This window comes from Pseudonaja textilis, chromosome 5 (assembly GCF_049901715.1).
Source record: "Pseudonaja textilis isolate UNSWEBS1 chromosome 5, rPseTex1.2, whole genome shotgun sequence".
In the NCBI taxonomy this organism is placed as follows: Eukaryota; Metazoa; Chordata; class Lepidosauria; order Squamata; family Elapidae; genus Pseudonaja; species Pseudonaja textilis.
Genome location: NC_141994.1, coordinates 45,001,079 through 45,135,470, shown reverse-complemented (window position 1 = coordinate 45,135,470; position 134,392 = coordinate 45,001,079). Strand labels below are relative to the sequence as shown.

Sequence of the window (134,392 nt, the reverse complement as noted above, 5' to 3'; positions counted from 1 at the left end):
TGGCAATCATTCCTCAAACCATGACATGGACTGAAAGAGAATACAATTTTTTCCTGGTCTTGTGAATAATTCTTCATGCGTTTTGCTAAAATGAATATAGAATCATAGGATTTTAATGTGCCTGGGGCTGATAGGACATTCATGTTGTGCAAATGAATGTCCCCATATAAATAAAACCACTGAGGTTTTGATTGTGCTAAGCACCTGATTGTTTTTTTGTTGGAGACACTGAAAGAAAAGGCTCTTTGGAGTTGTCCAGTCCTGTCCAATCCACATTTCTAGAATCAGTTGTAGAATGCATGACAGATGAAATGTAATCTCTTCACAAATAGATCCAGTTCACCACTTTCAGAGTCTCATTGTTGAATACCATATATAATTTAGCTAAATTTTGTTTCCTTTTATTTATAATCAGTTGATTCTTGTGCTGCTGTTATTGTAGATTCTTTGTTTTTATCCATTTAATTTAATTTATCCATTTAATTTCCTTCATTTGTGGAAATCAAGCATTAGAATAAAAAATATGAAGGATTTCTTTTTGAATAACAAACTTTTTGAAAATTCATGTTTCAGGCCTTTTGGTTTCCCTAGATGACTTTTACATACTTGGCAGTGGATTGATTATGTTGCAGACCACAAACAGTATATTCAATATTTCTCTTCTTCAACAAGTGGTACCCGAGAGCCTCTTTGCATGGGAGAGAGTCCGTATTGCCAATATGATGGCAGATTCTGGAAAGACCTGGGCCCAAACCTTTAAAAAACAAAATTCTGGTTGGTATATTTGAATGGGAGTCTTTTCACCTATTATTTTATGGGGGGAAGCACAATAAAGATTTAACTATTTTCTCACTGCTCTCTAGGTACTTACAATAACCAATATATGATACTTGATACAAAAAAGATCAAGTTGCGAAGAAGCATTGAAGATGGGACTCTTTATATCATTGAACAAGTTCCCAATCTTGTAGAATATTCTGATCAAACAACTATTCTCCGTAAAGGTAAATGCTTATATAAGGGATTTTTGAATAATGGAATGTGGGAGAGGGCCAAAGGTAAAGAACCTCAGCTAAAACTACCTAGTACAAATTGCAAATAATCTTAACATTAGTAAGTGCAACTTACCAGGAATTCAACATTTGTATTTATAGAAATAATTTTGCATGTGAGAAACACTTTAACACTAAGTACAAATTTCCTTTGTGCTACAGATGGTAGGTGATGCAAATTCACATTTTTTTTTTTGCTGAATTTGAAATTCCTTAAATACTCCAGCTTTGCCAAATGAAACTTCCTTTTATGAAAATTTTCTACCATGCTAGTTTGGCTCACATTCCCTTGAGACTCCGTGTTTTAGAACTTGGTTAATATTTCTTGCAACTGAATTCAAGCAATGTACATTCACTGGTAAAGCCTTGTTTTGCAGGATACTGGCCTTCCTACAACATTCCTTTCCATAAAGTAATTTACAATATGAGTGGATATAGAGAATATGTTCAAAAGTATGGTTTGGACTTTTCTTATGAAATGGCCCCAAGAGCAAAAATCTTCCGACGAGATCAAGGAAAAGTAATTGATATAGAGTCCATGAAGCACATCATGAGATATAATAGTATGTCATTTTAAATTTTTCTATTGATTTTTTCTATTGTTTTCTCTTCCATAATAAAAAAAAACCACTTTAAAAACATTTGTTTTGCAATAACAGTATCTGCTCACCTTTCATAATGTTAAACTATGTAGCTCTTGGCCATTATCTGTTGAATCTAGTTAAAATAAAGAAAGAAGTGTTAATTTTAAATACACCATAGTTTTAAATACAGTTTTCCAAGTCCGTGAGTGACAGGAGCCAAATTTCAATTAGTTATCTTTAAATAACTTCTCAGAGCAGACCCTCTTTTCTACTCTCTTATCCTTCATAGATGCTTCATAGATAAAATCCAACTGGGGTGGAAAGAAAACGGCTCCAAGTTCATTGAAGGAGAGGCAGAAATCAAATGACAGATTTCTTTCTAAACAGATACAAGGTTAAATGATGGTTAAGCAAAAGAGCAAAAATTTACTCATCCTCTCCCCTTTATTTCCAGATTATAAGAAAGATCCATACACAAAACACAATCCCTGCAATACCATTTGCTGTCGACAAGACTTGAACTACATGATTCCAGTTCCATCTGGATGCTATGATTCTAAGGTACACATTCCTAAAGGAATTGCCCCACTATAGATACATGTGGAGTGGAGAACACATTAATTGATTCACATTATTCTGCATACACAATACTTTCCCCCTGCACATCATTATATATATGTGCATTCAAATGCAGGTGCCAGCAGCTGAGCAAACCCAGCTACTTTGACAATCATTGATATTATTTTTATCATGCTTCCATTGATAGCAGCTTTCATCTAATCAACTGTTAAAAATAAAATGAGAATTCAATGTAAATACTTGTTTTTGTGTTAGGATTGTAAAGTATAGCTATTTCAGAGGCAGCTTGAGAACTATTCCTGTTTCATGCTATAGACCAGTACAGAGTAAAATGTTTAATTCTTTAAGATTTAATCTCAATTAAATCTCAATCCCTTTTAAAATTGAGGCAAGGGGTCTCAAGTGGCCTTAACCAGCCTGACTGTGGACATTCAGTATTATAGTTTAGCAACCCTTGGAAGAGCCATAGTCACTCCTGTCCTTGAGAAATTAATATTGATTATTTAAGGAATATCATAATATCCATTCTTAACTTGTGTGTAGGCTGCATTATTCAATCTGAGTCAGTCACCAGGATAAAATATTTATTATCCTTATGCTGGAGACTATCATCAGGGAAACAGCACAAGCCTGAAAACTTGGAGAATAAACCTTTGGTCCTGGTGACCAACTCAGATTGGATCCTGCAATATTATCCTGGGACATGTATACTTACCTTCATTTGTATGTGTAGGCTGTCTTGATTTTCTGGAAGGAAGATTCAGAAATTCTGAACACTGACCTGCCATTTTTATCCATCTATTTTGCAATAGTATAGAACAGGGGTCTCCAACCTCGGTAACTTTAAGACTTGTGGATTTCAGCTCCCAGAATTCTGAGAGTTGAAGTCTACAAGTCTTAAAGTTGCCAAGGTTGGAGACCCCTGGTATAGAAGACTCATACAGGGACAGAACATTGAAATATTTGTAATCACTCACATTTTACTTCAGGATGTCAAAAAGACAAATAGATACCAAGAATTGTGAGGGGAAATAGCTAAAGGAGGTAATTGAAATATGGACAAAATATGAACAGAAAGGTTGGTTGGTCAGTTGGTTTATTTGAAGCATTTATATGACCAACCAACTTAGATAATATTACTCTGATGGCATTTAAAAAAGAAGTCAAAACTAATAAATAGAAAAAACTCAACCTGTATTATTAGGTTTGTAATGGTTTGCAGGCTCCAGCCAACTTATGCTGAAGGGAAGATTATACCAAAAGGGCCATCATTGAGAAGGTACATCTCCAGGGTCTCATAAGATGATGTGGCTTCAGGGAAGGGATATGCCCCTCCAATTGCAATGTGTGGGATAGCGAGATATTGTTAGGAGCAGACCATCTGGCAAATACCCTGGTGCTATGCTAGGAGGGCTTTTATAGGTGATAATCAGCAATAAACACCAGATCAGATAACAGCAGCCAGCAACAACCAGTAGACAGCCAGTAGAACAGTGACCCTTTACTTGCTGACTTACTATTTCATTACTTCAATAGTTATAACACCGATTACTTCATTACCTCAAAACTTATGACTTTATTAACTCAAGACATATATCAATGATTAGCTAATGATATCTATAAAATAATTTATCTATAATAATTTCTCTAAAATAATTTATTGATTGATTGATTAGTGTGATTAGAGTGTCTAGTGCAAATAATGTGATTACATATCAGTATAATTTAATTGATTAGTAAAATTTAATTATTAGTGAAATTAATTGACCAGTTTGATTAGTGATTAGTGTAATTAATTGATTAGGGTGATTGCTAATTAGTGTAATTACTTGGCTAGCATGATTACTGTATTGTTATTGATCTTGTTTGATTGAACAATTTAATTCAACCAATCATCTCAACAAACCCACCATGCCAGTAAAAAAATCCAATGCAACCCCAAAAGAAAGAAATTCCCACCAATGAACTACAAGACTCCTACACATGCCTTACATATAAATAAACTTTACAGGAGAATGAAAATTCCATCAAATGTTCCCTATGTGACAACTATACTCACCACAACTGCTTGGGATTACCCAAGCAAATGGCTCAATTCCTAGAATCACCCAACCATGGGTTTCCATATTTCTGTCCATCATGCAGACCCAAACTGGACAAATATATTGCCCTGTTTGAAAGAGTTGATACCTTAGAAACACGAATAACATCCCTTGACACCATAGTAGAATCCCTGGACACTATAAAAACAAGATTAACTAATCTTGAAAAAAAAGACACAACACAAAAAAAATGAACATCCAATAACTGCAAACCACATCTTTACACAACAACCACAACCACAACCCAATCCACAGAAAACCACAAATCCAACAAATAATGATATCCCAATCCTCATCAAAGAAGCCGTCAAGAGCGAACGGAAACGTCCCAATGCCATCTTATTTGGTCTAGAAGACAACAATGACAATGATGACATCACAAATGTCTGCAACATCATCAGTAGCTATTAAGCATCAAGCATCTCCCCTGATGAAATACTTGACATTTCCCACATCGGCCCAGAGTTCAAAAACAGCGATGGCTCGTTGGCCCCACGCTTCTGCAGGGTCATTTGCAAAAATGAATTAAGCAAAAGAAAATTCATTTACACTATAAACTCACTTGCCATGAGCAACATCAACCATAAGAATCTCCATTCTCACCCTGACCTCATCTTACAGCAACGTGAACTACACTCTGAACTCAAAAGACTACAAGAACTAGCAAATATAACCTATACATTGACTACCATACAGAATGTATCAAAAGCAAGACCTTCAATTTACATCCCAATAACCATCACCCCAACATCCAACATTAGGCATGCATGCCCCTTACTTCCTCCAGACCCACTACTACATATCTAAAATGCAAACTACTCAACACAAGAAGCCTCGCAAACAAAATGCATGAATTCCTCATCTTACTAAGCACAGCCACATTCAATATTATATTTGTCTGTGAGACACAGTTGAATGCATCTTTTCCAGACTCCATTACCACAGTGAGAGAATATCATGTTTATCGGTCAGATCGCGAAATCCGTAGAAGAGGTGCAGTTGCTATCTTCTATTAAAAAATCCCCAAATCTAAGAAAGATTCAAATTACAAATTGCTCTTCCAGAGACCATCGTTTGTGATCTGTCCTTAAATACCACTATCTGCTTCTTACTATGCTACAGAGCCCCTGATTATGACATAGTTCATGTAAACAAACTTCACTGCTGACGTGAAGTGCTACCTTTAAACAAATGTACACCCGAACCCATACATGCAACCCTATACAATGCCATTACTACACTGGGACTGGATCAATTAGTAACTAACAACACTAGATTCAACAACTGCCTTGACCTCATCTTCTGCAAGAGCTCAAACTCAATTTATGGCCTACAAATACAAGAACCCTTTTCAAACAGTGACCACAGTATGATTGACTTTTGTCTCAATTTACGCCCTCCCAAAGAAGATCATAATGATGGATGCCCAAAATACAATTTCAAAAAAGCCAATCTCTTAGATGCCGATCTATCATCTCTTGATTGGCACATTATGTTCTCTAACTGTAATACTACAGATGACCATTATAATACATTCTTACTTGAACTTGAAAGTCATTAAACTATATGTACCATTAGTAACACCTAAAAACAAAAAAACAAATTACCCATAACAATAAGAAAACTCCAATAAAAAAAATCACTGTGGCATAAAAACAAAACTAGCTACGTAGCAAACTTTAAAAACTGATACAACCTTATGCCGACAGATAAAGGCAGAATGCACAAATTATTACTGCAAACAGGAGGAAAACTTCCTACATACAAAATCTACCCGCACCTTCTACAATTTTGTAAACACCAAACTTAAAGACTCAAGAATCATCCCACCTCTAAAGGGACCAAATGGGAAAGACTGCAACGACGAAGCTGTTAAGGCCAACCTCTTCAACACATTCTTCAGTTCAGTCTTTGTAAACAGCAATGGCTCACGCCCCATATTTCCTAGTCATACCACAACTAACTGCAATGATCTACTACATATTGATTTTACAGAAGATAACGTAGAAAAGGCACTAAGTAATCTAAAACCATCCCTATATATTGGGCCCGATGGATTATGTGCATACTTCTTAAAAAAACATTCCTTTGCCATAGTGGAACCCCTAAGCATTATATATGATATATCATTCAGAACCAGCTCCTTACCAAACCTATGGTCCTTAGCTACAGTCATCCCTATCTTCAAAAATGGTGCCCCCAGTCTGGTTGAAAACTACAGACCAATCTTATTGTGTTGTATCACATCCAAAGTCATGGAATCAATCATTAACCAATTCATCACCCTCCACTTAGAGTCAAACAACCTACTCTCCAAAAAACAATTTGGTTTCAGGAAAAAATTGTCCTGCAATCTTCAACTCCTACACTGCAAAAACATATGGACTACTCTACTTGACCAGGGTAAAGCTATAGACACAATTTACATAGACTTCTACAAAACCTTTGATTCAATGGTACATGACAAACTACTGTTAAAATTAAACTCTTATCATAAGTGGATTACTGCGTTCCTGTCAAACAGGCAACAAATAGTAAAAATAGGGAGTGCTATATCAAACCCTGCTCCAGTTAACAGCGGTGTTCCCCAAGGCAGCATTCTAGAGGACCCACACTCTTTATACTCTATAAATGACCTTTGCAATCACCTTATTTGCAGATGACGTAAAACTATTCAACACCACCAACAATGCTACTGTCTTTCAAAGTGACCTTGATTATGTGTCTGAATGGTCGAACAATTGGCAACTCCAAATCTTGACCAACAAATGCTCTGTTCTACACATTGGTAAAATATCAGTACACCAAATACAAACTAGGTGGATATGACCTCGTTGATGACCCTCACTCTGTCAAGGACCTAGGAGTACTCATATCTAATGATCTAAGTGCCAGAGCTCACTGTAGCAGCATTGTCAAAAAGGCGGTATTAAGAGTGGTAAATCTAATCTTACGAAGCTTCTCCTCTGGAAATATTGAATTGCTAACTAGGACATACACAACTTTTGCTAGACCAATACTCGAATACAGCTCATCTGTCTGGAATCCGCATTGTATATCAGACATTAATACAATTGAGCAAGTCCAGAAGTATTTCACGAGAAGAGTACTACACTCTTCTGCTCGCAACAGAATACCCTATATCACCAGACTTGAAATTTTGGGCTTGGACAATCTTGAACTACATTGCCTACGGTTGGACTTAACTGTAGTACACAAATTATCTGCTACAATGTCCTACCAGTCAATGACTACTTCAGCTTCAACCGCAACAATACAAGAGCACACAACAGATACAAACCCAAATGTTAACCGCTCCAAATTTGATTGCAGAAAGTACGACTTCAGCAACAGAGTGGTCAATGCCTGGAATGCACTACCTGACTCTGTAGTTACATCCTCAAACCCCACTCCTTTAACCTCAAACTATTCACTACTGAACCTCACCCCATTCCTAAAAGTTCTGTAAGGGGTGTGCATAAGTGCACCATCGTCCCTCCCATCCCTGTCCTAATGTCCCCATTTAATCGTACCTATTTTGTGTATTCTTTCTCATGTTTATACTTATACCTTTTATGTTGTAAGCAATTGACAAATAAAATAAATAAAATAAATAAAATAATAAACAAAATAAACAAAATAAAATAAACTTGAATTATACCCAGAAGCCAGTCAGTGCAGCTCATGGAGCAACAGTGCCATGTGGGTGTCACAAGAGATTCCCATTACTATTATACCACCACATTCAGGACCAATTGTAGGTTCTGGATAGTTTTCAAAGATAGTTGTATGTGCAGCAGATTACAAGACTGGATATCTTTGGGTCAGAGAAGAAACAGCACAAAATAATTGTTAAGATTATCTCACTGAGGTTAGTAGTAGAAATCTCAACATGCTTTCATTGCTAGGGAGTGTGGCTTAATATTTGATAGATAACCTGTTCATAAAATCAGCTTAACAAAACTTGGATAAATCCAAATTTGTTGTCATGTCTCCTCGCTTTTTATTTAGAGACAGGAAATTATTCAGTTCTCTTTCTGTGCTTTATACAGAATTAAAATACACAAAATCATATCTCACCAATATCAAATGTATGATTCAGTATCTCCATTCTGATCTTCAATTCACCTTGCTGGATAAAGGGGGCTAGTTTGGGGCATATGTGATTCAGTTAACATGGTTTGGATTGTCCCAGGTCATTTCTGAATAATTTTGCTTTCTTTTAATGTTACATAGAAAGCAAAAAAAGAAAGAAAGAAAAGCATGAATTAAAATGACCCATTCATATTTGAATGGAGTTTCAGAAATAATTTGTGCATGTTATATTTGTGAAATATCCATCCACCCCTTCTTTTCTTCTCTTACATGATCTCTTTTTATAATTTTGTATAGGTAGCAGATATCAATATGGCTGCAAAGTTTACAGCCTATGCCATCAGTGGCCCACCCGTGGAGAAAGGCCTGCCTATTTTCCGTTGGGTTCGTTTCAACGAGACAATGCACCAGGGCCTGCCAGAGTCATATAACTTTGATTTTGTCACTATGAAACCAGTGTTGTAAGTCTGTATCTGAGCAATTGTGTTTACATTTTTTCTGCCATATCAAATAAATAGACTTGGATATACCTTGACTTTATTCTTGGCTTCTTATGAGAAAGAGAAAGCCTGACATATGTAAGCATATATGGGCATAACAGCATATATAGGTCTTGGATTTTGTTCATTTTAGATAAATGATCTCTGTGGAGCAAATACCTTGATTAGGATGACTTATTGCAGGTGACTGTTGATTCTAGACAGGACTGGGATTCAGCCATTTCGGGCTGGTTTGGCTGAACCGGATGTTAATTTTACATCCAGTTTGGCGAATCGATAGTTCCAAAGATCAACTGGCCCTGCCTCACCCCTCCCCTCCCCTCCCCACGCACCTGGTCTGGCTCCCAGGTAAGTTCAGGGGGGGCTCCTAGGCCCAAAATGGGGTGCGGGAGGTACAGCTTCCCACCCACGCCCTGTTTTGGCTCTCCTGAGGCTGCAGGGAAGCCTCCTAGGCCCAAAACGGGGCATGGGGGGGGTAAGGCACAGGGATGCTTTGAAAAAGCACAGCAATACAGGGCTGGAAGGGACCTCAGAGTCACTATCTAGTCCAACTTCGTGCTCCAGCAGACCACCTTATATCATCTTGGTTATTTTGATGCCTCTAACACAGAGGAGAAATTCCCAGAAAAGGGAAGGAGTTTACTAAGCAAGGCTACTATGCAGAGGGAGGCATAGTCCTCGACTTATGACAACAATTGAGACCAAAATTTTGGTTGGTAAGCAAGAGCATTGTTAAAGTGAGTTTCTGTCTTTTGACCCACCCAGTCACATGACCACATAGCCATGCCCACCAAGCCACGCCCACCGAACTGGTAGTAAAACTTTTTGAGTCCCACCACTTATTCTAGATGAATTCTGGCAGATGCTTAGAGAGATTCCCAGCTCTCACAGATAGTTCTTAGTTGTAGAATTCATTGCCTATTCTATCATCTATCATCTTTGCCTGCCTGCCTGCCTGCCTGCCTGTCTCTCTAACATCTCTCTCTCTCTCTCTCTCATTTCTGTCTATCTACTCTACCTGGGAAGAGTATATATTCTATCATCTCCCTACCCACCTACTTACCTATCATCTATCTATCTATCTATCTATCTATCTATCTATCTATCTATCTATCTATCTATCTATCTATCATCTATCTTATCTATATCTCTCTATCATCTATCTATCTATCCTGCCTGGGAAGGCTAACACTAATCCTTGTAGTGCCAGGATAGCCTGGTCTCCACTGATCTTATTGTTCCTAAGGTTGCATTTCTCCCCCACTCTCCCAAGATCATTCTTCTTCAATATCATTTTTATTTTATTACATAAAATATAAAATACAAAAAAGAAAATAGGAAATTAAGGGTGGGAAAGGGGACGGGGAAAAGGGAGTGTGAAAATAGTGAAAATTTCTGCCAAAATAGCGGCAAAAGTTTTACAGTCATTGTTTAATAATGAAATCAGTCTATAATTCCTTGTCTTTGTAGCATCTTGACCCTCCTTTGGGAGCAACACAATATTGGCTTCTTTCCACGCCTGGGGTGCCTTTCCCCCCTGTAATATACTATTCATCGTATCTTTCAGTGTTTGAAGAAGTTCATCCTCAAAACACGTATATAATATTGACTTGTAAGACTATCTGGGCCTGGGGCTTTACCTGGCCTCTTTTTTTTATAGCTTCTGATAACGCAAAAGCTTTTATCTGGTCATTTATGAGTTGTCTCTGAGTTTGTGATAATTTAGGTAACTGTTGTTTTAAAAGGTATTCATCTATTTTTAATAGATCAATCTCCTGTCTTTTATACAAATTTGAATAAAAATCATGAAAGGCCTTTTTAATGAATTCATTATCTGTTATTATATTATTACCTTCCCAGATTTTTCCAATTAGTCTTTTCTCATTCTTTTCCTAATTTATACACCAACCATCTGTCTGGTTTGTTGGCAAATTCAGAATGTCTTTGTTTCACATATTTCAATTTTGTTTCTATTTCCTGTACTGTTAACATAGATGGCTGTTGCCGTAATAGTTTAATATGATGTAATATTTTAGAATCCATCAGTATTTTTTGCAACTAAGTTTCTTTCTGCCTAATTTCTTCCAGTATCCATTGAGACTTTTCCTGGGGTTTTTTTCTTTTCTAAGTGATTTTCAGCTACTTGTGAGGTTGCCTTGGCAGTTTGGTAACATTCTCCATGTTTGCATCTCAGAAGTACTTTGAGAGAATCTTTTTATCCTCAGAGAACAACTGACCCATAAATTAATGCATTTTATTTAGAGATCTTTCAAATATATCTCTAATACTTTGCTCTACCATCTTGGCTTCCTCTTTTAATCAGAATCAGGAGATTTTGGCCACCCACAGCTGGGAAGATCAAGCTACCAGTTACTACAATAGTAATCTTTGAAGGTGGCTAAGATAAGGAAGGTATAACTTACTGTCGATTTGAAACATTAATTTCCAAACAATGACTTCTTCAGCCCCTGAACAGATTGCAGCCTCTCCCCTCCCAGCTTTTGGCATGCAGACAGCTTCGGAGTTAACTCCAAAAGCAATCTGCTGGCTTACAGCTGTTTTGAAGTATCCTGAGGGGAAGTTCTTCAACACACCCTGACCAAGTAGATCATAAAAACTGATGGGATGTCAATCCCTTTAGTTAGAAGGTAGAAGAGCAACACTCCAGGGAAAAATCCATCAGAGATCTCTCCCCGTACATGTGTTCAATTAGCCATGTTCCCAGGAAGCCTCCCAAGGTCATTTTCGCATACCATTACAGTTGAAAATCAAAGCACTATTTTGCAGTTGTTCTGCTCTTTCCTTAGTGGTGGGTTCAATTAATGGAAAGAACAGAAGTAACAGCCAGATGCTCCCTTGTGAGAATTATAAATCTCATTGTGTCCCCCCCTCATAATACTCAAAGTAGACATGAAGACACTAGGAACATAATTCATTCATTGCTGTTCTAGGAAAGGCAGGATATACTGTCAATGTCTGGAGGCTATCAGGATCTCAAACAGAAGAAGCAGATTAAGGTTAACTTTACAGCACGGTGGAGTTGCTGATAAATAATAGCTGCTGTGATATTTTGGTGGACTGGCATTAGCTCCAAAAGCTGCTTTTGATGGGGATGGGGTGGCATTGCCTCCAAAAGAGCAGGTTGGGATGCAAGGACCCTACTGCATGTATGATTGCTTGATGAGCAACTGAAGACTGTAACCAGATTCATGCTTTCACACAGTTCTGGTTACTGCACTATTGTAGATGTGAGTTGGAACTGGCCCTCTGGTGGCCGGAACTATTTGGAGCTGAACATGCTTAAAACTGTAGAGATAAGAGTGGGTTTTAAGAGAAGCCTTCTTATTCTACAACCTTTTACTAAACCCAACAGCAAAGTATTTGTAGTAGAATTCTTCAAGGCTTGGGGTAGGGGCTTCGCAGCAGAAAAAGGAGTGGAGCTCCTGTTCCTGTGCTGATTTATCCTTGTTTGTGGGGTCCAAAAGAGCCAAAGCCACCCTGTAGGGCAGTGAAGCTAAGGAGGGGAGCTCTGAGAAGTCACAGGAGAAATCGTAACTCTCCTGCTGAACCCTGGGGCTTTTTCCCTCTATGCTATGATGAGAACAGGCAGTCTAAGATGGCTGCCACGAAGCTGGGACAGCAGATAACCATCTAAGCACAGTGCAGGAATGGACTTTGGTGAACAATTCTTTTTATTCAAATTTTAACCCCAAAAAATATCCAGGAAAAGAGAGGCTCACAATTATGTTTAAAAGTAGCAGTGACCTAACACTTTGAAAAAACTTTAAAATTGAAGGAAAAAGAATTAAAGGGGAAAAGGCAGAAAAATAGTTAAAATACAGAAAATTGGACTTTCAAATTGGATAGGCACTGCTTTGGATAGGCATTTTGAAATGCTGGAATTATTTACTTAAAAATCAACATTATTTTTACTTTGTGGGAAAATGGAAAAACTGGTTAATATTGAAATGCAATCTAATAGTGCCACCTGCTGACGAAAGGATGACATACTTCCAAAATCTTGGAAATATTCAATTATTGGAAATTTAAATGTGATAACAAGAAAGACATTATCATTAAAATGACCCCTGAAGATTACAATACAAGACTGAATTTATAGAGGGACCTAAGGAGGTTCTAGAAAACTTAAGGGACTATCCAGAGCAGGGGTCGCCAACCTTTTGGACCTCAGGGACTACCAAACTTGTAATTTTAAATCTCAGGGACCACTAACTGGTTCTGTGGGTGTTGCCTAATTTGTGGGTGTGGCTTAGTGGTCAGGTGACTGGCTGGGCATGGCTTGTATGTAAATATTATAAATATTTATATAAATATTGAATTGTTTATTTTAAAAAAGAGCAACTTTTACCCAAAATCAGGCAAAGCAGGCAGGCAGATTGAATTGCTCACAGAATCACAGATTCATTCAGAAATCTGCCATTGGCTAGCTCAGTCTGTCACACTGAATTTTTTTTATTAAAAAAAGAGCAACTTTTATCCAAAATCAGGCAAAGCAGGCAGGCAGAATGAGTTGCTCACAGAAACATTCAGTGATCTATCTATCTGCCATTGGCTAGCTCAGTCTCCCAAATTTGCTTCCCGTGAGTTTTCACTGAATAATAGAACCTTCGGTCCTAAGGGAGGTTCGGCTGTGCTTAAAAGCAGAGCCGAAGATCTAAAGACTAGCTAGAAAGCAAGAAATCCATTTCCTGCTTCCTAACTAATCTAAATCTCTCAGCACAGCAGAACACCTGATGGTCGGAAAAAGGAAAAATAGCAATTTAGCAGGCAAGTTTGCTGGATAAGGAGTGGGCAGGGAGGGTTCCCACGGGCCATGTGAGCAGCACAGACCTGTGCTTCTGTGCAGCCTGAATTAATTGCTTTGGGGGGGTGCTCTGGGGGTGAGATTTCTCTGTGGCCCACCAAAATTTTCTCATGGTCCACTGGTTGGCGACTGCTGATCCGGAGGAAAAGGTTGATCAAGTTTGGGATACAAAAAACTAAGAATATTGATTTTTTTGAGAAGTGACTTATAGGTTTGAATATATGATCTTTGGGTTATTAGACAAAAGAGGGACACAAAATTTAACAAGATACTTCAATCAAAAAGAAAGGAGTGGAATTTGGAAAGAGATGGTATTGGCAATTCAAAGTACGAGACACTGACAAGATATTCCTTGTATATCTAATCACACTTGATCAAATATTCTGTTCTGTTCTGCTCTAGATGACAAATGATCAAGAACTAAAAGTTGTGACTGGCACATCAAAAAGGATTGGATAGGGGGAGATAACTGTCTTCCAGTACTTGAGAGGCTATCATAAAGGAGATTGACTTATTCTCTAAGGAACCAGAGGGCAGGACAAAATTGGTTGGAAGCTTGTTAGAGAGATCCAACATGGAAGTAAGGAGAAATTTTCTAACAGAACAATTAATCAGTGGAATAGCTTGCCTTCTGGGATTGGTGCCCCATCACTGTTTTTCAATAATAGACTGAACCACCATTTAACTGGTATAAGTCTCCTGCCTTGAGGACAGGGTTGGACTAGAAGACCTCAAATATCCCTTCCATCCCTTTTATATTGCTAGCTATACAACATCACATGGTTTGGCATAGAAGTTCTTGCAGAACCACCTTCTCCAAGTAGTCAACCCAGGAAGAACTGTGATACTCCTTATCTGCAAAGCACAGGTTGTAGAGCCTCGCAGGCATTTTTTCCCAAAGCAGTGCTTCTATTATGCACAATCCTCTTAAGAAATTTTATTTGCCCATGTTTTAGCCTTCTGGGGAACTTCTTATTTAGTAAACCTGCACTGTCCATCTCATTTTTCAAATGTTTGAAATCATTTATTCTTGAGTATCTATGATGAGTGACAGTATGTCTGGTTTAGCTGCTTTAAGTTATTTTTATGTTGTTACAATTATTTTAGACCTACCATGGATGTTTTATTTTATATTCTCATTTTGCTCTTCAGTGTACTAAACCATTGAGATCCTGTCAGTTATGGTGGATATAAATTTAATAAATATTACTTTAAGTTCCGAAAGGAAGTATTCTGGGCTGTTATTTCCATTCCTTAAACCAAATGCTCCTTTGTTCTTCCAAACTAATCACACAAAACTCAAAAATTTAAAAACCTAGTAGTTTATTTCAAAGTATAAATTTCAGGTGTATCAAGACAAAACCCCACTACAATTAACACATACAGACACTAATCTACAATGCATATAAAAGTTAGGAGAACTTGCCACCGTCCTGCTTAAACTGGACTTTTTGGTACAGCCTACATTATTTACATGTTCATCTGTTGAAGAAAAAAAATCAGAGTGCAAATTTCTATAAGGAGTTTTGTATAGTTTATTCATCAGTGCTTATAAATTACTCTGAAGAGTACCTCAGGTTTGGCTGTCCAGTTGCTTTATTTACAGTTAAAATTTAAACTTAGTCTTAAAATATATTTTCAACCTAGCACATGAAGGTAAGAAACCAATCATTCTGCTTTAAAATATAGGTAAGATCCAAGGATAATACTGTAGAACACCTTTTGATTTGCATTCTTGCACATTTGTACATTACTCTCAACATAACTTCTATACTGCTGAAAATATGGTTATCCAATTTTCATACACCCCAAATACAAAGATCTTAAAAACAGCAAGATTTCATATGCAAAATGAATAACTTTGCCATTGAATGAATGAGAATACTAAAGAAAGTGTAAGATGGCATCAACATAATATAGTTTTATATTCTGGTTGCAATGCTTTTAGCCAATACTGTGATATTGCAAGTCAAGGAATAATAAAACTGAAGCACTAATATTACATATAATATGGATTCTAGAGCCACAGAACTCTTGGATAAGTAATAGTAATTGATTGGATCAGTCTAACATTGAATAAATGGACCAATTTAATTTATTGTAGTACAACCCATGTTCTAATTCTAGTGCAGGGGTGTCAAACTCATGTTGTCACAGCATCACATGAAGTATAGGGACTTTCCCCCACTTCACTATACTGGGCATAGACATAGCCAGCATGTGATGTATCTGGCCCGTGGGCCAGGAGTTTGACAGACCTACTTTCTTTTCATATATAAAGAGGCACACAAATTGCCCAACATGCTGATAATACAGATTCATCAGGGTGTTTCAGTAAACTAAATTAAACATAGCATTTTTATTCAGAGTTCTTAGGGCATTTGTCAGTATCACTGAACATATTATCCTCTATCAATAAGTTGTTAATATAAAAAGCATGTGTTGCTTCTCTTGCTCTCCACTATCTACACTTAACCATTTTTTTTTTGGTGTAAATTGTAATTTGGGGAAAAAATTGAAAACAGAAATAAGCTAACAAGAGCTCCAGACCCAGATAACGATCATCTAGCTCACTTTCAGAATTTATATCATTTCTTCTGAAATGGAACTTGAATACTACTAATAGCTGCATTCTCAGTATTAAAGACAGAACATTGCCGAAATATATAGTTTCAGTGAAATTATTGTAGAAAAAAAATGTCTAAGTTGGGCCGGGAATACAATGCTGTAAAATAAGTGTGGTGAGAAAATAAATACCAACATAGTACAATGTAGACAGCGAAATTTTCAAGGTCTTTCAAAAAATACCTCTTCTATCTATACTATAACAAGCTCACATGCTGAGTGGGATGCAGTTTCTCAATGAGCACAGAATAATAAAAATCCAGCATCAGTCCACTTTGTTGCCATGCAATCCTGTTTATAGTAATTTGATAGAAACAGAATAAACTCCCCATAATCTGTTGCAAGGACATATTAATATCTACAGATTCAGGTGTCTTTTTGGGACAAAGGCAGAGAATTAAGCACAGAATATAAAATATAATGTGGTTTGCCATTACTTACACATAAGAATTTGTTTCTGCTTAACTCTATTGCTTTATATAACTTGTGAGGCTTGCTCATTCTGTTTTGGAAAATGTAGCATCCTACCCTATCAGTTGCAGTTCATAAATCTGAAGGCTAATAACTATTCTCCAAAATACTAATTTAAAAAGTGCTGAAATTAACATTGCCGCACACTTACTTGAACATGGAATGAAATCTGATACTGGAAACTGGAACTGAAAATTCTTTTGAATTACTTCTTATGCCACATGTTGAAGTTGTAGGACTTAGTACCCTAAACTCAAAAAGAAAGCTGCACACCTTTCGAAAGTAGGCTTTTCTCCCAGATGTTCTCAGGCCTGACTTTATTATCCAAGTACAAAAAAAGTCTAAGAGAAAAGGCAAGTAACAATATATTGGCTATAAACAATAGGAACTGCCAAATTAAACAGTGGAATCCAATGCTTCTTTAAAAAAATAAAAATGTTTTTTTAATTAAATGCTCCTTCCATTGATTTGTTGGCTGCCCTTTGCATTTTTCAGCATTCAAATTAATAGAGGTGGACTAAATATGCCCCTCCTTCAGCATATAACACAAATCTTATTTGTGACTATTTCAGAGATGAGTTTCTAATTCACCAGTTGTTTTATTTCCAGATAATTTTTGAAGGTAATAAGAAAATGTGATAAGTTGATTTTAGGCCAATTACCCGCTAATTGTGATTTGAAGAATTCATAATAAGCAGAATGAAATTTACCCACTCAAAAATAGTTTTACAACATGTATAGACGAGCAAAAGTTTCCACATAATTCTGAGAAAAATAAGACACAAAATGCCACAAGACTGGTTTTTCTTTACTGAAATACATCTTCCCACATAAGCAGCATTTAAGACCCTGTCTTCCTAAGCTAGCTTCTGACTGTACCTTTGGAACTTTGCATTTCTATTCCAATCCTATCAATTTAAGAACAGGACGTAATAGGAAGTGCCAAGCAATGCAGAGAAGAGTTACCACTCACTATTTAATAGGAATGATAAACCAAGAAGATATATGTCCTATTTTTCTCTAGAATACAGTATAGTAGTTTTCTTTGATTTCCATGCAAGGTGTAGCTTATTTATTTTTAGTGGCTATGAGTTTGCTGAATTGGAAAAAGTGGAGGATCTATTGTTGTTTTGATTCAGTCGGTATAGAATGTTCATAAATTTGTTGCACAGAATTCTAGGTGTGTTTGTTAAGAAAATGAAAATTTATCTTTTGGCTACCTACCATCTTCTTAAGAACAGCATTATGCAGCTTAACGGTGTGAGAGTGATAAATCTTCACAGATTAAGTAATGTAAACATTAGCATGAATTATTAGAAAACCTGGTATTACTTGTCAAGTGAATCTGCAATGAGATTATGACATCTTAGGGTTGGCAAAAGAGCAGAATATTGAAAGGATGGCAAAGAAAGAGGAACACAGAAAGTGTGACTGCATTTATTTTGAAATTATTGTTTAAGGCACAAATTAAATTATTTTTTTAAAAAAGGATCATAAAAGAATCAAGCTATTGAAAATGCAAATGAAGTTTTCTAGAAACCTGGTTTTGGTGGTGGATTTCAAAATACTCCAAGTTTTGGTGACAAAGAGAGTGCAAGCCTGCCTGGAACTTTTTGATTCCAATAAGCAGATCCATGTATAAGAATTCAAAAACTGATTGTGGATAAGTTCCGTTGCCCTTTAGGAAGTAGGTTAGATATCTTGTAAAGTACAAGGGATCACTCTTCTAGGACTAAGCACAACCCTGAATCCAGGCTTTCCACCTTAACCTGGCTGTTATACTCTGCGCTTGTGCCAATGTTTGACATTACTGGTGGGCCACATGATACATGTCAACCATATTCCCAAAACTTTGTAACTCACTATTTACTAGATACAGTGGCTTGTAAGCAAAGGGGAGGAGACTATTTCATCAGAAATTCAAGCTCTTTTGCTGGAGGTTAAGAATTTATTTCAGTTTTGGTTGTAAGTTTTGTAGTGTATGAAAGAGCTCTCCAAAATAATTTTGCAGAGAAGATTTTACAATGAGTTTCATGCATGAGAACAAACTCAAAACTAGAGCAAGCCACAGTCATGGGACAAGAATGGAAGGTTTCAATGTCTTAAATTTAACTGCTTTGGGAAGCAATCACATCTGTTGACTGGGGGTCACAGAAGAGTCCAAAACGTCCATAGATGTCTTTAGCACGCACAGCAAAGTAATATTTGCTGCCAGACACAAACTGAGTAAGTGTGCATGCCATAGGCAGAGGAAGGGCTTTTACTTCCCCAATCTTTTTCCACTGAGAGGGTACAGTGGCACTTGGGTCCTCATGGTATGCATATAGGTGATAGCTATCCACACTAGCACAACTCCGGTCCACTTCCAAAACACTCCAAGAAAGCACAATGCCATTTTGACTTTGCACTCGGGCTAACTTCAGGTGTGGCTTCTGAGGCAAAGAATGGTTGGCAGCTTCAGGAGGCAGTCGGGAGGGCTGCTGGGCTTCTGGCAGAGGAGCTGGATGCACAGGCCGCAATGGCTCCTAAGGGAAAGAAAAATGGTGTTGTGAAAGTGGCAAAGAAGTTGCTCCATCATTTCAGAGACTACATGAATTGATTGCTCAATAGTTAAAAATTCATGCACTTTGTCACGTGGTAAGGAATTCCAGAAAATGGGAGCAGTCACCAATAACACTAGCTTCAGAAGGAATGAGAACTTGGAGGGTTCTTACAAAACCAAACTGATCATTGCAAAAGCAGGCTATTCTAGTCTATGCAATTCAAGGCTTTAAAGATTAAAATCAGCATTTTGAATTGTACTGGAAGCAAAACAGTAATGTGTTCTTACATTTGTCAGAAACCTCTACAGAATGTGGTCCACATGTAGCCTCTAGATCTTTTTTTTATGATCTCAGAAATAACCATTTTCCTCTTTGCATGTGTGCATGTCCTTAAATTTCCCTCTCAAACCCTAAACAGGCTCTAACCCTGTCCAGCTCAATATGATCACCTTACTATTTCTTCTCCATCATAACTATCCCCAATTAGTTTTTAAATATACGTGATCCCTGCATAAATACACTGGATCTTCTGTGTGGTTGTATCATCTTTTCTAAATATTCATTTTAATAGATAGATGTACTTACTGAATGTACTGGAGGAGGCCGATGATGCACTGTGAGTTGAGGTGTACCAGATCCTAAAGTTAACCCACTATTTACAACATAAGCTGTTGTTTGAGGCACTCGCACGGTTACACCTATAAAAGACATTGGTATCAATGTATTTATGCCTTACTTTTTGGAAAGCTATTATGAACCATGCTATTTTAATAACTCACAGGTAGTCCTTGACTTATGACTACAATTAGAATTTGGTCCTTGAACAAAATGGTTGTGAAGCAAGACACCCATATAACTGCTTTGCTTAATGACTGCAATCCTGGCACTACTGGTTGTGGTCATTAAGTGACTTAGAAATCCCCTAATTATTTTTAAAGAAATTAGATAGGAGAACAGAAAAAAAATCAATTAAAAATCAAGCTGAGTTTATTTTTATTTATTTATTAAATTTATATTCCACCCATTTCACCATCTAAAGAATAAAGTTGCAAAGTGGCATGCTAACACAAAAATATATTGAATATTTACATTATAAACATTTTAAATATTTTTGTTGAATGATTTTTCATGTCAAACATTTATGAAATAAATTTTAATCATACATATTTCTTAGTAAACTACTGCATCAGATTAAAAGTTTAAAAAATTACTGCCTTAAAAATTGAGATTTATATTTTGAACATATTATGACTATCATGTTTTCATTAGCAACTGATAATTATAAGTTTCAGTTCACAGCTTTCAAATGTACTTTTGAAAAGGCTTCTTACCTGAATTTTGTGGGTTGATTTGCCTTAAACCAGAATTCTGCATAACAGTGGTTCGCACAGGATTCTGTCCTGATGGGGCAGGAAGAGTAGTATAGACTACTTGATGGTTAGCAGGAGCTCTTGGTACTGGGAGTCTAGCTGTAGCCTGAGTCACTGGACGATGTGTTACATTCACAGTTGTCTGGGCTAAGAGATAGGCAAAATAATAGTAAAAAAACCCTTATGCTTATGAAGACCAGTTAAAGAAATGGCAGCTGTGACTTCACATTGTTGTGTAAATAATATCATAGCCCCATCAAGCAACACGTGCCTACTATAAGTCTAAACATCTGGCTGGCTGTATGACCAACCTAACAGTAACATAGAAAACATATTGACTTAAACAAGTTTAATAGCCCAAATCACGGACAGGATTTGTTGGTGTGATTATTTCTACAGCAATCTGTAGTCAATGTAATTATAAAAAATGCTGGAGATTCACAAGTTTCTAACAATCTTAACTCCAATGTTATTTTGTTGTCTTTTAAGAAAAACATTGTAGCATTAGAAGTAAATTAATTTATTACAATTGGGGAGGGGGGGAATCAACAACTGAGTTGTCAACTCTACAGGCAAATGTAGTTTTTGTTGCAATCTTCTGCTTCCAGCTGGTTTGGATGGAAAGTCTGCCTTTTCATATATGGCTAGAGGTATACCTTCTACTTCAATTATCAGTTCAATGAAGCAGCCCCGGAGGTAAAACATTTGTAAGAAACAAGTGCAGTATGGCAGAAAGTTGATGAATTGTGTAAATGTACAACTGATCATTCAAGTTAAGAGACAAGTTATTTGTTCATCTTCATCGTAATCTCTGTGAATAAAATCATTGTTAACTATGTACCAAGTACCGTGTTTCTCATATAACAAGGCTGGGTCTTTTTTTTTTTTTTTTGAGCCCCGAAAAAATGGCTAGGCCGTCTTTTTGGGGGTGACTTAATTTAAGTTGGCGAGTGGTAGTCTTTAGGAGAGAACCAAAGACAATATGTTTCTCTCAAAGGAAACACCTGGACAATTTTCAATTTGTAATGCTGTGTGATCTGTTTAGACAGAGAATGTGGTAGATTATGGGAACTTTCATGTATTGTCCAGGCATCAAAGGGTGCATGGAATGATGATCCATTAAAAGCTAAGGTCCACTAAGATTGTTGTCATATATATTTTAATACAAGAGAAGCACAGGAAAGAAGAGAAGGAATGCTAGGGAGAAAAACAATTTAAGTACAATGTAGATTAGGTAGGAATCCTTATTAAGTATTGAGCAGGTGAAGGCAAAGAAATAAGACACAATCTTTGCAAAGGATTTTCTTGCAGGGAAGTACTACTACAATAATTTTTCAATGTTCTTTGACTTGGATGTTGTCTTAATTTCCTGGGACAGCAGATCTTTTTAGTGTGGGAGTTACAACACCATTTCCCTACATATCTGCAGAAAAACTGTGAACCAGGATGACTTGGGCAACACTTGTAGTAATGTATACAGAGTCCAAGTTTAACTTTTGGAGGACTTTATGAATAGTAAGGCATTGAATTCTAACTAGATTCACATAAAAAAGAACTATATTACAGAATAATTCATATCTGAAGATGATGTGCTTTTTATTTATGTTTTGGACTAAATGAGTAATATCTTAAACCAAATGGTTACCAATAAGTATTTTTAAGGATTTTAAGAGGCCATGTATTGAGTATAATTTAATTAAGAGTCTGCTTAACAATATATTCAATTGAAACATGTGTGGTCCAGATGCTTTTTCAGCTTCAGTGGCATCTCAATACTTAAGATGTTTAGGATACACTATAGTTGAAGCAACACTGTCATTCAATTTTATATAAATGTAAAGAATATGACAAAGGTTAATATCGATAACACAAATAATCTCTGGAATAAAGAACTGAAATACCCAATCTTGGAAAATCAATAGGCTCACATTTTAACAAACATAAAATACACATGTGATTTTGAAATGAAATTAATTAATCAGAAAATATTTTATTAGTCAAAAAAAAGTCTTTTTGGGACTTTTACTCTAATTTATATGAGAAACAAATAGTTTCAGTAGAGCAAATGAGATTATGTACAAAATCAACATTGATCCCTTATCAGAAGAGCAAAACAAAATTATGAATAGTCCAATGACTGTTGATATTACATAAGCAATTAAAAAAATTAAAATAGGTAAAGCGCCAGGACTTGAAGGTTTACCTAATGGATTTTGTGTTTTGAAATCAATTATTATTGAAGAAAGAATGAATCTAAATATTTTGTATTTTACCTAAAGGACATCTAAAGGATAATATAAGAATCATTATGTGTATAATTAAATATTTAAACAATACAATGACAAACAGGCTGTATTAATTTTTTTAGATGTAAAAGAAAACTTTTTATAATGCGAATTGGGAGAGGGACTTTGGATGTTTTAAATACAAGAACTGAAATATATTTATACACAACAGAAGGCCTAGATTATAGTCAATTATGAATTTATGAAAGCATATAAGATTCAGAAAAATACAAGACAAACAGCTGATTTTGCCACCAAAGTGGGTCTTTTGGCAGCTAGTTCTCTAGATCTGAATGGGAATAGCTAGGAATGATCTAAGGTGACCCTTGGACAACTATAGATCCTCCTGAGAAGGACTCGAGGATTACGTTTCCTAGTAGAAGCAGTCGGATAGTCGTCTTCATTTTTCTGCTTAGTTGTTTGGTTTATTTAAGCACACCTGGGTTTTAATTGTGTGGTTTGAATTTTCTTTTTTATCTTGATTTTCCTTTTAAAAGTTGGTTGAAGGCTGTTTTACCTTAGCCCCTTGCTTGTACTATGAATTCTTAAATGTTTTTTCACTCTTACCAACTCTGTTACTTCCACTTTCTCCGTATGGAAATCAACAGAGATTTCCTGGGTAGTGAAAGTGACCTGTTTGGATTTTTATTTTCATAAGATTTTCACTACAAGGATCTTATGTTTTCTTAGCTTTTAAAAAGCTCGGATCATAATTTTTGAATGCTACATGGAATTTTTTTCTTTTTTGTCTCATCATACTTTATCGTAAGAAATATTATTTGAACATTCTCTGTGGCTACTTTGTTACAGTACATTTAAATTCCCTTGTCCTCGAAAAGAATGGTTTGTTTGGTTGTGAATGCCCAGTTACAGGATTACATTAAAATGAGAACAATTTATCAACTTAAAAGATAAATCCCCCTGGAAAATCTTTGAAAAAACAATGTTATTTAAACTACAAGATATTGAAAATGTTTGTAAAATGTTTCATAAATAACAAAGATTTTAAATCAACCTTGAATCAGATTGAAGCATCTGTAGCCAACCCAAACTCACAACTGCATTGACTGGAATGTAAATTGTTCTTGGTAGAGTTAAAGAAGGAACTTAGTTTGGAAATTGCAGGTTTGCTGAAGAAGGTTAAAGGGGGATATAGATTCTACAGATTTGGAGTCAACTAGATTGCTGAGCGATGAATTGGACTTTCTTAAGAAGATTGATGGGAAATGGACTTACCACATCGAATTGGAAAACAATTTGGCCTAGAGTTTTCTGGGAAAACTGATTGAAAACAGATGTTTATGATTTTGGGGAATAAGACACAATTTTTGGGAAAGTTTTCAAACAAAATCTTTACTTTCCATTCCATTTAGTTAATTGCTAAAAATAAACTATTAACACTTCTGTTTCTGAAAGCACTTTTAATTTACAGCATCTCTGCCAAACAGCCTAATTTCCCCTCCACAGTATTATATGAGGACCCGGTGAAGGCCCAAACCGCCAATCATCATTTGTGAGAGTTCAAACAGGGGCAAAGGCAAGTTGTGGACCATTTAAGTGACTTTTGCCTCTTCAGGCTAGGACCTGAAATGGAATGAAGAAGGTCACATTGAGATGCTCTCTTTGGAATTCTGGATAAATTGGTCTGCATCAAATGTCCTTCAACCCTTCAGGAACTCATGCACCTGTGCTTTTGCACTGATTGTCTGCAGATGCATAGGGCTAGAAGACGCATGACAATTCCCAGGCCCAGCATTACGTCAAGAAGCTCAGACCACCCAAGTTTGTCACAGGTGGAAAAAGTGTCAGTGACAGGAAGGCCTTTGTCTTTATTGTAGAGGACGGGGTCATATGGCTGCCAAGGTGAAGAAGCTGCCAGTGGGAAATGTCAAGAACCTAGCCTAGAGGACTCAATAGGTCAAGTTCATTGGCAGTGGGCCAATCCCAAACCACTCCATCCAGGCAATTCATAGTGTCTGTTGTCCTGTCCATCCCTTAGAGAGATTATGACATGGCTCTGGTGCACTCAGGGGCAACTGCAAACTTTATTGATGCAGTCTTTGTGGCCAAATGGGATATTCCCCAACATGAAATGGCAGTGCCTTTGCTATCTCTCCAGGCATGCCAACCATTGCCCGTTGCTCTTCCAGTTTGTCTTTACGCACACATGTGCATTAGAAACCAAAAGACCAGGTGGCCAGTGCACACTAACGATTGACTTTCTGTATCACCAGATCTCTGAGAGCGTTGACATGGTTCCTGAGAAAGTCAAGATTCTACATGCCTGGCAACCCCCGCATCATGTCAAAGACATTCAATGCCTCCTGAGCTTAGCCAATTAGTACCAAGCCTTAATTCCACAATTTGCAATGCTCACTTTGCCCCTATCCAACCCCCCCCCCAAAGGACCAAGGTTATGTGGGGCTGAACAGGACAGGTTTTGACAGCCTAAAGGTTGCATTTGTGTCAGAACCTATCCTCAGACACCCTGACCCCATATAGCTTTTGTTGTTGAGACTGATGCATCAGTTGTTGTAGTGGGGGCAGTATTGCGGAAGCCGCTGCACTATATAGAACTCTATTTCCTTGTGTCTGTTACTCCCATAAATTAAAGTCAATAGAGGAACACTACACCGTCTGAGATAAAGAGCGTTTGACAATTAAGTTAGCCTTTAAAGTTCCTCAAAGGAACTCAGCATCAGACTGAAGTCCAGAAGGGAGCATAGAAACCTGGAACATTTAAATATAGCACAGAAGCTTAAGCAATAACAGTTCTAATGGTTACTGTTCTTCATCCATTTTAACTTGGTAAGCTCTTGCCTCAGTTCTGTCATTCCTACTGAAAAATTTGCAAGAGCCTGTGGACCTGAGGGCATACATTCAGGGTGAGCAACAGTGAAGCCCTTTCATGAGGACACAGTGAAGAAAGTTAAACCAGGACACTGGGGGACAGCCTAACCCTTGGTCATGGGGAAGACAACACATTCTACTTCTGCAGGTATGTTTGTCCCTACAGGGGCTCATTCCACGCCAAGGTCATGACAACCCACCAGACAGCTACTTCATTTTCTTTAAGACCCTTCATTTAGTTTTGTGGATCTCTTCTGGATGTGCCATAATGTGGAAGGTATATGGTTTTTTGTGTAGTGTCCACAAGCCAAAAACTGTACTAGTGCCACTCCTGGACTGTTGCACTCTTTGCCCACTTCCTTAGAGGTTTTGGGGTGCTGTTTTGCTGGATATTACAGATTTGCTGGTTTCCAAGAGAGCCACAATGATCTTGATCTTAATCAATATACTGACCAAAATAGCTCATCCCATGCCAGACTTCTGACAACACAGGAAACCATGCAACTGTTCATCCAACATATATTTCAGTTACATGGGTTACCGGAGTCATGACTGATCACAAGTTCAGTTCACAGCCCCGTTCTGGCAGGCACTGGTCCAAAATATGGAAGTCCAGGTTTACCTTTCTTTTGCCTATCATCCAGAGAAGGATGGATGCACAGAATGAATGAATGCAATCCTGGAACAATATATAACAATATCCTGGAACAATGGCAAGCAGGAAAATTGAGAAGGGTGATCATCCTAATTTCTGTAAAACAAGTCAGAACTAGACGAGACAAATTTGCCAGGTAACCTCTACCTGTCCTAAAGCCTGGTAGTGTATAGATTTTTTTTATAGCATGACCATTTCTAAGACAAAAAAAGCAAAAAGAATGTACACTTTTCGGAAGTAGGGCTTTGGAAATGACAGGCAATAGCTACGGTAGGGAAAGCAACATAACAGCTTGCTGGACCTCCAGAATGAACTGGCATGTACATTTTTTAAAAAAAGCAATGAAAAAGGAAGTTGAAGAAATAAGCTACAAAGTTTGAAGCATAACGGAACAGATGAGCTATTTCCAAATATACAACTGCTTACGAAAGCACTTTAAAGGTTTAAGACAAAATGCACCTAAGCTTCTAGACATATTCAATGGACAAACATTCTAATGAATTTCTACGCAGGGAGAAACCCCATATGTGAGCCATATAGAGATCACAATGAAGCATCCTCTATACCTAGATTCCTAAGAGCACTGTGATGCAGTGGTTAGAATGCAGTACTGCAGGCTACTTCTGCAGATCACTAGCTGCCAGCAGTTTGGGTCTCACTGGCTTCAGGTTGATTCAGGCTTCCATTTTTCTGAGGCCGGTAAAATGAGGACCCAGATTGTTGGGGACAAAATGCTGACTCTGTAAACTGCTTAGAGAGGGCTGTGAAGCGGGATATAAGTCTAAGTGCTATTGCTGTTGCTTACAAAAGATTACATACCCCTAAATCCTGTTCAGCTAATATATCTGGACAAAGAACTGAATATACAAACAGACGTGAACAGCCGCTTCCCTCTCCAAGTTACAACTGAGATTTCAGTAGAGACATGGGTACAGACTGTCTACAGTTAGTAAAGTTTTACATGTATGTGAAGGTATATATGTGTATGTAAATAACCCAGAAACACTATTAACTAAAAGAACTAGAAGAATTTACTGTTTTGAAATTTATATTTTTTTAAATGAACTATTAGTCATTTAAAATCAATGCAGGCATCTACTGATAGCTATAAAGAATAAAGGTTCTGAATGTAAAGAGAAGCTACTCACACTGCACCAAGGAAAATCAATAAAGTCTCACCTGTCAGGATTAGTGAATTCTTAACAAATCAAATATGACCATTCTTCCCCCCCTCCCTTCAACGAAGGGCTTAATGGAAAATTTTCAGTGTATTTTTGAAAAAATATTACCTGTGGGGAGAACATGTATGGTGGCTTGTGACAGGCCACTTGTTGGCACACCAGCTTGTTGGAGAGGAGTTGTCTGTACTGGATGTAAGGGGCGAGCAATAGATGGGGCTGATAGGCCCATTCCAGGGTTGTTAGGTTGGTTCTGGTTCTGCTTCTTGCCATCTGTTAGAAATATAAACCCAATACAAAAAAAGTACCTAGAAAAATGTCTAGTACTGTTCAAATGCAAATCGTTTTTTTGAGAATATTTGCTATTCACCTTCAATTTTTTTGTTAAAAAAACAACTAAATAAAGACATATGTTCTTTCTGATTATTCTGCATAGTTTGTCTTCAATCTTTTATGCCAAAACATTCAAATTTTTTTATAGCTATATCACAATATTGGCTCCATCTTCAACCTGTGATTCACCAAATTCTTTTTGCACCTACTGCAAATCAAGTGCCCCTTTCCTGTTTACAGCTTTGATTTTTCCTGTGCAAACATAGGACTTTGCAGTTTTCTATTAAAATTCATCTAAGTTTCCATCTTCTGTTCTACTTCGTCAAGATTCTTCCAAACACTGAAAATGTCATCTACATTATATGCTATTTTCCTTACCTGCGCTGTTTGCGAAATATTGCTAAGCATTCATACAAGATATTTATGAACATGTTGATGCTTCATATTTATAGTATTATATTTGTTCTCCATGATTTTTCAAAGATAACAGATAAGATTTCCACAAGCTTCATCACAACTCTTGGATTTAACTTGGTCTTGGATTCTTTAAGTTTGTTCATTTTAGCCAGGTGCTCCCTACCTTCTCTTCCTTATCATGGGTTGCTATTCCTTCCTTTTGTCTACTGGCCAATTCATAGCAAAGAGGCAGATAATGGCAGCTAATCAAGTCTGTTTAGTACTTTAAAAGTCAGCATCTGAATCTTAAATTGTGTCTAGTAAGCAAGTAGTGGCTGGACTTTGCAGGGGCATTATATCATCCCCATGCCTCACACTGCTCAAAAGTCTGGCGAGTAAATGTTGCATTAACTGCAACTTCTGTCATTTTTCAAGAGTAAACTCATATAAGAATACTGCAACAGTAAAAAAATAATAATGGATCTGTCCAGTTCATTTTCCAGAATTACACTAAATAATTAAAATGGAATTCACATCTTACATTGATCCATATTTTTTAAAAAAATCATATATATTTTTTTTTACAAAGGTAACTCCAATGGACAGCTAAAGCACTGACAATATCTGGGGCAAACAAATTTAGTTTAGGGTGTGTTTTTTTAGTTTAGCTTACTTTATTGTCATTGCACCTTGTACAACGAAATTAAATGCCATCTTCAGTGTGCATTATAACTACAAAAATAAAACATACACCCTTCACATTCTACACAATTGAATTGAAAACCTGATATTGCATAATATTGCACTATATAGTAGAATTCAATGTAGTTACTGCCCTGGGATAGAAGCTGTTTTTCAGCCTATTTGTCCTTGTTTTTATTATCTTGTACTGTCTGCCAGATACTAATAGTTCAAAAAAAGGGTGCCCAGAATGAGATGGATCTTTGAGAAGGTTTTGAACTTTCTTAAGGCAGTGGGAGCTATAAAACTCTTCCAAGGAGGGGAAAGGGCAACCAATGATCCTCTGGGCAATTACATTAACGCTTTGGAGTGCTGTCCTATCTGCCACTGTGCAATTGGCAAACCATACACAGCTGCAGTAAGTTAAAATACTCTCTATGGTGCAGCGGTAGAAGATCACCAGCTATTTTTCATTCAGTTGTTTCCTGAGGAGTCTCAGGTAGTATAATCTCTGCTGGGCCCTTTTGACCAGTGCTACAATGTGAGCAACCTAGGTCATGTCCTCTTTTATGATAACACCCAGAAATATAAAACTGGCCACTTGCTCCACTCCGTCTCCATTGATAAGCAAGGGCTGGATGATCTATTCCTTCTATAGTCCATCATAAGCTCCTTGGTCTTATTGGTGTTAAGAATCAAGTTATTGTCTACACATCACGAAAGCAACTGGTCAATCTCATCTCAATAGGAAGGCTCATTCCCCCTCTCAGAGATGAGTCCCACCACTGCTGTATCATCTGCAAATTTAGTAATAGTATTACTAGCGTGAGTGGGAATGCAGTCATGCACATAAAGAGTATAGAGTAAAGGACTCAACACGCAACCCTATGGTGTACCAGTGTTAAGAATAAAGACTGAAGAGATATGATTACCTAATCTGACCCTCTGAGAGCAACCAGACAGGAAATCCATAATCCAAAGGCAGATTGAATAACAAAGTCCAAGATCCATAAATTTAGACACTAGTCTCTGTGGAAGTATTGTGTAAAATGCAGAACTAAAATCTACAAAAAGCATCTTCACATAGGCCCCCCTGTTGTTCCAAATGAGTCAGAGCAGCATGAAGAGTGATGGCTGTAACATCCTCTGTAGATTTATTTCTTCTGTATGCAAACTGTTTATCAAATATATGCAAAGACCAGAATTTTATGAAGGCATACACATTCATGGGGTGCAGAAATCAGATACGCTATGAAGTTTTAAAACTCTCAGTTTTGAATAATGTTTTATAGTAAGTCATTTTAATTAATAAGTGTTTATTTTTGATTTTAATAATTTCTGAAATTAATATGTTGCAACATAGTTTATTCTTACTTCCACTACCAAAATCGTATTTTTGGTCAGCTATATCTTTTCAGTTACCTTGAGAAGAACCATCATCTTCATCATCTAATGTGAGATCAATTACTCCAGCTGCAATACTTCCTGTAACCTTTCCAGTCTGGAAAATGAAAAAAGCAAGCAAAAAAACCAAAAAATTACCCACACCCATTATTTGTAATAGGTTTTAAATTTCCTTTTAATAGTGTTAAAAATGACATAAACTATTCCCACAGAGATCCAAGGTATTTTAATTACTCTACTGAAATATACAATTAGTTTCAGTGGAGCCAACTCTAATACAACTAATTAACTAATTTTAATGTAACATAATAAAATAAATTTAAAAACTAGATTAAGAACACTGAACACCTGCAATATTAAGAACTAGAATGCTTTAAAGAAATGCTTAAGAACTAGAAAGCCTTGCAAAAGCCTTATTAATAGTCACATATTTCTAAACAGTAGAAACATAGAAAAGAATAGTCAATTTAATTTTTATACTCCAGATCACTCCACCTTAATTTTTCTTGTACCATAATAGTTTGGATTAAATGTTTTTGGATGACCATAAAATTCTAAAATGTTGTACCTGGTTTGTTATAATTACAACACAATTTGGTTTGTGAGTTCAAAATTAAAAGACCAAGAAAAAGTAATAAATATTCATAATACTGTGAGAAGTTGTTTTAGAAAGAATGCTAAAATATTCTACACACTTTAATACATAAAACAGCAACTTGCCATGAAAATTTAAAATGAAAATACTTTTCTACAATTACAGTGCCCATAATCATTTTGAAAAAAAGTACAGACACATACTTATAATAATGAAAATAATTTTAACTAGAGGAAACTGCACATTTGTTTTTATAAACATTCTTAGCAATCTAAACACAGTTGTTATATAGTGAGCTAATCTAAAGAACTATCTAGTTTAAATAGCTCCTACCACCATCAAAATTATTCCAAATTCAATACTGCAACTGTTGTATGTATATATACACACACAAACAAACACATATATGCTATTTTTCTAAAGTGGGTAACATCATGCAAAATGCAGAAAAACAATAAGTAGCAAGAAAAATATATATGTATATATGGCAAGAGAAAATAAAACTAGTTTAATGTTTCCCTGCAGAGCATCCTTACTTTTATCACATATTCAGAGAGTTACTCATGCATTGATTTGTTCTTCAAAATGTTCACTTTTTTTGAGTTGTAATTAACTACACCCAACCATGAGTTCTTCCATCAAATGCGTATCATCTTCCTCCATGTAATCATTTTGCAATTCGGTCTTCATTCATTACTCTGTGACAAAATCCTATTGAATTGGCTATTTTTATATTCAATCCACATTTATTCACTGCCCGTGATAACTCTTCTGTAGCTTTTCCATACAAGTTTCTTAAATTACTCAGTACTCCACTACATTTAATTTATATCTACATTTCTTCTGACATACCCAATCCTTACAACCATATAAAAAAAGTGAGAAAGAATACTTTTTACAAGCACTCTTCCTTCTTTTATATTCCTTCCTCACAATAAATCAGTGATGGCGAACCTTTTTGGCACCAAGTGCCCAAAGCGCATGCGCACATGCCCAAAATGTGTGGCAGAGACCTGAAGCCCAGCTGGCTGGTGAGAGGCATACACATGTGCGGTGGAGCTGAGGTGACAGCGCACGTACCGAGTGGGCACTGCATGCCACCTGTGGCATGCATGCCATATGTTCAACACCATTGCAATAGATTATAGGTTACCCACTACCTTCCTACTTGAGTTTGCATACTTTAATATTTCTCCATATCCTTAGGTTACATTAATTAATGTACTTGCTCTTTTTATTATATATGTATAATTTAGAATTCACTTATTTTCCTGGTGAAACACAACTACCTTGGTCTTTGATGCATTAATTTTCAGACCTATACTGCTCATCACAGCATGCAATCACAGAATGGCATGTAATTACTTTAAATGAAATGCTTTGTCAAAGACATGAACATGCATGAACATTTATATTTCCAATCAACATATTTGATATGTTATCAAAAGCATCCTTCATGTGTTTATCCATGGATATATTAAACAACCAAGGAGACATTCTGATCATCTTCCCTGCTTAGTGCAAACCAGTAATTAAGCTATTTATTTTCATACATGCTTTACTTCTATTATATACTATTCTTATAACATCCAGTAAACAAACATCAGCTGTACTTATTGATGACTTTTTGTAGAATTAGGATGGATATGTAGGCCATCCTGATTCTTCATGAATTTTCAGGGGCTACTCCATAAGCAAATGACATCCATATTTTAAACATTCCTCCAATTATCTTTCCTATACATGCAGCCTTTAAAAAAAATCATTTTAACATTCTTCAAAATATTGTATAATCACATTTTCTCCATTTTTACACATAACATTTTAATGTATCATTATTATTATTCCCATAAAAAATGTCTAAAATACTATTTAGGTCTTCTTTGTCTCAGCTTCATATGATGTCATTTTATGTTTATTTTTCATTCCATTAATTCTAATGGGATTGTTCGTTTAGCTCTCTTCATTCAATTTTCAAAAATAATTTGAGTCAAAATTGCTGTACAATTCCTTTGTCTGTTTGAACCTTTCCTTGCTTTCTATTGAAATAGCAACATACATTTTAATCCTTGTAACAACTTGTTAAGCACACTTTTACACACATTATATTATAGCCATTTTTTTCCAGCAATCATTCTCTTTTTTCCCTCATCCACAGCCCCTTCATCTTCCCATTAAGCATGTTTTTCATATTTCCAACTATAGTCACTCCATCAACCTGAGGTACTTCATAATAAATGTTGTGATTCACTGACAGCCTGTGCAGATGGCAGCGGAATTGAACAGTGGGGAAGAAAGGGGATCAGTATGGGAGTCTGGAGAGGACTTGGACAAGGGTCCTGGGTCCGATGCAGAGATGGGGCCAGGACCATCTGGGAGTGGGGTGATGCTTCCGGTGCCTGGCAGCAGCAAGGCAGAGGACCCAGGAGAGTCTGTTCCCAGTGCGCGTGTGCACAGAGCTACTAGAAGGTGAGAACAGCTGAAACAAAAGGGGAGACTCAGAAGTAAAGCTGGGAGGTGATTGCCCCTCCCATAAGTTATAAAGGACAGGCAAAGATGATGAAAACTTTGCACAAAGCAAAATTGTTCGTTTGGTTGAGATTCATTCTTGAAGCTTTGTACTTCGGTTGGTTTTTGTTCTAGTTTATTTGACACTTCTGTTATTGGCAGCACTTCACAGGAACAAATTGTGAGTGCTTATCTCAAGGACTGTTTGAGATACATTACTGGCTGGGAATGAAAATAATTCCCAGCATTGCAATAAAATAAGACTTGTTTTTAAAATTGTTTTAAGACTTGTTTTAATTACAGTCTCCGAAGACTTGGTCAGAACACATAATTCTTAACACTTTTGCACTCTTCCTGCAGTCTTTCTACTTTCACTAAATTTTATTTCTTTTCCCTCTAAATCAGGAATGTCAAACTCAAGACCTGGGGGCTGGATCCGACCTGTGAGATGCTTAGATCTGGTCCACAGGGCTGCCCTGAAAAGTGAAAGACTGGCATGTGGTGATTCTGCCAGTGAAAATGGCCCTTGGGAGGACCAAACGGCCCTCCTGAGCTCTGTTTTTGCTGGCAGAGAATTGCAGGAGGTCGTTGCAGCCAAAAATGGAACTCGGGAGCCCGTTTTCTCTGGCAGAGCACTCGGGCCTACGGAGGCACCCGACATGAGTGACTTTAAGCTGACCATGCTCACCCTGGCCAAGCCCACTTCAGCCCGAGGTCAAACACAACCCTGATGCAGCCCTCAATGCAACTGAGTTTGACACCCCTGCTCTAAATCTTTCCCCCCCAAGATTTACTTTTTATACCAAAAATTAGTTAATCAACATTCATCATTACTTTTGTAATCACAAATTTTCATTGTAAACAAAACAACTTTTTGGAGTCATTTCTTCAGTATGTGTACACATGAATACATTTTTGCTTAAACCACGTATTTGGAATATAGGTGTCATTTTTACAGAAGAAATCAAACAATAAACCATTCATTTTGGGGACTCCAAATGGCCTAATCATTTTTTCCTATATCTCTTATCCACCCATTCATTGATGTTATCTAGTGGGGTAAGTTATATTTCTGGTTTGCATTTGCTCAGAATTTAAAACAATTTACCCAAACCACAACCCTGATTTAATCATTGCCAACTTTTTTTTAAGCACAACATATTGTTTACTGTAAAGATATGGTACTATTGTGCTGAGACATGTTTGAGCTAGTGACAAGGATCATCTGTAAGGAAGGAAACTGATGAGGCAGGAACCAACAATATCTTTGCTAGAGAACAATTACATCAAAGGTGCTTTTCAAGGGAACAGCCTTCTGGTTGACTTGGCAAGAGAAGAGAAAAAGGCATAGAACTCAAATGCAGGGACAGGCTTTGCGCAGCCATACACAGGCTTTGATTCCTGTGTACACCAGTAGGCAGCACCTTCTAAGCATGTGAACTTTCTCACTGTTAAGTGCAACAAAGTAAAATCTAACCACATTAACTATGATAATACAAGCCAGGAGAGATCTACATTTTTCAGCTGTACCGACCTACATAAAGATTAACATTTAATCTATAATTGAAGGATCAACTATAGCTGCAGAATCTTTCACAATTTCTAACATCATCATCCAAGTTGCCAATTCCTGTTCACATATCTGAATCTACCAGCGTCCCATATGGACCAGTTAACCCGAATATTGAATCACCTAGCTAGCCTAGCATTTTGGACGGAATTTACCAACTGATGATCCCTGTATCAGATGTAGCTGTTGCTGGAGCAATTGGGAGTCCTCCAACCCCACCTTAGCTAACACATCAATGGGAAATCAAAGAAATGTGTGATCTTTGTTCAATGTGAAACAAAACACTTTGTAATATTTGAACAACTCTATACAGTAGAACCTCTGGTCACAACTATAATTTGTAATAATGGTTCGTCTTCAGGAATTTCTGGGTCAGGGGTCATGTTTGATCGCCAGCAGAATATGTGTTTGTGACCAGATTCAAAAATTTTGTGAATTTTTTTTATCAGAACCAGAATTAGTCGTGGTCAGAAGCATTCATGATCAGGGGTTCTATTGTAATTGTTACTATTATCTGTCACTTAAATAAAAGAACTGCTAACTGCTCTAGAATTGGCAGGTTTTGTTGTTCAAAAACTTTTACTTTTTATTAATATCCTAAAATAAAAAGTAAATTATGTGACCAATAAATAATTACAACACCTGACCCAATTTGTTGAATGGAAGGAAAATAAAGTAGTCTCTATTAAACAAACAAACCATCATACCTGTGATGGCACTTCAGCTTTCTTATTTGCTATATTATCTGCTGCTGCTGGCGGAGGTGGTAACAATCTGGATGTCTGATTCTCTAAGGAGATCAAGGAACAATTTCATTGCATTGTCCAACAAATATACTTTTAAGACATGTAACTATTTTAATAGCAAAATGCAGCAAAAACATTTTATATTTTATTTTTTCCCCCTAAAAGATTTTAGTTTCAGTTTCAATTGAATTTTACAGTTTATACATTATATTAAAGGTGGAAAAAATTCTGAAGTGATTTATTTTGATATGATTTTTTTAACATCTAAAAAAACTGGCATTTTAAAGGGATGTATGAATTTTTTGTATCTACTTTATCTGTTGCAGGTTAAATACATGATGCAACGGACATTCTTTCATAGTGTCTGGAGGCGGTGGAGGCATGGATGGAGAACAATAGACTTCAACTGAACCCTGATAAAGCAGAATGGCTGTGGATAGGCCATCTGTATTCAGGAGTTTATCTTTGGTCTTGAATGGGATTACATCACCCAAGACAGACTTGGGGGTGCTCCTGGACTCACAGCTCGTTTGAAAAATAGGTTGCAGATGTGGCTAGGAGAGCCTTTATTCAGCATTATTTTTTGTGCCAGTTACACACTATCCTGGATACAGACACTTTCCAGTCAGTCACTCATGCCCTGCCGTTTGGACTACTGAAATAAGCTCTAGGTGGGGTATCCTTGAAAAGTATCTGGAAGTTTCAGGTAGTACAAATGCAGTTGCACAGGCAATTTTAGGTGCCCAAAGAAAGGTGCATGTGAGATCTTTGCTCCACAAACTGCACTGAGTGCTAGTTTGCTTCTGGTTTCAATTCAAGGTGTTGGTTTTGATCAAGAAGAGATTGGACTGCCATTTGTCAGAAATGGTGTAGGGTCTCCCGCTTCGGCAGGGGATTGGACTAGATGACCTACAAGGTCCCTTCCAACTCTGATTATCTGTTATCTATAAAGCCCTATATAACAAAGGACCAGGCTACCTATGGAACCTTCTTTGTCCCATAACATCAGACTGTCCCACCCAGTTGGACAAGGAAGGTATAGAACCTGTCAAAGAATTCTGACTGGTAAGGGCCTAGGAGGTGAGTTTTCTCTGCCACTGCCCCTACTCCATGGAACATTCTTCCCCTGGAGGTCAGACAGGTTGGCACTCGCCTGGTCTTCTGAAAAAACATGTCTGTGCACCCTCACCTGAGGAGCCATAGCCCTTGAAAGCCCTTCCTTCATCTTTTAATTAATTTTAATCAATTTGCCTCTTGAATTTTTTAAAAAAATTAAGTCTTTAATATACATACATATATACACTGCAAAAAAAATAAAGGGAACACATAAACACAATGTAACTCCAAGTCAATCACACTTCTGTGAAATCAAACTGTCCACTTAGGTAGCAACACTGATTGACAATCAATTTCACATGCTGTTGTGCAAATGGAATAGACAACAGGTGGAAAGCAGAGGCAGTTAGCAAGACATCCCCAATAAAGGAGTGGTTCTGCAGGTAGTGACCACAGACCACTTCTCAGTTCCTATGCTTTCTGGCTGATGGTTTGGTCACTTCTGAATGCTGGTGGTGCTGTCACTCTAGTGGTAGCATGAGACGGAGTCTACAACCCACACAAGTGGCTCAGGTAGTGCAGCTCATCCAGGATGGCACTTCAATGCGAGCTGCGGCAAGAAGGTTTGCTGTGTCTGTCAGCGTAGTGTCCTGAGCATGGAAGCACTATCAGGAGACAGGCCAGTACATCAGGAGACGTGGAGGAAGCTATAGGAGGGCAACAACCCAGCATCAGGACCGCTACCTCCGCCTTTGTGCAAGGAGGGACAGGAGGAGCATTGCCAGAGCCCTGCAAAATGACCTCCAGCGGGCCACAAATGTGCATGTGCCTGCTCAAACTGTCAGAAACTGCCAGACTCCATGAGGGTGGTATGAGGGCCCGACGTCCACAGGTGGGGGTTGTGCTTACAGCCCAACACCGTGCAGGATGTTTGGCATTTGCCAGAGAACACTAAGATTGGCAAATTCACCACTGGCGCCCTGTGCTCTTCACAGATGAAAGCAGGTTCACACTGAGCACATGTGACAGACATGACAGGGTCTGGAGACGCCGTGAATGTTCTGCTGCCAGCAACATCCTCCAGCATGACCGGTTTGGCAGTGGGTCAGTAATGGTGTGGGGTGGCATTTCTTTAGGGGGCCGCAGAGCCCTCCATGTGCTCGCCAGAGGTAGCCTGACTGCCATTAGGTACTGAGATGAGATTCTCAGAGCCCTTGTGAGACCATATGCTGGTGAGGTTGGCCCTGGGTTTCTCCTAATGCACGACAATGCTAGACCTCATGTGGCTGGAGTGTGTATTGATGCTATGGACTGGGCTGTCCGTTCCCCGGACTTGAATCCAATTGAGCACATCTGGGACATCATGTCTTGCTCCATCCACCAATGCCAAGTTGCACCAGACTGTCCAGGAGTTGGGGGATGCTTTAGTCCAGGTGTGGGAGGACATCCCTCAGGAGACCATCCGTCACCTCATCAAGAGCATGCCCAGGCAGTTGTAGGGAGGTCATACAGGCACATGGAGGCCACACACACTACTGAGCCTTATTTTGATTTGTTTTAAGGACATTACATCAAAGTTGGATCAGCCTGTAGTGTTTTTTTCCACTTTAATTTTGAGTATAACTCCAAATCCAGACCTCCATGGGTTGCTAAATTTGATTTCCATTGATAAGTTTTGTGATTTTGTTGTCAGCACATTCAGCTATGTAATGAACAAAGTATTTAATAAGAATAGTTCATTCATTCAGATCTAGAATGTCTTATTTTTGTGTTCCCTTTATTTTTTTGAGCAGTGTATTTTTATATTTTTCACTTTTTATTGTAATTCCTCTGTGGGGAAGATGGGCAGTATAGATATTTGAAATAAATGTGTATTTGTGCAAAACTTAACAGTCATTTGAAGAGGAAGCTGGGCAGTTTCTAAATGTGATATGTAAATAAATAAATAAACAAAAACTCACCAATTCTTGGTGTAGTATTCATTTCAGAAGCAGCTGAATTATTGAAGGCTGATATAGGAATCTTCATCTGTATGGAGTTTCTATTGACGGGAGGAGTATAAATTCCTGAAGTACTCACAGTAGCCAAAGTAGTCCTTGCGGCTTGTGCAACAGGATGTGCTGTTGTAACAGCTTGCACTGCAAGGGTTGTCCCTATTGAGCAGCCAACACTAGCTGGAGAGTTCCTTTGAATGCTTGAACTGGATACTGAAGGGTTATTGTTTGGTTTTGCTGAATTAGTTGATGATAGAGACAAAGGAGTTTTGGTTAGATTGCCAACATTTGATTGGCTTTGGACAGGTATAAATTCAACACTGCCAGACTGCTGATTAGTAACCAAGGTTCCTGTGTGACCTTGCAGGAGCTGAGGCTGAGAGGACATTGCAACAGGTACATGCAGGATTACTGGCAAAGACTGAAGTGAAACAGACATTGGCTGTGTATTCCCACCAGCCCCCTGGCTGGTACCAACTACTGTTGCAGTGTTAGCTGTGGGAAGAACAGGTGTTGTCAAAGAGCCAGATGTGAGGGATGCAGAAGTAACTGGTATTTGGGGCTTCGAATGTCCACTGACTGGTGTCTGTGGAGTAGTAAGAGAAGCAGCAGGCACTATAAAGAGAAAGAAAAAAAAACCTGAAAATTTTGTCTCAAGTTAACTATTTCATAATAAAGCAAAATGAATTTAAATTACAATTTCATCATGGCAGTCAACAACTTTATTATATTTTTATTCACATAAAGGCACAGGTTTTATTACTATTTGATATCATCAAAATAAAAAAACCCATAAACCATTATTATAATAAAAAGACACTTTCGGGAAGTATTGTTGAAAACTTATTTATTTCAGGCTTGACATATTGTAAAAAGGTGGCAAAGAAAGCAAAAGGTATTTAATGAAAATTTATTTTTAATTTAGTTTTAAAGATACTTATGAATAAATATTAGATTTGCAAACTGAAAAGGCCACTGGACAATATTTTTTTCCCAAAAGTTTTACTTCCTGATTTTTTTTTTCTGATTCTGACAGATCCCGTCAAACTGAACATAAATAGATTTTCAGAATAACTGTAACATATAGGAATCTTCAGAAATATGAAATTAACTTTTAATGATATAATATATTTAATTGCATAATATTTCCAACATGAGTTCAACAGGGCTAAAAGTATTTTGCTGTTGACTTCCATTTGTACTCAGTGTCTGATGCATTTTGCTGCAGTATCTAACAATAATCTGCCAGGATTGGATTCCAGTTACTTTATACCATTTTCAATTGTGGGAATATCCTGGGGAACTTTTCAACATATTTGTCACTCACTGTACCTAGATTTTTAGGAAAGAAATCTCAATGTGAATACTGGAAATGAATCTTCAGTGGCATGTTGCACTGTAATACTGGTCGACAACCAGTGGGCTGGTAGCTGCCAAGAAAATTATAAATAACACCCTTAAATGCTTTTCATGTGATTTTCTCAGGCCCCACTAACAGATCTTTGAACTGTTTGTCATTGTGATGATTCTGATCTGTGAACCAAGCAAAATGTCTTCCTTAAACTTGCTCTCAGTTATTCTTGAAGACATATGTCTGAAATAACAAAAATATCACCTTCTTTGATATCACTTTCATAAAAGTTGCTTTGCATCTTTCGGCTGTCATAAGTAATGCGGGGAGGAGGGGGGAGATGGTTATGGGAAGTGAGCTGGAGGTGTTTACAAACCAGAACTGTATAAGCTGGGGGGACGGGGTAGATTCTTGCTTAGGCTTCTAACCTATGCTATGTGCAGCTGCAACTCTTTATCAAAAATGTCAAGGTCAACGGACAGAAGCCTCATCACCACCTGGAGATGCCCATATGATGATATACACAACTTTTAATTGGATGAGCCAATTGAACTATTGGGGGTGGGAACGTTGCCATTACTTTGTATATGTGATTTACGCGCCCATTTTCTCAGATTCAAAATTCTTTTGTTGCTACCACTTGATTTCCAGTAAAAGATATCTTTTCTCTGATTAATGGAGTCTAAGTATTTCCTTCTTGGATTTTGAATGGAGCACCAGCTGACACAACCAACAATACAGTATATAAAGATACACCCAAATATGTCCAGGAAGCAAAAATTTTGTTGTCCTGTGGAATTTGCAGGATGTTAAGAAAAATTACCATGCAGAATCATGGAGAGACACATAAGCAAAATGAGGAGTATAGAAATTAGATGAATAAGATAAAAATGTCCCTGTATTATTTTACTTATTGATAATAAATAAAAACAATACATTCAAACAAGTAAAATCAATTTGAAACTCTAGAACAAATCAAGTAAAAAATTACAAATAGTATGTCAAAATAATAAAAAATGACAAGAATTCCTAGCTTAAACAATCCTTTTATTATCAATCAGAATTTGCTGTTTCAACATTTTAAGACAAACCAAACTTCAGTTGTCTATGTGCAGAATTATAAATCATTAATGGTTTTGAAGTTAGTAAGTAAATTTTTTAAAATATGAGCTTATTTTTCATTCCAGAGCATAGTTTGCCAGTCTTTTTGAAGGAACTTTTTGAAAGAATTGAATCTAATTTCCAATGGGAAACATAAAATATCTTAGCCACCATTATGTACAAACCTAATTCAGTGCATCTGTGGAAATAAAAGATTTTTCAATTTCTAAACTTGCTTTGAAATTTTAATTTGCCATGAAAGCTCTTTCTCAACAAAAAGTTGAATCAGAAATACTTTTATAATGCAAGTTTTTGTCCGAATACCAAATAATGTAGAAACTTCAGTTAAGGTAGACTGCCAATATTTAGCTGTTGAAATTCTCAAGCTTTGCATGGTACTCATTTGGCTTTCATAAACTATTATCTGGTCCATATCAGGCAGAATACATTAATAGAAAAATAGCAGAACTATTTCATTGGATTTCAATAATCATCCACTATCAGCCTATCTAATTTTTTTTTATCCCAGATGATTATGGTAAAGAATTAAAATGTAAGAATATGTACGTAAGTTTCTTTCTCACTGCCATTGTGTTTTCCTTATATATCAAGACAAACAATACAAAACTATCTTTTGTCATCTATTTAAAGCATGAGCGTTGTCTATTAATTAATTTCTAGGCCTTATTCAATTCTAATTTGTGTTTCAAATTGTCTGAGGATTAATTATGTCAGAGAATGATTTTGTCTGACCAAAGTTTGAAAAAGTTAAGGAGTTCAGGATCTACCCCACTAAATACTGCATTTAACATGAAAAAACTATAATTACTGTTTTTATCTTGACCTACAGCAGCAACATTAGTAACATGTTCATACTGATTAATCATGAGATCAAGGACATCAATAGTAATCTATCAGTTTATTATTATAAATCAATGATTGATTTGTAAAGAGAAGCTATTACTTTATAGGTAGAAAATATCAATTAGTAAATGTCAACTTAAATCCTCAAGAGCTCATGATGCCCCACCGAAGGGGCATATCTCCCAAAGTTAGCATCAAATTATAATATTTATTTTATAGCTATTATTAGGTAAATGGAAATATCATAAAAGCTTAAATCTACATTACTATCCAGTCATTTTACCCTAGTCCTTCCTACTTGCTGAAATGCAATTCAACGGCCAACATGCAATTCAACGGCCAACTGTGATCATTAGGAACTTCCCCCCCCCCCAAAGTTATACACTTCTGAAAAACTACATATGGAAGCATGCTTTTCTTTTAAATACAGCCTTCTTTTTCTAAACAAAACATCTTTGTTAAACTTGTGTTTGATTTATTCTAGTTTTAGAGCTGATGTGGAATTCGGGTAGCATACAGTGCTGCAGCCTGGCTTATTTTATATGGTGTTCAAACTGGTTCTATGAAAGTGCAAGGATAAAATTGTATACTAAGTTTAAGGACAGGACTCTACATAATTCATTTTAAGACTCAGGCTACCATTGGGTTTAAACAAGACAGCACCTGTTATTTTCATCTAAATCACTTCTGTTTGGCTGAATTATATCAAATCAGTTTCTACTTATTTGATTTTAAGAAATGTGCCATAAAAGTAATAATACACATAATTGAGAGAGGTTTTACCTGCATTCACAGGGGACTGAAAAGTAGTCGATGAAGTGTCTCCCACATTTCTCTTGGACTCCAACATTTGCCTTACTGTGCCAGCATTTCTATAGAAAAAAGATTTATGTTAGCTATATCAAGTAGAGGAAGTATAGCAGGAAGTCCAAAATAAAATTATTTTTGTATTTAAATAATTAAGTATTACTCAATTTTTCTAAATCATTCATAATATCATTGAATTCTGCATACCTACTGTATATGCAATACAAAGCCTTAACAAAAAATCTAAAAAAATCAACATATTTCTAAGTTTAAAACAAGCAAACTCTGGCCTTCATATTTTGTGTGATGCTAACGTTATTTCTCAACAACTAAGGCATACAGCAGTTGAAAACTACAGGCTGCTCACTTTTGCCCTTAGAATTCCCCATACCTAGTCATCCTTTTCACCACTAGAATGGATTAACATATATTGGGGTAACAGAAAAAAAGGCCACATTTATAAATAAAATGTGAAATATAGTTGCCATCAAAATATATTGTACTTTTCTGCATAAGTTATCTTTCTGATGAAGTTTCCAAAGGAAAAAAGTATAATAACTAGGGAGTTACAGCTTACCGAAATGTCACGCTATTGACACTGCCTGTATCACTCACTGCTTTTCCTGGGGAATGTGGTGTGTTTTGTAGAGTCTGCAAAGTGACATAAACCAATGTGAGATTTGCAACTTAAATTCTGTACTTCATAAATGATCATTTTATTTTAGGGACAATTCTTTTTCAGAAAATCTCAAGTTCTGCTTAATAAATACTGTATTATATTTCATGATACAATATAAACATATTTTCTCCCTTGAAGCCTCTGACATACCAAATGAAGTGATATATCTAAACTATCAAAACAATTCTGCTGCTTGATAATGTATTAATGTAGCAATAGTAAAGATCTATCAGGGAGTATCAAGGTAAGGTGTTTAGAGTTTCCATTCTTATTTTAAAGTTAAGACATTTAAACATATTTTTAGAAATAATTTTCCCTAGCTCCTAAATATGACGATGTTAGAATTATGAATGCTCTGCTTTCTTCAAATAACTTTGTAGTACAATTAATTCTGAAAGATATACACACACACACACACACACACACACACACACGTGGACTGGTCCATCCACCCACTCTGGCATGCTGCAGACCCCGACAGTCAAGCAATTTCAGTTGGCAAGCTTCAGGAAAAGGACTTTCTCTGTTGTGGCTCCTGCTTTTTGGAACATTATACCCCTAAGGTGACATTGGCTCTCATCCTCCTGACCTTCTGTAAGGATCTGAAGACCTGGCTCTATCAGATGGCTTGGGGCCCCAACATGGGAGCATAACATTGGAGGTGATTGATGAATTAAGAGGCAATCCCACCTCCCCCCTGTGCATCCTATTTATTTATCTATTTATTTATTTGATTTGATTTGTCAATCGCTTACAAGATAATAGGTATAAGTATAAACATGAGTAAGAATATAGGAAATAGGTATGAATAAATGGGGACAATAGGACCGGGACGGTAGGCATGATGGTGCACTTATGCATGCCCTTACAGACCTCTTAGGAATGGGGTGAGGTCAATAGTGGATAGTTTGAGGTTAAAGGAGTGGGGGTTACAGGATGTAACAACAGAGTCAGGTAGTGCATTCCAGGCATTGACCACTCTGTTGCTGAAGTTGTATTTTCTGCAATTGAGTTTGAAGCGGTTTACATTGAGCTTGTATCTGTTGTGTGCTCTTGTATTGTTGTGGTTGAAGCTGAAGTAGTCACTGACTGGTAGGACATTGTAGCAGATAATTTTGTGTGCTACGCTTATGTTTAACTGTAGGCGGCATAGTTCAAGTTTGTCCAAGCCCCAAATCTCAAGCTTGGTGATATAGGGTATCATGTTGCAAGCAGAGGAATGTAATAATCTTCTAGCAAAATACAAAATGTAATTGTATTAGTGTCCAATATATAGTGCAGATTCCAGACTGATAAGCTGTATTTGAGTATTGATCTGGCAAAAGTTTTGTATGTTCTAGTTAGCAACTCAATATTTCCAGAGGAGAAGCTTTGTAAGATTAGATTTACAACTTTTAATGCCTTTTTGGCAATGCTGTCACAGAGAGCTTTGGCGCTTAAGTCATTTGATATGAGAACTCCAAGGTCCTTGACAGAGTGAGGATCATCAGCGAGGTCATATCCATCTAGTTTGTATTTGGTGTACTGATTTTTTTTACCAATGTGTAGAACAGAGCATTTGTTGGTCAAGATTTGGAGTTGCCAATTGTTTGACCATTCAGACACATAATCAAGGTCGCTTTGAAAGACAGTAGCATTGTTGGTGGTGTTGAATAGTTTTACGTCATCTGCAAATAAGGTGATTGCAAAGGTCATTTATAGAGTATAAAGAGTGTGGGTCCTCTAGAATGCTGCCTTGGGAGACACCACTGTTAACTGGAGCAGGGTTTGATATAGCGCTCCCTATTTTTACTATTTGTTGCCTGTTTGACAGGAACGCAGTAATCCACTTATGATAAGAGTTTAATTTTAACAGTAGTTTGTCATGTACCATTGAATCAAAGACTTTGTAGAAGTCTATGTAAATTGTGTCTATAGCTTTACCCTGGTCAAGTAGAGTAGTCCATATGTTTTTGGAGTGTAGGAGTTGAAGATTGCAGGACAATTTTTCCCTGAAACCAAATTGTTTTTTGGAGAGTAGGTTGTTTGACTCTAAGTGGAGTCCTGCTCCCTTTCTTCCCATCTTTGAACTATAATTTTATCTTTCTAATTCCATTCTTATTGTTTTATAAATATTTTATCTTTTTTGTTTTTTATTGCTTTTAATGATGTAAGCTGCTGAGAATTTCTTTGAAATTAGACAGGTAGCAAACCAATCAAACAAATAAATAAATGAACGTGTAAATAAGGCCACATTACTTGCTGTCCAGGGCTGCATTTGGACCACAGGCCACAGGTTGGATATGCCTAGTTTAATGGTTTAAAAACTAAAATCAAATTAAACTAACATGTTTGAAAGTAATTTTGCAGCCAGAGCTTAATTTTAATCAAGAATAAATTTTAGGGTAGAATATTTAATCCTTTAATTTCCCTCTAGAAAACTCAGTAGATAAGAGGAGTTATAGTGTACTAGTTAAATATTGTAGATATTAACAAGTGACCACACACACTAATCTGTCAGTTACAGCTAAACATTCAATGAAAACTTCATAGGGTATTCATCTTACTCCAACTGGGAAACCCCAAAAGATTTTTTATCTCATTTCAATTTAGAAATACAAGTCCACAAATTTATGTGTATCCATTAACTTCTCCAAGTTAACACATACATTTGTAATTATACAAAAGAATGCACCTCATTCCATTGTAGTATTTTAGCTAAGATCACACATGAATAAGGTACTGGTATACTAAAAATTGCATTGTTACTAATAACAGTTTGAGTTTAATAGTCAATCAACAATATAATAAAAACTTCTGTTCTTACTTCTGGTTTTTTCTTTGAGTCCTCTCGAGCTGCTCCAAAACGTTTTGTCAATCTTGCAATTTTAGCCTCAAAAGGAAAATAAAAATGAAACATAGTCTCAATAAATTAATGATATAGTTCAGTTTTATAGTATTGGTTTCATCAAGAAAAACTAGAAAGGTTTTTTTTAATGTGGTTTTACTTCTATCTACTTCAGAAGAAAGTCATGCTACAATGAGAGGCATTAGTCATAACACTGTTCCATCTAACTATTCCCTGCACAGCAATTTTATTAACCTGAATGGAAAAGGAGACTATTTGCTCTGGATGAACAAATACAGGTAGTCCTCGAGTTATAACCGTAATCGAGTCTGCCCATTAGTCTTAATGTTAAGTGAATTATATTCAATAAATGAGTCCCACCCCTGCTCTCCCCAAAGTATTTATTAATCAAATGGATGGGTTGTTTTAAGTGCTCACTGAGGGCCTCGAGTGGGGAAGACTATGTAGGAACAAGACCATCTGCCTCTGGCCACCCAAGACCTTCCTCCCCCACCTACCGAGATATCTCATGCTCCGCTTCCTACCTCTTGGGGTCCCCATAGCTGCATGGGTCTTCTCTGCACCAACTCTGTATCACCAATTGCTCACTATATGTTCAAAGAGTTCCAGACCTCAAGATGTCAGGGTAAGAAAGGAAAACAGGCTGGACTACTTGGAATAAAAGCAACCATCTTTTTCTCAGACTCTGATGAAGCTATTTTCCTTCTGTCGCTAGATGGTAACCTTCCTACCCACCCCACCATTAGCTCCACTAGTCTTACACTAGAAGAATTAATGGTGGGAGAGGGAAAGCATACAGCCAATGGCAAACCTCGACTTCCTACAAACTCTCAGTAGAGGCTGCAGCAGGTGTCCAAACTTCTGGCAACAGAGTGAGCTGAATCCATCAGGAAAGGGGCAGGCAAGTGTTGATGCCACCAAATTAGAACTATCAGAATGAATATGAGTCAGAAAAGTATAACCAATATTATCCATGTAATATCTTGCAAATCTATCAATAGTCTTAATATTATCTCCAAAAATACCTTTTCCAATCAAAATCCTGGCTGATTTTGCAAACTTTTCTCCTTTCTTTTTACAGTTTTCCCTGTAGATTGCATGTTTACGTGCCATATTCTTTTCTGTCTAAATAGTAAAGTGTTTCTTGTAATACATTGTTCTTCACAAACCATTTAGTGCAAGGCATTTGAATGAGAGGTTTCTACTTGTTGAATAGAAAAGGAGCCTTCCAGCTATCCCCCTGTATCTCTTCTGAATAGCTAAGCTATCATCCAAATCACATTTGAGAGCTGAATGAAAGAGGGTTAACTGAAAAATGTCCTTGAATCTATTCAGCTATTCTAGTTTTATATTAACAAAGTAAATAGTGGATGTGATATTATTTTTTCTTATGCAATCAGCTAGCATAAAATGAACAGTAGGTTTAATTTTGAAACAAGGAACAAAAACCCTGCAAATACAAATGGGGATATTTCTCTGAGGAAAATATTCTTTAATTAACAGGAGTCTTGCATTTTAATATTGGAAGAAAAATAACTCTATTAAATCTCAGTCATATAAGCATAGATACCTGTAATTCTGTAATGATGGTTTTGTGTCTCTTATTGCATTCAATTTTATCTACTCTACTTTTCAAATTTTCTAGAGTTTTATCAAACAAAGCACATTCGATGGCACTAAATTTCTCTTCTAGAAAACGATGGATGACCTGTAAAAATATAAATGAAAAAGTAGCTAATTAAGATTAAATTTCATTTTAAATGTTATCACTAAAATGTGTTTCATATTAACTTTTATGAAAAAATGAAATAAAATTAATTTGCACTTTTATTTAGTGATTATACACTGCTCAAAAAAAAATAAAGGGAACACTTAAACAACACAATGTAACTCCAAGTCAATCACACTTCTGTGAAATCAAACTGTCCACTTAGGTAGCAACACTGATTGACAATCAATTTCACATGCTGTTGTGCAAATGGAATAGACAACAGGTGGAAAGCAGAGGCAGTTAGCAAGACATCCCCAATAAAGGAGTGGTTCTTCAAGTGGTGACCACAGACCACTTCTCAGTTCCTATGCTTTCTGGCTGATGGTTTGGTCACTTTTGAATGCTGGTGGTGCTGTCACTCTAGTGGTAGCATGAGACGGAGTCTACAACCCACACAAGTGGCTCAGGTAGTGCAGCTCATCCAGGATGGCAAATTAATGCGAGCTGTGGCAAGGTTTGCTGTGTCTGTCAGCATAGTGTCCAGAGCATGGAGGTGCTACCAGGAGACAGGCCAGTACATCAGGAGACATGGAGGAGGCCGTAGGAGTGCAACAACCCAGCATCAGGACCGCTACCTCCACCTTTGTGCAAGGAGGGACAGGAGGAGCACTGCCAGAGCCCTGCAAAATGACCTCCAGTGGGCCACAAATGTGCATGTGGCTGCTCAAACTGTCAGAAATAGACTCCATGAGGGTGGTATGAGGGCCTGACGTCCACAGGTGGGGGTTGTGCTTTCAGCCCAACACCATGCAGGATGTTTGGCATTTGCCAGAGAATACCAAGATTGGCAAATACGCCACTGGTGCCCTGTGCTCTTCACAGATGAAAGCAGGTTCACACTGAACACATGTGACAGATGTGACAGGGTCTGGAGACGCCATGGAAAACGTTTTGCTGTCTGCAACATCCTCTAGCATGACTGATTTGACAGTGGGTCAGTAATGGTGTGGGGTGGCATTCCTTTAGGGGGGGCGCAGAGCCCTCCATGTGCTCGCCAGAGGTAGCCTGACTGCCATTAGGTACCGAGATGAGATCCTCCAACCCCTTGTGAGACCATATGCTGGTGCGGTTGGCCCTGTGTTCCTCCTAATGCAAGACAACGCTAGACCTCATGTGGCTGGAGTATGTCAGCAGTTCCTGCAAGACGGAGGCATTGATGCTATGGACTGGCCCGCCTGTTCCCCAGACCTGAATCCAACTGAGCACATCTGGGACATTATGTCTCACTCCATCCACCAACGCCACGTTGCACCACAGACTGTCCAGGAGTTGGGGGATGTTTTAGTCCAGGTGTGGGAGGACATCCCTCAGGAGACCATCTGCCACCTCATCAAGAGCATGCCCAGGCGTTGTAGGGAGGTCATACAGGCACATGGAGGCCACACACACTACTGAGCCTCATTTTGACTTGTTTTAAGGACATTACATCAAAGTTGGATCAGCTTGTAGTGTTTTTTTCCACTTTAATTTTGAGTGTAACTCCAAATCCAGACTTCCATGGGTTGCTAAATTTGATTTCCATTGATAATTTTTGTGTGATTTTGTTGTCAGTGCATTCAACTATGTAACGAACAAAGTATTTAGTAAGAATATTTCAGATCATTCAGATCTAGGATGTCTTATTTTTGTGTTCCTTTTATTTTTTTGAGCAATTTATATAGTTATCTATGCAAAACAAATCTTGAATATATTTGCATTGATTTAGTGAATTCTATTTTCAATTCACACCCTCACTTATTAGCACGTCTTAAGTGAAGATCAGCAAACGTTTAAAATATTTGTTTGACTGACTTTTTTCATGGTACTATCCAGGCCTAGATGAAATTACCCTTAATGGAAGAATTTAGATTGCAAGTTCTGCTTACTAAAGACTAGTTATTTAAAAATAGCTAAAGTGCAAGTTACCACATGGTGGTATTTTCCATTGTCTTTAATAAAATTGAAATACACATCTAACTGAAAAACATGTCCCTGAAATCAATGAAACAAATAACTGAAATTGAACCATTCATATCTGTTTCCAAAAACCATTTGAATATATATATTCATATAAAGATATAAATGTATCTTCTAAAAATCTAAATGCTTTCCTTTTTTGCTCTCTGCAGCTATGCAATTAGACACTAAAAAGGTTGTGTGAACTTTTCATCATATAATATGTTAATTTTACACATGTACTAATAAAACAAGATTATGCTGTTATTTTTAATTTATATACACATATTTTTCAATAATTTATTAAGGATTATATTAAACAGATAAAATAGCTATAAAGCCAAACACAAAAATACATAAAACAAGGAAAATACTTTAAAAGTGCAGAAAAAAAATTGTCCACAAAAAAAGAAAGAAAGAAAAAAGAAACTTCTTCATGGCTGCTTCATGGCCAGCAAGTACATTCAACATTAACAACTTTTCACTGTTTCTTAAAATATAACCAAACAAAAACAACTTCTTTCTCTACCACATACCATTTTCTTTCAACTACAATTGAGCCCAAAATTTCTGTTGCTAAACAAAGACAGCTAAGTGAGCTTTGCTTCATTTTACAACATTTCTTGCCCCAATTGTTAAGTGAATCATTGCAGTTCTTAAGTTAGTAACATGATTAAGTGAATGGCTTTCCTACTGACTTTGTCAGAAGTGTGCAAAAGGTGATCAGAATACAGCAACCATCATAAATGTATGCCAGTAGGCAAGCATCTAAATTTTGATCATGTGGCCACAGGGATACTGCAATGATCATGTGAAAAATGGTCATGTCACTTTTTTCAGTGCTATTATAACTTTGAACATTTGCTAAACGAATTGTTGTGTTACCTGTAAATCTCTTTCTAAATCCTCAGCTAATCTAATTCATCAACAGAGATCCAATAAAAGTTAACAGAAATACATAACATAAATATATAATTCCACTATTTAAAACCTAATTCCCAAATCCCTATCTTTAATAATCAAAATCTAATTCCAATTAACAAGTAAACATTACCAAAAAAATTCAGAACTATGAAGCATTATTAGAGGTAGTGTCTCCTTATTTTATGTTAAAGTAATAACAGCTATTGCAAACCAATCCATTATACCAAATTAAACATTTCTCTGAAGAAAACTGTAGTCAAAATAACTATTAAAAATCACCAGAGACAGTAGCCCATTATTTAATCATAATCAAGTAAAATAATTTTTGCATTTTTTCTTCCTTCTCCCAGAAAACCTTGTTCCATACCTAAAATTCTTACTTTTGTTTTCTTCTACGGTCCCTCGTTCTTCTTTCAAAATTCTTATTTTTATCCATGTCCATTTCTAATTCCCTTGTAATCAATTCTAGCAAATCTCTTATATTCTAATTTAAAAGGAATCTGTTTTGATAGATTAATTTCTTGCAATGTTGGCAACCTTAAATACTGAAAGAGCCACAAAGGTCCTAACAGGAAAAGAAGCCCCCCATTCAATTCTGGAGCCAACTGGAAGTCCGTTTCCCCACCATGGTGTCTCCTAGCATGGTGTCCTTTTTCCTCTACCTTTCCAAAAGCCCTATCAATTGTGGAGCCAACCAGCGATGGAGTCACAGCTGAGGGATGAAAGAGCCACATACGGCTCCAGAGCCGCAGGTTGCTGACCTTTGTCCTATACCAAAGGGAGTCAAAACGGGACAATCTTAATCTTTATTCTGCTATCTTGTCTTCCTGGCCTTGAATGAAATTTTGCTAAAAGTCTTTATATTTCTTCTCCAAGGTCAACTACCAGGTTTCTCATAAAACATGACCCACCCCAAAAATTTCCGCCAGAAATGAGTCTTTGTGAGACTTGTCGCGCCAGTGCAGCCTCTTGGAGCAGGATGAATTGCAGGGTCCCAAGGACTCATTTCTTGCACAGACTTTGGGGAGGGAAAGTCTTCTACTGCTTTCCTTACATGCAGCCAAAAGCAGAAGCAATAGAGACCCTGGGAAAATCCCAAAACAATCTGCAGGAAAATCCCCCACCCGCATTTTCCTACTGATCAATCAATCTTTATTTGGGATTGCAGGATACCATCTCTCTCTTTCCCTCTCCCCCCCCCACTCTCTCTCATAGTGAAGGAATGTAGCCTTGGAGGAGTTGGGGATGTGAAGGACCTGTTCGTGTGTCTTTGTGTATGCGAGAAAGAGTACATCACCGCCAGCCTTCCAAGGTTATATCAGATCTCTCTTTCTCTCCCCCCCTCAGTGGTAGCGATGGAACTTCAGTGCCTGACTGGAGGGGAGCCAGGCGCGGCACTCTTTTTGGCCACGAAAGAAGCCTGGGGGTCAGGCAAGCCGTTTTTTCAGGGGTAAAAAAAAAATATGTCCCTTGCCTTATTTTCTAAGAAACATGGTATGCAGTTCTCTATATGAATATGCTAATTTAGGGCTTGCAGAATTTGTTGGGTCAGTGTGGGTTGTGGAGGTTTGTTGTTGAATTAGGAGATCATTCGGTTTACTTGGAGCTGGAGGGTGGCAACAGCTGTTCTCAGAACTGGTATAGCACAAAATATTAAGAATAACCTTCTGAAAGACCAGGAAAGTGGAGTTGCCTGGTGGCCTGCAAATGAATGGGATCTAGTCAGGCCATATATGTGGCTGTAGGTCATGGCTGCTAATGCAGCAACAGGAACAACAGCATATAAGAATTTATACTACTGATGTTGATCATCTTTTTGATGGTGTGGTTCTGTCTCTGAAGCACCACCTCTCTTGTACACTCTTTGGTAACATGGTAGCAGCAGCAATTCAGAATTCCTTGCTCAGGTAACAACAGCAGCAGTGTGGAAAAGTGCTTGCTCTGGACTAAATTTCAACAATGGAGAGTGCTGGTGATTAAATGAGTTTTGGTTTTCTGGAATACATGAAATTTACTCTTAATCCCTTAATAAACAAGCTTTGGTTAGCCCAGTTAAAACTATACCTTCTTTAATCTCGATTGGGGGTGGATTATTAATTTTTAATTAATCAATTAGGTATATCCTGGTGGCATAGTTGTTAGAATGCAGTATTGCAGACTAAGTCTGACCACAATCTGAAGTTTGATCCTGATGTGCTTGAGGTTGACTCAACGTTCCATTGTTTTAAAGTCGCTAAAATGAAGACCCAGACTGTTGTGGGGAATATGTTGACATTGTAAACTACTCAGATGGTGTTGAAAAGCATTGTGGAGTGGTATATAAGTCTAAGTGCTATTGCTATTTATTTTCCCAAGGGACACCTGAAAAATTGGGACGGTTGTAGATGGCCACTCCACCTCTGCCACAGCCCTTCACACCACTGCCGCAGGCTGGAAAGGGACAACAACAACAACAACAAAAAGCTCAGATCTCATGGGTAAAAAGGAAAGAATGGGTTTGTTATTCAGCCAATAAGTTAAAGAAATACAGCTTAGGCAAGAACAATGGAAAGTAAGCATTTCCTAAATAGTTTTCTTCTTTATAAAAGCATAATCCTGCCAAACATTTATTTTCAAGATTAAGGATTTTAAAATTTTAATATAGTTGGAGCAAACAGAAAATATTTTAAATTAAAAGGCAAATTACCTACAATGCACAAATCAAGAATGTCATATTTACCTTTTCAAGTTTCTGATGAACATCTCCTTTGGTTGTAATTTTTACTTCAAATTCTGCTTCAAAATCTCCCAGATATCTTCGGCGTTTAGAATGAATACTATCCATATCCTCTGATTTAGAACGCTTTCTTCTCGATGCCTCACCTAAAATTTATTTTGATTTTTTTATAGAGACTTCTTAGTTGACCTTTTCAAGACCATGATTCTCTCAACAACAAAAAACCCTCAAGAAATTCAGCTTCACCAAAATTTGAGAAAAAGGAATTTTAAAAAGGGTGCGATGCTCCATTAAAAACTCAATGGGAAACGATGTATATTTTTCTCTGTTCATAATAAATTTTAAAAAATCAACAATTCTCAACCATGAGTGTGCAATGTATGAGATTAATTTTTAAAATATATGCTTACAAAAATTAAGATAGCAACTTTGAAAATAGTCGCAATTATTCCATCACATTGAGCAAACTGGTGGCAAGATGTGACCTCTTTGGTTCACTAGGAACACTGTGAATATGAATCAGCCATGATGTTACTAGGCTTCTTAAAATGCTAATACATAGCAAGAAAATCTGGTAGCATCTTGCAGATGAAATAAGTCAGTGGCAGAACACCCATTTTGCATCTAGGAAAGTCTCCAAATAGGACTGGAAAACCTCCTGGAACAATTCTCTCATTTAAGTGTTTATCTGTATGTATGTATTTCATTTCATGTATTTCATTATGACCCCATTTATTCATTTTGTTATTTGTTGCATATTGTAGTTCCATTTGCTCTGAGCCATATAGCACTGCCAGCTTTATGTAGGCAAAATGCACTAGTGAAAGAATACAGAAAAAAGTATGAATAACTCATTCCTACCGGTGCATTCTGACCTTCCTCATTTATCAGCTGTAAGACTCAAATCCAGGAAGCCTCCACTGGCACTTGCATAACAATTCCCAATGGAAAGCCAAATGGGTTGCTGAACACCCAGATTTAAGAATGCATATAAATGACCCCAACAAAAGGTGCCATGAACTACCATGTCAATAACTGACAATCCTGAATAGGATTTGTATCTCACACGGCGTCTGCCAGGACTCTCTGAATACCTGGAGCATAGTATCCTCCCCTCTTTGTGACTGTGGGGTCCCACATCACAACTGTAGATCACACTGTGACCAACTGTAAACTGAGGACATACACTGGTCCAGTATCTGACTTTTTAAAAATAAACAATAATGCACTTCAATGGTTAGATGGTAATTGAACATAGATCTTTTTAAATTGTTATATTTATTGTGTTTTGTTAATCTAGATGAAATATTAATATATTAATATATATTTGTAATCCATATATGATATATCCTAAATATTTGTTGCCAATCCTGAATCATATACATGCACATACAGTACTCTGGTATAAGATTTAGCATGATCTAGGGATTCAGTAGTGGTAAGGCAGCTAAATAATTTGAGAACTAAAGTGAACTTGAAAATAAATGTGCCTTCCTAGTAATTTTAATATTTGATACAACAAATGGCAGTTCAATCCTATGAAAAACTTTTAGCACATTGATGATGTATTTTTCTGCATTTTAAGCATATTGTATGCAACCATGAAATTTCACATAGTAGATAATTCAAGTGACAGGATGGCTATCAGTAGAAAAAATAAAAAATAGGACTATCCAAAAATGAAGTAGCTATTTTAACACAGAATCCTGAATTATAAAACATGATTTGAAGGTAGCACAGGGGAAGGAAATGAGGAAGAAACAAGTGAATTCATTTAGTCATTGTTAATAGAGTACACACACACAAAAACCATTTTGAAGTATAGCCAACATACAAAAATACAGCAACATAATTCCTGCAAGCAGTATGAATTTCTTATTTTTGCTATACGTACATTTTTCTGGAGGTTTCTCCTCCTCCTTGTTGGGCTCCTTTTCTTCTATGTGATTCAGTTCTTTTTTTTCTTCTCTGTCTTCTGTGAGAAAAACCAATTGTTTTTTGTATTTATAGGCAAAGTCACTGTACCCCAGATTATTATTTATAAACATATATACAATAAATTGAATCTCAGAAAATCTTAAGATAAAACACCTAAATGCACATTTAAAATACCACATCTTCTAATGCTGTATACCTGTACAATTATTAGAAGGCAAGCCAATAGTGCCTTCTGGCCAATGTGATTCAAGAAATTCAAACTGGTTCTCCCTCATTACCAGCTGGGTAGGCATGGCTTGGGGTGGGTGGGTTTGTCATATGGCTAAATGGGCATGGCCAACTCAACATCACTCTGGTGCAGGTGGCCGAAACAGTGATGGCCGTAGCCTTAGTGCGGGAGTAAAGTGCCCTGAATTTGCCTTTGTGCAGCAACAGCATTCCACTTTTGTTGTGTTACATTTGCTCTCAAGGCAGCCCTCGTCTCCTGCCATTTCAAGCTCGGAGCTGTAAGCCACATCCGGAAAGCGCTGCGGCAGAGAGAGGTGGCCAGGTCTGATTCTCTGTCACCTCATCTCTTGCTGGGTCTCACTGCCCGACAGGGTTTTTAAAAAGATTTTTTCAGTAGGTTATGGTGGGCAGCTACTTCCGGCATTTTTTGGTGCAGCTAGGCATGCTTCAGTCACTCAGGAAGATGTGCAACCTGCTCTCCGCCCCGAGTCACTGGCCTGCCATGTTCACTGCCACTGCCTCATGGTCTGCCTGCTGACCTGGTTGTGGCTGATGCCACAGCTGTTGCCAGGGGTGAGTGGGCCAGGATTGCATTGTGGCTTCAAGTCGTAATGGGGTCCAGGAGGAGGAAGGGACCCTGTCTCCCCCATTGTGAAGCACGCTAAATTTCACAGTGCTGCACAAGGCGCTGTGAGAGCAATGGGCAGGCCACTTCGGCCATAAGGCGGGAACACCAGCAGTGATAATGGCACAGATTGGGTCAATGGGCAGGCCATGAGGCGGCAGCTGGGCTGGGTCAGTAAGCAGACCATGAGGCAGTGGCAACAAACACGGCAGGCCAGTGTCTTGAGCAGGAGATCGCATATCTCCCTGAGCAACCGAGGCATGCCCAGGTGTACCAACAAAGGCTAGAAGTAGTTGCCCACTGTTTCCTGCTGCAAAAATCTTTTTAAAAACCCAGCAAGAGATGAGGCACTGGAGAATCAGACCCGTCCACTTCTCTCCAATGCAATGCTGCCCATACACAGCTTACAGCTCCAAACTCAAAACGGCAACAGGCAAAGGCTGCCTTGAGCGCAAATGCACCACAATGAAGGCGTAATGCTGTTGCTATGCAAAGGAAAGTACAGGGTGCTTTGCTCCCACACTAAGGCTCTGGCCAAAGCCACTTCGGCTGCCCTACTCTATGGTGGAGATTTCCATCCCCCCACCCGAGTGCGTCTCCCTCCCCTGCCTTACCTTCTCAGGCCATGTAGGGCATGACTGAGGGGGAAGGGGCCAGACCAGCCAGTGGTAGGATCAGCCGGTTTGCTGAATTGCACAAAAAGTTAACCAGTTCGAACCATCTGAATCCCACCACTGCTTCTGGCCCTTTTCCAATTTTGTGACATTAGAACTTGTACAATCCAAATTTCTATGATGAGCCATTCAAGTCACAAATTGTCATCCTGCTACTACAGCAGGCTTCATCAAAGTGGAGGCTAGAGTGTAGGTGACCATACTCAACTGTTGGCTCAGACTATTTGTTTCCCTTTGACCTTATCACATTAACTATAAACAATGATTTTCAATCCACATGGAAACAGGCAATGGCAACTCCAATCTCACCCCTAAGCCTCTCTCCAAGTCATGCATGAAATATGATCAGGCCAAAGCAGTCATTGAACAATGTACATCAAATACAGAGTGCCAACTGGACTTAGCCATGATCCCAACTCAAATTATTTTTCACCATCAAGTTTTCACCCTGCTCTAGAAAAGAAGCCAAGCAGCTGGATATCAATAAATCTAAATTTGTCCATTTCAAATCTCTGGCGTAACTTGGTAGCAGAGGAGGACCAATCCCAATCATCCTCAGACAAAGTGGCTCAACCAGATACTAAAATGCTGAAGAAATAAGTTTCAAAATCTCAAGTACTAGGATATTTGCTTTCATATTTGAAGTTCAAATGCACCACAATCTACAGAATCCAGCCATTTAGAGCTACTGTATGGGAGGCAGCTTTGGTTGTGAAGAATGGCTGGGGGAGGGCCAGCGGAGATGGAAAGCTGTCTGTTAATGGGCTTAGGTAGGTGGCTGAGGGTGAAGGAGGGGCAGCCAAAGGTCTGTGTCTAAATGTTCCATTCCAGGGAGGAACAATGCTTTTACTTCTATTAACCAGGAATGCAAACTTCACACAAAATGATATTCAAAGCTGATGGCAGAATGGTGCTTTAAACCACAAAGTACACTTGTACTTAAGAGGAATTTGAAAGGGTATTTACAGGTAGTGCTTGACTTACATTCATTTAGTGACTGTTCAGTTACAAATGAAGCATAAAAAAGATACAAATGCAGCATAAAAAAGCATCAGATCTGTAGAAGCAGGGGCTACCACATTTCATTCAGGGAATAGGTTGAATAAGATTGTCCACATTGAAATTTATTCTAAAGAAATAGCTAGCACAAGCATTAAAAGATGCCAATATACTAATATCAAATATAAGAACCAGCTCACTACAAGAAACAAACCAACTAATTTACAGCACAACTGCAGTTATAACTGAATAGCTGGGATGCAAAATCAACAAAAACAGATCTTCTGATCTTTGAATACAGATCCCACAGTTCCACTACTCATGAAGCCATGAATATGCCTACAAACTGCAAACACTCCAACAAATCTGCTTATCTGTTGCCTTAGGTTTTTGTCTAGAAAAAGCTGAAGCTGTAGCAATCATGAAGAAATAGTTGTAGTCCAGCTACCAGTAATATTTCATATGCTCATTTGAACACACTGTCCGTTCTTCCTTCAACAATACTTCTATCTCTTCTCCTTTAAAGGCCGTTAACTTGGACATCATGGCTGTTCCTATTTCATTAATACTGCAAGTATTGGTAACCATTATACTTGATCTCTCTGAGTGGAGAGTACATTACTGTTCATTAATGTGAGGGATGTTTTAGTTTTGGCCAGCTCCATCTGCTCAATTATTTCAATTAAAACATCCAGAAGGGAACAGAAACATCCATGACACACCCTGTAGGAAGCATCCTTGTAATTCTTTCAGACAATAACCATTGGGTTGCTAGGATACAATTCCAAGTAGAGTGATTTGTTGACTTACAAAGCATATCTCAGAATGTGTTAGCATTTAACTCTTAAAGGGAGGCAAGGCTTGCATGTTTTCATCCCCATCTAAACTCAAAGAGGAAGTGGACTCTGTCTGTGTATCTCATGACTCTTTTCAGTATCCCAAACGAATATTGAAATATCTTCATTACTGTAGATATTTAGGGTTAAGAACTCAATTTCTATTTGTAGCACTTTCAGGATAGTTACCCTCTTTTCCAAGTATCTTTTCTTGTATTCCTTGAAATTTTTTGCTCTGGTGGAGGATGTCAAAGTGGAGGATGGGAAAGAATGGTTTTCTGCCCTCTCTTCCTGATTGTCTGGAGCAGCCTACTCAAACTTGCATGTAAATTTTTTTGGAAATTTTTTTATTAAGAGGTGTATTTGCTGGAGCTCCCATGACTGCTGGGGCAGAATTTCAGTTTTCTGCTGCTATTCTAGCAACAGAAGGTAATCCATGCTATTTGTGGCCTGGAGAGGTTGGTTGTTACTGTACTCTTTGCTGGATCTGGCTGCCCATTGTCTGTGCTAATACATTGACTGGTTGTTAGACAGTCATTGATAGTTACTCTTGTTGGTACCATGCCTTGTCTGATGCAGTGGACCAAGTGGTCCTCAGTCCTAATATATTACACATAGATTTGTTGCTGGATTTCCTCATTGTTACTTTGCTAAGTCTTATATGGAGCCTGTCACTTTATGCTTGGTTTGACCCTTGTGAACAGCAAATCAAGCTGTTTCATCCTCGGCCTAGGTGTGTTCTTTGGTCTTATTTATTTTGCAAGGAAGTCACACAGTTGCTGAAATGAGTCACTTTTGCTTGCTGCTTGATTCTTTTTCTTCAGCTATCCAACTGGAGTTCATAGAAGACACTGCCCCTCATACTACTGTATTTAGAAGAGGTGGAATTAACTCATTCCTAGTCTCCAATTTCAATGTTGCAACATTTGAGCTTTTAATTTGGGCATTCTTGGCAAATTAAGTACTATATAGTTTAACAGTCTTTTTACCTTCTTACCTAAGCTGACAGAGATAGGCTGAAGAATATGGCCCTGGAAGACTAAAACACTCAAATTAAGACAATCTTAACAAGAATAGTGTTTTTCATGATCACCGTGACAACTGTAGAGCCAATTTAGCTGCACACTAAGAAAATCAGAAACCTTCCTCTAGAGTTTTTCAACCAAAACTTAAAAGGTAAATGATTTGGGAAAGAATATCTTCTAAAACAGTGGTTCTCAACCTTCCTAATGTTGTGACCCTTTAATACAGTTCCTCATGTTGTGGTGACCCTCAACCATAAAATTATGGCTCGGTTCCTAAGACCATCAAAAATATGCGTTTTCTGATGGCTTTAGGCGACTCCTGTGAAAGGGTCATTTGACCCCCAAAGGGGTCGCAACCCACAGATTGTGAACCACTGTTCTAAAATATCCTGTCTAGAGAAAATTCTCACTATGGGCTTTTTAATCTGGGTTTTTAAAAAAATTTGTTTCAATTTACACTATGTATTTCTGTTTATTCTAATACTTGAGGGAAATGAATACAGTCATAACCAATTATAATTAAAAACTTAGCAAAAGTTATTTATTTTTTTAATAAGTTTTTTAATAAGGGTGGAAGCTAAATGCATCTCCTCAGAGAGTGGATTCCGTAACTGTTTTTTAAGCCAGTCCTTTAAAATATAAGTTTGTTTGGCTTTTCATTATATTTTTATTACAAGTAGTACAACTAATCATTTACCAACCAAATTTAGGACAAACTGTAAAGTTACTTGTGACCCATCCTCAAAGTTATGACTGCCACATTAGACCCACCTCATGCGAACTTATTTCAGGTACTTGGCGACCAACTCACATTAATGCCAGGCTACAGCATCCTAGTCAAGTGATTATATTTTGCAATGTTTTTTGTCATTTTCTGGCAAAAACACACATTAAACAATCCTGATTCAGACGCATAACTATGCAATTCACTTTAAACACTACACTTCTCATAGCAACCATTGTAAAAACAACCTTAAAATTGAGTCTGGTCACATGATAACTCAACATGCAGCCATAAATTTAAGCTCAATGAAGGTTGTAAGTCAAGGACTACCTGTACAAACTGCTCTATAAATATTTACACTGAAGAAATTGACCAATAAAGTCACACCTAACAAGAATCCATATATGCAAAGTAATATTGCAGCAAATGTATCACTGAATAGAATCAAATTTGGCACAGCTCCTATAAAGATGGTAGTATAACCAGAGGTCCTGATACTTACTTCAGGCTGGAATCTTATCTATAGTTTTACCTAGAAAACAAAGAAGTCACCGCAATAATTGATAGTATGATAAAATCAAGATAAGCTATTTTATGTTATTAGTTACTATATTACCAATCTCTCAAACAAGATCAGCTAGTATCTATATGGACAATATAAAGTAATATAATATTGTTTTAAAGTTCAGCTAAAAGTAGAAGCAGTTAGATTAAGCAAATATAAATAATTTAAATATTTTAAACAATCAAAACGAATTGGTTGGCAAAATAAATATCAAAAAGAGCATGTCTAAACATGAGGGAGAATCTTAGATCATTATTTGCTAGATTTATATTTCACCTTTCATTTAGTAGCTCAAGGTCGTATAGATCAGGGGTCGCCAACCTTTTGGACCTCAGGGACCACCAAACTCATAATTTTAGATCCCAGGGACCACTAACTAGTTCTGTGGTGTGGCCTAATTTGTGGGTGTAGCTTGGTGGTAACGTGACTGGGTGTGCATGGCTTGTATGTAAATATTATAAATATTTATATAAATATTGATTTTTTTTATAAAAAAGAGCAACTTTTACCCAAAATCGGGCAAAGCAGGCAGGCAGATTGAGTTGCTCAGATTCATTCAGTGATCTATCTATCTGCCATTGGCTAGCTCAGTCTGTCACATAAAATTTGCTTGCAAGCAAACTCACAAAATTAACTCACAACACACCATGTATGTAAATATTGCATTTTTTATAAAAAAGAGCAACTTTTACCCCAAATCAGGCAAAGCAGGCAGATTGAGTTGCTCACAGAATCATTCAGTGATCTATCTATCTGCCATCGGCTAGCTTAGTCTCTCAAATTTACTTGCCATGAGTCTGAACTGAATTTGCTTGCAAGCAAACCTTCAGTGTACCAAGGGAGGTTCACTTGTACCGAAGATCTAAAGACTGGCTAGCAAACAAGAAATCCAACCATTTCCTGCTTCCTAGCTAATCTAAATCTCCCAGCACAGCAGAACAGATGATGGTCGGAAAAAGGAAAAATAGAAATTTAGCATCCAAATTTGCTGGGTAAGAAGCGGGTGGGGAGTGTTCCCGTGGGCCATGTGGGCAGTGCAGCCTTGTCTTTCTGCGCAGCCTGGATTAATTGCTTTGGGAGGGGGTGCTTCGGGGGTGAGATTTCTCTGCGACCCACCAAAATTTTCTCACGGCCCACGGTGGGCGACCGCTGGTAGAGATAATACTGTCTACAACAGCAGCTCTTTGACAGAGATTGGGCTGAGTGATAGGCACAAGGTCACTCGTGAACCTTTGTGACTAAGGGTGGATTAGAATCTGGGTTAAAGTCCAACACTTTAACCACTATACTATACTTCCCCAATCCTTAAAGGCCATCTTTTCTAGTTACAACTTTCAGGTGGGCTTCTCAAGCTATAATTCTCATGTTTGAAGAAAACACAGATGGCATTACATTATAATTAAGCTAAGCAAAATAGGCAAAATTGCTTAGCAGTTCCATTTCTCTTGGTATGTGTGTCATAATTCTAAGCAAATAGAATTTATTCTAGACTAATCCACCTAGACAATCTTCATTGTTATCCTCAGTGCAATTGCCTACTGTATACAGGATCCAATCTGAGTTGGTCATCAGGACCAGAGGTTTAGCCTTCCAGGCTTTTGGAACTCCTCTCCAGAAAATGTGCACTATGCATAGAATTTATGTGGTGGTGCCTGGTTGCGTGTGGCTTTTAGTTGACAATTGGAGTGTTGATGCCTGGCTATTAAGTAATTGGTTGTTGTTTCCTTGTGATGCTGTGCCCTTGGCACCAAGTAATGAATAAGCTGGTAGTAAATCTGTACTCCTGTTGACTGACAAGGGATCCTTTCCCCAGATTCAATCATTTCCCAGGCTATTTTTGTCCCTACTCAGCCAACCATTTTAGTAGCTGTGAAATTGAATGCATGTCTTCATTCATTGAAATGTGAGGCTATCAATGATTTCAGGTCTCCTCTTCTCTGGCAGTTCTGTCTTATAGTTTTAAAAAGAAACTTGATCATGCAGGAACTGACTTGGATGAGTTTGTAATAAAAATAAGTGTGCTGCAGTAAGAAGTAACTGACAAAATAAATGCTGTTTTCGATTCTCATTCATGTAAAGTTAAAAACTCTCACTTCATTGACATGGTTTAGTGACTTCCAGCCAAGATCCCCACAGCAAAACAGATGCTATGCAGAAATTGCTAATTTGCACAAGTTATCAGTTGCAAGATCCTGTTCCTGAAATTAGTTCATGGGAGCAATTGGGATTGTCGCTATGGTACCAGCTTCTCTGCTACCCAGCAACTTCCCTGCCTGAGCTACTGAAGGCTATTTCAGGGCTGTCTGTAGAATTCCCGACTTATGATTTTAGGTAAAGGTTTCCCCTATCTAGTTGTATCTGACTCTAGAGAGTAGTGCTCATCTCCCTTTCTTAATTGAGGGAGTCAGCGTTATCTGAAGACACTTTTGTGGTAATGTGGCCAGCATGTCTATATGCTGAGGTGTACGTAACATTACCTTCCCATCAAAGTGGTATCTATTTATCTATTTGCATTCACATTCTTTTGAACTCCTAAGTGGCAGGAGCTAGGATAAGTAATGGGAACTCATCCCGGCGATGGCGCTTGGTTCTTGAACCTGGCTGACAACTTTCCAGCCAAGAAGTCCAACATCTTAATCACTGGGCCATTGACTCCTCTCATCGCACACCCCTTATAATTCTGGGGGACCCCACTTTGCCATCCCTGGCTTAGGCCTCCAAAGCGGCTCAGGTGTTCATGGTCTCCACGATAGCCTTAGACCTGTCCCAGTCATTCTTGGCCTGACTCAGGATTTTGTTTTCTTGTCAGAGCAGTGACAATGTGATGTAAGGGTTTAACGACTCTCATGGTCATATCACACCCCATGATTAAGGTTCTCTTGTAGTATTCCTCTCTGCAGGGAAGCTGAACCCATTCATACCCAGTGAACACATTAGCCCACACCTGGCAAATGACAGTCCCAAATGGATTTCAAAGGGAGCTGAGATAACTGAAATAACTGCTGCTACATGGTCCTGTTGAGGTCCTAGCGGTTGCCCAGAATAGGGAGTCTACTGGGGCCCTAGACAGGATTGCTCTTATATAATCTCTCTGGTCCGATCACTCATTACTCCCTATGCTTCACAGAGGAGCTAAGAGAGTCAAAAGGATGCCCCAAAGAGTTGCCTGAAGCACTGCTGGAGGAAAACAAAGAACGAACTTGACCAAACATGAGCTAAAATTGCTATTAAGGTTTACCTAATGCCAATAAGAGCCGCTAAGCATTGATACCTCTCTGCTCTTACTGCATCCACAAAATGCTGCCCAGCAGCCATGCTTAGGGTCACCAGAGTCCTCCTTGGATAGGGTGCCTCAGAAATCCATCTTCAGAGACAAGCAGAGGAATTTCTGAGGCATTAGTGGATAAAATCACTTGGATTTGTTCATAGTTGGATCCAAGAGTGGTCTAAGTCCTATGTAGATGACAAAGGAGCACACATACCCAACTTTATGGGAACTGTTCAACCTGAGGAAGTGGGCAGGGTCCTGTAGGGTGCAACAACCACCACCTGCATATTAGATCCATGACCCTTCTGTCTGGTTAAGTCTATCCAGTGGGTGTCATGTGGGTGGGTGACTTAATCCTTGTTGGAGTGAGCGTTTCCAGCCCCTTTTAATGAGTCACTGCTCTGCCCCCTAGATCAAGAAGCCATCACTGAACTCGACTGTGCTGGACAATTTTCGTGTAATCTTCAACTTTTGCTTTTTAGGAAAAGCACTTGAGAAGGTGGTATGACCTCAAGAGGGCCCTGGAGAAAAAGCATTATCTGGACTCTTTTCAATCAGATTTCAGGCTCTGATATGGGGCCAAAACTGCATTGGTTGCACTAATGGATGATATCTGGTAGGAGTGAAAGGGAGGTTGTGCATCCATCTTTGCTCTCCTTGCTTGACTATGGCATCCTTTAGGGGTGATCTTGGGGTGGGTGGGGCTGGTTCTCCTTTTTCTTCAGAGGCCAATTCCAACTGGCGTTAATAGAGTGAGAGATCCAGTTCATGGCCCTTCCTTTGTTGGGTGCAGCAGGGCTCAGTGCTCCCTCCACTCCTTTTTAATAGCTACATGAAACCTCTGGGTGAGATCATCCATCGCCATAAGGATGAGGTATCACCAATGTAGTGGTGATATTATCTCTGTCCTAGGTGGAGTGAGTGATGCAGTGGTTGTCCTTTTGTGGTGTCTAGAGGCTACAGGGATCTGAATGGGGAGCAACAGACAACAACTGAACCCTGATAACACGGAGTGGCTGTGGGTGGGTGCCCTGTATCCAGTTTTCATCTTGGGTCTTGGATGCAGTTGCACTACTGCTTACAAACCTGGTAAAGGACCTCTTAGACTCACAGGACCTGATTGAAAAGCAGGTGGCAGGTGTGGTCAGGAGTACCTTTGCCCAACTCCCATTGTGCACCTGTTACATCCTTTCCCAGAAAGGAAGGCTCTCTGCTCAGTTACTTATGCCTTGGTGATCTCCTGATTGGATTATATTTTTTTGTGTGTAAATTTTGAGTTTTCACAAAGAGAAAAAAAATACAAATAAAACATCTTTTTTGAAAGCAGCATAATCCCGGGTTACATTTCTTCGTACAGACACAAATTCAGGTTCATTTTCATTTTTATATTCTATTCCATATCTTATTACTATTTTACATTTTCTACATAGCTTCTCCTCTCTTTTAATATTCTCAATTTTATTTTAATTATCTCATCTCAATTCAAATCATTGTATTTTTTTCCTGTCCTGTTTCAATTATCTATTATCTTTTCTCATTAAACAAAATTTCTCCTATAGTTACTGATTGGAGTATGACGCCTTTATATCTTTTCCCTAAAGTTGTAACATTCAATATAATACATAACTTCCATTCGGATTCTGCTTGGTACATTCTTAAAATATACACTGTATTCTTAAAAAAAGAAAAAAATTATAAATATATATATATAATTAAAACAACATTCCATTCCAGTTCAATTCTATCATTAATATTAATATTCATTGAAGTCTTAACATCTTTAACATTACTTTTCAATTAAATATCATACTTCTATGGGAACAATTATAAGCTTTCCATAGTTAATTCCCCCCCATCACTTATATTTTATAAAACATTAACTAATTAAGATGTTCCCATTCCTTCCTAATTCAATTTTCTCATTTATTTCACTTATCTTATTCACAAACATTTCACTAAATTACACTATTTTATCCCTCATTTTAATTATAGGTTGTTTCCAATTTTCTAAAGTTATTTCTATTACTAATATAACAGTACAATCTTATGTACCTTTACAGAATCCCTTTTTCAGTTAGGTTTTCACCAATTATCTCTAAATAGGTCCCGTTTCTCTATATCTTGCTCCGGTCCTTTGTAACTTCTTTTCCTTTCCTTCTTCCCTCTCTTCTTCTCTCTCTCCTTTTTACCCCCTTGTCTCTTTACCTCTATTTCTCTCTTCTGTATTCCCCTCTTCTGTTGCTTTCTAGTATTATAATTATTTTTCAAATTATTTTTCTTTTCTTTGGTTGTTTTTTTAAGTCTTAAATTCTCCATTCTCTTTCCCTCCTTTCCTTTTTCTTCCCCACATAAAATTGCTTGTTCATTAAAGAGGCTTCTTTTTTGTCCGTCTTCTTGTTTTGCAGTTGTTTCTTGTTGTTTCTCATAGTTCCAAATCTCCATTTCTAAGAATTGAAAAACAAAGCCAAAAGAACCCTTCCCTTCTTGTGCATCTTCTTTGCACTTTTTAAGTTCCATTTTCAATTCATCCAGAAGTGGTGCCATTGTATAAATTTTTAAACAACCACCCGATTGATTTTAGTCATTCAAATATAATAAACAAGAATCCCAAGATCACCAAATAATCCAAATGCACGCAAACTGTTTCTTTTTTTTTTTTCACTTTCTCTTCCTGGGGTTACTATTTAGTTGCAAAGTTTCAGTTAAAATGTATCTTTTAGAAGTCTTGTTGAAGTTTTACTGTAGATTCTTTTTAATTCCAGGCAGTCTCCTCCCTTTTCCAGATCCTGCCCGTATTCTTTTTCTCTCCCTTCCTCCTTATGAAAAAGAAAATTTTTAATGTCCAGAAATCTTTATTATCCCTTTGGCATTTTGTTTTATTTTCAGCTTAATTGCCTATTGATGTCAAAGCGGATTTTTCCGATTTCTTATTTAAGCCTCTTATTTGTCAATATAGGGAAGGGGAGAGAAGGGAAAAAAAGCCAAAACTTTCCCTTTTCACTCTCCTTCGCTACTTCCGACTCTTCTTTGGGAGTGATGTTATTTTTTGTAAGTTTAAATTCCAGGGTACCTTGGCTGTTGCTTTTACAATTTAATCCTGTCAGCCAAAACTTTCACTTCTTATCTTCCTCCTGCACATTCTTTTCCGGTTGAGTTCTTCTTTGTGGTGGCCATTTCTGACCACCGCTGCAACTGCCTTCGGGAAAGGGAGTAATGGCCAGCTGAGGAGGAGAGATGCAGCTCTCCTCGATCCTGCAGGGGGTCTCCCCCCTCTTCACCACCTCTACGGGGTGGCTTAGCCCCGAAACCAGCCGGCTCGGGGCGCTCCAGCAGGGAGCCGACAGAAACTGCGCATGATCACAGATATCTGTCTGTCGCCGAAGCCCTTCAAACCGGAAGTTCTCCTGATTGGATTATTGTAACATGCTCTACATGAAGATATCCACAAAATGTATCCTAGAATTAGATCTGGAAGCAAACTGGCACCCAGTGCAGTTCATGGATTATTTATGCCTTTCTTTAGACACCCAATATACATTCACCTGTGTGACTGTACTATGCACACTATCCGCTTCAGTATTTTATTATCAATTTTAAGATTGCTTAGATTTGCTTGCTGTACCTATTGCCATTGGTTTGGTCTTTATATTTCATCCTACCCCATTTTTTTTCATTCTGCTCTTTTTACTTTCATTACTAGAGTTTAGAGATTTGCATTTCTACTGTCATTAGCATAGTGCAGGTTACATTTCTTCTTCCAATTTTAAACCCCTGCTAATTATTTCCTAATCCAACTTCCTTCAATATGTACTCTATGTATATGCTGAATATATAGAATACACAGCAGTGTAAGCAGCGTGGTAACATAGTGGTGAAGATGCTCGCCTCCCACTCAGAAGATTGAGAGTTCAATCCTAGATGGTGGCAGATGTTTCTTCCTTACGGTGCAAAGAAGTAACATCTGCTGCGAATTCCACATAAATGTCAGAAAGGGCATATGCATCATGTATCTGCTCTAAGAACCTTACATCTAAGAACCAGAATATAAATTATTCAAGTAGATAATAATCTTAATAGGAAACAATATTTAAAGAAACAGTGATGAGCATTATTAAACTAAATTTTTGATTTAAAAATGTATTTTCATTTATATTTTGGACCACAGTTTGTTTTAATCTAATATGGCTTTTCAGAGTTAAGGTTTGATTCTATTGTTCCATAATTTAAATTTTAAATAATACAATGCACATCTCAAATAGGGACAAAGGCACTATATACCATTTCAAGTAAAATAGAAATCAATTTGAGCAATTCTTTATTTTAGAATTACACAAAAATTAGTTTCTAAATCTTTCAGACATATTTGAAATACTGATCAACTAATTCTTTTCTGTTGCCTTTAAGAATTTTGGAAATTATTTTGTAGTGGTTTGAGTACTATTCACATAGTTCCAGAAGGTAGCACTTTATTGTTTTTGACAAAATTTTCTTCAGAATTCAATCCTACTCAACAGAATTTAATGCTTACAAATGACATGTAACAAAGTTACGTTACAGCGTAACGAAGGTATTTGTGAGGAAGTTTTCAATCCTGATATTTTATTTTCAATTGTTATTCCAACTCTCATGAACCAAACTGTTTTTGAAATAAAATCAAACATTAGTATTTTTATTACAAACAGAATATCACTGCTGAGAATCAACCCTGAAAATCAAATTTCAATATCAAAAGATTCATAAGCGAAGTAGAAAAACAAGTAAAAATTGAGCCAGTTAATATCAACTGATTCAAATATTCTACTAATGCAGTTTGAACTTTACACAGCAACAAAATTAAATCTAGTCTGAATATATTATAAATGTAAAAAATAAAATTCAATTAACCACAAGTAGGTATCAACAGCATGAAACGCCTCTAAAATAGTTTTTACTGCATTTGTTGTAGATATGGTCTATTTGATTTGATTTGGTATTCTACAGTTGCTGGGAGTTGGGTGGCACATGAATTTAAAAAAATATTATAGTTGGTCGCAATCAGCAAGATATTTACACTCAATTTGGCATTTTTATCCACCTATTGAGTTCTTCCCAAGGACTTGGGATAGGCAGATGTTGTTGTTTGATGGTTGTTGTTATTAATGAAAAGTAGGCTTTGAAAGCTTGAGTAGTTTACTATTTTATGGTTATTGTACAGTATTATTTTTATGTTTTAATTTTTAAACAGAAAAATGATATTGATATTGTGACTTTAAAACACTGGATACAATTAATGTTTGTTCTACATTTAATATAACTAAATTGAGGGTGGGGGGGAAGATGCCACTCACCTGGAGGGTTTTCATGGCTTGGCATTAATACTACAGCGTCTTTGTCACAACAAACTTCTTCTTCATCAGAAAGAACCAAGAAAGCTTCTTTGGGCAAACTTTCATTGCTTTCATGTTTAGATGGAGAATTTAAAGAATTTGCTACCTTTTCTTCTGAACATAAGCTAGGAGTCTCTACAGGAAGCAAGATGGGCTGAGAGAAACAATCTAATGCATTTGCTGGGGCCAGCTTTTCTAAAATCGGAATGATTTCATCTGTTTCCATTCTAGCTGCATTTCCCAACATATTCTCAGTTGGTGGTTCTTCTACAGTTTTTTGAGCTATAGTCTCTACAACATTTGCAGATTTGATTTCATTCTTTGAACCTTCAGCTGTATTCAAACTACTAGATATTGCTTCCTCATTAACGTTCTCTTTTACAACAGCTTCCTCTGCATTATTTTTTTCCTCTATAGACAGCTCAGGAGTAATAGCCAACTCATTTGTTTCTGCTGGTTCTACCATTTGGTCATTAACGTTACTTTCTTCTTCAGTATGACTTGATGAGGATTTCTGATCCGAAATATCAGCTACACAAAGATCTTTATAATTTAGGTCCTCTTTTATAGTGATCTCTTCCTGGATATCATTATCTTTATTACATTCAAGTACTTGACTTTCAGATCCAGGACTCAAAAGTGGGCTACTATTTTCATGATGTTGCTCAGAAACAATGTTTTCAGGAGATAGTGTTTCAAATTTTGCTGTTAAGTCACTATGCTGGTTGTCCTTGTTATCTGGACTTTTGACATCAGTGATTTCATCAGATTCTATTTTATTGTCTTCAGGATCAAGACATGCATCATCTAGGCCATTCACCTCTCTTTCCTCAATGCAGTCAGAATTTAATAAAGGAGAACTGATATCTGAATCCCCATTTTCATGTTTTCCATTTAACAGTTTCAGATCAGCGGTCTTCAAAAGATCTTCTTTTACTTTATATACACTTTCAAGCTGTTGTCTGTCACTTGCTCGCATGGTTTTACGGGCCTTAAACACTTTTTTTTGAGGTTCTTCACTGTTTTCCATCTTGATTCTTAAAAGTAGTTTTAGGATAAAAAAGAAAAACAAGAAAAATCCATCAGTAAAAATCTAACATTAAATACAACAGGTTTGTTATTTATTTTTTTGTAAAATCATTGGGAAGATGATTTAACAATGACTCTCATTGGACCTTTTGTGGCACAGAATCTCTTTTTATTTCAGGAAGTTATTAAAACTTGATCATGGAGGTAAAGTATGGATGGCACCATATTGAAATCACATTCTATAAATTGTCATCTTTCAAGTTCAATTGAGATAGCAAGTCTTTAAAAATTGGTAGAGATTGGTAGTCCTTGCTTAACAACCACAATTAGGATCAGCAACTCTGTCGATAAGCAATGCAGTTAAGTGAGACATCACATGACTGTGATGGATTTACAACTTCACTTCTGCTGCAATTGTTAAGCAAATTACCCATGGTGGCTAAATGATTTGTGATTTTACTGCTAGATTCTCCATTGATTTTGCTTGTTGGAAGCCAGCTGTGAATCATGCAAATGGAACCACATGATTGCATAATAATACACGTAAGGACTGGTTGTAAAGTTACTTTCTCAGTGCTGTCATAACTTCAAATGGTTGCTAACTAGGGCAGCTGTTAAATGAGGGCTACCTGTGCCTTCTCCAGGACTAATGTCTAACTGGGAGTCTTTTCAGTAGAATTTTTTTTTAAAAAATGAAGAAAACCACTCAAGAAACGTTCACTATAAACTCTGCTAAATTTATTTTTGAAATATCCTAAGACATTTAAACTGATTTAACACAATATTTTAATCCCTATTGCGCAAACATCACAAAATATCCACAAGGGTGCAGTAGTTAGTCACTTCATAGATTTGTTGTTAGAGAAGGTACAGTGTCAAGAAAAACCAAAGCAGTATGCAATTAGATCATAACTAAGCACTTTAAATAATTTGGTGATATCTGTGCAAACCAATCAGTCATTCTCTATTTTTTAGAATAAAATTGCTGTAAAAACATGTTCCATTCTTCAAATAAAGCTCATATGCATGTAGATCTGGTAATAGTTAACTTAAAATCATACATGAGGAATTTAAAATAGAGATTCAGTATTTCTGCTTTTTACTCCAGAAAGTGTATCTGTAATTTTACATCAGGGGGATTTAAAACTATAAAATTGGATGCTTTAGTAAATCTTGATCACTTGTCATAAAAATGGCTCCACAGAATGCAGGTAATGCAGAAAAGCTTGCATAACTTAATTCAGTGGCTTCATAAACACCCACAAATCTTAAAGAGATATGTCTTACCAAGAAGAAACAATTTCTGAAATTCAATGCTCTTATTTTTGCTTTTTGAAGTTCTACAGTTCAGAACCATACGACAAATTAGGAGATAGGACTGTGTAAGTATATCTTGCTTAGTTTTGCAAACACTTATATATAGTATTTGCATATGCATAATACAATTCATTTCATAAATATTAAACATTATTTCATCTACCAGAAGAAATTATTTAAATCACTGTCACTTTTATTCGGTGAAGCGTTTTGTCAATACTGATGTAAGTTTTCAATGTTCATCTGTGTAAGAGTAGTTTCTAAAGCGATATTCCAAAGTGTCCTTGCCTTCATAATTAGGAACTTTTCTTTCTCTTCCCTATTTTTTTTTTAAAAAAGCAAGTTCATTGCTACATGTCAACGAAGATAGATATTAGAATAGCTACTGCTATGAATTAACCCATACTCATGAAGTCATATTAGTAGTTAAAAAGGTTAACCAATCACTTTCTGGCTCAAGTGTATTTTACCGGGCAACAGAGGCCAAGATCACAGAAAGACAACATATTGTATGAGACTCAAGACAGTTCCATAAGTTACAAGCATTCCAGAAGGGCATTTCTGTTAGTTTCAAAAGCAGTGTTTCTCCAACAAACATAACCCAGTTTAGAAAAAACATATATTAGCAAATAATGTTCACTATTAAGTGGATATGCATAAATGTTGCCTGCACGGTAATTAGGAAATCCTTGGCCTTGGTACCATGTTCTAGATGGATTATAGACGCCTGTTCTAAAACATGGCTCAGACAGTCCATCAAAATGGAAATGCACGCTTGTATAATGAATTCCACTTTGCTATGCCAAGAATACACATGAAGAAATGCATAGTGATGTTTTGAAATTCCATACATTTTTATAATCTTGTTAAGATTATTTTTCTTCTTTCTTTAAAGTATTTGCTGGAGTGCTTAGGTGTCTTTATAAATATTTCCTAAATTATGTACTCCATTTATGCCATTAGCAAATTAACAAAAATTCTACACTTAAAAGAATTGCATTACCTTCCACACAAGCTGAATTATATATGTATTAAAAGGCAGTGCTTACATTGTTTGTTTTGGTTTCCCATTTTATTAAGAAAAAATAAGAACTATAAGTCTTGAATAAGACTCCAAGAATGATAATTTGCATAATTGTTGCCACTTAGATTGAGCATAAATCAGGAAGAATGGTAGTTAACAACAGCAATAGTATTTCTTCTATTTTTTTTAGCTCTTGCAGTATCAGAAGCATACTCAAGATGGAGTTAGCTGTACTCACAAATTTGTGAGACAGGAAAAAATTGGCAGCTGTGCTTTATTGTTACCAAGCTGCTTCCTGTGAAAGTTTTATCTTATCCTATTGGCTCAGGAATGCTAATCCTGACCCACCAGTTAAGAACATGAAATCTCAGTTCTGCCCAGCAACAAGAAAATCAAATAAAACTGAACATTTAGACATATAGCTTGTAAGAAAAAATTGCTAAAATATTTAGAAAATGTACAATCCTTTACAGTATTTTGAAATATCCTTCTTCAATATAATGTTAAGGGTAATTGTAGCAGTAAGATTGGAAATTGTTGAAGTTTCCATATAACAGGTTGTGAAATTGAGAGCTTAACCAGTTCTGAATTTTTCAATTTCAGTATCAAATAGTATACATTTCCTTCAACCAACATAAAAATCAACTAATTGCATTCTATGTTAGTTTCTGAGCAACTATCATAAAACCATAAAATTGTTAAGATAACTGCTAAAGCGCTAATATACAATTACAAGCTACTATAAAGTCTATGCAAATCAACTGTGCTAATCGGCTGTGATTTGCTATTGTTATTGGCATATTCTCTCAAATACTTTTTAAACTTATACTTTTATTTTGCTAACCATCTTTGCATTATTTCCTATAGTTGGATTTCCTATATTTGGATTTTAAATAAATCACCATCTCAGCAGGACATTTGCTAGGTTGCAAAAGCATTCCTTTGGTTTTATAAAGATGATAAATAGCCTTCAGGGTAGTATAATGGGAACATGTGTTAATACAGTAATCAAAGGGTGAGTTCTTAAATTTGTAATACAATTTCCTAAAATGATACATGACTACATGCAACCTGTCTCATAAATAAAGCCAGAAGTAATAGAATGTGAATGATTTAGACATCTCTAAAAGCTTGCTGCTGTTGAAGGCTTGCCCAAGCATAACAGGAAATTTTGACAATGCTCTCTTACTGTGTTCTCCATTAAGAAACCTATTTTAAAGCAGCAAATAAATATTTGGTACTAAAAGTTACATAGCATTTAACATTATGTTTTTCAATAGGGCAACAATAAGCCTACCAAAAGCAAAATGCAAAACTATATATATTTACATTTCAGCTCCTTTCTTATTTGTAACTTTATTATTAGATTTGTCTTACCTTTTTATGCCACCAAGTGTCACCCTCTGGAATCACAAGGGAAATTACATAGAAATACATCAAAATTCAAAATTTCAGTATTAAAAAGTAGCATTTATAAACCTTCAGAAAGCAAATGATAATTCTCTTACAAGACACATTAAACTTAAACGGTTTCTACGGATTTTCCAGAAAATTGTTGACTGTTTTTTGAGAAGATTTCATCGACAGAAATGAAATATATCTGCTTGTATGTGCACAACCACAAACACTATTGGCTTACACCAAACCCTGTACTTTGAAAATAATAAATGCGGATCAAATAGATGCACTTCAATTTTGGGAGACTTCACAAATGAAAATTTTGTTATAATACAAATTTATCTCCCCTTATCATGAACCAAATTAACCTACAGATTTTCCTTTGGCATTTACTTGTCATTTAAAAATGACAATACCTTTTCTGAGTATATAGAAACATGTCCTAACAAGAAGCCCCTGAAGCCATGCTACCATATTATCAGCAAGCCTAATAAGAGAAAATATACATAAACAAGACATAACAAGTCTGATGTCAGACAAATTACTGAATATTAATGCAATTCCATTGGTTGGCAACTAAAGACTGGTTTGAACAAGCCTAGCAGTACTAGAGGCTGAGAATCAGCAGGAAGCAGGAAAAGATCTGCCTGGCAACAAGGCTAAAAATAGCACACCTCCTAAGCATTAGCACTACTGTATATGAAATCAGCAGAGCTTCATGAAATCTTCCTGCCTCTTTCGATATGCACAATGGAGTGCTCTTCATAACAAAGTTAAACTATTATGTTCTCCCACAACAGAGCAAGATTAGCACATATCAATTAAGCATTTAACAAATTTCCGTGCAGTCTTCTTTACACATAGAATACATGACAAAGTTTTGCCTATTATTTCTTTTTACCCTTAAAGACAGGAAATATAGCTCTATCTTTAGAAATAGTTAAATTCTACTATATTTTTTTTAAAAAATGATAATGCTGTCAAGGTTTTCATCCACCATTAAACTATATGTACATATCATGCTAAAAAAATATACCTATGTATAATTTCATAGGGAGGCATTTGACCGGTTTGACTAAAAATATTAAACATCTACAAAATTGCCCACTTTTTCATTTAATAAAACCCCAATGCTTTTGAGAAACCTCTTAGTGGAAAGAGACCCTTGCCTTCCTTCCATGATGCATAATCATTCCTACCTCAAAGCAGAATTTCCTTACATGTTTAAAAAGTATTAAGAAATATTGTACTTCAGATTAAAAGTATTTCTATTTGTTTTAAATTATCATTACCTAAGCCCATACAAAATTAAGTCAAGCAAAATGAGCTTCACTTAAGAAACAAAATATAAACAGACATTTAATGATCAAATAGCTATATATAGCAAACAGAATGTAAGGACTTTTTATCTGAACAGCAAGTTCAGTAACTTTAATACATGGAGAAAGGGGGAAACATGGTGGTTAAGCACAATCTCATTCCCCTTAAATAAAACCAATTAAGACTCAACAACAGTACCCATATTTCACATGACTAAAACCTCAATCCCAACATCTCTAGTAAAGCAGTATTTCTCAATAGTACTGGAAATTACTTTATTTATATTTGATATCTTGAAGAGGTGACTGCTGATATGCATGTCAGCACTAAGATAAACATTGATAATTTAGCTCAATATAAGGAGAATAAAATGAAGCGCTGCACTGACTTCCCAAAGAGGATCTGCATGATACAATAAAGCATTAAATGTTCATTAACATGAAATTATGCACTGCATCTTAAATCCTATCTTGAACACTTCTATCCGTAGAAGATTTGAAGTGGCCACCAAATTTTTGATTATCAAATTGGAATTGGAAACCAGTAAGTAACAGCTATTTTAAAATTTCATTGTTAGAAATGGTGCCTACTACTAGTCATTTAAAACATTTCATCATGGAGGAACAGTTGAAAATGGTTAAGACCTCAGGATTTGGAATATTGCATAACATTTTCACTCTTTAAGTGTGAGAATGTTAACATTTTAAACGTAATTAGACAATTTTATTCAACCCTTGTTATTCATAGGCTTTCGTTCTTGAAAAACCTTTTACAAAGGGAAACAGTTATCGAAACACCATTCCTAGTGAGATGACATCATCTATAATCATAATATGGAGAAACGTGTTAAACAAGAACAGAATTTCCTTAATGAAACTCATGTCAGTACTGAGTGGTAAAGCTCTCAAGCTTTTTTCCCCTACTGTGCATGGCCATATACATTGACACGGTTGAAGAAAAATGTACATTTGTATAGAAGTGAATAAGAATGCTTAGAAAACAATGACTGAGACTATTAACAACAGGTTTTCCTTCCTGGTTATTAATACTGTTGTTCATAAGTTTTTAAACCCATTATCTAGATTTATTCTTTCTGTTGATTTAACATATTGTAATAAATGAAATCCCACTTTTTAAATAAGTATTCAGATTTAACAGATAATTAGAGTTGGAAGGGACCTTGTAGGTCATCTAGTCCAACCCCCCCGCCCAAGCGGGAGACCCTACACCATTTCTGACAAATGGCAGTCCAATCTCTTCTTGAAAGTCTCACGTGATGGCACTCCCACAACTTCCGAGGACAAGTTGTTCCCTTGATTGATTGTTCTCACTGTCAGAAAACTTCTCCTTATTTCCAGGTTAAATCTCTCCTTGTTCAGTTTCCATCCATTGTTCCTTGTCTGGCTACAGGTGCTTTAGAAAATACTTGACCCCTTCCTCTCTGTGGCAGCCCCTCAAATATTGCAGGACTGCTATCTTGTCTCCCCTGGTTCTTCTCTTCACTAGACTAACCATACCCACTTCCTGTAATAGTTCTTCGTATGTTGTAGTCTCCAGTCCCCTAATTATCCTGGTTGCTCTTCTCTGTACTTTTTCTAGAGTCTCAACATCCTTTTTATAATGTGGTGAACAAAACTGGATGCAGTACTCTAGGTGTGGTCTTACTAAGGCTTTATAGAGTGGTATTAGTATTTCCCTTGATCTTGATTCTATCCCTCTGTTAATACACTTTAGGATTGCATTAGCTTTTTTGGCTGCCGCTGCACACTGGATGAAGTCAGGAAAGCTAAGCTCTGAATGAGTTAAGACTTGCAACAAATATGCTGCACACTGCTGGCTCATATTTAGCTGGTTGTCCACTAAGACTCCAAGATCCCTCTCACAGCTACTTCTATTGAGCCTGGTTTCACCTAGTCTATATGTGTACTTTGGGGCTTTTTTGCCGAAGTGTAGGACTTTACTTTTCTCTACATTGAATTTTATTTTGTTAGATATGGCCCAGTATTCTAGTCTGTCAAGATCCATCTGGATCTTGAGCCTATCTTCTTGGGTGTTAGCTATTCCTGCTAGCTTAGTAGCATCTGCAAATTTGGTAAGTTCCCCTTCTATTCCCTCATCTAAGTTGTTAATGAAAATATTGAAGAGTACTGGGCCTAAGACAGAACCTTGTGGCACCCCACTGCTTACTTCCCTTCATGTAGACTTAGACCCATTAAGGACTACTCGCTGAGTATGGTTTGCCAGCCAGTTGCAAGTCCATCTAGTGGTGGTGCTATCTAGTCCACTTTTTTCTAGATTACTAAGAAGTAGGTTGTGGTTTACTTTGTCGAATGCCTTGCTGAAATCTAAATATATTATGTCCACAGTATTTTGCTAGTCTACTAATTTAGTCACTGTGTTGAAGAATGAAATAAGATTGGTTTGGCATGATCTGTTTTTAACAAACCCGTGCTGACTGCTAGTTATTACTTTACTTGTTTCTAGATGTTGGCAGATCTGTTTTTTATTATCTTTTCCAGTATCTTCCTGGGTATTGATGTTAGGCTGATTGGTCTACAGTTTCCTGGGTTTGTTTTCCCCCCTTTTTTAAAGATGGGAACCATATCAGCTCTTTTCCAGTCCTCTGGTAGTTCCCCGGTGCTCCAGGATTTTTGAAAGATATGGTGCAGTGGTGGTTCTGAGATGACCTCTGCCAGCTCCTTTAAAACTCTGGGATGTAATTCATCAGGCTCTGGTGATTTGTTTTCATCAAGATCAGACAGGTATGTTCTCTTACTATTTTTTTGCTTATTTTAACTTTTATTTCTAATCTGTCTTTTAGTGATGTTTTTGGTGGGTTGAGCTATAGTTTCTTTTTGCGTGAAGATGGATGCAAAGAATGAGTTAAGCAGTTCTGCTTTCTCTGTGTTGCCCGTTACTTCCTTGCCATCTTCTCTCTTTAGTGGACCGACTGTTTCCTTGATTTTTTTGTTATTTATATGTTGGAAGAAACTTTTTTTATTATCTTTGACTTTTGTTGCAAGTCTTTGTTCGTTCTGAGCCTTTGCTATCCTGACTTCATCTTTGCAGATTCTGGCTATCTGCTGATATTCTGCCTTAGTTGTATGTCCTTCTTTCCATTTTTTGTACTTGTCCTTTTTTTTTTCAATTTGCCAGAGAGATCTTTGTGCAGCCATGCTGGTTTCTTCTTGGATTTCTTGTTTTTCTTTCTCAGTGGTATTGTGCTGGTCTGGGCTTCTATGATCATACTTTTCAGAGTTTCACAAGATTCTTGAATTGTTTTCCCCTTTAGGATTTTCATCCAACTTGGGAATCTTTCCCAAGTTCTGAGTTTATTGAAATCAGCTCTTTTAAAATCCAAGACTCTGGTGTCATTATGTTCTGTGGCTTGTGTTATGTTGAATTCTAGCATGACATGGTCACTCTCACCCAAGGTTCCTGCAGTTTCAACTCCCTCTATCACTTCTTCTCTGTTTATAAGAATTAAGTCCAGTATGGCTGTCCCTCTAGTTTCACCCTCTACCTTTTGGACAACAAAATTGTCAGCTAGGTTGGTTAGGAACTTATTTGATTTCTCACTTGGTGCAGAATTAGTTTTCCAACTGATATCAGGATAACTGAAATCTCCCATTACTATTGTGTGTTTCCTGCATGTGTTATAGTTGGCTGGCAAAAAGGACATCTATTTTTTCTGCTTGATTGGGTGGCCTATAATATACACCTGTGGCCATGTCATTCTTTTTTTCCTTTATATTGACCCATATGCATTCTAGGTGGTTTTCATCTTTGGTTTAATGCATTTCTGTAGCAATATAGTGGTCCTTTACATACAGTGCAACTCCACCTCCTCTTTTATGGGGTCTGTTTTTTTGAAGTTATTAGTTTTAGGTTGCTGGGGACAGAAATGTTCTGAATCCATTAATTCTCTGTCCCCGCTGTTCAGTTTAAATGTTTATCCAGGAAATCTGTGAATTTAATGCCAAGTAACTAAGTCCCTTTCTTTGATGGATGCAAACCATCTCTTTTGTACAGTTTTTCATTGGACCAGCTGCAGACATCATGACTAATAAAACCAAAGCCTTCCCTTTTACACCACTCCTTTAGCCACACATTAAATTCCGCTATACACTGCCCTTTCTGTTCCTTGTATACTGGTAGAACCTCTGAAAAGATAAGCCTACAGCCCATATTACTAAGGTCATACCCCAAGCTCTGGAAGTCTTTCTGAACAGAAAGTACATCCTTCTGGGATAGATCATTTGTACCAAGATGTATAATAGCATCAACATCACAGTCCTTGCTGGCATTCTTGACTATCTTAAGAATACGCTTCTTGTCTCTGCTGGCAGTAGCACCTAGTAGACACCTGACCTCTTTCAAAACCTCAGTATTCTTTCCTAGATTTACATCCCTTACACTTTAGTCCCCAACCAGAAGGTGGCTTCTCTTTTTGGATGCCTTGCTCTTCTTGTGTGACTGGTGTGTAATACCTGATTCACACTTTCTCCTTTCAAAGTAAGTTCTTCTAGGACCATGATCCCCGGCTTACTTGAGTTATCATTATCACAACTACCTTGATCTGTCACTTTAGTATCCTTATTAAGGTCAGCAAGGGCACTGTATCTGTTATGCTGGGACACAGCAAAAGCTTTGTGTTTATAGTCCACAGCTCTCTCTGCCAGATCCCACGGTTGTCCATACTGCCCTTTTCCTGTAGGATCTTTGTGGTAGTGGGGGCTGGTAGCACGGCAGCTCAATAGATGGCTGGTTTGGGCACCTAATTTCTGTTTGGAGAGAACAGATTAGAGATTCTAGATAGGTAATCTGTCCATGTAGACTGGTAGTTTTTTTTACAAAGAGGACAGTATCCAAGTTTGAAGAGTACTGTGAAAGACAGCTGTAAAACCAGTATTACACTGAACTAAGCCGGTCATTTTGAAATAAAGTAAAATCACAATCTCAAGTGCACTTACCCTAAATGTCTTATTGGTATTCTTGGTTTATAGTTATGTGATTCGCGCGCCGTTAGGGCCGCTATCTTTCTACTCAGCCTCTGCTTCCTTCACAAGCAGCCAGCAGCTCCTCCCACAACCTCTGGGAATTTGAAATGCAATGGAAGCAATTCAAACCAATGGAAAAAAGGTTACCTACTTTTTATTTTATTTCGCTTGTATAACCAGCCAAGCAACTTAACTGTAAAATTGCCTTTGATCCTGACTGATGCTTCTTGTTCTTTCTTCAACAAATTGGTCATACAATTTGGACCAAGAGATATGTATACGTAGATGTGCATATATCCATATAAGATAAGCAGTATTGAGATAAAAGTTATACAAAACTGGGCTACATCATACTTGTCAATTCTGAGAGGAGCTAACAAGGGAAGAAAATCGCAGTTGTAAAGGAAAGCTTGGGTTTACTCTAATGGACTCAAGCGGAACATTGCTTTATTTGTCCATAAAGAGAAATAGAATTACAAGTCCGTATTTACAAGTAGCAATATAATTGAGAGACAAAATATTATCTTCTTTCTACATCTAGCTGGCCTAAACCATGGGATCCTGTTTAACAGTCTTCTCCAAAGGCTTGGGTATTTAGGCCTGTCTGTGGTTATTTGTAAGTAACTATACAACCAAATTATGGAACAAAAGCAATAATCATCTAGCTGGGACCAGCAAGACCTAATCTCTGTTTCTCTATCTAATGTGGCCAGATCCTGATTATAATGTACAAGGTGGGTATTAAAAGATGAGACCATCTGAGTACTAAGCTTTCTCACTAAGGCCACTAATTAAATAACTGGAGGGTTGCTTAATCATAATATTCACTAACCTTACGATTTTGATTTACAAATGAATTATTTAGCTCTGTAACATGAATAAATTTTTAACTATTTCAAGCTTGGTTACTATGAAAAAATAGAAAAACTAATAAGACTAATGGTGAGGTCTCCTTAGTGAAGTTGTGTCAAGTTTTCAACACCAAGGCTCTTTTCTGTTGTACCAGACTTTTTAAGATTTAGAATTTTAAAAACATTCATTTTTGTCAACATTTTGGTTATTGTTTTTAGCAGGCCAAGTTAGTCTTGTAATTATTTTCAGTTGTTTAGAATAATGTATGTGATGAGTAAAATAATAATTTTATTCTATAATAAAGATATATATACACACACATTCTAATTGAAGCTTTGAATAATTTAAAGACCCTCTTTAACATTTTTCTTATTTTCAAAATAAAAAAAATATTAAAAGATAGCTTTTAAATTATTCAAAGCTTCCATATGTAATATTAAATATATTCATGACGTAGACTTCTATCAAAGGTAAATTAGAATAATGAGATGAAAACATTTCTTCCTTTGGTCACATGCAGTTTTAATCTTCTCCCATGATTCTTAGATTTCTTCTACAATGCTTCCACTTATTATTCTTGTTCAACGAATGCTGTTTCCCAAGTATGTCATAGAATTAAACACTAAAAATAATAAACTATTTTACATATTCACATATATATCAACACCAAAAAGACAATGCTATAAAAGCTATACCAAATATTTTGTACAATATGAAAGCTAAAAAGTTAAAGATGATTTCCATTTACTTATCAAAGATATATAATCTGATGTGTTTTTAACTGGACATAGGAAAAAAAAAACCTAAAATGCTGATTATTGGTTTTAAACTGAAATTCTTTATTTGGTTTTTATTCTAATAGAATTATGTCACACTAGTTTCAAAACATACTAATAGACTTGAGAACTAAAAACTTTAGAGTAAATCTCCAATTTCACAGGATTTTTCAGTGTAGAGATTAAACAAATTCTTCCTGGTATGAGAAGAAATCAAGCACTTTTTCAAATAAAGTCTGAAAACCTAATTATATATTTTAATACTATCAGATATAAAACAAAATGAAAAATAAAAACCCCCATCGCAGTTTCTGTTATTTATTTTGAAACTGCAATTATATTTAGCAATACAAATATGGGATAAAACTAAAGCCAAAATATTTTTATGAGAGAATCACTGAACATGCTCACAAATCTCATCACAGAATCATCTGTCAATTACTCCATTAAATAATCAGTGACTATCTCCAACAATCCTAAACCCTCAAATATACTGCCACACAACCTAAGCAAGTAGCTTGTTAAATCTTAAAACTATAAGTAATTAAAATGTATAAATATATTTTAAAAGATTATGAAACTACTTTTCTTACCTGGAAACAGCTTGACCCTCATCAAATGAACTTCCTCTTCAGCTTAGCTGCTTATTTATCAAAACAGTAGAAGAACACTTCTAGTCAGCCATCTTGAGAACAGGCTTTATTTGTCTTTATATAAGCAAAAAATATTGCATGTTTGTTGAACCTGACTAATGCCTAATTTTTCATTTAACTATCCACATTTTTGGAAAAACGAATGCCAGGATTTTTATTTACACAACAAATGCTCCTAGAGGAATCATATTAGCTCTCAAATGCAGTCTAGAAAGCTTTTAGAATGAGATTATTGGTGATGCTTGCTGCAGTGCTACCAGTTGCCTCCACATAAATGTGTGCAATGTGATAGCTTAACATGCCACAGCAGAAAAATTGCATATTGTAGCACAAGAGGAAATAACACATAAAGTTAGCAATTTAAATTTTGTGTACAAACTTTTGTTCTTCCTTGCATTATTTTAATAACTTTTTTTCCAAATGGTATCTATTTTAAGTACTTAGTTTTATTCCTCTTCCATCTGAGCAAAAGAATTGCTCGGATATTCCAGATGAGGTAGATTCTTTACTGCCTGTTGTTAATAGTAGAAATGTAGATAAAACAAGCATCTATTTCCTAAAGTAACTGCAGTAAGATGCTGCTAGAAAATTTGCACTATATTTTATGTTCAAGGATTAATAGTTCTAAACAGAACTGGAAGTTCAATGACAAGTTGCCTCAATCAAAAAAAATTATCAATATTTTCAATATATAATAAAATAATCTGACTGCTCATATATTTTATATATTTATATACCTATTTTAAAGTTCTCTTTCATATGTGATAGAAATAATTAACAGTAAAACCTTGTTGAATTTTAATTTTATAGTACATATCTCATAAAATAAATCAGTTCTGCATTCATTTTTATTCTTTCTTTTATTACATTATTGTAACTATTTTATTTATTCTTTGGAATTTTTAAAATCTTGTATGTCATCAAGTTTGCACTGGATTATAAATAAAAGTTACAGTTATTTTAATTATGCATGACTTAAAACATGGCTGTTTTAATTAAGTAGAACTTAAAACATGAATAATTCTCCCTTTTCAGGATGATCTGTTAACCTAGAACCTAAAACAGAGTTGAAATTCCTGGCTGACCACAAGCTTGACATTTTTCCATTCCTGTCCTCAATTAAGTTTTATATTCCAGAACAACAACATGAACAAATACCACTAAAGCTTACTAATGTTGCTACTGCATTTCCTACTGGAAACTGTAACTATAGCTGAATCTCAATTTTAAGTTACTAACTTTATACTACTTTGGCATTTTATTTACCTTACCCCTGCTGATCAAGATCAAACCTCTATGTGCATAATACAAATCATGAGCACAAAAAAAAAAAATACTCATTTGAGTAAATGTAGAGTCTACCAGTAAAAACATGGGGTAAAATGTATAATATACTGTATATATCTCCTGCCTAAGAAATATGTACAATATTAATGTATTTTAAAGCTAAATCATAGAATTATAGAGCTGGAAGGGACCTCGGAAGTCTTCTAATCCAACCCCTTTGCTCAAGACAAAACCTTATACCCACTCAAATGGTTATGTGGTCTATTTTTGAATACCTCCAGTGATGGAGCACCCATCCCAGGAGACAACTTATTCCATTGATTAATTGTTCTGTCAGAAAATTTCTCCTTATTTCTTGGCTGCATCTCTTTTTAACAAGCTTCCACTCATTATTTCTTGTCCTGCCCTCTGGTGTCTTAGAGAATCAACTTAACCTCTCTTTTTTTGTGACACCCCCCCTCCCAAGTACTAGAATTATTGTTGTTATTGTTCCCCAATCCTTTGATGGACTACAAATAACTAGCTCACTCAAGTGTGACGTTTTAACCATTAAAAAGATTGTCAAAATACCCAAAAAAGTGTAGTGATGCTATAAATGCAACACCAAGAAAAAAACTGTTATAGGAAAAAAACCTTATTTTTTTTAAAAAAGTGGGCACCCCAGCTGAAAAGGCTGGCATCTGTGGTGATGGTCAGGCAGCTGCACTCCTTGAAAGCATATCCCCTTTGTTGTGGCCCTGAATGTCCACCATTGGAAGGACTGGAGTACCTTGTGTGGAACTGGAATCTTGGTAGATGAGTTGCTCTTGCCAGACCTTTGGTAAGGTAGGAGAAATCACTGCAAAGTCCTGGCATGTAGGCATGCTCAGGGAATGATTGCAATGCAAGATACCATCTTGCCCAGGAGCTCTGAGAGGAGGACCAGTGGAACTGACTGGAATGTTCAGATCTGGTTTACAAATGCTTTTATGTTGTGCTGATGCTATAAATATACCTCACATAATGGTCACCCCCAGGTGGTAAACAGGTGGTTGGAGTCAGGTGATTCTTTTTGAAATTGATAGAAAATCCGTGATCCTGAAGGACCTGGATTATGACTCTCAGGTCTTCTGCTGCCTGAAGGCGAGAGGAGGACTGGATTAAGATGTCGTTCAGATAGCACTGGACTCAGATTGGGATCACCCTTAGGTGGGCCACCAATACTACCAGAATTTTGGTGAACATCCTTGATGCTGAAGATAGACCGAACGGTAGGATTCCATATTGATCGTGCCTTCCCACATAGAACTGGAGAGAGCAGCTCTGGGATGGTAGGATAGGCATGTGGAGATATGCCTGTGTCAGATCTATGGATGTTAAGAAGTCAACCTTCCTGATGCTCTCCAGAATGGACTGGAGGGATTGCAACTTGAACCTCCTATAAATCAGGTGGTCATTTAATTTTTTCAGGTCCAGAATTGCTCTCCACGCTCCCAGAGGTTTTTGGGACTACAAATAGAATGGAGGAGAATCCCTGTCCCTGTTGGTCCACCGGAACCAGCTGAACAGGTTGAATGTCCAATAGATGTTGGATTGTGACCTCCATGAGATCCCTTTTTGTGTTGTCTCTTGATATGCGGCAATGTATGAAGAACCTTGAGGGCGTGGAGAGGAATTCAAGAGCAAGGCCTAGTCTCACTGTGTTTAGGACCTAGGTGTCCATCGTAGTTGCCTCCCATTGATTTGCAAATAGCTCTAGGTGGCCACCAATGGGACAGCTGGACCTGTGGTCGCTTGTAACACTGGAACGGGCAACCTCCAGAAAGGGCGTTGGTACTTACCTGATACATCCATTCTCTGTGAGCTGTGAAGAACATCCAGGCACGGGAGGTGCTTCTGTCTGTCATTCAATAGGCTGCCCCCGAAATCAGATCTTTCTGCCTGCTGTGCTTGATGGTACCCAAAGGACCTTTGAGATCTTTGAGAATAGATTCCTTGACAGAAAGGACAAAAGGAATTCCTCCGAAAGGACTGGGATGGTCTAGTTTCAGGTTTATGAAAAAGGGAGGGAAGGATTTTCTTATTCTGATTCCATGAAACGGATCCAGGGCAGATGGAGTGGATGCTAGCTTCCACTTATATTTGGTATCCGCTTGCCAATGGGGAGGCCAAAGTAAGCGTCATGCTGTGACTTGGGATGCTATGGTTCTGGAAGAATATTTGACCAAATTTAAAGTTGCATCAGCAGAGAATTCTGCGGCTGCCAACAATTTGGCTATGTCCTGATGCGTCCTGGTATTCGAAGAAAGTATGGAATCTCTCAGGTGATGAAGCCACCTTGGGGAATATCTGGTAAAAAATGAAGTGGCTGTAGCCACCCTGATAACCCATGCGTCTGCTTGATGAGACCTGCAAAGTGCTAATTCCACTCTCTTCTCCTCTGGCTTAAGAACTTCCTCTACTTCGCTTGGTATAGTGGAGGGGGAGGCTAGGGCTACCACAGGTTCATCTGCTAGGGGAGCCAGAAGGGAGTGTGAAAATTCTGGTGCTAGGTTGTAGAATTTTTTTGTTACATTCCGTTGGATTGGGTTAGGCACCTGTGGAGGTCCACTGCTTCATACCAATGAACATCTGTGGGACAGGAATGACCTCCGCCTTGGTGATAGGTTGTAAAAAAAAATTAAGTCATCCAACTCATGCACTTAAGGCGATTGAGAGTTAGTGGTTGGATTGTCAAGGCATGCATTTTTGGCCTTAAATAATAAAGATTTAAATAGGTTTGGGCAGAACAACCCTGTGAATGTCAGTTGATCTGGGGCCAAACTTCATCTTCCAACATATCCTTCTCTAGCTGCTCTGCCTCAGACAAAAAATCATTGTCTTGAGAGGACACTGATATAAGTTGCTTCTGTTCCTCCGTTTGGTCTTCCCTGAGTTGTATGTTCTGATCATACATGTGAGTAACAGGAAGATTTGCCCCTTGGGGAGGTACCTGAAGTTGGATGTATTCCACCCTGCTGAGAGACCGTAGTAACTGAAGGTAATGATCAGGACCTGTTTGATGTTGTCAGGCCAGAAATGTCTATTGCACTCCCGCTGCGATACCTTGTTTGACTGTTTGCTCCGTCCAAGCTCTCATTTGTGGGGGAATGTCTTGAGGAAGAGATTCCTCCGTGCAGAGTCCCCCTGCTGTGGGGTTGAACGTAGCTTCAAGAGCCCTCCGTGATGCAGATATTGCAGTGTAAGTGCCAGCTTGGTCTGACAAGTTGGTGCTGCACCTGGGTTGTATTGACAGGTCCAGTGGAGGAACTGGAAGGGAGCTTTGAACAGGTGCGGCCCTTGGAGAAGTTGTTTATTTTTTTCAGCCTCACGAAGGCACTTTTTCAGGTGTTTCTTAAGTGCCTTTTGATGCCTCTTGGCATCCTCCACAGCCTTGGAAGGCTTTCTTGAACCCAATGTTTTGCTCTGGTTCCTAGCCATGGCCCTTCTGGCTGCCACTCTGAATCCTGAACCAATAGAGCCAATTGAGATTCCACTTGCCATTGTATCCCTGGATACAGGAGCTGTTAAAAGGGTGAGGCTTTTGAATTAGAGGCAGTTGGCATGTCTAGAAAGCCTGTTCCAGAAGGGGCGTTGGTCTTATCTGAGACACACCTTCTCAGATGATGCAGACAGGATCCATGTGAGATATATTTAGCTCTGCTTGGCTATAGACTAAATAGAAAAAACTGAAGTCACTCCCCCTTCAGGCCACCATCCCTCCAGTTGTTCTGATGAAGTCAAGGTGTCTTATAGTTACTGCGAGAAGGTCATCCTTAGAAAAAAAAAAACACCTGTAGATAGTCTCTTCTCATATACCCTTGACCACAATGGCCAGAAAAAATGGGTGGGACTGGATCCTGTCTACACCATCTGAAAAGCTGCGTCTCAGATAAGACCAACGCCCCTTCTCCAGAATGGTTTTGACAGGATCCATGCATGGGACATACCAAAGCAAATGTCCTATGGGTGGGAGAATGGACACTATTGAAGATGCCCATCTGATAGGACCCTTGTCCAAAAGCTGCATGAGCTGATGCGAAAGAGTCCAAACGATAATGTCTTATGAAGGGTGAAGGAGACTAGGTTGCGGACCTGCAAATCTCCTCCACCATAGCCTGAGTTGTCCAAGCAACCATTGTGGCAGTGCTACATGTGGAATGCGCCATGACATTATGAGGAACAGGCAAGCCCAGTGATTGGTAAGCTTTAATCATAGCTGCTCTTATCCACCTACCTATGGAGGAGGAAGAAACCTTCTGACCCAAGGTGTTCTGATAGGAAATAAACATAGCTTCTGTTTTTCTAATTGTAGCAGTTCTCTTCATGTGTATGTGGAGGTTTGTCTTACGTCTAGTGTATGCCAAAGTTGCTCCCTAGGGTGAGCTGGATTTGGGCAAAAATTAGGCAAAATGAGTTCTTGTGCCCTACGGAACTAAGAATCGATCTTATGGATAAAGGCTGGGTCCAATCTCAGGACTACGCGATCGGTATGAAAAATACATAGGTCATCTCTGGCGGACAGAGCTGCCAACTCTGATATTTTTCTTGCTGATGTAATTGCCACCAGAAATGTAACTTTATAGGATAGGTATTGAAGGTCGACCGTTTGTAAGGGCTCAAAGGGTGGCACTGTTAGTGCTTGAAGCAGAGAGATTCCATTTGGGGAATCTATGTACCACTGCTGGTTTTAAATTTGATGCTCCCTTGAGGAGGCGACGGATCAGTGGATTTTGTGCTAATGAGTCCAGATTGCTAAATGAGAGTACTGATAAAAGTGCTGCTACCTGTCTTCGTAACATTGCGGGAGCCAAGACTCTGTCCAGTCCCTCCTGCAAAAAATCTTAACACATGATTGATTGAAGCCCTAGTGGGATCAATGTTCTTTCCCTTGTTCAATGTACAGAAGGCCCTCCAAGTGACGTCATAAATTCAAATGGTGGAAGGTCTTCTGTCTGCCTGTATGGTGTTAATAACTTGAGGAGAGAGATTAGTCCCCTTTAATTTACGCCTCTCAAGGTGGCCAATTGGAGCCACTGTCGCTCTGGGTGTAGGATTGGCCCCTGGCTGAGAGATCCTGTCAGGGGGATCATCCATGGACGTGACACAGACTGACCAGTTCCGCAAACCACCGTCTCCTGGGCCAATGTGGCACTACTAGGAAGATCTCAGCCTTTTGCTGCAATGTCTTCTTGATGACTGCTGGAATGAGGGGTAGTCGAGGGAAGGTATAAAGGAGACCCCTTGGCCACTGGCAACGAAGGGCATTGACTCCCTCTGCCCCCTGCGATGGGAACCTGGAGAAAAAACGAGGCAATTGGTGATTGACATTGGATGCAAAGAGATTGACTAATGGTTACCCAAATGTGGCTGAGATTTCCTTGAAGATAAGAGGATGCAAGGTTCACTCCGAGTGGTCTATTGTGGACCTACTCAACCAATCACCTCTGACATTCAGTGTCCCTGAAATATGCTCAGCCTCGATAGAAGCTAAATTTTTCTCTGCCCAATTACAGAGCCGAGAGGCTTGCCTCATTAGAATTTTGGAGTGTGTCCCTCCCTGGTGATTGATGTGCACCTTAGTGGCCACATTATCTATTAGAAGGAACACATCCTGTCCTATGATCAGAGATTCAAAAACTGTAAGGGCTAGGAAGGCCGCTCGTAACTCTAGCCAATTGCTGTTATGTTTTAAGTCAGAGACGGTACAAGTACCCTGTGCTACCCTATCCTGACAGTGGCCCCCCCATCCTGATAAACTAGAATCAGTGGTTATGGTGATGCATTCCTGTTCTTTAAATGAACACCCTTGTCTAAGGCCGAAGAGGTCCACAACATACTGTGGTAACCTCACTCTAATAGAACATGTCCCCTAGCTTTCTGATAGCGGAGTAAGAACCATTGCAGTTCCCTAGCGTGCAAGTGTGCCCAAGGCACAATATCAATGCATAATATCATCTTGCCCAGTATGTGAGATATTTGGGCAGGGGAGGCCCTTCCAGAGGAATGGAGCTGCGCGTAGATATCTGTAAGTCTTCCTTTCATGGTTGGGAAAGAAAAACTACTTCTGCCTCTGTGTTTATAATTCCACAAAGGCGTAATATGCAAATAGTGGGACAAAAGTGGCTTTTTTCCTTATTGACAAGAAAACCGGGAATCTTTAAAGCCTGCAAGGTGATTGTCAAATCCTGAACGGCTTGATCATAAGACCTTAACAACATTAAGATATCATCCAGGTAGGACAAAATCCGGATTGTTACAGTCCTGAGATGTGCTGTCAAGGCTGCCAGGATCTTGGTAAATGTTCTGGGGGTTGACGCTAGGCCAAATGGAAGGGCTCTATATTGAAGATGTTTGCCCGCATAACAAAACCTCAGATACTGGCGATGAGCAGGCAAGATGGGGATATGTAAATATGCCTCTGTGAAGTCTATTTATGTTAAATGGCCCCCGTCTCATGCTCTTCAAAATTGATTTAGCATGTGCATCTTGAACCTATGATAAATTAGAAAGGTGTTTAGTCTTTTGAGGTTTAAAATAGCCCTCCAGCCCGCCGAAGCCTTCGGAACTACAAAGAGCATTGAATAAAATCCCTGCCCCTGTTCATCCTGTGGAACCTCTTCAACAGCTTGAATTGACATGAGGTGCAGGATCACCTCCGCTATCAGCCTTTGTCTGTGGGAGTTTGTTGAGACAGGGCAGCGGATGAAAAATCTGTGGGGACGGGATCTGAATTCGAGGGCAAGACCCAACCTCGTTGTTCATCTGACCAAAGCATCTGAGGTAGTGTACTCCCATTGGTCCGCAAAAAAAATGAGTCTGCCACCAACAGGAGTTACTTCATGCTCATTTGTAATTGCGAAAGGGACTGTTGGAAGACTCTCGAAAAGGTAACTTGGTCTGTGTTTGTGAACTTGCCTTGTAACGTCCTCCTTGTGCAGGTTGGATGTCTTGTCACTGACCAAAGCTGCCCTGAGTCCGTTATCCCACTGACCTTTGCTACGCTGCACGAAAGGAACGTTGGAAAAATGCCGAAAACCTCGGGTTCCCTTTTTTTGAGACCGAAGGCATCATCTTATGCTTGTGTCTGGACTCTACAGGGACTGGATCTAGCGGGGCACCAAATAGTTTGCCACCTTTGTATGGTGCTGATGCAAGTTTCCATTTATGTTTGGTGTCCGCCTGCCATTTTTTGAGCCACAGACGGCAACGGCCTGCTACGGCAGAAGATAGAGCGCGGGATGCAAACTTTACCGAATTCAAAGTTTCATCAGCTGTATACTCAGACACAGCAATCATCTTGTGAAGTCTAGGTGCACTCTGATGTTGCTGGTTGGCACTTGTGCTTGCATCTGCTGTAGACAAACTAAGGACGCTCTGGTGAAGATGCCCCTGTGGCTGTTTTGATTGCCCATGCAGCGGCCTGGTGCGTCTTCCGCCAAGCATCTTCTTGTCCTTGCCCTTTAAGACGTTGTCAGCATCTTTCAGTATGGCCGAGGATGATGCTAGTGCCAAGATCGGATCATTGACTTCTGGTAGATTTAAAGCATCTGCAAATGGTTAGTCAACATTATAAAAGTTTTTGTCGAAAGCAGTGACACTAGGACATGACCCTTGGAGGTCCAGTTTTCTTTGGATCATGTTTGCAAAATTTTCATAAGAAGGAATTACGTCAGTTTCCTCTTTGGGGTCAATGAAGAGGGACTTACCCGTTATGTGTGAGAGTTGGGACATCTGTATTCGGCTCTAACCCAGTTGTGCTTTTTGCTTTGGCTAATAAAGGTTTAAATAGCTTGAGTCTAAAGAGCCCTATGAACCCGGCTTTTTCGGGTTCAGTTTCCTCCTCCATTATGGAATAATCAAGATTGGTCTTCCTCTGAAGAGACCAAGGAATAATCCAGGGGCACTGCAGATTGCTTTAGAGGCTGTCTGGTGGTGCGTTTACTGTGGTGAGAGATGACTCGGTCAGCAACTGTCCAAATGGGTGGAATGGCTTGTTGCGGTCCAACCATCAGACCACCCTGTCTAAACATCTGAGTAAACCATTGTTAAACCCCTATAGACATCAACGGGGTTGCTGGGTTAGACATTTGACTTGGCTGGGTGGCCTTGTAAGGCATAGAGTCACCCACCCCAGCCTGATGATATATAGGAGCAGATAACAGTGGGAAACCAGGTGTCATTGGGGTAGGTACACCCCAATGTGAGCAACCAGGAGGTTCTGCAGCTTGGATGGTACTAATTGGCTGCCCCTGGTTCTCTGTCCTTGAGCTTTTCCCGTGAGATGCCACAGGGAGACCATCCCGATTCTCCCTTTCCCTAGGAGGACAAAGTTGCAATAACTTTTCGTGTTCTCCACCTGCTTGACTAAGGCACTGTGTCGCCTACGTTCAGTCTTCTCCTCTGTCTTGGACGTTCTAGTTGTTCTGGATTTGGCTCTGATTTTATCTGCAGCTTCCTGGACAGAACCCCTAGTTTTATGGGTTCGTTTGCTCCTGCCTGTCTTCTGTGTCTCAGATATCTGAGGTGGAGAAACTGTGGCAGTGGAATCATCCATAATTTAATTGGATGATGATACTCCAAATTGGAAAGAAAAACTTGAAAAGGAACACACACAAAAAGGAAGCTAATATTCATAGCAGGAGGGGATATCTGAGACCCACTGAGTGAAAAGGGAAACAAAATTTATTCCAGTCTGCTAGTTGCAGCAATCTATCTGGTTAAAGGATCACTCTCTATGGTAGGAATGAGAAAACCCTCTGAAACTAATGGCAGCAACTCCTGAAAAATAACAGGAAAGCTTTCAGTTGAAAGTGAAGTGGCTATTAGAATCTGAATAGGCTGGTATGGAATGTCAGCCAAACCTATAGATCCAAAGTAGCTTTGCAAATTCCCAGGTCTTTGTTATGCAAAATGGCACTCCCGCCAAAAACTATGTGCTGTGAAGCCTGGCAATGAGTTAAAACTGTGCCCAAACAAGCTTCCTACTCTGCCTAGGCAACTCTCCCTTATTTGGGCAGATTACCCTTCAGGCACCTCCAACTCTCCCCAGTACCTTCGTTTTGTAGTCTTTGGAGTGATTTCTTGCAGATTGCCCCAGGCACAAAGAAACTGAGATCTGGAGCTGCAAATTGATCTCTTCCACGCGCGCTGCAATTGCTCTCTCTCTTCTCTACTGACCAGGCAGTGCTCCCTTCCCTTGAGCAGCCTGCCTAATAAGAGGGTCTATGCCCAAAAACACTCCCAGTACCTTGATCTTGGGACTGGAAATGTGGCTAGGTGTTTTAGCGCGAAAGCAGCAACTCCTTTGCAATCTTGCAGGCCGGAAATTATATCTAGCCTGCTGCTGTATTGTAATGAGCACAAGTCAGAAGAAATCCCTTTGTACTTTTAGTCCCCTTAGGACTGTTTGTGGATCAATTCCAAAATAAAAAGGTAATTAAACTGCCAGTGTTCCTCTATTTATAAAAAACAGAAGAGCTATCAAGCAGTACATCTGTTCAGCCGGACTGAATAGAATAACTGGTCGTCCGAAAGGGGAGTAGCTTCAGTTTTTTTCTATTTAGTCTACAGCTGAGCAGAGCTGAATATATCCCACACATGGATCCTGTCAAAACCATTCTGGAGAATGTGCAGTGACTCCCTAATATGTAGTTAATTTACCTCCCCTTTTTAAAAAAATTAATGCCAATTAAAGCCAAATATGAAATCAAATCCAAGGTACATTGTGACCTGGCCAGAGTAGGATCTGACAATCTGTAATAACACTGGGCCTCAAACAGCTTTAATGCTCAGGCAGTCTCAGGCCTGGGTGCTAGCTATTGTCCTGTTCACTAGATCTGGCTGTGAGGGGTTTGCCAACTAAAATCCTTCAGCAAGCCTATTCTTTATCTAAGAGCCTTTGCTGAAGGTCCCGTTAGACTGTCGTGGATCAGCCTTGTTAGGAATAATCCCTCACAACAGCTATTTAAAAAGGGTAATCACTGAGCCGTTATTAAATTTGGCATGAGTTTACGAGAAGCAATTTCAAAGGGTAAAACGAAATGGCGGTAGCCATTACTTTTGGCACGCAAATCTCTGTCAGCAATGAAACCCGGCTGGAGCTAAAGGGCATTAGAGGGGCTCCAAATAACTCTGCCTGGAAGGGGTGGAAGCTCTGATGCTTCCCCCCTTAGGTTGGGTGTTCTCTATGGGGAAATAAACCTGTTTGATTTTGTATTGGTGCAATTGCGAGCCTGGGCTCGCCGCTAAAGGAGTAAGAATCCAACAGCCAGCTGATCTAAAACAGCTGAGTAGAGGGGAAGCTCGGATTCTCTTCTTTTCGGGTGATTCCAGCGGGAATAAGCCTTTGATGCTAGTGTGGTGCGATCTCGAGCCTATACTCAGATCGCCATTATAGCCCTCGCTAAGGGCTTGAGAGCTCCCACAGCCAGCTGATGTTAAAAACGGTGTCAGAAACTCTCTTTAAGAATTTTCCAATCGCAGTGATCATAGGCAGCCAGAAGGCTGTGATCTGATCTTATTTATAATTGTTTATTTCTGAATTATTGATCTGGCAATCCAGCCAAGGAAAGGTTACCTTGCTCAAACAAAGGCTGAGCAAAAACTGGGGACACTAAGAAGGAGCCTCAAGTAGGAGTGTCCTCAGAAATCAGCTCAGCCTATCAAACGACAGAGAGAAGCACCTCCCATGCCTGGATGTTCATCAGGAGAATTGTCTGTTCCTGTCATGAAATCCAGCTCTATCTGGTTGGTGGTCAGTTCTGTGGGGATACATTCTCTGGGAGTAGCCAAATCCGTTGTCTGTTGATCGAAAGGAAGGCCTGCTAAAATAAGGGGCATCGTTCAGCTCGCCTGCATAGGGAAGGCAGAATCTTTTTTCCTGTCTTTGGTTTCCACCAAGATGGGCTCCATGGCCTCTCCAAACAAACAGCTTGCCACCCTTAAAGAGTGCAGAGGCTAGACTCCATTTGGATTTAATGTCCGCCTGCCAGTGGCAAAGCCACAGCAAACATTACTGACGATGCAATAGCCCTGGAAACTAATTTGGCTGCATCTAGGATTGCATCAGCTGTAAATTCCGTCGTCACTATCAGCTTGTTGATGTCCTGTTGGAGGCGTTGGTCATCAGGCAAAGCTCTCTCTTGCATCTGGTGCAATCAGCATGAGGAGACTCTATTGAAAAAGTGGTTGTTGTTGCCTTGACTACCCAGGCTGCTGCCTGATGAGCCCTGCGAAGGGTCAGTTCCACCCTTCTATCCTTTGTTTTCAGAGCATTTGCCGTGTCTTGAGACAGGAGATCAGAGGATGTTAGGGTTGCCATTGGTCCATCTACCATTGGTAATTGTAGCTCTTCAGTTAAGTTTAATGCTACATTGTAAATTTTTGGTCACACCCACTTGGTTTGGGGTATGACCTTGGATGGACCCATTGCCTCCGGACGTTCATGGAACAATTGGGGTGAGGGGATCTCCTCTCTTTCTGCTGTTGGCTCTGTAAATAGAACTCATTTGGGTCTAGTAGCCCAATGATGATTCCGATGTCCTTGGCTCAGCTCCCATGTGAATGTTTTTGCTTTAAACAGGAGGAAATTAAAGAGAGCCAGGTGAAAGAGTCCTGTGAATACTGGGGGATCAGGGATCAACCCTTCATCCTCTGAGATCTCTACTTTGTAGGGATGACGTGGGAGAATGAGGCTCCTTAAAGTTAGCCAAATGTCCATCAACCTGAGGTATCAGGTGTTGACTATGTTCTAGGGATGAATCTGAATCCAGGGGCAATTTGGTTTCCTTGCCGCAATGCGGCAGCAAATCCATGTTATGGAGATCAGAAGTTTCATTTGCTTCAAAATCTCTGGTCCCTGATTCTCCCATGGGTGGAGCCCAGCTACTGTGGGGATAAACATTGCCTCTGAGACCAATTGCCTCTTTTAATGTTAAAATAGACTCCCAATGTCCCTCAGCTAACAATCTATTTGGCTGTGGAGCAAAAGTGTCATCATTGCTGCCTTTAATCGAAGGTAACTGTGGAGATTGCCATCCTGAGTCTGGGAGCTCAGGGTCCCCTGCAATGAATGGGAAGGAGGTGATAGGATCTCTCCCAGGCAACTCTGTCTGCCTCCATCACTTGGCCTGCCTTTCGGATATGGAGATCACTTTCTCCAGGGTTTTTTGATGCCTCTGGTGTCCTTTTCCTCATCCTTAGAGATTTTCCTGGAATGCAGAGCTTTTGCCCTTATTTGGGCAGCCACCTGTCTACTGCCCGCTCTTGGTGCCAAGGGACCTCTTTGGTTAATTTGGGATTGTACTGGGGTCCCCCTCTCATCCCCCCTCACATGAACCACTTCATGGCTGTCTTAGGCAGCAGTATTCTTCATCCTTTGTTTCTGCTGTATTGGGGATTTTTCGGTCCCCTGCTGGGGAGGCACCAGGGCGTCTGCTGTTGAAAACTGTGCCAAACATTGGCTTCTTTGAATGAGCTGGAAATGGCGGCTGTGCTGGTAAAATCAAAGTTGCCAGCCATGTTGTTTTAGCAGTAGTGCCGGTATACCGGGGAAACCCACTTAGTTGTTGCAGCGGCTGTGCTGATAAAATGGGAAGCCACCTGATTCGTTGCAGCAGCTGCATCAGTTAGACCAGGGTAGCTAGCTGAGTTGTTTTGGGCTCTATAGCTCGCCCGCCAAGCAGCGATGTTGCTGAAAAACAGCTGATATGCTGTGGCTTTTCCTGCACCAAATAGCCGGTTTTAAAAGCCTCTGCTTTGCTGGCAGTTCCTCTGCCAAAAAACAGCTGTTTGTCTTGGCTGTTCCTGGGTCAAACAGTTAATTTAAAGGGGGGGGGAGGAGAAGCAATCCACATTAAAATTCTCCGTGAAAAGCCAATGAATTTAGCTGTCTTTTTGCTCTGAGTTCTTGTTAAACACGTCTCTCTTGGGCTAAGACTGAGTCAAAACTGGGACACATTCAAGAGAGGTGTGGCTACAATGTTTAAAAGGACTGAGTCTCTGGGCAGAAAAGCGGAGTTAACCCATTCTCTGCTCAGCACACTGGAAAAAAAAGTACTTTTTAAAGGCATACAATACATTGCTTTAAAAAAATCAGTGTACTATTATAAGAGTAAACCAACAATAATTTGTACTAAATACTCATTACATCAAAAGCAAATTTTAAAGCAGCAAATAACTAGAATGAAAAATTCAGGTGAACTTTCCATAGCAACCTAGCTTTCTGATGAAACCTTCTCACAAATGTGTTGCAGTTTACAAATTATCTAATGGAAAATTAGTCTATAAGCAGTGAGAGAAAAAGCACTTTATCAAAGTTGATTCTGTCTCATTAAAAGATTGTATAAGCAAGAGTAGAAGCTGGGTTGTTGCAAAGGTCAATCTTGCAATGTCAGTGAGGTCAGTGTGTTGAATTTTGGGGGTGGAGAAGGAAGAGAAGTAAACACCAGATTTAATGTACAACTTTAAAAAAAAATTTAAATGGAAATTTAAAAACATATGATGGTCAAGATATACATCTTTTTTATACCGACAAATAAAAAAGCAAGGATATAAAATCACTGAATTATTTCAGTGCTTGTACATTTTAATAAAATCTTTTATTGAAAAATGATAAAATCATACAGTGAAAGAAATTGAGCTAGCAATGCTAATGTTACAAGCCTAGAAAGGATTGCGGCTAATCTTCCACTTCTACAGGTACAATATATCTGAAGCAATGCATTGTTGAAATCCACTATTTCTAACAGAAGAATTACATACATGCTGAAATCTTGCATTGAAATTCAAGTTAATATAATAGGCTTTTGATAGAACCTTAGACCAATTACAAAAGAACACTGCTTGTTTTAATTCCACAAAATAACTGATGAAAAAGAATATTTAATTTTTTTAAGTCAGTCTATTTTATATTCTTTTAAAATCATGAGAAAACTTAACTACTAAGCAAAAGCCAGAGTGTTTGTGCCAATTAAATAAACACTACAAAACATTGGAGAGAAAGAAAGCATAATACAAAGTGGAAAAATACAAAGCAAAATAATTCTACCTTGTTTCCTGATAATGATTTGCTTTCCTGATATTGCAGTAATTATGAAAAATTCTAGTTTTTGGCATTAGCACCAAGGAACAAAAAATCTTTTTGATATTTAAGGTAATAAAGTAAAATATAACACATACCTGAAAAATATTCAACCATCTAAAATATTTCATAAAGAAATGTAAGTGGAATACAAATAAAATTTATTAAATATATGGAAGTGTTTTTTTCTTTTTCTAAACTGATTTTGCAAAACCTCTTTAAAATTTATTATTGAAAGGATTGCCAGTATTCATAAAGTATGCAAAATAACTAAAATGTATTTTGTAATAGATTGTGTTTATCAGTAATATTTTACTGCTTGCTTCTAAAACTATCACATTTGCCAGACCATTTATCCCTTTAAAACCCATGTAATGATAAATGTCTAATTTACATGGAAATCTTACTCAAAGAACAAAAATAAAATCAAAACCTTTTCATTATATATTTTATAATAAAGTACATTTTGCTCCTGGAAAATGTGACTTCAAGCATATAATTCATTAACTTACTCATCTTAGCTTTTTAATTAGATATTTAAGGATGAATAAATAGTAAATCCACTATTTTTAACAGGTTACTGAAAGGATGGTTTGACTTCCTTGATATGACAACGAATGTGGACATATTGCTTTTCTTCATGGAACTGCTTTTTGAAAACAGACATCCCTCTTGCACTAACACCCACTGATATTTTGATAAGTGCAAGCACGACCACAGCTTGTAAAAGGTGTACGTAAGTTTTGCCCCAAGCGTGTGCACAGTGATCTGCTCTCTCTTCACAAAAGTAGCAGCGTTTTCTTATTCAAAAAAAGTATTCAGATAAGTATTAGTATTCAGATAAGCAATCCTCAATTACAGTATAGCAGAATTGAATAAAAGGAACTATAGGTAAACCTGATATTAAAATGTGTAGCCTACAAAAATTATGTTTTAATGGGCAACAATTCTTTTGATAGAGACATATTTATATGAGATGTTAATGCCAATCTTATAATTAATTAGTAATTTACTGTCCTGGAATAGTATCAAAGATATCCTCCTAAAAACACATTAAAAATTGAAACAACCTAATATTTCTCCTTCGGTAGGTGGCAGCACTTTGCTGAACAGATAAGGTCTCAGAAGTCAGAAGGGGCAGGCCTGTTGGCACATGGATAAAAGACAATCATAGAATATCAGGCCTATACGCTAAACTAGTGAGTTGAAAAATTTCAATGAAGAACGCCATGGCAAATATCCATGAAGACAGCTGACATCAAACTCAAAAGAGATTCTATCTTAATATCTCATTTCTGAATTTGCGCTATTAACTTACCTTTCTTATTTATGCTTCAAGACAATGCTCATACAAAACCTGAGATACCATTAATAAATCGTGTACAACAAAATAGGAATGTGGGTCATAATATTTTTATGTAAGTGAGCCTATATCTCAAATGAATATGTACCAAAATCTTTTTTTAAATCTAATAGTATTTTACAAAATAGCAAATACAAAAATTTAAGAAGTAATTTTAACATTGTATACGAATGCAGCATTCCTGAATAAATGCTATTCAAAAATATATTGCTCTAGCTTGTTCCAAATATTGAAGAATTTAAAATTAAGTTTGTAAATATAGTTACATATTTTACAAATCTTTATGAATGATTAAAAATAATCTTAAATGTATTTAAAATTGAACACAAAGACTAGCAAACATATATCTTGCTTTATGTCTAAATCAACTGATGTGAATGTCAAAACAATGATTACACATATTTATGATAATTTTACATTAATGTCACCCTTTGACCCCAACCCTTCACCGAATGACTTTTGCAAAACTGCTGGAATAACCAAACTCCCTAAAATTCTTCACCACAAGCTGAAACCTGAAACAAACAAAAAAACTTCTGTTCAATAGTTTTACTTCATAGTCTAATATTTGTGTGTGTGTATATATATATACTGAACTAATTCATAAAAAAAATCTTAATTGCTCTTACCTCTAAATCTGTAACATGTGACTGCATCAGATTTGCTCATTAGCATAGTCATGCTAAACTGCTCCAGAGACAATTTCATCAGCCATTTTGAGACTGTACTGTTCCAGCTACACTGAAAGTGTGATTAAAATGGCTGCAGTGTGTATTCAGTCTCAGCCAGTAAAAACGTAGCAATGTGTGAAACACTTGTCACAAAGCACCTCCCTCCTTATGGAGTATACACTATTAGTGTTATTAGTGCATGTGCTGCAGAGATATGGCACAAGTGCTAGAAGTAAAAACTCACAAGGCACACAGACTGCCTCTGTGAACCAATCGGTAGCTCAGGATATAATATCTAATCCTGAACTGAATCCAAGCAGCTGCAAATCCATGTCACATATTATTGACTACAGGAATGAAGCCAAATATTACTGGCAGGCAAGGAATGCTATGCAGGAGGAGCCTGATTTCAATTCCTTTTTTTTCTTACAGCATTATAATTTCTCCTTAAATCACTTACACTAAACAATGTTACAAAATAATTTGTGTAAGATGCTACAAAGAAAAATAAGTATTAGGTTGATTTTAATCAACTACATATGTTTCCAACATGTGCTTTAACTGAAAGACCCAGAGTAAATTTTAATTCACAATTGACAATAAATTAAAGAACCATACAAACTTGTCTTAATGCAAGCATGTTAATGAGCTTTTTTCTCAATGTGGGATTAAAAAAATATCTAGTAATAAAAATGTTGAGAGTATATATTACAGAAATATTAAATTCTATACCTGAATTATGGACATATTAGAAGTTTATTTTATATCCTAAGTAGTTGGCTTAGCAAATTTCATTGGCCAGATATAAATATATTACATGTTTAGTATTGGCAATATGTTTTACTGCCCAATGCCTGAGAATGAATGGCTAAAATTTAAAATAACCAACCAAAAATTATTTTCAGTGATATTGAAAATTAAAACAAACATCATACATTACTATTTAAATATCAAGGTGCTTCTATTTCAATAGCTATATCAGGGGTAGAAAACCTATCTATTAAGATATTGATATAATACCTGTCCCTGCCTCTCTTACCATTAGACATGATGGTTGAGATTATCAGAATTGAAGATTAGCAATAGATTTCCTAACATGTAAGTAATCCTAATCTTTATAATCTCATTCTTCAGAGAGGGAGACAAAATTACTAACACCAAGTGATAGATTAAACAGATTAAAATGTATATAAAACAATATTTTAACCCATGGGTACTTTGGCTTGGTGTTAGCATATTCCATGTTCCATCTAACCTTTTTTTAGAACTACTTTAAGTGAGAGGTTGTCTTAAGTCTTGCAAAGAAAAAGAATACCTCCAGGCCCCATACTCTTTTTTGGAAGAGTTTCCGCTTGCAAAATAATGAACTGAATTTGTTACATGGTGAGCTATAGAAGCTGACACAACATAACCTCCTCAATAAACTTGCTGGCCAAACAGGTATTTGTGATTGATCCTGACCACAGTATCAATTTTTGATATAAATGTATACCTAAATGTTGTACAGACAATAAAAATCATAACTCAGTATAAATATTCTATGTGTATCTCAATCAATTTTACTACATTATCTAACTCAAGCCACTCAGTGTCACCTGAAACGTGGCAGCAAATAAATTTGATAAACAAGCAAACTCCAGCATTACCATTACAAAGCTATAAGTGATAAATCATGACCATAATCTTAAAAATACATTCATCATAAATCATAAGATAAAACACTTAAGTGATAGTCATAGGATACTAAATAAGCAATCAACATAAATCATATTAGTATACTAAATAAAACAATATAAATTGTAAAGATGTAAGCAACGAAGTTATTGTCATAAGTAGAAAATGAGAGAGGTAATAGGAAAGATAATAGTCTTACTGAATAGTTACTAAGTTCCATTTGACCATATTAATCTGAAACAGCAGGAAAACATCCACTTGGAAATCTCAGGAAGACAGTTGGAAAACTATCTTCACCCAAGACCAGATCAGAGAATTACACCTGAACATCACTGTGACAGATGAACAATAACAAAAGTATCAGAAATCTGAAACAGACTACAGACAGTAAACAAATGTGGACTTAAAACAGAAACCTAAGGCTCCTAGTGGGGAGTGACCATGCAATATTGCAATTCAAATATACTGCAAGCACAAGCAATGGAACAAAATCAAACTGGAGTCTTGGACTTTAAGAGAGCTGATTTCAACAAACTTATGCTTGGGAAGAATTTCATGGATGGAAAAATTCAAGGGGAAGCGAAACCAAGAAACTTGAAACTTTAAAAAATGAGATTATAAAAGCCCAGTCTAGCACTATACCACTGAAAAAGAAAAATAAGAGATCCCAGAAGAAACTAGCAGGGCTGTATAAAGAATTATCTGATAAACTGAAAGGCAAAAAGGATAAATATAAAAATGGAAAGAGATTTGAGTTCAAATCACCAGACCCAGATGGATTACATTCCAGGATCTGAAGGAGCTGGAAGACAGGATCTTAGAACCACTGAACCATATGAGAAAGGGGCAGTACCAGAGGACTGGAAAAAGCTGACTTGGTTTCCATTTTCAAAAAAAAAGGGGGGGGGAATTGATCCAAGAAACTACAGACCAATCATCCTGAAGTCAATGCCTAGGAAGATCCTGGAAAGAATCAAGCAATACCTAGAGGCAAGCCAATGGATTTGTCAAAAACAGATTATGTCAGATAAGCCCTATTGCATTTTTGGCAAAATAGACCAGTGAAATGCTGTGCATATAATTTATCTGGATGTCAGTAAGGCATTAGATAAAGTAGACTACAACCTACTAGTTCATAACATAGAACACTGTGGGTTAGGCAGCATCACCATCAGATTCATAACTGGCTTTCCAGCTGACTCAAAGTTTTGTCTTAGCCCAGTACACTTCAACTTATTCATAAAGGATTTAGATAATGGGATATAAGAGGAACTCATCAAATTTGCAGACAACACACAGCTGGTGGGAAAGGCCAACACTCCAGAAGCTAGGCTCAAGATTCAGAAAGATCTCAACAGACTTGAACACTGGACCTTATCCAATAAAATAAAGTTCAATGTAAGATTTTATATTTAGGCAAGAAAAACAAATTAACAGCCAATGCAGCTCCTGCAGGAGAGGTGATACATGTGCACACTGGGGTCTGCATAAAACCATGCGGGCCACTGCATTTTGCACCAACTGGAGCTTCCGGATGCTCTTCAAGGGCAGCCCCATGTAGAGTGTGTTGCAATAACCAAGACAGAAAGTCACCAGGGCATGAGTGAGTGTGAGTAGGTACTGCTGATGCAGGAAAGGGCGCAACTGGTACACAACCCGCAGTTGCACAAAGGCCCTTCTGGCCATGACCGCCTCTTCGAACAGGAATCGTGAGTTCAGAACCCCCAGATTACGCACAGGGTCTGTTTGGGGTAGTGCCACCTCATCCCAGACTAAAGGTGGTAATTCTCCCTGAACCAATGAACCCCAGAACCCAGAACCATTCGGGCTTGCATGGGTTTAGTTTCAACCCATTGCTCCCCATCCAGCCCCTAACAGCCTCCAGGCATTGCGAGAGGTAGGACACAGCAACACTTAACTCACCACGGGCGGAGACATACAGCCAAGTATCATCAGCATATTGGTGATACCTGATCACCAATGGTTGCAGGAACTGGATAGGTCTCTAATCCAATGAAGAGAAGGACTGGCAGTGACATATTAGTCTTCCAACATCTAAAGGGCTACGCAAAGAGGGAGTCAACCTATTTTTCAAAGCATTTGACGGTAGGACAAGCAGCAATGGATGTAAACTTATCAAGGAGAAATCCATTTAGAAATAAGGAGAAATTTCCTGACAGTGAGAACAATCAACCAATGGAACAAATTGCCTCCAGAAGTTATGGATGCTTCATCACTTCAAAGGTCCCTTCCAATTATTTGATACAATCCTGAGGAACCCCCACAGATAAAAAGAAAGGTTTAGAGCAAAGTCCTTTGTATATAATCAAAAAAGTACAATGGGAAATACATAACATTAACCATATAACTAACATTTATTAAAGCTAAACAAGATAGTAGAATTCAATAATTAAAGAAGGCTCCTGTGACAAGCCCATCAACTGATAAATTGATGGCTTGCCTTACTCACCAGCAAATCATAACATAAAGCAGTTGAGATCAAGTAGAACGACATACCAGAACCTGACTGAAATTGGCTCAGATTATTTACTGACAGATAAGAAATTAGTAACCATCAATGAAGCATTCCATGAAGATATTTTTTAAAACAGTATGAAGACAATAGGCAAGTTTCAGGGAGTTTGGAAAAATGTCTGCCATAACCGAACAGTTGACCAGGAATAAAAGAAACAACACAAAAGAGGAACAGAAGAGAAAAGACACATAAAGAAATAGAGAGTATGATGTATAGGTAATTTCTAAAACTACTACACTTCAATTTACAACTGCAATAGGGCCTGGAAAATTTGTCATTAAGTGGTGTGAGACATCATGAAACTAAACCTAATTTTACAACTTTTGCTGTTGTCATTAAACAAATCAGATTGTTAAATGAAACATTGTGTGACCTCAATTTGTTACATTCTTCCATTTTTCTTGTCCAAAGCTGCCTGAAAATGTTGCAAATAGTAACCATGTGACTGCAAGACATTACAACACTTATAAGTGCAAGGGCCATAAGTCACTTTTTAACATCATTAACATTGGTCACTAAATGAATGGTCATTAAGTGAAGACTACCTATATTCTGGCTAGTGCTGCGTAAAAAATTCAAAAACAATGAGAACCCTGCAGACACTGATCTCTAGGATATTTTGACTTTAGACTGAACTCTTTCCTAAACTCCCTAGCTGTAAGTGAAGAACCATTTATGGCTGTTGCACTCTTCCCAGTCATATGATAAAAATTAGAGCACTTGGTTGCTAGCGCATGTTTATAATGGTTGTATTATGTAACTGCCATTTGCAGCCTTGCCCCCCGCCCAAAAAAAAGAAAAAGGGAAAGTTGAATTGGATTTGCTTAACAACCATGTGATTTGGTTAATAACTGAGGCAAAATGGTCATGATAAATTTAACAACCACACTGCTGAATGATGGATGTTCCAGTCCCAATTGTGTTCATAAGTTGAGGGCTATCTATAGAACACAACCTGTACTAATTGGCATTTATCTTGGGAAAGAGTTACAAGTACTCTATTACAAAGGCTTAACCAAGTTTTAGTTGAAACAGAAAATAAAACAGATTGATTAGATAATCAGATAAAACTGAATCTTTCTAATAACTGAATAGACAGTCCACAACAATTTGTCAAAGAAGAAACCAACAAAAAGGGGAGAAGAAACTCATCTGATTCTATGGTATTTTCAAAAGCAAACAACAAAAATCTAACAAGTATATAACAAATAAAAATACAACTCTATACCAACACAAATGTAAGATAACAGACTACAATTTGACAATTGTAGACAAAATAAGTTTGGAAGTTCAACTCGAAAACTATCTCCTCTTACTGCAGTATAAAGTGTTCTACTACAACATAATTATATCTGCTGAGAGAATGTTTAGAATAATAGCAAAGGTAGATCTAAATGGTCTTATCCTCTTATTTACGATAATGAGAATTGAATGGCAAAGCAAATATAACCCAACCATTATTCATGGGTTCTTTACTAAGTAGCTGCCTGCTGCTGAGCAAATTTTTGGTGCTGGATTTCTGCTGATCAGAGCATATTTGTAGATACACAAAGAATAATTGTTAAACATTGTTCCATCTCTTCCTGCCTTGTATTAAAATGCAGATAAGCCATTGAAAATTGGGTTTCCACCTACGTAATTCTATAATTTTGAAGGGCATTATAATTCCACAATTTAAAATTAGCTTCGATGTTGAGTGGCTGTTGTTAATTCCAGTGGTATTACTAGTTATTTCAATATATTCTTAGTTTCAACATTCTACCGTTTTTTTCTTACGATTCTGCATATATGTATGATTTAACAATCCTACTTTATGAATAAAATTGGTCCAACCGAAATTGCATATTTTTGATGGAACAGAGGGTTTATTTAGAATTGTGAGATAATGTTACTGTTTTCTTAAGATAATCAAGAGGATGCTACTTATTGATTTATTCATTTTAATTTATTGTGGCTACATTCCTATTTCAGAATATCACTTATTTAAACTATTTTATGTGGATCTAGGAATTGCAGCATATTATGCCATCTCATATCAAACCTCTTCATCATTTAAGTATATTTTCCTTAACATTAATAGACTTAATTATATTAGTTACTTTCTTCTAAAACATTTATTTTCAGTGAGTCAGAAGTTTCTCCTTATTAAAAAATAAAGCACTGAAAACATGGAGACAAAAAAAAATCTTCTACACAAATTTGTTCTTGAACGGATGTTGAATATGTAGTTCAAATAGCTTTTTGAGGGGGAGGGCAAAAAATTAATACCTGGATCTACTCCATGCTGAGAATATTCTGCTGATCCAGATTGGTTGCTCGTAGAACACAGAAATCTAAACTCAACAGTGAATTGCAGCTATGTCCATAAAAGGCAATTTTAAAGCACAATATAAAAAAAATCTAACCCAAGAGGCTTAGAAGGAGATCCTCTAATCAACTAGCTACAATTCACTTTTACCAAACAAGAGTATGGTTCAAAAACACAGTAAACAATTAAAAAATGAAACAATATTTAAAGATATGTTGACTGATTATGCACCTGAATTACCTTCTGCTGTATTTTGCACCCCGTGCAGTTATTTTCCCCCCAAAAGTTAGATATATCAATTTCCTGAGGTTTTGATGAAAACTTCATTCAGTTATTAATCAAATTTGAAGTCTGCCCTGCTACCAACAGGTCTTAGCCAATCTGTCTAGACATATAACGTATATTTATATAATTAATTTATATCATGATTGCTCTAGCATTCTTTCAATGGAAAATATCGTGCTAATACACAAGTATGTACAAGAAACAAGATATGAATGTAATCTTGGAGTTCTGCACCTGATAAATGTAGTAAACTTCCTGTAAAACACGGGTGTCAAACTCGCAGTGTCATGTTGCCATCATGCAACATTTTACAATATTTTCTCCATTTGCAGAACTGGGATGGGCATTGCCCATGTGTGACATCTGGCCCACGAGCCGCCAGTTTGACACCTCTGCTGTAAAACCTTCGGGGTTATTAGTATCTATCCTCTGAAATGTTAGTGAAAGAACTAAACAACACCAAATGAAAAGACTATATTTCTGGATGTTGTATGAAATATTTTAACTTGCCTGAATTATACACATTAACCAATATTAAAAATAATTCATTAAGTTTTGAATAATCAAAACATAACACAATGTTCCTATTTGTAATATACATTTTATATTAAAATATTATATTTATATTACATATATTCAAAAATTAGTTTCCACATGAACTAAATAAAAATGTTTATAGATTTTTTTAAATTATGGCTATAGTCTTCTCTTTGCTATTTAAAAATATCCTGCCCTTTTTCATTATTTTTAATTAGTTAAATGTATTTCAATATGTTCCAAGAAAGCAGCAGGGATAGAATAATTTAAACTTTTAAAAGTACATAAAATTATGTTATCTTCTGTTGCTGAGAAATAAAAGGCCTACCGCACCAATTCTGAAATACAATTGCATCAACTTTTAAAACAAAGTTCAGTCTTAAAATCAATGAAATCTTGGATTGTGAATTTAAATAGATCTGTCCAATGACATACAAATAAATTCAATGGTAATACTAAGTATTTGTAAATATTTCTGTTTGGAGTCAATTGCTGATTGAACAGGAGCAACATTAAACTCATTCGCAAGATAATATAGGATGAGGACTGTTTGGAACTGTTCACAACTCAGCAAGATTATTTGTGGAAACATCTATGACTGTTTTTTAAGCATTACATAGATACTTTTACTTGCGTATCACTTAGAATATTGATACCCGAAAACAAACCGCTCAAATAGCCTGGCTATGCAATTATTGTCTTAAGAAACTTTACTATAAAACTCATGTTAATATTGTTAATTTTATTAAATAATTGGTCCAGGCAAGTGGTTGTGATGCTTATTTTTCACTAATGAAGCTTCCTTTTAAGTCTTGTATAAAAAGACATTTTTACTAATGGTGAGATACAAACTATAACAACTAAGAAAAACTAAATACCCAATTTTCATACAGAAGCTTGAACCTCAGGAAAAATTCTGAATATTGTGTAGAGGGAAATTTTTCAGCATTTTTTTCTCTCCAGTAAGGCACTTTTGTTATATATAATTTACAAATACCCAACAGAAACAATTTTTATGTATATATTGCAATCTATGTTTCTCCTATTTTAAATAATTTAACTTTTAAAAAGTTATAGATCATTTCTATTTTAAATATTTTGTTTAAAAATGTAAAATTAAATCATGCAAAAATTGGCAATATTCCTATTATCCTATAGCATATAATATCTAAACAAAAATTACATTTTGATACTGCTGGAAACAATGATGGGATCCAAAGTTCCTTAATAGGGTTCAATCCTGCAATTATTTTTTTTAATAGCAACTAAAATGCTATTATTTAATGATTTTCATCATTATAGTAGTTAATCTTAATGACACACTTTGAAATCACTAGCCAGATTTTGGCAGAATAATTTATGGCGACTAGAAGGGGGGAAGAATCTATCACATTAGTATGCTGAATTATTAATCAACCACACTTAATATTAGTGTTTGGGTGTTATGTAATAGTTTGTGGATATAATGGGTATAGTAGTATACACACATGCTTAACAATATTTTCTCCTAAAATTATTAAGCCACCTTTATATTAAAAAGACAATTTTGTATCATGGATGTGGTCACTTAACAGCATATAAAACGTAAAACAAAACACAGCTATCAGTAAGTCAGGAGATAGCTGCAAATGTAGAACATTACACAGTATTGTATAGTTTAGTGAAATACAAATATTTAACATTTTATTCATACTACTTGTTATTTATGCTAATGTAAGGTGCTGCCCAGAGTCATTTAGAAGTGAGATGGATGGGACACAAATTCAGTAAACAAATGAAATATTCTACTTCTACTGCACTGCTGCTATATTTGCAGTTTGGTGCATGTATTTGTAATATAAAATTTATAAAAAAAACAAGTCTCCAAATTCGCAAAATATACCATGCTTGACATTGTAAAATTATATTAGAATATTTAAGTTGACAATTTGGAATATTAAGAAATGTATGAAGGACAATTTTAATCATTTTTCTTGGCAGTTTCAGTCAATATAATTCATCAAATTTTCAAGGGTCAAGCAGACTTCTCTGACACTAGATGAGGGAAGATATGTATCTGTTATTTATTGACAGTGCATAGCTGTTGCATCCATACATCTGCAAATTTTAATGTTCTGGCTAGGAGCACTCAAACAGCCAAGTATGTCAGATCAACCAATCCAGCAATAACTGAAACTACCATTTTTGGAGTTTGGAAAAGCACTTAAGCAAAAGGTTTTTCTCACTGTTAAAGAGAGCACATTTTGTCCCCATTAGACAAAATAGGAAGTGAAAGTAATTTAGAATATTTTTCCAACATGTTTGGCCTGGAAGAAAAAAAATGTATTTGCATTTTCCTTATATTACAACTCCAGAAACTAAATTAACTTAAAAAATGAGTGAAACTTGGAGGTTTATTCTAGTGATAATTATATTAAATCTATTTAGTCATTCTTACACTATCAGTAATGTTAACCTACCTCAGAGTTGTTTTGCATATTAAATCTTGGCATCATTCTAATTGAAGATCTTTTGACAGAATGGTAGAACACAAATTTAAAAAATAACGCTTCCTTCATAGAACAAATCAGAAGAGAAAAATATCATTCCCTCTCAAAGACTAAGAACAATAATATTTTACAACAAGCCATTTATAAAACTTATACACATGAAATAAAAATAAATTGATAGAGATACAGGATTTTGCCAAAAACATATAGCAAAGTGTCCACACACACATCCAAGTAGGCCATGGGTATGTCATTTCCCCTTTGTGCTTTTTGCACTCAGAAGTACCAAGATAAGGCACCATAATGAATGATCAATGCGCATTACAACATTTGCTCTTCTTTGCACTGCAATGTATAAGAATGAAAGATATGTATATACACATCATACCGTTTTTCTATAACTTCACAATAAACTGGTGCATAATCCTTGAGTACAAAACAAGGAAATTTGGGACCTTTTAATTACTTATTCAGACAGAAGATTGTGCCTGTAGCTTGAGGTTTCATAAAATACAGCAGTTTAAATCTCACAATCCATGTATTTTCCACAACAGAAACTAGGAACCAGCAACATTATCTACCATGTTTCAGAGTGGATAACATACTTACTGTTAAATTCAGATAATTTTGCTGATGCTGGTTTTAAATAAAAGCAAAGAAAGTTACTTGTGAATAAAACAGCCATTGATAATCCAAACAAAGTGAGCTCTTATTTATCTTAAAAAAAAAGCTAGAGGTCATATAGCAGTGTAGCAATTTTAAAAGTTAAATATTATTTTTCAAATACTGCTAACTTTGATATGTCGTATTAATGGAAAAATTGCCATACTATTATATACCGCTTTCCAGAATTTAAAAACTCATAAATCAGTACAAAAATTTCCAGAAAACACGTATGAGGCATTTTTATTTTAAACTACAAAACTATAGTAATTTTAATAGGTTTCTATGTAATACAGCTATTAATGAAAACTAAAGTATTATATCCCAATGAAGTTTTTATTTTATATTCTAGCAATATTGCCAAGTAGTCTCTCATCTCCTTTAAAATTATGATTGTCTAATTTGTCTATTTTAGCAGCAAAGTTATAAATCCATGGTATTATTTCAAGCAAATATCTTTTCTAATTAATATTTATAAATTAAAACAACTATTTTTCTCTTACAGACATGTGAATGTTTTGTGTGTGCATTTGTGTATATGTACACAAATAAACAAAGGCAGAAACATTAACATGTTATTAATAGATTGCAAAGATACACAACATAGCGCTCTTCTTGAAATTTCAAATTTTGAACACAATCCACAACTGGGATAATATCTTTTACTGTAATGACAATGTTATTTTAATTGTTGCCCAATCACCCAAAGAGTAAAATGATAGTAAACTGTTGTCTTACATAACACTAAAAACTCAACTTATAAAGTGATAATACAATTAAGATTTAATCTATTATTTAAGAACGCTGTCAGTACTTTCACTTTGCGTATTTATCTCCTCAGAGCTACCAATCAGAATACTTTTTAAATTGAACAACACAACTAATCAATATCCAAATATTTACATTTTAATAAATAAAAAATAATCCAACCTGGGTTAAAAGACAAATATTATCCCACCGTACTTACCTTAAACTCAAATAAGAACATCAAGAAACAGCATAACCCAGCCAATATAATTTCAGACAATCAGCCTTCAGCAGCAGATATGTAAATTAAAATAATATAGCACTAACCGATTACATGAGACTAAAAGCAGGTGTCCTCGATTGCTCATAAATCGGGAAAATGGCCGCCTCCTTCCGAAGAAAACCACCTCGTCGTCGAACACTAGAAACGAGGGTTTCAGGCGCGCTTATGCAATGCGCATGCTCAGGCACATACTTCCTGCCAGGATAGAGGAAACCGCCACCTAACAACCCACGGGGGGGGAGGGGTAAGGAGCGAACGGAAACTACCGCCAGGAGCGGCAGTGAGGACTCGGGAAATTTTCCACCGCGTCAGCGATTTGGACAAGGCAAGTCGGAGGGGAATCGACAAAAAGGAGAAAGTCTTTCCTCATAAAAGATGCCTGAGAGAATTGCCTTTAGATGTAGTAGCTGCGGCTGGCTACCACCGTTTCCAACACAAAACCTGATCTGTATCCAACCCCCGCTCCCTCCCTCCTCTCTGGGATTGCAGCAGTACCTGCGAATAGAAGTATTTTCGCCGCCAGTGGTTCAGAGCGCTGCTACAAGTGCTCCCGTCCGCTTCCACCGCCGCCGATGGTTCAAAAAAAACCCCACACAGCCAACAGCATGTGCTGGGCCGTTATGCAAATAACCTGTGATTTCCCCTCCCATTCTCTTGGCCACACCTCCTTTGAAAAAGCTGAGGGGGCGGACGTGCGAACTGCATTCTTTCTCCGGCCAATCCGCAGATCGGCCGTTTCGACGATTATGCAAATATTCCACAATTACTTAGCATATTTTGCTGGTAACTCCTCCCCTTTTTGCAGTAAGGAAATTATTGCTTTGAGCGGTAGATAGTTGATAAGCGAGTTAAGGTGGAACGGAAGTCCTTGTTTGTTAAGGTAGAAATCGACGCCAGTGGTTAGGAGGAAGCGCTGCTACAGTTTTGCGAAGCTGACCGAGGCAGCGTAAACTCTGTCTCGGCTGGATCGGTTGGAGTTACTTGGCTGTATATGGATAGCGTTGAAATCAGCATGTTCTTGAAGAGAAGCTTCGTGTTTTATACTGTTTCGGAGGAGTCCCCAGTCCTCAGTGTCAGCTTACAATTTCTGTATTGCATGGTAAAGGTAGTGAATGATGTTGATACACTTTGGAGGTAGCTATTGTAAAATTAAGCTGCCGTAGAGCTGTTACTCATGACATATTTGGAATGTCAATTACGTTCTTATATTCCTTCCACATTTTGGTCTTTAGTTGGGAAAATAATTTTCAGCTAGGAAATCATTGAACTGTTATATTTAAGTGGGAAATAGGAAAGGCTAAATAATATCTTGTTTGCTTTTTCTAAAAACATATCTTACCAGCTGCTTTTTCCTCTCTACAGTGATTTTCCACACCCTTTTCCCACAAGTCTTTTCTGCCACATATCCCTTCCTACTTCATTGCCTGCAGCAATGCTATCTTAAGGTATTCTAGAGGGACAAAACTACTCATTTATTCTAAATACTTATTTGAGTAAAAAGTGTTAATGTTCCTGTTTTAAACTTGTTGATGAAATGAAATCAAACAGTAAACACCAAACATTTAATATTTAAACATTTGAGAGAGATGGAAAATGGAGAAGTGGGAGGTGGGAGTAAACTAAATAGCCAGAAAGAACTTGGTATTTTTCCCCACAGTGCCACCAACTCTAGGCATGCAGAGGAGAGGTATTATGAAAAGACACAGGTACCTTTGCCATCTACTTATTAGCTTCCTCAAAGCATAGACAGTGGATCATTGAAATAAAAATTGTGTCATTCATTTGCACTTTACTTTCCATTTCCCCTAATTTTGAAGACTAGTAATTCAAGTCCAATTATTCCGTAAGAGAATAAGTAGAGGCCATGTAAGAAGGTTATCATCTTTGCTGCACCCCCACCCCCCCACACATTTCAATGGCTTTTGCTGAATCAAGTGAAATACGAGTATTAGTGAATAAATGAAGCAGTACAGGTCGTCCTTGACGTACAACAATTCATTTAGTGATTGTTCAAAGTTACAACAGCACTGAAAAAGTGACGTACTGTTTTCCACACGAGGGTTGTAGCATTCCTGTGGTCACATCAAAATTCAGATGCTTGGCAACTGACTCTTATTTATGATGGTTGAAGTGTCTTGGTGTCATGTCATCACCTTTGGCAATCTTCTAACAAGCAAAGTCAATGGGGAAGCTAGATTTACTTAACAATCATATTGTTAACAACTGCAGTAATTCACTTAACTGTGGCAAGAAAGGTGGTAAAATGGGGCAAAATTCACTTAATACTGTTTCAGAAATGTTGGACTCAATTGCGGTAAGCCAAGATACAGTCAAGCAGATATATATATAAAAGAAGAGAACTGGTAAGCAGCTAGTAATGGGGCAACCAATACAGGAAAGAATTACAGACCCCACAAACACTCTTCAGTAGTATAATGTAAAGAGTACAAATTTAGTAATAATAAATACAGTACCAGTGTCCATACTGTTGCTTTGTAAGATATGGGAAGAATTTGGTTCCTGGATAAAAATGCCACCATAATGCTACTCTGAGAATGAATTCAAGGGGGCAGATAAGATGATGAAATCATTGATGATTGCCTCTCGGTATTGTGCTCTACAAAGAGACAAGTAAATGAGCAAGTGAAGTGCCTAAAATGTATAAAAAAGAGTAGATAGGAGCAAGCATCTGTTGCATATTTCATCTCCAGAAAAAGAGAAAGGATGCAAGAACAGATTGCTATTTTTAAGAGCAACAGCTAAACAAAACAGAACATACTAAATTGGTGAAAATTGAAGAATAGATATGCTGGAACACAACTATACCTCAAAAGGTCAATAAGACCCTGATAACTGGTAACTTTTATGATGGCAGTGAAAGCTGTTTTGTTCCATCAGAAACTCTGGCCCAGATTAAATCACATTAAATTAATTTGCTTACCTGTGGGCTGTTAAAAAGTGAGGGATGGTAAGTATCTATTTCTAACCTGATAGTCTGGGAATGGTATTTGGAAGTTTTATATAAAATAGTTTTCTGTTTTACTGTTGTGTTTTTTATTGTGAATTTCCTAGATTTGTTGGAAATGCATAGAATATAGATATTGTACTAAATAAAAATAAATTATCCCAATTTTTTGCATTAGCTGGTATTAGTGTGCTTATGTTGGCTTTTCTTATCAGTGGGAAAAAGTATTGGCATAATTTCAGATTAAAGCCTACTTGTTTCTGTTATGCAAGATACATTTTCTTCTTTTGGAGAAGGATCTTTTGTTGCTTAGGTGCTGTTTCATCTTGTCCATTCTACCTATTTCAGTTTAATGGCAGAAGAAGTAAGGAGAGGGATTGAGTCAGCCAGAGAAGCAAATAAATAAAATGGTGTTGCTTCTTGAAGAAACTTACAGGACCATTTTCATTTGCCAGCTCTATTTTTGTCACTGGTTGGTATGAAGGTTGGACTCCATGAGGATAATTTATATTAATACATATCTCAGGAACCAGAGATGAATGAGAAGATGAGATAATTGCATATTGTTTACTACATTACTAAGGGGCAATGTTGAGTGGATAGTGATGCCTACTTGTATTCTCATTAAGCATTTGCCCTCTTATGTATATTGGAAGAAAATAAGAAAGAGATGAACAGCACTGTCTTGTTTTGTTTTTAGACTCCCCTGCTTGTTCTCTGAAATGGTAGTTTAGATGAGATGCTACTTAGAAAGTGATAAAACTGGATGCAATTCCTGTCCTTGTTCCTTTCATTGTCTATCCTAGAAGAAAACAATAGGATTGATTTATTGTTTATTGTTGGTTGTCTATTGCCCACAACAGATTTTAATGAACTGGGGAAGGCAATGCTAACCACCCTTTCTAAATATGTGCCTTTTTATGCCCTAAATATCCCGTGAGAACAGATAAAGTACAATTAATGCATACCGTTTAAAAACATGCTTTGGCCCATAGCTTATCCCAATTCGCATCAGACTGGAACTTAAACCAAAATTACTTTTATTGCCCTAGAGCAAGAAGGTTTTTTTTTCCCCAAATAAGCATCATTAACTACCCATTTAGCATTCCTCTTTAGTTTGCAATTATTTTGCCTTCTTATTCATCTCTAGTTCAAGAGTTTTGTATTTGTTTAAATGTATCCAGGAATCCAACCAGATTTCTTTTAAATAAAGCTATACAAAAATATTGTCAGTTTTCATTTAGTGAATTTCATTTTGGAATTGAACCAGTGGTTAAATCAATATTTATTTTAACCATGTTAAACAATAATATAGTTTGTGACTTAGCAAAATTCGTGAACCAAGGCACTGTAGTTGTTCAGTTCATTCACTGACTTTGGGCAATGTGATTAGGTATTATTCTACACAATTTGTGAATCTCATCAATATCAACTGAAGTTTTCTTTATAGCTATATATGGCATTTAGAAGTCATTTGGAATATAAACTTCTTAATGATTTTAAATTTTAAGAAGAATGTTGAAAATTGGATAGAATTTAAATATCTACTAGAGCTATACATTTTTGAAGGTATTGCATATTGATAAAAGAAAGAACTATCATGCAAAAAAAATCATGCACGAAAAGTGGAAAATTCTATTTAACATATATTGGATAAAAAAGGAACTCTATTTTAGGGAAGTAAATATTGTATGTGGACCAAGAAATGTAAATATTTAATATTAATTCCTTAAATTATATTAAATATTTATATTTATTAGTTCACACACGTTATTTGGTTCCCTTAAATATATTTTTATATATTTATGTATACAATTTTAATAATAACTCTGCATCTACTTTACATTTAATGGAATGTGCTAGCTATACGTTTTCATGTGTGCTGCTCCACTCAATTGTATACACGTAGAGAGTTTATTAATGTTCATCAGCAATTCTCTTCACCCAGCCTCAGAACTGTCCCAAATAATTCCAGCCACAAGCAAGCCAAGGTTAATATAGCCAAGACAATGGCCAGTAGTCCATAAAACAATGGAAAGTCGCACTGACAAATACCAGTCTACCAAACAAACTTAATCTACCAGGCCAAACTGAAATACGTCCACAAGAGCTCACTTGGCAAGAGAAGTTCAGAGTCTCCAAAGTCCAGCAGGAAGCATGAGGAACAAACACACACAGCCAGAAACTAAACACATTGTTCCCAACAATGCCTCCCTCTGCCTGCTGTGATATATAGATTTCCAGTGCAGTCCATTATGATGGGTGGGGCCTTCTCCCAAGTAATCTGGCAGATCACTGTTGCTCTTGTCTCTTCTCTGTCCTGCGTGCTCTCGGATCCAGCACGAAAGGTAGCTCCTTATCCTCCTCTTCACTGACTGTCCGCCCCTGCAAGCTGTCCCCAGCCAAAGCCCTCTGTAAATCTCAGCCAGCCATTCAGAGTCATTAATTAACCCAGTTCCTGACATGCCAGGAATGAGCTCATTCTCTCTTGAGCAGACCAAGGAAGAATCTGAGGAGTCGTCTAAGGGAGACATCACATCATGCCAAATTTAAATACTTAATTATCTTGTTTTCAGATAGAGCTATTGCAACAATGCAAGAGCAAATACTCCCTCTACATAAAATTGATAACAAAATCAGTTTTTTACAACCTATTTGAACTCTGCAAAAGTCAAACATTAAATTGGAATTATTATTTTTCTACACACTTTCCAAGTGGAGTAGAATGATATTAGCTTATTCTCATTTCAGTGGCTTACAAATAAGCATGCATATTTACTCTTTTTGAGACCATACCAAGGCTTAATTAAGGTGAGAGTCATTATTGTTCAGCATAATTTACTATATGTTATTTGTTTATTTAAAATTTTATAGCGTTTTTTTGAGAATTGAAAGCAATTCCATTGTAGGATAACATACAGAAACTAAAAACAAAAATAAAAAGTAACAGAGTCCTGGATCAAGTGGATTATCTGGAACTTTTCCAGTTGGGTTTCAGACAGTGGTGGGATTCAATTTTTTTTTACTACTGGTTCTGTGGTGTGGATTGGTGGGCATGGCAGGGGAAAGATACTGTAAAATCTCCAGTCAGAAGAGGTATTTGCCAGTTCTACGAACTACTCAAAATTTCCGCTACCGGTTCTCCAGAACTGGTCAGAACCTGCTGAATATCACCTCTGGTTTCAGGCCAGGATATAATATGGATTGGTTATTGGTTATGCTGGTGGATGAACTCTGTGACGCAACTATCCTGACTTTTGATAAGGTCCTGGCATGTTTCTGAGCTGGTCATAGGATTTATGAGTAGGAGGCACAATGATGATTCTCCTTTTTCCTCTTAGACCTGTTCTATTTAGTGTTGGTATGGAGGAGAGGGTGAAGCATTATCTGTATCAGGACTGGACACTAATCAGTTTAACATCTACATGAAACTTTTGTCAAGGTCATCCAATAAAATGAAGTGCAATATTCATAGTACACGAATGATACTTGGTTTTACATTTCAACCTAACAGTGCTATCAAGAGCATCTCACAGTGAAGATCTGGATGGAAAGGAAGAAGCATAAGTTTAACTCTGAAAATATGGGAAAGGCTGTGGGTCCTAGGGATTTTCTACTTTTACTTCTTTGTCTAGGGATTGTTGATTCCTAGACAAAACTGGCACACATCTTGGAGATTCTCTTTGATTCTTAGTTAATGCTTAAAGAGAAGGTAGCAGCTCTGGCTAGATTCATGTGATGCACTGATTGCAACTTTTCCTGGATTTGGACTTCCTTGTCATTTATGCCTTAAACACTAACATTAGGATTGTTGCAACACACTCTATATGGGTTATCCTAGAAGACTATTCAGAAGCTGCAACTGTTATAGAATGTAGCTTTACAAACAATTATGGGTATGTCTTAACTATGCTCATGTGGCATCTTTATTGTGTGAGCTAAACTAGTTGCCCATATACTTCTGAATATAATTTTGCTGCTTGTGATATATAAAGTCTTGTCATAGAAGAATTATTTCTTCCCATTATTTCTGCCTGCCCAATAAGATCTGGCATAATAGGTATACTTAGATTCCATTTAAATAATAGCAATAGCACTTAGACTTATATACCGCTTTACAATGCTTTACAGCCCTCTCTAAGCAGTTTACAGAGTCAGCATATTGCCCCCAACAATTTGGATCCTCATTTTACCCACCTCAGAAGGCTGGAAGGCTGAGTCAAAATGATATCATTTGGTGGGTGCCAGGAAGTATGGCTTCTCTGTCATGGAGCCTGCAATTTAGAAGGGAGTCCCTCCAAGATGTCTGTATTGTCCTGACCATTGTTCTTTAAATGAGCCTTGACGTTCTGGTGTTGTGCGGATTTCTGAAGCTAATGAAGAGTTGTTTTGGGTTTTTTTTAATCAAGGCTGTTTATTATTATTTTTATCTGATCTTGCTTTCTTATTAGGTGTTTTTACTGTAATCTACCCAGAGAGTATATGAAATAAATATGGAAGTGGCCACAGAAGAACTAGCACATACAGACACTTGACAAATGATATTTTATAGTTGCTCTAAAATTGTGGCAAGGGGGCTAAAATTTAAAATATTTGGAAAGATGATGCTTTGAATTCAAACTGAAAATTTGGGTTGTGCTATGATTTGGTTTTGTCAGGCTTGGAAAAAACCTGGAATAGTTATTATAGCAAGAAGAACTCAAGCATACTTTTTAAATAATTATCCCACCTAAACTCCCCTCAATAAAATATTGGGTGCCCCCAAGTAACCAAAATTTTCCCAAGTCTTAGTAATGCCAAGCAATACGTGTACATGTAACATTGTAAATGTTTTTGACAAAAGAAACAGCATCAGAAATGGAGAAAGATTATTTATGAGAATTGCCAATGTTTTTGTCTTCGTATCTTTGAAAGTTACATAATAAACAACAGAAAAAGGGTTGCTGTTTCTTTGAATTACAGCATGTTTTCCAGAGTACAAAAGATAATTATTTTCTGTATTCAGTTTTATTTTTAAAATGGCTGCATGTTTTGATATAGCATTAACAACACACTGGTATATACACTGTGGTTGTACATTACTCAAATATAGTATTACTGAGTTTATTTGAATTTAACTCTTCAAATTGCTACCTTAAGCACTTGTACATGTGCATTTTCTGATAGCGCTCACTTTATGTACAATGATAATTGAAAATATTTGTTGTATGAGGAGGAAAGGAGCTTTCTTATTATTTTGGTTTATAGTTAAATAAATTAGAAGATAATTGTAAAATAAAAAACAACATAAAGGTCACAGCTTAGACAGCATTATAAAGTGATGTTTCATATCTTTATTTTACAGATTATAAATAACTGCAGCATATGTAAGTAAATAACTTGTTTTTTGCTAATTATCAATGCTTTTGCTAATACCAACACTCTTCATAATTATAGTTTACGTACTGTTATGGACAAAATATTGGTTAGTTTGATTAAGTGAAATAAGTATTGTTTCTGAATTTAGAGTTCTTGATCAAATCAGTTATATTTTATGTTTGGGCCAGTGCCCAAATCAGTGAACTAGGAATAAATGAGATCTGCATCCAGGAATTTATTTAAAAATCAATACAAATGGAAATTGTAAAATATTTCCAAAATTTAATGTAATATAGAACATTACTTTGATTGGAGAGCAACCAAAATTAAAAATAAATTCAAAAATGTATTTGACATTAAGGAAACATGTTAGGCAAGGCATCAGATAGTCTATTAGAAAGCACTAGAACAAGACAAAAGTAGGATTAATTCATGGTAGATTTTGCCTGCTCCCTGCCCACAGATGGTTGCATTGACAAGGGTACTATGGTAGCAAACAGCTGAAAAAAAGTAAATGGGGAGATGTTGCCATAGCAGCTAGCCACATGGCAAAATGAGGAATGTTGCTTAGCAACCATGAGGGCTTCAAGGCACAAGCATTCCATAGAGAGCTAGGAAAGCAACAACTGGAATGGCTGGGGGAGGGGAAAGAATTAAATTGAAGGACACAGAAAGAGTGCTTAATGTGAAGACAAGGAAAAACAGGGGAAAAAGGCAAATTAGCAAGAAAATCTAACACCAGAAATAACTGTAGTGATGGATGAAATACTGTAGGAATGCTTTATTTACATAGCATTTTGATTCAAGTCATTAAAAGTTACTGCAAAATTGGACATTTGTTTGTTGTATACATCTGCAAATAAAATACTCTCCATGAATAACCGGAAAAAGGAACTTTAACAGACTGCTTAATTTTTGTTTTTTTTTCTACAAATTAACATAAATATAATTTCTATTATAGTAATTCTAGTTCCTATTGCACTTGATAAGAAGTTCACCATTCATCCTTATTAAGCTTTGGAAGTGAAAGATGAAAATCTTAACATTATGTACAGTATGTTTGTGCCTTCAGTCAAAAAAATTATAATTTATTTGTCAAAAATAATTTTTTCTGCAATTATAACACTTTTCAACCATTTTTTAACTGTTTACAGACTACCTGAATGGAAAAGCTCATTGCTACAAGATATGATAAATAATTCTATAATTAATTCATGACATGTTAATTATACTAAAGACTAAGGGGCAGCATTGAGCTTGAAAAAAAGAAAGAAAAAGATTTACAATCAAAACTGACAAGTAGTGATATCTGTCAGTACAAATTTCTAGTACAAATTATTCAGCTAATGTTGGAGGAAAGATAACTTCTGTCAGAATGTTTCCTAGATACTATCCAATTTGCTCTAGTGAGTCTTTGTATCATTTCAAAGCAGGCTTAAAATAAAATTTAGAACAGTTATCTCAATTTTCACAGAAGATTGCCTAAACTTTTCTTAAAATTTGGATAGGTAACCTAACTTGTAAGATTCCCAGAGTCACCTTGCAGAGGAGATGGGTGGCATAGAAATTTAATAAATAAACAAAAATAAATACCTCTTAGCCATGAATAATATGGCAATATTGTTCTGAGGAAATCTACTGATGCTTCCCGCTGGCTGGCTGTTTTATGTAATTATGACTAGTCTGAAATGGACAGATACATTTTAAGAGCAACAAAAAGGAAAACATTACTTGTGTTCAAATGATAAGTGTGGATTATGAAAATGCTCAGCAGACATTCTCTGAAATTTATTTCTTGCTCTGTTCTGCCTGACTTTAGCAAATTCTGCCAGAACTGAAAGTAAATATTTTTCACATGCACAAATTTCATAGACTTCTCATTAGCAAATTTTAGAATAAGTGTTGTAGGAATGAGAAGTGCTGTAAGAATTCCCACAAGTGAAGTGTTTTGTCTTCAGAATCAAAATACATTTTTACATTCAGTTTATTTATAGTCTATTACAATTATAGGAATATGAATTTTGGTTCAACAGAAGATTTTTTTTAATAATTCCAGTTATTGAGTAGTTGATGAGGTTACCTTAGGAAGTGGTAACTCTCCTCTACTGGAGGAATTTAAATTGTCACTGGATGGCTATCTGCAGGGTGCTTCAGTGTTTAATTTATTTTGTATTTATTCATTTCTTTATATTCCACCTTTATTATTTTCAACAATTGGGTCAATTCCCAACTTGCTCTTTGTAATAATGTTTCCAGCATTTTGGGACCTCACATGAAAATTCTGGATTGATTGATTGATGAACATTTGTTTTCTTGGCTGTCTTTCTCAGATGTATTCTCTAGCACCAAAGTTCAAAACTGTTAATATTCCTTTTATCTTGCTTGACCCATTGTCATCGGGGCACTTGGTACCATGTCCAAGAATTTTGCAAAATCAATCAAAAAGTTGCAGCTTCCTGCTGTAGTGCCAACGGAGTTGCAAAAGACTGCGCGACTCAAAACAACATACATTTTAACAAGATATTTGGTTGATAACTAGGATGCTGGCAGCAACCCCTATCAACCATCAAAGCCAGTCAATATTTGTGATACATTTTTAAATGTTCAGTTGACTGATTTTCATGTTTAATGAATAAAAGATAATAATAGCAACAACAATGCTGGAATAGACCCAAGGAAATAGGTGGCATGAAATAAGATATTATTATTCCATCAGCAACTAACATCTCCCCCAGAACCTCAAGCCAACCAGCAAAACCCAGTTTTGGAACTCTTCTGGAAGGTCAAAAGACTGGGAGCAGATCCCACTTCCAGTGGTAGAATGTTCCACAGGACGGGACTGTATCGGAAAACACTCTTCTACTTGAACCCTCCCCCCCCAGCTGAAATTCCATAGCTGATGGGGTCCAGAGGAGGCTTCTTCCATTGGAGTGAGAAAGTTCCTCAGATACCCTGGATCCATGCCATGGTTGTTATTCTTGAATTATTACTTTGGTTTTCTTTAGATTTAATTTTAGTTTCATATTTTTTTGTTCTCCTTGATAGCAATTGGTGCTGGGATTTCCATTGCTTATAGATCTAGTCGTAAACCATGACATCACATGACTGAATCATATGGTGATAGCAATCTCTTCAATCCCAGTTGCTGTTATTCAGCGAGGATTGTGGGTGATTAAGTGAGTACCTCCTCACAACTTCTTGCCATCTTCCAACAATATGTACACATTTTGTCATTGGGTCCTCAGTACTGGTTGGTAAAGAATAAAAGCTTTTCTTACATATATTGCCAAACTCTTGCTTTATCCCTTAGCAGATATGGACCAGAAACTGCTGGCCAAGGCATTTTGCTATAGAAACTGCTGGCCAAGACATTTTGCTATCTGAGGTAAAAGAATAAGATTGTATCCTAATTTGTCTGCCAAATCTGCATTCTCTATCTCACTTGAGAACATTTTAACCTTTTTTTCTCACTGTGCCAAAGACCATCCTTTCTAATGCTACTGTTCTTACTCAGGAAGGTTAAATTATCCTCTCTTCTTACTCAGGAAGGTTAAATTATCCTCTCTTGTTCCCAATTACCTTCTCGTGCACTTGCTGCTTTATTGAAAGATTGAAAGAGTCCAGATTGATGCAAAACATTTGAATTACATTTATTTGTTACCCTTCCATCCTGATACTTGTCTTGCCAGGATTTTGTTTTTTAAAACTAAAACATTTTATTCTCTTTTTTGTTGTGGCTTTCTAAATTGGACAGTTAATAAACATTGCAAATAATTTTTACATATAATTTTATTTAAGGTTTAAAAGCAAAGACAAAAACCAATACAAGTTAACATAGTGTAAGTAAGAGAAAAAAAAGAAAAAATCACAGAGAGCTAATAGTGCAAGCAAGAAAGAAAAATAGAAAATAAAAAGGTGTGAAGTGGCTTCTGATCTTTTGTACAGCAGTTATAAGAACAATTATAAATTCACCTCTTTCTTTAGTTACATCATGACTCTCTATAATTTTTCCTAATTGTCAAAATCATAAATCATGAGATCATTTTCATTACACAAAAATCCAACATATAAATAAATTTTAAATTCTTCTTTATTCAAAAGATAATATACTATATTGTTAAATCTGGAATGTACCAATAATAACAACAGCAACAAAAACAATAAAAGAACGGCAAATAATTGGGGTCGCAGAGCTGGGCAGAACTTTGGATTCAAAGTGAAAATGACTTTGACTTCACTTTAATCCCTACACAGCATGTGTGGGAAACATGAAACACTTTTTTTTCCAGGACTGTTTATAGTTTGGGAGGACAACTGCAAGAACCAAACAAAAAATTCAGCTGCTTTAAGGTGTTTCTCAAAGATCCTACATGCATGTCAATGTACATTTGAATCCAAAGCATTTTTTTTCTCCCTTTGAAGCTGTTTTAGGTAATCCTTCACTCTGTTATGATGTAACTGAACTGAAAAAACCTGCATTTATATTGTTGTGTTCCACCAATGTCCCGCTTCATTTTTTGGAACATATATGTTCCAGCATTTCTTCACACTCTTTTCCTTATTGGTTTATAATACTCTTGCCCAATATATTTATAGTTTTCATTTCATTCTTAAAGTTTTTCTTAAAGTTTGATGAACTTAGAACAATGTCTTGAGCAAGAAGTCTGTAAAATGCACAGAATAAAGTGAAAGATTGTAAAAATTGTTCTGGTTTTCAGACAGAATATTAGATTTAGAAAAATTCAGTATACATGGCAGTACACTGACCCTGCAATTGCAGTGCTGATAGCTGCAGGAAAAATAGTCTTTCAAGTGTCACCTACTATTGAAGTTACAAGGTGCTTTGCATTCACTGCATGTATGATTTTGTATAGATTGTCAAAAGCATATATTAGTCCTTGACTTACAACCAGTTGTGTATGATCAAAGATACAATGGATCCCCAAAAAGCTGCTTATGATCCAGATTTGAAATATAAATAACTGGTCCAGTGGTGGGATTCAAATAATTTAACAACCGGTTCTTTGCCCTAATGATTGGCTGGGTGGTCATGTGACTGGGTGGTCATGGCCAACTCAACATCACTCACATCAAGGAGGCCCTTGCCCGGCCCCTCCCCTTCCAGCTATCTGTCACTCCCAGCTTCAACATGACAAAAGTTCTATAAAAATGTTCACCTTTTTTTGATTATATTATCTGCATTCACATAGTATAGATGTACTTTCATGGACCACTGAAAGGTGGAAATGGCTCACATGCTTTTCCCAAGACAGGTCACAAAACAGGCTTTTGAGGGGCTGCCACAAAGAAGGGAGGCAAAGCAGCAGAAGGCAAAACAAGAAGCAATGGATAGAAACTGAACAAAGAGAAGCAACCTAAAACCAAGGAGAAACTTCCTGACAGTGAAAATAATTAACCTGGTTCAGTTCCAAGCTGGGAGAAAAGCACTGGAAACATCGAGGCTGATTAGAATGATAGTTTATTGAAGCAGAATCACATGGATGGTCCTAGGCAGCTGACCATATAGAGTTGAGAGAGGGAGGTATTTATACCCTCTCTTGGGCTTTGCGCTTGAACTTCCTGTTCCCTGTGCAAGAACATGTATTCTATTAGCTGTTGCAGGGGTCATAGTTAACTTTGTAGGTTGTCTGAGTCCCAGGTTTGATTGAAGTTTGCTGGGTGATGCAATGTGCCCAGTGATTGTGTCATGTTGTCCACATTGCTAGAAAATTTGGTTGGGGAAAATTAAATTCACTATATCAAACTTGTTTGTCTACATTCTGGAAAAGGGGAGGTGGAGCTTCTGTCACCACAGTAATTTACTGTGTAACTTTCTCTTGGTTTTGAGCTGAAAGGTAGTTTGGAGAATCCCCAAAACTGAGTCAATGGAACATAGATGTTTTCATGTTTTCTACTAAGGGAGTGCAAGTTCCCATACTTCTTTCTTCATAACAATAAACAAATAGAAAAAATAGATTTTATTGGCTCTCTAATTATTGAATTGTAATCTTTTTTTAAAAAAAATCATTTTTTATTATGAAAGAAGTGATTTTGTTAAAAAAAGAGTACAATCCAAACAAACCTGTCTGAGTGCAAAATATTGTGTGAGGAATGGATATCTGCTCCAATTCATGCCAATCTTAGGCATTGGAAATAACTCCCTTTTAGTTGTTTCTTGTTCATGCTTCTCAGCTCAGCCACTTAAAAGATGTTGTCTTTGACCTGGATCTGATCTGTCTTTAGGCAGAAAGCTTTGCCATGTTTCCATTTGCTAGGGTACTCCTCTCTGCCCCCTAAAATAGGGGTCCCCAAGTGCCGAGCCACAGATCGGTACTGGTTTTTGACTTGTTGGGTTCCAGGCTGTGCAAGCAATGGGCAAGCACCTGAAACTTCATTTGTGCATGGGTGGGAACTAGATTGTGTGTGAAAAACCATCCCCTCCCGCCTCACTGCTGTCACAACTGCTACTGTTGCTGCAGTCTGTGGAGCCAGAAAGGTTGAGACCGCTGTTCTAGAACGAGCTGATTCTTCTCTTTTAAAAAAGAGTATAGTTCCAACCATTAATTTACATCAGCCAAACCCATCTTTTGTTTCTTTTCTATATTTTTGAAGACCTGTTCTTGTCTTTCATCTCTTCCCAGCCATTTAATCTTTTTGGGTCACTTGAATAGCTCTATGCCAATTTTTGACTGTCAAAGTTAGGTGCTAATAGCTGTGGATATTACACACCTGGTCTTTACTGCAGAAGAGAGAAGGAAATACTGCAAACTGATAATTCATTATAATCTTTAATTATATTTCTTTGCTTCATCCAATTATGAAGAGTTCCTCAGTATTGCTAGAAATATTCCTGGCTAATTGCATCACTTCATTATTAAAATTTATAGTGGAAATATTTCTTTCAAGATATATTCACACTGATGGGAAAGAGGAAGGAAGGAAGGAAGGAAGGAAGATTAAACTAGAACAAGAGAATAGTATTTTTTTAACATTTTCCCCTGGTATTCTTCTTTTCTTTAGGAGAGACAAAATAATTTGAATTGTGGAATCAAAATACAGGACCCAAAGGAAATAATCAAAGCTCACTGCAGAATTTATTGTTATCGGTGCACATTGGAAGAATTCCCTCAAGAGCACAGTGGGAGGATCTTTTGCAGACAAAAAGATGCACTCATATTTATATATTTTAGAAAGGAGAAGAAAATGATAGTTATACATATGTATAAGTGATAGATGATATAGTCATAAATATTCAAACTGTGTTACTTTCCTACCCTTCTATCTTCAAGGAAGAATTATTGTCATGATTAAAAAGATATAAGTTATGTTGCTATAGAATTTTTGATTGTTTGAAAAAATTATGTCCTGAGGATTAGGAACAAACAGAAAATAAGCACATTCATATATCTGGTGTCTGGTGTTTGTGTAAGTTAACTTAGAACAGGGCTGGGAATCTTCTGCATAGGTCCAGAGGCCCTGCCACTGCCATTTTCTCCTCCATCTCACAGCTCACTCTTGTTCTTGTTAGTACCAGGCCGAAGACTTGTGTTGGGGTGGCTGATGAAACCATTGCCAAAATGGCTTTTGAGAAGTGATGACTCCCTCGGACGCTTCCACAGATATCTCTCCAGATGTCAGCTCGGAGGAAGATGAACCAGTTCCAAGCACATCAGGAGGGGAGTTGGTCAAGAGCTCCGAGCAGCTGTCTGAGAGTGATTTGACTCAAGCACAGCTGCAGCAGGATAGTCCTGAGGCTTCAGGTGGGAAAGCACACAGCTGGTTAGTGCAGCTGGTTAGTGATGATGAGGAATTGTCTTCTGTGCCTGATCTAAGAACATTTAAATTAAATGTATAATTACAAAGATAAAAAAATGAGTACAAAATGAAGAATATTTAAAATTTCCCTTCATCATAACAAGTATAAACAATTTTAGCAACTAATCACTTTTTCCTGACACTATAACAAAATATCTCCTTTGCACATCTCATCTATAATCAAATCTTTAGAGCCTTGTTATTTGTTCCAGCTCAACATAAATCTACTGAGCTACCAAAAACAGCTACATATGTGTATATGCACACGTATATAGCCTGATCAAATAAACCATCTTTATATTCCTTCATTTGCTTTTAAGAATCTCAATCTTTAGTCTTTTAAATCAGGGGTCTCCAACCACCGGGCCCCAGACCGGTACCAGTCTGTGGATCATTTTCTACTGGGCCACCGGTTTGCTGGTCGCTGCCATCTTGTTTCGACAGACATGATATTCTTCCAGCTAAAATCGGAATTCCAATTTTTGGGGGGAATCAGCCCCGCCCCCCTTTCCCCCCCTTTCTTCTCCTCCTTCCCCTCCCCTTGGAGGCCCCTGAGTCAGGAGTTTCTACTGCCCGGCACGGTTCCATGCGGCTCCAGTCCCGCGTTGCCTCGGAAAGGGAAAGGCAAAAAGGAAGAGCCGCGGCGGTGCTTTGCAGAGGACTGGCGAAGGCGAAGCGGTTTTGCAAATGATTCCTGGCCGCCCACATGTAAATAAATGGTTTTTGCCCGGGAAGCTCATTCTCACGAGTTTAAAAGGCTCGTGTAATAATATGCCTTTCTCTCTCTCTCTCCCCCACCAACGGGGCACACTTCAACGACTCCTCAGGCCATTCTCGCTCTTTCAAAAGTGTGAGGCGGGAGTCAGTTGCAGGAAAAACCGAGCCAAGGAGCGGGGACACAAGTTGCAACTGCAAGGCTAGTGGCGGGCGGGGTGGGGGGAGGAAGAAGACTATTATTCCTGTTATTCTTGTGCTCACTAGAGTGGGTGTTTGGGTGTTCTGTGTGTGGGCATGCGTGCGGGCTGATGCCGGGCGAGAGCTGCCTTTGGGGTTATAGAGCCGCCGCCTCTCGCCGAACTACCCGTGCCGGACGCAAAACAGTTCTCTGTGGGGAGGAAAGTGGACCCACGTCATGCTCCGGGTCTCTTCTCCCTCCCTTCCCCACCAGCTGCCAGGTGCCTGCGCGATCAGCCCGGAGGAGCCCTGCCGCCTTTAGCCCACAGCTCGGAGGATCTCATGCAGGGGGGCGAGGAAGAGCCCGAAAGCACCAGCTGAGGCTTCCATGCAGGGAGTGGTTGCTGGGGAAGACCTGGAGGGGAAGTGGGGGGAGAGAGGAAAGAGAGAAAGGGGGGTTGTTAGTTGAGGTCAGGGTGGGGAGCTAATCGGATGCTTAGCGGGTGCTTAGGCAACCCCTGCACCCCTGGCTACTTTTCAGATGTTTTTTTCAGAGGGGAATATCATGCCTGATTTCGACGAGAAAGTGCTTCCGGGTGAGCTTTTCCGGTTGGAAAGTGGCATTTGGGTCCTGAAGGAATCCTTGCACTTTAGTTTCATCGAAGGGGGGGGGGGCAGCTTCGAACGAAGAGCTGTCCCAATGGCAGAGGAGCTTAAGAAAGCACAAAAAAGCACAAAAGTACAAAGGAGGAGTTGAAGGTGGCGGGGAGAAGCGGGGGATGGTTGGCTGGCCGGTCGCTTGGCTCGTCTTGCCTTGTCATGTGTGCTGATGCTGGTACCGGGCCGTGGATCATTTTGTGATGCCGGTACCGGGCCGTGGCACAAAAAAAGTTAGGGGCCACTGTTTTAAATAGTGTCCCAGAAATTGGTTTCTTTTCATTTTCTCTTTGTTCTTCTTAGAAAACCCTTGAAAAATTTAATGAATCTCTTTCATAAATCCAAAATGAGAAAGTTATCCGTCATTTTTCTATGTTGTTATTTGTATATCTCCCTTAATTATCAAGGAATAAGCTGTTTTCAATTATATATCCAGTATATAATATATTTTTCTGAATAATCCTTGTAACCTATCATTTTAAAATCCACATTTGAATTAGCCTCAGTTTCGTCCAGTAAAATTTGTTCTTGTTCTTTTAAATCTAGTTTTATGATGGCAGACACTTTTAACAGTAATAAGTACATTGTTACCAAATATTCTTAAATACAAACAAGTTAGAATATTCTGCTCCATTTTATATTAATGGGTCTCTTTTCTTTCAATTAAAATTTTAATTATTTCTGGTTCCCTTTAGTGTCCAACCTTCCAAGTCCCATCTCATCATGATTTTTTTTTCTAATCAGCAACATTTTCTTATGGGGAGGTTTCTTCTCATAATTTGTTACCTGAACTTGATGTCATGGAATGAGAGATAGTGATTTGACCAAAGTCTAGTCGTCTTTAAGGCATAAGATGGTACTGGAATTTAGTCTCCTGGTTTCCTTGCATAAAACTTATTTTACTAAGAATTGAAAGACACTCACCTGGTGTAATAAGACTTTTCTGACGAGATACACACACACACACACACACACACACACACACACACACACACACACACACACACACTAATAAGCAATTTCCAGGAAAGATTGAGAAAGAACCCAGTGTCCTTTGAAAGTGCTGAAAATAAGTTAATTTTCTGCTAACATCTATTTATTCCTAATGTTTCAGTAACGGTTTAGACATACAGTATTAATATCCAGATGAGAATGATGTATATAAGTTTATGCTCTTCTGGTTTTCCCTTTTTCCAACATTAACCATGGTTTAGTGTTACATTTTAATAATGGTTAATATTAACATTGTACTATTATTAATGCTGAAAATGAAGGATAATTCACATCATACTGAGAAAAGAAGTGGCAGAAGTATGCAATAATGCATAATATATCTAGATGATAATTAATAAACATGGAACTTTTTGCTTCTGCCAAACTATTTTTTCAGAAATATTTCTGAATAGTTTTGTGTTTTTTAAAGAAGATTTAGCATGTAGCTGTTTCCATATATAACTTTCAATTTCAAAACATCTGAAACTAAATGGGGGCAATGTTTCAAGGAGTTTTGGTATATCTTCCACATGGAGTCTTACACCTTTTCTTCTTCCAAATTAATTACTTGTTTCTTCATTTGATGGCTAAGAGCAGGATATTTGACATCATTGTTAAGCTTTAACAAACTGAGTTAATGTATATTAAAAAACCAATCTGTGATCCTTCCTTGGGCTTCTGAAGGTCAAATTGCTCAGAGCAGAAATGAAAGATAATGCACTAGGGAAAGGAAATTGTACTGTACATGTAGCTGCATCAAATGCTTTTGCACACAGCCCTAAATCCACTTTTGCACACAGCCCTAAATCTACTTTTGCACACAGCTCTTAACTATTCAGTCAACCAGAGAGAGAGAGAGAAACCCTAACGACTGTTGCTGTGATACCACTGAAAGCAGATTATTTATTCCCAAGTGGTTATAAATGGTATATTTCAAAGTATATTGTGTCAGTTTCAATACCATTCCAGAGAGGTATAGTCTTAAATAGATTTAGCAGTTTTTAATAGAGGTAAGGTTAGAATCAAATTAGTTTAGTTTACTTTATTGTCATTGCACCTCGTACAATGAAATCAAACACCACCTTCAGTGCACATCATGACCTTGACCATGAAAATAAACCTTGACCATGAAAAAACACATCCTTCACCCTTCACACATTGAACCGGAAACCCCCGACACCACACCAACACTGCACTATACAGCAGAATTCAAAAGAGCTACTGCGCTGGGATAGAAGCTGTTTTTCAGCCTATTTGTCCTTGTTTTTATTATTCTGTACCATCTGCCAGATGGTAATAGTTCAAACAAACGGTGCCCAGGATCTTTGAGAATGTTTTGAACTTTCTTAAGGCAGCAGGAGCTTTAAAGCTCTTCCAAAGAGGGAAGAGGGCAACCAATGATCCTCTGGGCAATGACATAAACCCTCTGGAGTGCTTTCCTATCAGCCACTGTGCAATTGGCAAACCATACAGAGGTGCAGTATGTTAAAATGCTCTCTATGGTGCAGTGGTAGAAGGTCACCAGCAGTTTCTCATTCAGTTGTTGTTTTCTGAGAAGCCTCAGGTAGTATAATCTCTGCAAATCTGAGAAGTGGGAATAGAACTGAAATTGATATGAATCAGGTGCAAGTCTCCAGAATAAAAATTTCAATTTACCATTTTTAATAATAATTTTATTAATTTACCATTTTTCTGTTGCTTTTAGGATTCCTGCTAAATGATAGCATCTAGTATCTGTTTTGACCGGGGGTGGGCTTCAAAATTTTTAGCAAAGGATTCTTTGCCCAGTTATGTAATGGGCGTGGCCATGGTGGGCGTGGCCTAGTTGGCCTCCTGCACCATGGCAGGGGGAGTGTTTTTGCTTTACCTGGGCTTTCCTCAAGCCTCCAGGAGGGCAGAAGCAGCCTCCCTGGACTCCGGAGGCTTTCTGGAAGCCAGAAATGGGCCCATTTCTGGCCTTCTCAAACTTCTGGGACACCCATTTTCCACTCTCTCTGAGCCTCCACGCGTGTCCTGCACTTACCTGCATCCAAAACGGGCTGCGTGGGGGCTCCTGGGAGGGGAGAGGCATGGTGGGCAGGGCCAGCTAGGAGTGGGATTTGGGGGGGTCCCTGAATTGCACAGAATTTTAGCTAGGGGCTCTCCCGAACCCTTTGAACCCCTAGCAGCCCACCCCTGTTTTTGACCACATCCAATAAACTGTGGATATAAAGTGTTCACATAACCAAAAAACAGATGCACTTCCCCAGAACCAATTCTAGGCAACTGAGCACATTTTGATATTGATTGCCTCCCACATTGACAATATGTGACTAGAATAAGACTTCGTTTATTAGAATAATATATTTAGATAAAATCCATTTAAATTATATTGATTTTGCATCTAAACAGATAAAGGTTTTAGCTAGAGTGCACTAACAAATCTGCTTTAAAGGTACAACCTGGATGCTATAATGAAAGTGTGAACAAAACTCAATTATTGCACTAGTACAACAGTATAAAAATTGGTATGCAAATAGCATGTTTTCAGATGTTATATTTTGCCAGTGTATATTTTGCCAGTGCATATAAAAATTTTCAGATTATTTTTAAACAACAGTAACTTCCTACTTAGTATAATCCTCATTTTTGCTGGCAATTCTTTTCATAACCAAAGCAGGACTGAACCAATTTCTTTGACACAGAATAATCTATTGAAAGACTCCAGAGCATAACATGACTTTCAGATAATTCATCCATCTAGCACAGGGGTCGCCAACCTTTGGGACCTCAGAGACCACCAAACTCATAATTTTAAATCCTGTGGACCACTAATATGAGTACAGAACACCGCTTGCTGAAGCGCCTGGACTCCCACTGATGGGTTGGGGTCCTTCAGGCACTTAGCTTGGGTACCTGTTTCTGCAACCTTGTTTTCACATAGAAAACAAAACACCGGGATCTCTCTCTTTCTTTCCTCTTTCTCTTTTCCTCCCCCTCTCTCTTTTTCCCTCTTTCCCTCTCTCTCTCCTCCCCCCCCCCGTCTCCAGGGGTGAGGGTGGGGGAAAAGGAATCTCTGAACTAGTGCTGGGTGGTGGGAATCTGATGTCCGGAAGCCAACGAGCCACATGCTGAAGACCAGATGGCTGGCAGGGAGGAGGGGCAACAAGGGTGATA

At 37.4% G+C, this 134,392-nt stretch overlaps 2 protein-coding genes and 2 long non-coding RNA genes across 13 annotated transcripts in view; 2 read left to right on the top strand and 2 right to left on the bottom strand.

The window, feature by feature from the left end:
* Nucleotides 1-8,941, top strand: part of PLBD1 (phospholipase B domain containing 1) — a 46,758-nt gene extending 37,817 nt beyond the window's left edge. Inside the window, exons 6-10 of the mRNA XM_087935490.1 lie at nucleotides 561-774; nucleotides 864-1,004; nucleotides 1,430-1,615; nucleotides 2,091-2,197; nucleotides 8,710-8,941. Coding sequence (XP_087791616.1) covers nucleotides 561-774; nucleotides 864-1,004; nucleotides 1,430-1,615; nucleotides 2,091-2,197; nucleotides 8,710-8,877 — 816 coding nt within the window. The 3' untranslated portion in view covers nucleotides 8,878-8,941. The remainder of the gene's footprint in view (nucleotides 1-560; nucleotides 775-863; nucleotides 1,005-1,429; nucleotides 1,616-2,090; nucleotides 2,198-8,709) is intronic.
* Nucleotides 8,942-15,043: 6,102 nt separating this feature from the next.
* On the bottom strand, nucleotides 15,044-113,133 carry ATF7IP (activating transcription factor 7 interacting protein). 10 transcript variants are annotated; one of them, XM_087934697.1, is made up of 17 exons: nucleotides 113,050-113,133; nucleotides 112,599-112,749; nucleotides 74,989-75,014; nucleotides 70,203-71,278; nucleotides 55,888-55,968; nucleotides 53,997-54,139; nucleotides 48,218-48,355; nucleotides 46,606-46,671; nucleotides 43,698-43,771; nucleotides 43,097-43,185; nucleotides 38,965-39,612; nucleotides 35,909-35,991; nucleotides 30,547-30,625; nucleotides 27,826-27,987; nucleotides 20,708-20,893; nucleotides 19,962-20,074; nucleotides 15,044-19,358 (listed from the first exon to the last, which is right to left on the bottom strand). In XM_087934697.1, exons 4-17 carry the CDS (start codon nucleotides 71,269-71,271, stop codon nucleotides 18,942-18,944), a joined length of 3,348 nt encoding a protein of 1,115 aa, XP_087790823.1. In that variant the 5' UTR covers nucleotides 71,272-71,278; nucleotides 74,989-75,014; nucleotides 112,599-112,749; nucleotides 113,050-113,133; the 3' UTR covers nucleotides 15,044-18,941. The 10 variants fall into 10 exon arrangements, with proteins under 10 accessions (XP_087790823.1, XP_087790824.1, XP_026553226.1 ...); XM_087934698.1 differs by having other exon boundaries at nucleotides 112,599-112,692; XM_026697441.2 differs by lacking the exon at nucleotides 74,989-75,014.
* A 4,650-nt stretch (nucleotides 113,134-117,783) lies between these two features.
* On the top strand, nucleotides 117,784-123,981 carry LOC148125626 (uncharacterized). Its single transcript, XR_015743869.1, has 3 exons — nucleotides 117,784-117,867; nucleotides 120,864-120,885; nucleotides 123,923-123,981. It is a non-coding gene; the product is annotated as an uncharacterized LOC148125626 (long non-coding RNA).
* A 3,966-nt stretch (nucleotides 123,982-127,947) lies between these two features.
* The window catches only part of LOC148125625 (uncharacterized), a 10,176-nt gene continuing 3,731 nt past the window's right edge, over nucleotides 127,948-134,392 (bottom strand). The window contains exons 2-3 of the long non-coding RNA XR_015743867.1: nucleotides 129,774-130,001; nucleotides 127,948-128,705 (exon numbers count right to left, since the gene is read on the bottom strand). This is a non-coding gene — a long non-coding RNA (uncharacterized LOC148125625). The remainder of the gene's footprint in view (nucleotides 128,706-129,773; nucleotides 130,002-134,392) is intronic.

What these genes read in the sequence shown, in the direction of transcription:
- ATF7IP (XM_087934692.1), bottom strand. Translation starts at nt 101,017, where the DNA reads ATGCAGTCACATGTTACAGATTTAGAG. An exon ending in CACATGTTACAGATTTAGAG is followed by an intron (nt 75,015 to 100,990) that starts GTAAGAGCAATT and finishes TTGTGATTCCAG; the next exon opens with AGGGTGACACTTGGTGGCAT. An exon ending in ACACTTGGTGGCATAAAAAG is followed by an intron (nt 71,279 to 74,988) that starts GTAAGACAAATC and finishes ACTACTTTTAAG; the next exon opens with AATCAAGATGGAAAACAGTG.